The sequence below is a fragment of the Desmodus rotundus genome, chromosome 4 (genome assembly GCF_022682495.2).
Source record: "Desmodus rotundus isolate HL8 chromosome 4, HLdesRot8A.1, whole genome shotgun sequence".
Taxonomy (NCBI): Eukaryota; Metazoa; Chordata; class Mammalia; order Chiroptera; family Phyllostomidae; genus Desmodus; species Desmodus rotundus.
The window spans coordinates 155,833,110-155,971,906 of NC_071390.1; the positions used below are offsets into that span (position 1 = coordinate 155,833,110).

At 37.5% G+C, this 138,797-nt stretch overlaps 2 protein-coding genes across 2 annotated transcripts; both read right to left on the minus strand.

Annotated features, from left to right (window-relative positions):
• Nucleotides 1-13,089: 13,089 nt before the first annotated feature.
• SLC30A9 (solute carrier family 30 member 9) lies at nucleotides 13,090-83,702 on the minus strand. Its single transcript, XM_053923433.2, has 18 exons — nucleotides 83,448-83,702; nucleotides 73,596-73,763; nucleotides 62,695-62,757; nucleotides 60,275-60,374; nucleotides 57,800-57,892; nucleotides 57,336-57,418; nucleotides 53,549-53,607; nucleotides 52,704-52,771; nucleotides 50,197-50,299; nucleotides 44,879-44,934; nucleotides 41,961-42,096; nucleotides 35,561-35,600; nucleotides 34,705-34,776; nucleotides 33,959-34,066; nucleotides 30,990-31,155; nucleotides 27,557-27,686; nucleotides 25,438-25,551; nucleotides 13,090-21,476 (listed from the first exon to the last, which is right to left on the minus strand). Exons 1-18 carry the CDS (start codon nucleotides 83,557-83,559, stop codon nucleotides 21,432-21,434), a joined length of 1,716 nt encoding a protein of 571 aa, XP_053779408.1. The 5' UTR covers nucleotides 83,560-83,702; the 3' UTR covers nucleotides 13,090-21,431.
• An 11,408-nt stretch (nucleotides 83,703-95,110) lies between these two features.
• On the minus strand, nucleotides 95,111-115,442 carry TMEM33 (transmembrane protein 33). Its single transcript, XM_024573727.3, has 8 exons — nucleotides 115,298-115,442; nucleotides 115,073-115,144; nucleotides 111,351-111,445; nucleotides 110,698-110,885; nucleotides 109,611-109,678; nucleotides 108,324-108,457; nucleotides 104,393-104,476; nucleotides 95,111-100,550 (listed from the first exon to the last, which is right to left on the minus strand). Exons 2-8 carry the CDS (start codon nucleotides 115,115-115,117, stop codon nucleotides 100,421-100,423), a joined length of 744 nt encoding a protein of 247 aa, XP_024429495.1. The 5' UTR covers nucleotides 115,118-115,144; nucleotides 115,298-115,442; the 3' UTR covers nucleotides 95,111-100,420.
• Nucleotides 115,443-138,797: the final 23,355 nt, after the last annotated feature.

The following is a 138,797-nucleotide window of genomic DNA, read 5'->3' on the forward strand; positions in this document are numbered from 1 at the left end:
CAGTGAGCTGAGTGCAGGAGCGAAGTAGCTATGGCTAAGGTGGCGTGATTGTGGCTTCTCACTTTTCCTTGATGTATAATACACACTTCTGACCTACAACCCCTATAGCACAGCATCAAAGTAGCATTTCACAGATCAGACTGAGAACTGAAACGAAACACGTTTCATTTTAGGGAAAACAAAGACGTTTTATTTTTGCACTAGAAGATGCAGTGTTTTAACAGGGTTTTGAACGAAAGAGCAAGCAGGAATTTAGTCCAAATACTCTGGGTTCAAATTGAGATCTCATATTTTATTCTAAAACAGTAAAAGGATTAAGTGACTTGGGTTTTTTAATGTTTTGCAGCAGGACAGACACTCAAGGTAAAGCTACAGTCCAGAATGTATGAGGGCCCCAGCCAGTGTGGCTCACTTGGTTGGAGTATCATCCCATAAACCCAAAGGTCGCTGGTTCGATTCCTGGCCAGGGCATGTGCCTAGGCTTAGTTCCCCAATCAGGGCACATGTGAGAGGCAACTGATGTTTCCCTCCCTTTCCCTCTAAAGTCAATAAAAGTCCTCAAGTGAGGGTTTTAAAAAGTATTAGAAACAAGCTCTGCAAGGTTGCAGGATACAAGAGCAATATACAAAAATCAATTGTATTTCTGTGCATGAGCAAATCTGAAAACAAAGTTAAGAAAACAATTTCATTTTCAGTGACATCAGAAAGAAATACTTAGGAGTAAGTATTTCACAGTATTCAAGTCTGGCACTTGGACGCTGTGGAAACGATAACACGTCATTAGAAGAAATTGTACAATATGAAAAATAATGGCAAGACATCCCATGGTAATGGAGTGGAAGAATTAATACTGTTAGGATGGTGATACTCCCCAAATTGATCGACAGGTGTGTTGCCGTTCCTATGCAGATCTCAGCGGGCTTCTCTATAGAAATTGGCAGGCTGATCCTAAAATTCACATGAAAATGCAAGGGACCCAGATGGCCAACAAAAATCAATCCTTACATTTGCAGTCAATGGGTTTTTAACAAGGGTGCCCAGACAAACTCAATGGGGAAAGAAGAGTCTTTTTTAACAAACGGTGTTGGGACAACAGGATAGCCACATCCAAAAGAATGGACTTGGTCCCCTACCTCATACCATGCACAAAAAAACTCAGATTAATAGACCTAAGCGGAAGAGCTAGAAGAATAAAACTCCTAGTAAAAAAAAGAAAAGACTACATCTTCATAATCTTGGATTAGGCAATGGTTTATCCAATACGATGCTCAGAAGCACAGGTGACAAAGCAACAGGGAAGTTAGACTTCATCTAAATGGGAAACTTTCGTGCTTCAAAGAACACCACAAAAATATAACCCACAGGATGAGAGAGAGTGTAAGTTGTGTATCTGATAAAGAGACTTGAAGCCAGCATATAGAGATCTTTCACAACTTGCCAATTAAAAGTGGGCAAGTAATCTGAATATACATTTTTCATGGAAGATGATACAAATGGCCAATGAGCACATGAAAAGATGCTCAACATCATTAGTCACTAGGGGGATGCAAATGAAACTACAGTGAAATGCCACTTCACCCAGATGGCTGAAATGAAAAAGACACGACAGCAAATGCTGACTCCAACGTGGAGAGATTGAAATTCATACATCGCTGGTGGGAACGTAAACTAGTACAGTCACTTTGAAGAAGTGTGGCAGTTCCTTAAAATAAGAAATACAGTGTTACCACATGACCCAGTAATTCCACTCATAAGTACAGAACCAAGAGAACTGAAAACGTCTACACGAAAGCGTACACAAGGGTGGCCCTGGCTGGCTTGCTCCATTGGTTAAAGAGTTGTCCTCAACCTGTCAAGGTTAGGGTTCCATCCCCCATCCGGGCACTACAAGAATCAACCAATGAATGCATAAAAAAGTGGAAAAACAAACCTCTCCCTCTCCTCTCTCTCAAAATCAATTTTTTGAAGTGTCCATTAGTTAGTGAATGGATAAGCAAAGTGTATATCCACACAATAACACTTCATCCAGGTATAAAAAGGGTTGAAATCCTGATACATAGTACATGGACGAACCTTGAAAACATCACGCTAACTGAAAGTAATACAGAAAAGGCCACCACATATTTCATGGTCCCATTTATATAAAGTATCCAGAACAGTCAAAAATCGGCCAGTTTTAGAGAATGCTGCTCAGTACACAGTTTACATAATTAAGGAACCAAATGTATTATGATGTAATCCCTTTACAGTTGGTTTCCCATTTCTGCAATATGTTTACTGAGAACCTGATATGCCTGGCACTGTATCAGGCACCATGTCCCAAGAACAGAAATAGTATAGCCAATAGCTTGGTACCTAAAAATAACAAAGACCTATTATAAATTCTAAGAAAATCCCAGCTTCCACTGAGCAACTTGTTACCCCAAATAAAGTTGTGAAATTCAAAAAGCCGTATCAGGCATAAAACGAGGGAAGGTAAGTACCACTGAGTCTGTCTCTGTCACACCAAGGCACTTCAACTTGACCATCTCAGCCAACGCACATGCCAGTGCAGGGAACACATTATTCACGCATGATTTGGTGTGCTCACAAATCCTGGCTCAATCTTTTTTCCCCCTTTTCCCGTTCTCCCCTCCACTTGGCGGAGGCTCAGACCTCACACAGAGTGTCAGTGATACCCAGCTGGTGCTTCAGCCATTCTGTCAGGAGCACAGCGCATACACGGATGTGGGCCGGGTGGACTGAAACTACCACCGGCGGGGTGCTGCCAGCCTGAAGGGGTGAGGTGAGTGACTGGTTGGTGGCACTGCAATTAGAGAGGAAACGTGGGCTCTGTGTGAAGGCAACAGACTGTGCGGAGCCTGCAGGGGGGGAGCCAGGGGCATCAACACCCTGACCCAGCCCCCCTCCTCCCTGCTCTCCTCTGATGCCCCACTCTAGCCGAGAGCCACCCGAAACCAGAGGGCAGGGGAACCCACTGATGTCCGTACAGGTCAGCCCCCTAGGACATGAGCACGGTGCAGAAGGGGTAAAGGGAAGATGTTAGACATAATTGGTAATATAGATGTGTCAGGTAATTCAGAGGTCCCTCTGGCTCCACCTCATCGAAATCTAGAGAGTTGACTTTATATAAATGACTTCTTAATTCTTAATAATTTGAATAGCTAGTACATTAAGTCTGTAGATAAGTGCTTTATTATCATTATTGCATAGAATCTTACTATGTAAACTGTAATATTATCCCCACTCTGAAGGTGAGTAAACTGATGCTTAGAGGCATGTTCCCAAAGTCACAGAGCTGGTGGTGGTGCAGCCAAGATGTTAATCCGGGTGGGCCAACTCCAGGTGAGAAGCCCATGTCTGAACTCTCCAGTAAAGCTGATTTTCTAAGGTAGTATCTCTAAAACTTTCAAGACTGAGAAAAAGTTGCAACAATGAGGCTGATGAAACAGTAACTACTGCCCTGGCTGGTGTGGCTCAGTGGATTGAGTGCCATCCTGTGAACCAAAGGGTCACCAGTTTGATTCCCAGTCAGGGCACACGCCTGGGTTGCAGGCCAGTCCCCAGTGGAGGGTGCATGGGGGATGCGTGAGAAGCAACCACACATTAATGTTTCTCCCCTTCTTTCTCCTTCCCTTCCCCTCTTTCTAAAAATAAATAAAATAATAACTACCTACTAAGACTATCCACCTTAAACTGATTCATCTCGAGTTGATTGCCACTCATTCTGGAAAAATTTCCTAGATGAACCCTGGCGCAACCCCGGGTCCCCAGTGGGTCTTGGCTCTATGATCTTGGCTCTATGAGTCTGACTCCGTCCCAACACAGAGACACACAGACTCCAACTCCAGGCTTCTGCCAACACTGATTTGAAGGAAGAAGCATGCCTGCTTCTGAATGAATGAATGAATAATATAGTGGGCCCAGGCCAGCTGGTTAGACCATCATCCTGATATACCAAGTTTGCAGGGTCGATCCTCAGGGCACATACAAGAAGCAACCAATGAATGCATAAATAAGTGGAACAACAAATTTCTCTCACTCTCTCTCAAATATCAATAAATTTTTTAAGTTAAAAATAATAAAGTGGGATAAAATAGAATACCTTGTTCATTGTATTTATCAATTGTCAAATTTTAATACATTTGGTTCAATTATTTTTTTAAAGATTTTTTTTTTATTTTTAGAGAGAGGGAAGGGAGAGAGAGGGGCAGAGAAACATCGATTGCATGCCCCAACTGGGGACCAGACACACAACCCAGGCATGTGTCCCAACAGGGAATCGAAATGGCAACCTTTCACTTTGCTAAAATACATCCAACCAAATGAGCCACTCCGGCCGGGGCTCAACCATGGTTTTGAAATACAGGTTTAAGATAAGCATTTATTCTCATTTCATAAAAGTGTTAGGGGCCTGATTAATCCTGGTTGTTTTTTACCATCTTTACTATTAAATATCAAAACTCATCAAACCACAAGAATGTTTAAGAATACTGCTAATGAAAATTAAATACAACAGTAGGCTGCAGAGTGGAATAGAAGCACAATGTGTAACTGTACATAAAGACACTGTTTAAACCTAGGGTCTATTTTCCAGCAGTGAGTAAGACTTAAAGCGATGCCTCCTCTCTCCGCAGATTCTGGGAAGAAACTCAAGCCCCGTCTCAATGGGAGGAAGAGGGTGTGAGAGAGTCTTCTGGTCTCTCTCTTATCTTGTGCCAATTACGATTTTTTTCTCCTTCCTGGCAACACAGAGTATTTTCAATTCAATTGAAAACACGTAATAATCGCGTTTGATTGTGGCTTGTGTTGTGTTTTCTACTAACACTTTGTGCTAAATAATTACCCTTTAAGTTTCTGATGTATTTTTGGATAGATTGTGTTTTTCTGTTACTACCAAAGAACGACAAAGCCAAAACTAGGCATGTAATATGTAAAATATATGATAGCTTTAAAATTGGTAAAGATTGAAGAATTCTGTCACACTTTAAGGGTACTTAATAGGAAAAATTTCACGTATCTACAGAGAACTATAAACATTTCTCTCTTTTTTAAAAAGATTTTATTTATTTGTTTTTAGAGAGAGGGGAAGGGAGAGAGAAAGAGAGGGAAAGAAACATCAATGTGTGGTTGCCTCTCACATGCCCCCTACTGTGGGGACCTGGCCCACAACCCAGGCGTGTGGCCTGACTGGGAATCGAACCAGCGACCCTGTACTTTACAGGCTGGCACTCAATCCACTGAACCACACCAGCCAGGGCTATAAACATTTCTTTAATGAAGTATGTAATCCTGGTGAGAAGTATAAAGGAAGCTGTTCCTTTGAAGTGTCATTAATAATTGAGAAGTTATGTATAGAAAGAATTTACAAATCTTCTAATTTAGCAGGCACTTATGGAAAAGTAAGGCCCAGAACATTCTAGTAACTTGCTCAACTTTACACCATGAGGTTTTTACAACCACTTGTCCAAATTTGTTATAGTTGCCTCCCATTTTTCCTTGGTTGCCAGGAAACTCAATGTTAAGTTCTATCTCAACTGATGCTTCTATCAACCATCATTTTCTGTTCTTGTCCTTGCATTTATCTTGGAAAGTTTCTTGTAACAGTGCTTTATTATTGTAAGCTGTCTATTTCTACCTGGACTAGGTGACGTGTATTAGAATGCTTCCTGGAACATAAATGGTGTTCAAAAGCTAACCTGAGAATGAAGTCGTCTCCTCCACCCCTCTCTGCCACCTGCAGCCCCCACCTTCCCTACACCAATAAAAACATTTCAAGCTATTTGTTCCAACTTACGCATCTGGAGTCTGTCTTCTCAACCATGCTGTGGCTTTCCCTCCAGGGTTCCGTCCCTTCTTTGTCTACAATGAGGATAAAAATCTGATGGGTAAGGAAAAGTGAGGCTCTTGCCCAGAGGCAAGTACGTGAGATGACAGGGCCCCTGATCCCTCCCTCTCTGGGGTCCCAGGTGGGAGCCGTTGGGCCGAGCAAGTCTGAACATGTATCTGTTGTGTGACTGAGTTTGAAGGGGATGTAATTTGAGAGAAGTAATTATGGTTTTACGTTACAGAGGTCTCAGGGTAACTTGTTACTGCAGCATAACTTAGTCTACATTGGTCATTCACTACAAGAGTGAGTCTAACTCTTTTGGGTCAAGACCACTCTGAGAATCTTATAAAAACTAGGGACTTTCTAGATGAACATGCACTCAGGATTTCCCAGGAAATTCCAAGGGCCTCTTGAATTTCAGGGTAAAACTCACCCATGGTCCCATATTAAGAACTCCTGATCTAGAAACTTATTCTATGCTCTGAATCAGTTTTTCCCTGGTGATTTATTTTATACTTTGTTCCTTCTTATAGCATTGTTGGCTACAAAGAAAGGCTTTGCAATAAAATACACTGCTCTAAAATGTTAAAATGAATTGCTTACTTTATTAATCTAGAAAGAGGGTATCAGAAAGACAAACGGATGAGCCTGTTCTGAAAATGAAAATTCCACTATTAAAAAGGCACTGTGCTACAATCATTATTGAAAGGAAGCAGCTTTGCTACCCAAAGTACCCTAAACATTAATGCATATACTTCTCAAAATTAGGCCATGCCTTAATCTGGTGGATCCTTTAATATTAAAAACTTTATGATGTACTAAAATAATATTTATAAGGAAACATATATAAGGATAATTATTCCATGCTAGAACAATCCTCCCCACTTTGTTAGCCCTACAAGCCCCCCCACTGATTTTGCAGGCAGGCACGCCCTGCAGACTCAGCACCCACATTGTTCCCTGCTTGTTCCTGCTCTCCCTTCCCTCCCCTTTGCTCTCATTAGAAAAGCACATGGAATTGTCTGAGTGCCTTTATTCTGCACAATGATATCTGTTCCGTGAGCAGATGTTTCAATGGCCCAGGTACTTAAGTGCCTTGCCATGAAAATACTTGGGGAGAACGCTGAAAATCTGGCCACTTAAATTTTACCTAGCACAGACCAGGCCCGTTGTACGGAGCGCCAAAATATTTTTAACATGTTAGTGCACTGTGCTCATGTAGGCGTGCATAAAAGCTGATTGACACAGCAAAACCTTAAAGGCTTGACAAGGTTTGTGGGAAAGAACGTAGGTTGTCCCCGTTGGGGTTGGCGAGACAAAGCCTTAGGGCAGTGCCTCTGGTGCTCGCACCGTCTCCCACTCTCTGTGAGGAAGAGGGAAGCCTGGTGGGAAAACACTCCAGAAATATTTGGGTAGCTTCACGGTAATTTGAAAAGTGAGAATTTATTTTAGTTATACAGGCATGCAGATATTTAAATATTGATCACATGCACAACTAATGAAGACACAGGTTTAGTTCTTCAAATTATTCCCCACATACAAGTAGCCAGAATGTGTGCACACACGACTGCAGTACTCTGGTAGTAAGTGACGTGCCCAGCAACGAGTGGGGGCCCCAGCCCGTCATACTGGGTGTGTCACGTTGGGCCAGTTATTTAAAGCTTTCTGAGTCTCAGCACCGTCGGCGTACGGGGCATGCGCGTTTTAGAGGTTGCTCTGACTTACCGTATGACGCCCTGTGACACCTCCCAGTCTGCCTGGAGAGGACGTCAGGCCGCTTCACGCCTAGACTGAGAATCCCACCAGCCACCTCTGCCTCTCCCTTCCTATCCTTTGTGCTCTTGCTATCATGTATTTTAATTCTACATTTTATGGGTTTTTAATTCAATTCCATGTTGGTCAAAGAACATATTTGGTATGATTTAAATCTTTTCAACTCTAATGGCCCATGTTTTATGGCCAACCATATGGCCTTTATTGGTAAATATTCTGAGTGCCCTTCAGAAGAATGTGCCTTTCTGTTTGGGGGTGGAGGGTGCTGTGCTGTCTGTGCAAATAGGTTGATATGTTGTTCACATCTTCTACATTCTTGCTAACTTTTCAGCCGGCGTCTATTGACTATCGTTACATAGATTTATCTATTTCTCCTTCCAGTTCTGTCAGTTTTTGCTTCATGTATTCTGAAGCTCTGTTTTTAGATACACAAGTACTTAGTATTGTTTTCACCTCTTAAAGAATTAGCTCCTTTATCATTAAGCAATAGCCTTCTTTACCCCTGGTAGTACTTTGTATTCTAAAATTTACTTTGATATAACATACTGATTCCAGGTTTCCTTTGAGTCGGTATGTGTAGCTCACTCCACCCTGTTACGCTTGATCCCTGTGAATCCTGGTGCTCACAGTGGATTTCTTACAGGCGTCCTGTAGTTGGTTCTTGCTTTTTTGTCTGTTATGACAATCTCTGCCATTTAATTGCAGTGTTTAGACCATTTTACACTTACTTTGATTAATATAGTTTATTTTAAACCTACAATATTGCTATGGGTTCTCTAGTCCCATCTCTTACTTCCTTTTTACTCTTTTTTGGCCCTGTTTGGGTTTTATATTTTTATGATTCCATTTTATGTCCTTTGTAGGCTTATTAGTTGTAGTAGTTCTTTTTTTCTTTCTTTCTTTTTTCTTGTGGTTGCTTTATGGCTCTCTAATTCATCACAATCTGCCTTCAAGTACTACCATACCCCTGCAGATACAAGAACCTCGTAACAGTTCACTGTATCTTGTTTGCTGGTATTTGGACTATTGTAGTCCCACATTTCAGTTCTACATTTAATATATACCACATAATAGTGTATTATTATTTGCTTTAAACAACCATCCATTAATATTAAAAACAAGAACACATTTTTATATGTAATCACTTACCTCAGCACTTTCCCTTCTTGTGTAGGCCCCAATTTCCACCCGGTTTCATTTCCCGCCTGCCTGAAGGACTGGCTTTGACACCTCCCTCCGTAGTAGCCTCCTGATGACTAATTCTTCCAGTTCAAAATGTCTGAAAAATTCTTTATTTCACCTTCATTTTAGTAAGGTATTTTCACTGAGCATAAAATTCTAGGTTGAGCATTTTTCTCCTTTAGCACATTAAAAATGCCAGTCCACTTTCTTCTGGCTCAGTTTCTGATATTAAGTTTCCCGTATTTTTTATCTATGTATCTCTGTAACTTATGTATTCTCTTTTTTTTCCCCCCTCTGGCTGTTTCAAGATTCTTTATCACTACTTTTTTTTTCAGATTTGACTGCGATATGCCTTTGTGTGGTGTTCCTTATATTTATTCTGCTTGGGGTTTGTTGAAATTCTTGGATCTGTGGGTTTTTCATTCATATTTAGAAAAATTTCCAGTCCTTTCTTCAAATATATTTTCTATCCTCACTTCTTTTTTTTTTTAAGTTTTTATCTTTAGAGAGAGGGGAAGAAGAAAGAGAGGGAGAGAAGATCAGTTGGTTGCCTCCTGTACATGCCCTGACTGGGGATCTAACCCGCAACCCAGGCATGTGCCCTGACCAGGAATCGAACCAGTGACCTTTCACTTTGCTGGTGGATGCCAAACCAACTGAGCCACACTGGTCTGGGCTCTGTTCTCACTTCTTCCTCTTCCCCACTGGCACTCCAATTATGTGTTTTGGGAAAGAGAATAGTGACTCCTTGAAGATCTCGACATCCTAGCCCCAGGAATCTACAAATATGGTAGGCTACATGGCAAAGGGGACCTTAAAACAGGGAGGTTCTCCTGGATTATCTGGGTGGGCCAGTGTAATCACAAGGGGACTTACCAGTGAAAGAGAAAGTCAGAGCGATGCAGTGGGAGGACCTGACTCCCTGTGCTGGCTTTGCAGGTGGGTGGGGGTGGCCACAAGCCAAGAAGGCAGGTGCCCTCCGGAAGCTGGAGGAGGATCCTTCCCTAGAGCCTCAGGAAGGAAACACACCCCTGACACAACTGTGTCACAACTTACAATCTTCAAAACTGTAAGGTAATACATTTGTGTTGTTTTGAGCCATAAATTTGTGGTAATTTGTTATCGCAGCCACAGCAAGCAAACACGTTAGGTTGCCTGATGTCGTCTTACAGGTCACATGGGCTCTCTCTGTTTCCATCTGCGCTTCAAATTCACTAATCTCATCTTTTTCAGTGCCTAATCTGTCACTCCCATCTAATGCATTTTTCTTTTCAAATATGGTATTACGTATTCCTCAAAGTTCCATTTGTTAAATATATATGTAAATACATATAACTCATATATATTCTCTCACATCTGTCCTCAAAGTTGCTAAGAGAAAATAGATCTTAAAACTTTGTATCACAAGAAAAAAAACATGTAACCGTGTATGGTGACAGATGTTAACTAGACTTACTGTGGTGATCATTTTGCAATATATGTAAATATTGACTCATCAAGCTGTACACTTGAAACTATTATAATGTTATGTCCATTATACCTCAACAAAATAAGTAAATAACTTGTAAGAAAATGAAATCGCTTTAACCTGAAAACACAGCCAAGCTTTGAGGGGCAGTTCTTTGCAACAAGGAGGCCCGTCTTCAGGACCCAGCCAGGCCCTGGGCCTCAGAGAAACGAAGGAGGCTAAGCAGCCCCAGGAGGAACCTCGCAGGGCTGGGCGGAAAAGAAGTCCCACGGATCGGATGAGGTGGGAACAGCTGTGACATGTATCTCTTTCCTTTTGGAGGTCCAAACTTTTTCACATTTAGAATAAACTGAGAAATTCTGTATCAAATATACACTGCCCATAAAATTTTAAATTGCTTCGATCTGAGTTTAACAGCCACCTCTCCTTCCATCTCTTACTAAATCATCTTAAGGCTACATCTGGAATTCAGTAAGAAAAATTACAATAAAAATGGGTTTTAGAGTTTTCTCAGATTTATTTAATATTTCTACTGAGAATGGATAAATCACAATTCAGACGCCAGGAAGAAACAATACCTTGGAGCTACACTTATGAGGAAACAAGTTAAATATACCACAAGAGACACTATATATTCCATTTCAAAATAGGCATGAGACTCGGATCCATTATGATTCTCCAGATCCAGCAGAAATGTAGCAAAATGGAATTCCCTCAATATTGAAGGCTACGGACAATCTGTATGAAGGTTCAGGGGAGGTGTTCTCAGGAATGCAAATGCACGCTGAAATCCCTGTTAGAGTAAGATTGGTTAGCTGATTAGACATGGGCACCAACTGAAAATCAATAGCCATATTGTTACACTCACTGTCCCTCTTGCCTAGTACACTCTCCGCCCCACCTCTCTCTGTGCCTGGCCTCAAAGGGCACTTCCGGGAGGAGGCTTTCCCACCCACGCTGCCTAGGTAGTTATGTGGTAATAAGGGTCTAGTGACGCAGGGCACTCAAAAAAAATATTTGTTGAGTGAATGTAATAATTAAAGTCTCAGTGTTTAAAATTTCTTTTCCAGTCTTCTCTGACAAACATACTGTTTTTCCAATGACCCACAGGGAGATCTGAGAGTATTGCAGATTGAATAAACAGAGTCGGGCATACCACCGCCATGGTGAGGTCCAACAGTGCATGGCCCTGTTACTAGGGGTGGGAATTCCTATAGGAGACTTTTGAAGTCTGATGATGATAACCCAAGTTGAAAAATTTAATTTTAATTCAAGGATTTTTTACACCTTAGTTTCATGACACTAATGTTTTCAATGATCTCAAGATGAAAAAAATTGTTCCTTTTTCATTACCTTATTACAAAAAGACAAGCTCATTGTAGGAAATATGTAAATAACAACAGAGAAAAGAAAAATTACCCATTTTTGAATACAGTTAATATTTAGTGTATTTCCTCTCAGTCCTTTTTCTACGTGCACAAAATTGGAATTATCCTGAGTACAGTCATGCCTCCTGTTCTTATTCTTCCCCAAAGAGTCTTAAGCATTTTCTAAAATTAACAAAACTAATGGTTGCTTATAAAAATGTGGAATACATAACAAAAACTAAACAGCATCTCCCACCCCAAACCCAAACCTAGCAGTAACAACTTGAAGCGCTAGGTGTGTGTTCTTACTTACTTTCTATTACAAGCATTTTGCCCTATTATTAAATACTCTGCACAAACTGCTTCCCAGACTGCATTATATTCTACCTTGTCAGCATGCCATATTTAACCATTTTCCTAAGTTTTTTCATCCTGAAGGAACTGTATTTCCTTATATTGTATTCCTAGAAGTGGAATGACTAAGTCCAAAGGTAGGAATACCTCTTGATACCTACGACAAAAGCACCCACCACAAAGGTGGCACATTAGCGTGCCTACTTCACAAACTTGCTCTAAGTCTTTCTGATCTCTATACCCCTAGAGACCAGCACCGTGCATGCCACATCCCCTTATTATCTTATTCAACAGATAATCACTGCATGCCCATGTGTCAGATGCCATTCCAGTGGCTGGAGATCCAGCTCTAGTGGCTGTCCCACTCTCAGAGGCAGAGGATAAACGAGAGTGAAATTACACTATGCCAGGTAACAAATGCAATGGTCGAAAACAAAGCATGGAAAATTAGGGAGAGGTGGGAGAAACGGGGAGGGTGTGCCATTTCACAAGGGGTGGTGAGGAAAGGCCTCACTGATAAGGTGGCACTCGAGCAGACACTTGAAGCAGCACGCTGTGCAGGTATGTGGGGGGATGAGTATTTCAGGCAGCATAAAGGCCCTGATTTGAGCACATGCTTAGGGCGTATGAAAAGCCGAAAGTCCAGTCTGGCTGGAACAGTGAGGGAGAGAATAGTAGAAAACAGGGTCGGAGAGCTAGTAGGGAAACTAGGGAGGACCTGTAAGCCTTGTCAGGACTTAGTTATTCTGTGGGAGATGAAAGCCATAGGAGGAGGGCTCTGAGAAGAGAAATGTCATAATCTGACATATTTTCAAAACATGACAAGCTGCTGTGTTGAAATGGAACGTGTGGGCTGGGATTACGAAGGAAACCAGTTAGGAGGCTCTTTTGAAAATTCAAGCGAGATATGATAATGGCCGACATTAAGATAATAGTTGAGAGGATGATAAATGGATTCTAAATATCTATCGGTGGATCTTGGTCAGGGGTTGAGTGTCCACTGTATAAAAAATGCAAGAGTTAGGCATGAATACAAGGTTTTGGGAAACTGAAATGATGAAAATACCATTTGCTGAGAAGGAAAAAACTGCAACAGACTTTTTGAAAGTGAAGAAATTGGAGGTTTTGCTTTTGGATGTGCTGAGTTTGAGGTATTAGTGATCTACCAAATTGCAGGGGGCTTACAGGACATTGGTTGTGGAGTGGTTGCCTTTCTGGTCTGAGTCTTTCATTCAAGAATCTGGGTTGAAAAGCAGCCCCTACCTGGACCATACCATTCTCATGGAAGGGGGAAGACAGCTATGGCGGAATGGTGCAATAGCTCTTAAAAATATGTGCTCGGACAAGGCGTGTGGCACTTATGCTCATGTTGTATCGGCCAAAGCCTGTTGCATGACCAAGCCTAATGTCAATGGGAAGTACTGCAAATCATATAGCAATGGGATGAGCATTCAACAGGGATGTGCAATATTCTTACCCAAGGGCAGTGAATAATTGGGAACCACCATGTAATCTACCACATTAGCCACTGGAGATGTCAAGTAGGCACCTGGATTTCAGTCTAGGGTTCAAGGCTCAGGTTTAAATAATGGCTTTTTAAGTTATGGGACTGAACTGGTTGGTGAATGAGTGTAGACCAAGGAGAAACTAGCCTGGCACCCTCCGATGCTTGCAGGTAAGAGAACTGAGGAGGAACTCATGAAAGATACTGGGAAAAAGTCACCAGAGAGGTAGGTGGAGAACTCAGGAGTTCTGGAAGCTGAAGAATTCAGTGTCAAATGAGGCAAACAGGTCAAGTCAGAAGAGAACGGAAGATTGACCACTGTATTTAGTAAGGAGGTCAAGGACAAGGGTGAGTGGACAGGGACTGACAAAAGCTTGACTGGAGTGGGCTTCTGAGAAAAATGGAAGGAGAGCTGCAAGGACAGACAACTCTGAGTTTTGCTGTAGAGGGGAACAGAAATGGGAAAGTAGTTGAAGAGTTTTTTTGTTTTTAGGGGGTTTTGTGTGTATGGATGCTTTAGCCTATTTTTCTAAGATGGGAGAAGTAACAGCATATTTATAAAAATCCAGGAATTTTGTGAAGACCTTACACATTCAAACTTAGTTAGGAAGCTCAAGCAGGAAAAACAAACACAAATTTGTTATGGGCATTACTCAGAATACCTCCCATTAAGTGAATTTGTATTAGGATCCTAACATCTTCTATACTTGAAATGGCCTGGCCATCACCAGACCATAATTACCAGCTGCTTTCTCTGATCCAGGCAGGCCTCAGTGATCCTAAGGAAGCTAGAGGTCACAGCCAGGAGTAATTTCCTCTGTTTTGGTTAAGAGAGGATTATCTGGATGAGATATATACCCTTGACCAACAGGAGTGATTCAGTTTATCTGGGTGACAGTGCTACATTATCCTGCTTCTTCTTGAAGGGTCCCACTGACATCTAGCACTACACACACACACACACACACACACACACACACACACGCATGTGTATATAATAGTCTGTCCAGAAAAAGTCCAGCCATTGTTAATGAGAAGAGTTTGCATGACTCGATGTAACCTGGCAGCCAAGCAGAGTAGACTGGAATGCGCATGTGTGAACAATGATGACTTCACTGTACTGGTCAGTGGGGGTTGTTGATGCTGAGTGAGCATGTGTACTGTGTAGCCATCACATTCAAAATGACTGAGTGAGTAGAGCCACGAATCCGCATCCAATTTTGCATTAAGCTTGAGCATCCCTCTGTAGAAACTCTTCAGAAGGCTTTCAGGGATGATGCAATGACTGCAGCATAAATAAAAGTGTGGCACCAATGCTTCAAAGATGGTTGAGAATCTGTTGAAAGTGATCCACGTTCTGGAAGGCCTGCAACATGCAGAACACCTCAGAATGTTGAATGTGCATGGGTTGCAATCAACGAAGATCGGTGACTGACAGTGCAAGACTATGAGCAGAAGCTGATCTGGGGATTTCAAAACTACTGTACCTGAGATTTTGATGCAGGATCTCGGCATGAAGCATGTTATGGCAAAATCATTTGTGGCTTCTGCTCCCAGAGAAGAAGGCACATCGTGCTGCAGTTGCTAATGACTTCATTCAAACTGCTACCTATGAACCAGATTTCCTCAAGAAGGTCATAACCAGAGCTGAGTCTACAGCTATGATCCAGAAACGAAGGCCTAGTCGTCCCAACGGAAGTTGCCTAGTTCTGCATGCCCAAAGGTGTGGCTAAGTCCCAGCAAGATCAAGACCATGTTAAGTGTTTTTTGATTGGGAAGGTGTAGTCCATCACGAGTATGCCCCTTCAGAACAAACAATTAATAAGGAGTACTACCTCGATGTTCCTCAACAGTTGAGAGATGTAATACGATAAACAGCCGCAGCTATGGGCAACTGGAGATTGGCAGCTTCATCAGGACAATGCACCCGCTCATGCATCACGTCTTGTACAGAGATTTTTGGCAAAACATCAAATCAGGCAGGTGACTCGGCCTCCCTACAGCCCAGATTTGGCACCCTGCGACTTCTGGCTTTTCCCAAAACTAAAATCACCCTTGAAAGAGAAGAGATTTTAAACCACTGATGAGATTCAGGAAAATATGATGGGGTTGGAATTGCAGCTAATGGTGATTCCAACAAAGGATTTTCCAGTGTTTTGAACGGAAGAAGAAATGTTGGGTGAACTGTGTGAGGTCCCAAGGTGCCTACTTTGAAGGAGACTGAGGCATCATTGTTTTATGTACAATGTTTCTTGTATCTTCTTCAATAAATGTCTCTTTTTCACACTACATGGCTGGATACTTTCTGGACAATGGTATATAGTAAGTGCTCAATAAATGTTGACATGGGCTATATATCCATACAGTAAGTATCACAAGGGAATTAAACCAATCCAAGTAATTCCTCAGAAATTCCAATACTACGAATCACTCAACCCCTTAAAATGCTTCTAACCTCACCCTGATCTGCCAGTTCCAGGAGCAAGCTAGTCAATCTCCTTTAAACAGGATTTAACAACAGAGATAATAGCATTCACGTTACAAAGGATTTTTAAAAGTTGTGATTTCCTTGAGTGCTTTTAAAAATACCTATTTAAAAATATTTAATTTACACAACTTCCAGGAACCCATTTCTTACATAAAATGTGGTAAACCTGTGACTCCTCCCTTTCTCAGCATTTGGGCCCACCAGTCCTCAAAGTTTCATCACCATTACATGACGTGGTGTCATACACCATGTAAATTAACATTAACCTTCATAATTATATAATTAACCTGGGTAAGAATTTCTGATAGCTCAAAAACACATTTTAGGGTTGACTTGTTACTTAACATTCAGAACATTGATTGTGCACTTGAGTGAGAGTTGAAGTTCATTTTTCTTTTAAATCCTCACCTGAGGATATGTGCATTGATTTGAGAGAAAGATTGATCAGCTGCCTTGCACACATGCCCCCACCAGGGATGGAACCTGCAACCTTTTGACCCAGGATGAAACGCTAACCAACTAAGCCACACAGCCAGGCAAGTTCAAACTATTTTGAAGATGAAGAATTTACTTGTTCTAAGTAACCCTAGTTGGTAGCTTGAAGTTTTGGCTCAAGAGCTAATTATGTATCCACACATCTCTAAGTACTAAGCTAGAATTTCTTAACCCTTGACTCCAACAGCAAAAACTAGGCACTATTTTATTGTACAATAAAGGTGCTCTCAAATACTAAAGAGATTACGTTACTTTATTCTACCATCTTAGTGCTGTCCAAAAGAACTTTCTGTGATATCGGAATGTTCCATCTGCATTGTCCAACAGGGTAGCTACTAGCCAGCAACATGTAGCTATTAAGCACATGAAAATGTGGCTAAAGCAACTGGGGAACTGAATTTTTTAATGGTCTTTAATTAATTTAAATGTAAATTTGTAAATTGCCCCACTGTCCTATCCTCTTAATATAAAAATTTTCAGTGGACATAAAACTCTGAAAATTGGCTGTGCACTTTTCAAATTGTAAGAAGATCCATTCATGTCTATGTATTTTATCATCTAGTAGAACAGAGGAAATATATATTGTAAACTTACCTGTATGTGTACATGTGTTTGTGTGCACATATACATCAAATATAAGAATATACCACAAGCTTGTAACATTAGTTGCCTCTGGGAAAAATAAATGGGTACCCAGGGATCAAATACAATTTTAAAATATTTTTTGAAATTTTGATTAATGCTAATTTCCACACCTTGTCCTATATTTCTTTCCTATATGGTTCAAGTCAATGACTGATAGTTGAACTAAATATTATCTTCTGGATATGTCTACAAGGTGGGCTGTAAGTAATGCTTGAAAATAAATCTCCAAAGTAAAACAATTCCTTGCCTTCCATAAACGCCAACGTCCCACTCCAATCCCGTCCTGACATCCCCATCTCAAGCAGTCCAACAGTCCAAGTTAGAACCGGCTGGTTGTTCTGATGACTGAAAATTAATTCATTTGCTTACTTTATAACAAAATGAATATTCTGTTTCCACTTCTATATAGTGTTACTTCATTTGGGCTCTTCTGCTCAGTAGAGTGACTTGTAGAACTAGACTGATTTCAAATCCTGACTCAGCTTCTTAACAGCTGAGTATCCTCAGACAGGCTGGGTACCTAGTGTATCTCCGTTTCCTCATCTGCAAAACTGTGAATAATAACCCATATTTCACTGGCTCATATAAAGAAAGATTAAGTAGGTTTATATATGTAAAATGGTACCTGGTACAACTAGCTCAAGTTATCCTGTTGATAGCTATTATAATGTAAACAGGTATGCTTTTACTTTAAAATCTGTTTTTAAACCTCTACGAGCCCTTAAAGACACAATTCTATATTCTGCTGTTTATCAAAATGTAATAGCATCTACCACTAAAGGATATATATACCTTTTAGATTTGTGCTGTGGCAAAATCACATGACATCCCAACAGCATATTAATAATAGTTCTCTTTATACTGAAAACTGATTATAACGTGACTGAGTTGTTGTATATTGGTTTTGTAAAACCAGAAACTTACAAACTAACAAGCATACTCAATGAGTAATAAATTATGTTCAAAAACATTGGCATGATTTTTAAGGTAAAATATATCAATTAGAGTTTAGTTCTTAACACATGAAGTAAAGAAGGATTTATGTTAAAAAAAAAAAAACATTTACTTATCAGGGGGAAAAAATCCCAAACTAAAAATGAACTGCTCTTATTTACATAAGACATTTATTAATGAAAAAAGCATCCAGAGGGATCAGGACCATCTTAATCTGCCAGTGAAATTGGGCAACTGAAATACAATGCAACAGAAGCAAAAATTTTCTTTTTCCATAAAACCAAGTCTAGGAATGCTAGCAAACTTAAATGCAAATACAAAGGCTGCCAGACCAATTTTCTATATAAATACCTTCCAAAGTTCCATTTTAGAGACAGGAACAAGGGATTTAGGAAAGACAATCTTTGAATCAACATTTTACCTTCAATTCTTTGCTTCACTGACTTCTGACAGTTTGGCAAATTGGGGGTCATCACATTTTCTAAAAATGCCAAAGCTTGACAAATACAATTTGAGATAGTATAAATTCCAAATGCCTGTGCAATTTTCTGTAGTTCCTAGCATTCTACCTCAAAAAGTTACCAGATTTAAGACTTAAGCGATTTCCTTTAGATGCTACAATTTTAGCAAAAAGCATTATCTAAATTATAGGATAATTAAGGTTGCACTAAAATAATATACCCCAAATTCAAGTCTTATGCCATTTTGTTATTCTGGGTTATTTGGTGTGTGTGGGGGGGATGATATATGAAGACATTAACCTTTGGGGGGAAAACGGAGAGATTTCCAATCTGATCCTAGTTCAGTTTCCTTTATATGTTCAGGGATCCTCCTCTTTGGAAGTGGATACTGTTGGCCACCAACACGGTCCACTTAAACGTAGGTCTCCCTCACTCACCCTCCCTCCCTCTGCCATGGTCCAAGCAATGCGCCACCTTGCCCTAGTGTGGGACCTGATTAGAGATCCAGTCTCAGCCAAAGCTGAACACAAGTGTACTCTATCCCTGGAAAGTCCCGATTTCAGCTCAGTACAAAAAGGAGTCATGGGCCCTTGATGGCCCTCTTCTCTGCCCAACATTATTTTTGCAAGTATTCTACTACAGAAGCAACTTTCCTTGAAAATACTGAGACTTACATGTTTAAATATTCAAATGATATGGATCCAGACAAGACTTAAAGAACTACTAATTTGAAAAAAACAAGATATTATCTTATTTTTAAAGAGAGAAGTCCAAATTCCTTGGTTTTCAAATTCAAATTTGGCTAGTTTAAAAGGGAAAACATCCAGAGATGTCAAACACTTCCTGATTTCATAAAAAATATTCAAATTGCTTGATATGCTGTACTTTTTCATATCAAATTTTGCTTAAACACACTGTAAAAAATCAGTGCAAAATAGCACTGAGAATAAGACAGAAACATAAGCCTTCAATTATTATTGAAGAATAGGTATGACCTCAATCAAATCAGATTAGAAAACTCAGAAATATCAGGAATTGGCTTCCTTTAGAGATTCCTAAAAAATCTACCATTTGGAATAACTTCTGCACATCAACTTTAGATTTTTTCAAATGAGTTAAATTATTCTTGTCTAGCAATGTGAAAATTTTCAGAGTAATTTTACCAGGAGGGGATTGGATATAATTTGGTACCTTCCCAGCAGCATGGAATAACAAATGGCAGGTGGGAAAGGGGAGGGGAGCAAGAACTCGAAGTGTAGAGGGAGGAATTACGATGTGTAAAAAACAGTTTCAGAAAAAAGTAGGAGTGAAGAATTTGAAACCATAACAGAGAACCCAATTGTGTATGTATATGTACACATACAAAATAATTTTGTATCTAAAAAAATAAAACTGGAATGTTATTTCACTTAAAATGTACAGCATGCAAAATGCTCCATAATGGTAAAAAAAAAAAAAAAAAAAGTACCACAATGTAAATTTTCACAATTTTTCAGTAAATGACATTTCTGGATCAAAAATTTTAAAATTGTTTCCAGTATTACAATTGCTGTAATTCATAAGCTGTACTCTAAGTGAGCTTCAGAAACTGACCTCATACAGGTAGTCAGGTCCTTATGCCAAGCACTCCCTCATCCAGCAAAGAGATCCCTCAGCCACCACTCTTGCAGGGACGGTGCTCGATGCTACCTGAACAATTTAAAGTGCATATGAGCTGTTTTGATGAATGGAGACAGAACTCTAGTTTTGCACTAAATTTTCAATTTCTGAATTTTGTTTTTCTCACCTTGATACTTATGATCATTAGAAAGCTGCTTACATAATACTATAGCCCTATATTATCCTAGATGTCCATTTGTAACTGCAAAAAAACTCATGTTACAGACACACTACTAATTGTGATATTATACAAAATCATGGCCACAAGTTTCTGTATAAGAGATTTAATCTTTCTCTTAAAGCAAGAAGTATCCCACAGTTCAGATTTACATAAGTAGTGCCTCTTTTTAAATAAATTAAAAATAAATGCTGTCCTGTCTATAAAATTATAAATATTTCTAGTCCATTTTACAGAATGTCAAAATATTTGTAAACGCATTATGTCCTAGTAAATACATATGATGGCACTGAAGCCAGTTAAAAAAACAAAACAAAAAACCAGTCATTACACTGGCGCATAGGGAACCCAGGGTTCTTTTATACCTTTTACCATTAGAAAAACTAAACCAAATAAGAAAAAAAAGCAAATGAAAGATAAGAAAATTTACAAAATGGCAACTACGATGACCTTAAAGAGTGTATTGAAAGGCCTTCCTTCAATTCAGTAACTAAGCCAATTCTGGAATGAACTTTTATGGATAACCAGGTTAGGAGACTGTTCCTCTTAGTGCTCAGGGCACAATTACAAGATAATGTAGGAATAATTTCCACATTCTATGAAGACAGACAGACTGAAACGGAGTGACTATTAAAAACCAAAAACCAAGATTTAGCCAGCATGTTCAAGATTGGCAGGTTTTGATGGAGTGAAATCTTCCATGGAAATAAAATTAAAAAACCAAAATCCTACGGATGCTGCTTATTTTTACCAATGTGAAGAAAGGAAGCATGATTGCAAGGTACAGTACACTCTGATGGGCCAAAATGAGAAACCATCATCGATTCAACGAAAACGTTTCCCTACTAAACCATAAAAACATGATTTCCAAACTGATTCAGTGTGTGATGTGTCTCTCAGAAGAAGCAGTTTTAGTTCTGTGAATTGTTGAATTGCCCTTTACATAAACTATGTCCTTCATCTTAAAAAAAAAAAAAACAGCTTCTGAATGGCGCTAACTCCTTCAGTGTGGGAGAGAAGGCTCAACAAACTCGTTTCCAAGGCGTGTTCTGAAGTGATTCATTCCATCAAATCTATAATATCTCCAAATCAACATGTCGAACTTCAGGATTTCGTTTCTGGAAGGAAAAATCACCACATTATTTGGAGCAAAACGGAATCTTTTGTTTTGTTTTTTTATTATTATTGCTTTTGATCACTAAAGCAGTTGAAAACATTTGGTCAAACTATTTCACTGTACTGTAATAGCACGAGAAATTATGTACATAAAGAAAAAAAATATAATCAACAGATGAATAAATCAAATATACTATAAATGATACAGTAAGTATCACCAACCTGGGTTTCTCCATATGTTCATTAATACAGTAATGGATTAAGAATCTATTATGTGCCAAGCATTGCAAAGCACTGAAAATATACTCCTTTGTGGTGAAAAGAAAATCACTGCAACAATAACCAAAAAAATACATTGATATTCATCTATTTTCATAACAATCCATATAGTCTTGGGCCAGGCATTTGCCAGAAAGTGGGGCTGTGATTATTAAGTAAAGACTCTGTTCCCGACCCTGAGGAGCTCGGTTTAGCCAGGGAGACAAATGTAGCAATAACCATATATATGAGCTTAAGCACTATAGTTAGTAACAGTAACTGTTAACATTTAATGAGAACTTACTCTTGTGTCAATTATTGTGCTAGGGGCCTCATATGCACGTACTTTAAAATCTTTCATAGTAACCCAATTATTTCCATTTTCCATATGGGAAAACTTAAGTTTGAAGAAATATTCTAACTGGTCCAAAGTCACACAGCTAGTAAGTGATGAAACCAGGGTAGATTCCAGGCCTGATTCCAGATCTCAAGCTCCTATTACAATATACTGAATCACAACTCTAAGAACGAAAGTGTGAGACCTATTAACTTATGCTCATGAGTGCCAGAAAGATTTCACTGAGGATATACTAAGTGAGGTTTGAACGCGGTATTTTTCCAGAATGATGATGAAGAGGGTCTAGAATCAGGGGCATCCAATCTTTTGGCATCTCTGGGCCACAATGGAAAAAGAGTTGTCTTAGGCCGCACATTAAATACATTGTGACATGTATCACAAAAAAACCTCATAATGTTTTAAGTAAACGTATGATTTTGTGGTGGGCCACATCATAGCCATGTGGCCCACGGGCCACAGGTTGGACACCCTTGGTAGATGGAAGAAACAGCATGAGCAAAGTCGGAGAACCTGGGAAGGCAGGCATAAGCCAGGCTGTGAAAAATCTTAAATGCTAGCTTAGGAACATCAATTCGGTAACAACAAAAATATCTTTATTATATGCTTACCTGTGCCAGGCACTTAGTATGTAACAATTAACAGGAAACAAATAGTACTTGTCTTTGATGAACTTACGTCTAGTGAGGAAATACAGGGTAAGCAAGTGGGCAACCGCAACAGTCTGCGGCTACGGAGCAAAGTACAGGCTTTGGCTTTCTCCCCATGGGTACACAAAGGAAGGACACCTAACTCAATTTTGTGAGAATTAGAAGTGCAATAAAGTGTAATATGATATTGTGAGAACGGAGGCAGAAGGGAGTATATAAACTAACTAAATCTACATCTGTCAAAGACAAAATAACGTGTAACCCTGCGGAGGTCGCGGTCAAAAGAATTACAGCACAGGGCACGTCCTTCCGGGTGATACATTCGTTACTAGCGTTTGCCGAAATGCAAAAAAAAATTCTAAAAACACTGCAAACTTGCATTTATTATATTGATATAAGAAAATACATGATTTTATTTTCAGTTACAATCTAGAAATTATTAAACAAAGAAATACAAGAACAAAGAATAAAAATGTTTCTTTTCAAATAATAGAAACATGGATATTGCTAAAAATACAACCAAAAAATGCCTTTAATATTAATTCATCAGAATTTTTAATAGTTGGCTTTGAAAAACGTTTGTAACAGTCATTGCAAACAATATTGCTATTGTATAAAAAAATAAAATGAGCCTGTTACTTCAAAGAAAACCACCAGAAGTATTTGTTGCTAATGATAAAATGCAAGCTTTCAAATCAAAATCAGAATGTTGGAAAACCCATATCCACTGTAGGCCTGACAGCTTCTGCTTTAAAATTTAACATTTGAAAGGTGTGCATAGATTCAGTCAACCAATTCTTTTCCAAATGACCAATTTATAATACTACAGAGTCATGCATGGGTAAAATATCCATTCAGAGACAAAGATAGGCCAACAGATTTTAGTATAAGTATATGGTAAAGAATCATACCCAAAGACAGGTCTGGCCTTTGCCCTTGGCTACTGGGAGGTGATCTCTAAGCCCTTGGAATGTCCTGCCTGAAAATTATGTCCTTGTTTACTTCGGCCACAGAGTACCTGTTCTACCTCCAGAAGGAGCTGAAGATGTTAAAGGTCAGCTGCTTAGGCAGTCAACTATGAAGCCCAGTAAAATCTCTTGACACCAAAGCTTAGTTGAGCTTTCCTGATGGCAATATTCCCTGCAGACTGTCAAACACTGTTGCCAGGAAAGAAATTCTGTCCATGGCTCTATGGAGAGAGAGCAACTGGAGCTCCATGCCAGAACTCGGACCTATGTACCTCTTCCCTTGGCTAATTTCAATCTCTATCCTTTCACCGTAATAAGCCGTAACTGAGCTTAATAGCATTTAGTGAGTTCTGAAATTACTAGGGAATCATCTAACCTGAGAGTGCTCTTAGGAACCCCTCGAACTCTGCAGCTGTGTTAGAAACAAGGGTGGTCCTGTGGACTGTGCCCCCTAACTTCACAAACATATAAAAAGTTCACTGATACCATTTCAGATTCTACACTGCCACTAAGCTTTGGTCATATCAAAAGAGAATATCACAATAACCTGAAAAGGCAGGCGTTAAGAATACTTATAAAGGCCCCTTTCTGCATATTCAACCAAAACAATATACAGCAACAGACGGAATACAGAATAAGATATTGGAATCTAGCTGTCTTACATTTTTGCCAAATATAAAACAATACCATTGTTCTCACTATTTTTTTCATTTTGGAAGGATTTCTTTTGTTAAAATGTTTATATTAACATGTAATAGATTTATTATGTTTTTAAATATTTTTTACTTTTCAGTTTTAATTTATGATTTGATAAATAACTATACATCAAATAAAAGCTCTTTGGGTCCTCAGTAATTTTTAAGAATCTAAAGGGTCCTAACACCAAAATATTTGAGAACTGCTTATGTACAAACTTCAAAAGTAATGCCTGACATACCTTGTGAACTGTAACATTAACATTAACAAAATCATCTTATTTGAAGTACTTCTAATAACCCGATCAGTTGTCTAGATTCTAAAAGAGTAAGCAGCAATAAAAACGTTTCACCCTCAATTTTTGTTTTTGTTTTTCTTCAGTTTTTTAAAGAATGAAAGAACAGTCAACATCAACTGAAGAGAATGCATTGCCTTCAACAAGCTATATATATGTTAAAGGTCATTTACAAGGGTTATTCACTGCAAACAAACAGAACTCCAATGTCAATAAATGATCATTTGAGAGCACTGAGCGTTTTTTAAAAACAGTCTTATCAAGTAATATTTCAGTAATATTAAAGTAACCAATAGGTTGTAATGATCTCCAACTGAACAAAAACAAACAGAAAATATAAAACATCACACTAAAAAGCAGGATGTATGTGTACATTTAGTCACGTGCTACTTTTTTCCTAACTTTTCAAGAGTATAAAATTTCCCTTTTACCTCTCTCTAGAAACTATCTAATTCTTATTTAAAAACAAACAAAAACGTTTGACTATTTTAGATACGAAGCAAGCTGTACAGAATAGTGATTAGAAGGACAGACGCTGGAACTGAGCTACACAGGTTCAAATCCCAAGCCCCCTACTTTCTTGAATAAATTATCTAACTTCTCTAACCCACCATTTTCTCACCCAGAGCAACCAACACATCATGGGTTACAGAGAGAATATACAAGTGATGCAATTAGCATAGGGTCTAACAGAGTAAGTGCTCAAAAAATAGCTATTATATCATAATGAATATATCTTACCTTTAGTTCTTTCTCAAGTCTGTCTACTTCAGCTCCTAAAGTATCAATAATGTTTTCTCCATGTTTAAGCATAAAGGTCTCTAGCTCTTCAGGAGTTTTCACTTCTTGAATTTCCTATAAAGAAAATGACAGTAGGAAAATAAAATAAAAATTATTTTTAAATCACAGTAGTACATTGATGATTTCCTTTAAAAATTATAACACCATTAAGTTTAATGACAAATAAAATACTTTCAAGCCATAGGTAATAAACCACCTGCTTCTGAAAAATTTAAATTCAAGAACAAAATTGAGTAAAATGCTACATTAAGGTAGCATTAGAAGTTAGTGGTAAAAGAATAAACTATTCAACAAATAGTGCCAGGGCAATTATTTTTCTATAAGGAAATAATATTAAACCCCTACCTCAGCTCATTAAACAAAACAAACAATTCTAAGTGGATTAATAATCTAAGGGTAAAAAACACACCATAAAACTTAAAAAAATATATGTTTGTGATAACGAGATAAAGAAGGATTAATGAGGCAAGATTATAAAACATAGAAAAAGAACACAAATTTCACATTAAAATTTAAAACCACATTAAATCTTCTGTACAACAAAGTAAAACGGTAAATTACAAAATAGGAAATGACATTTGCATATACACAACTGAGGAAGGATTAGTATCATCAAGCATGTTAAATATAAAATGTTTACAAATATGTCACATAATAGAAATGAACTAAACAAAGAAACAAGTAGAGGAAATCCCAATGGTCAATGAATTTCAATGTTTATTAACCTCACTACTACCAGGGAAATATAAATTTAAAACAGGATAACATTTCACACCTATCATGACAAACACTTCAAAACTCTGTCAATATAATCTAATAAGAATGTGAAGCAATAGAATTTGATACACTAAAAGTAGGAATTAACTGGACCCACTTTGGAGAAAAATTTTCCAGTATCTAGGGAAGTTGAAGATATGTTCACCCAAAGGCCCACCTATTTTAAATCCAGCTATACCTCCCCCTAAAGAAATCCGTGCATGTGTGAGCAAGGAAACGTATATGGAAATGCCACTGTGGTACTGTTTCTAATAGGTTAACGTCGGAAACAATGTAAACATCCACTAACTAGAAACTGGATAAACTGCAGATATTCATAAGATAAAATATTATATAGCAATTAAAATAAACTAACTAAAGGTCTATATATTAACATGGAAGAATCTCAGAAACATGCCATTAAGGAAATTGTAGAGGCAACTATATTGTATGATACCATTCATATCATTTTTAAACATCCAAAATGTTATTATATATTATGGTAAGAAAAATACATTGAGAAGTATAAAAACCTAAAAAGAAATGGTAAATAATAAATTCAGGTTAATTGTTAGTTCTAGGGATGAAGGAGGGAGGATGGGACCTACAAGGAGAAAACAAGGACTTCAGCTGTTTTTGCAACGATTTCTTTCTTTCTTTCTTTCTTTCTTTTTTTAAGATCTTAGGCAATGGGGGAGGGAGGGGGGTACAGCTGGGGTGGGGTGGAGGGATGGGGAGAAAAGGCACACAACTGTAATTGAATAACAATACAAAATTAAAATTAAAAAAAAAAAGATCTTAAGCAAATACAGTATGGTAAAATGTTAAGATTTGACAAAGGCAAGTGGCAACCTCTGCACTGTTCATTATATTATCCTCTGTGAATTCTCTTTTAAACTCTTCTTAATCCAAAAAGCACGGATTCTGGAGGCACAGAGATCTAAATTCATTTGTGACTCCATATTATGGCTCTGCAATTTTAGGCAAGTTCCTTAATCTCTGTCTCTACTCACCTACATATAAACATGAAAATATCATTTCTTTAGCTCACAGGGTTGTTGAAGGTAAATCAGATAACATATATAAAACGCCTGGCAAGCGCTTTAATAATAAGTTTGCACTTCTATCTCCTCCAACCCACTCGACAGTGAATAAAAGGGTCTCTGTCAAATCTTGAAACCGTAAGAAGTTGAAAGTTGAAGTGATTTTATAAGCTATAAAAGACAAGTTTTATTTTATTTACCTAAAAAGTAATTTTTCTAACCATTGGCTTTATAAGGACACAATAAATAAATAAACTTACCTGTAGCATCTGGTCAAAATCTTGTTTTTCCAAATATGATCTTGTAACAACTCGTCCATCAAAATCTACTTCTGCTTTAAATCTTACTTTACCTAGTCCCAAATCTGTGGCTTTGACATCATGAATTGCCCTGCAATCAATAACAATGGTTATAAATTTTTATGCATACACATATACACACATACATTTTAATGGCACAAAGTCTAGAACTGTTTTTTCCATCAGTGATGAAAGTGTAGCTAGGATGACTTTCAGAGTGTTCATCATTAAGTGCTACCTACCATTTGCCAAATATCCATTTAGCTATTTTTATTTTTACATAATGCCAACTTAACACATATTGTCTTATGATATATGTGTACATATAAATTACAAAGTTGGTTTTAAAGATTTTTAAAGATCAACTCTAGTCCTTGCCCTTGTGGCTGAGTTGGTTGGAGCATCATCCCATTCACCAGGTTGGGGGTTCAATTCCTGGTCAGGGCACATACCTAGGTTGTGGGTTTGATCCCCAGCCAGGGCACATATGGGAAGCAGCCAATTGATGTTTCTCTCTCATATCAATGTTATTTTTCCCTCTCTAACATCAATAAACATTTAAAAAATAAACTCTAAATTACTTTTCTACAATCTGGTTATTTTACCTCATAATACTCCTTTTCCTTTTTTTAAATAGCTTATTTAAAAGTTTTCAAACAACTTTGTAAAGTACTCTATTAGAATAACTTAGTAATAACTACCTAATGGGATTGATGTGGGAAATAATGAGCCAACACATATATAAAATGCCTAATACGTTACCAATTACACGGTAACTGCCCTGACTGGTGTGGCTCAGTGGGCTAGCGTAGTCCCACAAACTGAAAGGTTGCAGGTTTGATTCCCAGTCAGGGCACATGCCTGGATTGCAGGCCAGGTCCCTGGTTTGGGGAATGCAAGAGGCAACCAATCAATGGTTCTCTCACACATGGATGTTTCTCTCCTTTCTCCCCTCCTCCCTCTCTAAAAATAAAACAAACAAACAAACAAAAACCATTGTTTTAAATCATGTCAATAACTGAGTAAGCCTAGTAGCAGGTCCCTCCCCAGAAGGTGTCTGTAGGCCTAGCTAACACCTTGATGGCATGCTGAGAAATCTTGAAGTAGAGGGCGCACGTAAGCCATGGCTGGGCTCCTGACCCCCAGAGACTGCAAGGTAATAAATGTTGTTTTAAGTCACTTTTGGGGTAATTCGTCACATAGCAAAGATAACGGATAAACTCTAGAAAACTGTATAAACTTTCTGGATTACTAACATTTATTTTTCCCAACAATTTAATTTACAGGTCTTAACTCTTACAGAAAAATTCCAATTTGCCAGAGTCAACTTTTCCATTTATAGCTCTTTTTTTAGACTTTAATTATAAACAATATACACAAAATGATAAACATACATGTACCTACCAACACAGTACCAAAATACATGAAGCAAAAACTGAGACAAATAAAAGGAGAAACAGGCAATTCAACAATAATAGAGACTTCAAAAATCCTACTTTCAATAATGGATAAAACAATTAGGCAAGACTATCAATAGGAAAACAGAAGACTTAAACGCTATAAACCAACCAACCTAACAGACATCTATGTAACAACAGCAGAATATATATTCTTCTCAAGTGCAAAAGGAACATTATCCAAGATAGAGCATATGCTAGGGCATAAAACAAACCAGTACATTTTAAAGGACAGAAATAATACAGAGTATGTTCTCTGACAACAATGGAATGAAAAAATCAGTAACAAAAAAACATTTGGGAAACTCACAAAAACATGGAAATTAATACACTCCTAAAAAAAGAAATCAAAAGCGGATTAGAAAATTATTTGAAATGAATGAAAATGACACATATACCAAAATTTATAGGATGCAGCAAAAGTAGAGCTTAGAGGGAAATTTAAACTGTGAAAGCCTACATTAAGAAAGATATCAAATCAGAAACTTAACCTACCATCTTAAGACACTGCAAAAAGAGCAAACTAAACCTAAGAAGAAAAAATAAAATAATATAAATGACAAAGAAATTCATAAAATAGGGACCAGAAAAACAATGAAAAATGAATTCAACCAAAAAATGGTTCTCTGAAAACATCAACAAAATTCACAAACTCTCAGTTAGACCAACCAAGAATAACGAGAGGATTCAAATTACTAGAGTCAGAATTGAACGAAGAGATATTACTACCAGACCTAAAGAAGTAAAGAGAACTACAAATACTCTGTACTGTTGTATGCCAACCAATTAGATAACTTAGAAGTAATGGACAAATTCCTAGAGAGACACGAAGTACCAAACTGACTCCAGAAAAAAAAGACAACCTGAACAGATCTATAACAAGTAGAGAGAATTAGTAATGAAACACTAATCACACAGAAAAGCCCATGCCCAGACAGCATCACTGCTGAATTCTACCAAACATTAAAAGAAGAAATACTTCGATTTCTTTTCAAACTTTTCAAAAATATATGGAGCAGAGAACATTTCCCAACTTATTTTATAAGGTATTACTGTGATACCAAAATCAAAGATATCACAAGGAAAAGATATTAATGTGGATGATTTTACCTTAAATTATTAAACCTAATACTTATTTTAAGAATGCTTAACTTGTAATCTTGATTCAGCTAAGTAACTATTTTTCAAGATTAAACATATAGGGGCTTAATCACTTACTCATATGTTTTACTCATTCAGACATATAGACCTGAATGGGTAAACATTTTAATTAAACAGAAAAAATTTCTTATTTTAAAGTTTAAAATATACTCATATGTAGCTAGTTGAAAATTGGGATTTTAAACAATTGTTCCTTCCTCTTCACTCTGAAGCCACACTACTACTAAATTTCACTGAAAAATACTACTAGAACTCTGTATCTCTTCTGATTCTTTCCTAAGTCTTCAGTGCTGTATTCTTATGTAATTTAAAAGATTATAAGGAAAACTTTTAAAATAAGCTAAGACAATAATTTTATTTTCAAAGTGAATATAAATCAAATTTAATTTGCTAATCATTTCCCCATGAATAAAAATCTTAAATTTAATACATTCAAATTGTAACTGTAATACAAGGCAAATATAAATATGAAAGTTCCATCTAACTGGTTCCACATAAAGGAAGCAACTAGTTTGCAAACTTCTGCTCCCAATTTATCATCTCACTGTTCCTAAATTCTAAAATTAAAGATACACAAAATTGAAAAGAAAACTTAAGGAGTTTCCTAAATGCTTTCTTTCACTTGCTTTCTTGCAAGGTTGCAATTCTGAAAAGTGACAGATTAAAAGATTCTGAGGGCTAGGAATCCAAAACCTCTTCTGGATGTATTTATAAACCAGCATATCTATTTCTTAATGGTGTTGTAAACCCTAACAGCATCTCTGGAATAAGCTGACCTTACTGACGGGTCGTTCTCCAGGAGTTCAGTAAGCCGCTGTACTTGTTCTGGCTGGATGGATCGGCCTAACAGTGCTTCTGTGTTAGTGTAGATGAGGAATGCTGAGACCACACCTAATAAGGTGCCCACACCCAAAGAACCAAGGCTGTCATAGAGTGGATTGCCTGAATAAAGCACATAAGAAGTCAGTAAATTAACATTTTTTATTATTTCAATGAGCTTTAGTGAGCAAAGAACCAGAATCAGTAAAAATTCATTCTGATTCCTTAAATCACTTTCTCCTAATTGTTTTAATAAATACTACAAAATGGGAATGATACAACTTGCTTCATATTATATAGGACTATTGGGGCGTTTAACTATTTAAGATCTATTCTTGCATCTGGTCATTCATTATGTGGGTGAGGGTTCAGGGCATTTTCAGATCAAAGAATTCATGGACATATTAGTAAGATAATAAAGAGCCCATTTGTGTTAGTGATATCAGTAATACTTTTCCTACCCTCAGTTGACATAATAATTGAGATCAAAACCTGAAAGAAATAACCATTTTTGTGTCTTATTTTTATCAAGGTTCTATGAGAGAATTAATTAAGCCATACAAAAAATTATATGGGTCACTCCTTTTTTTTCCAACCAAGGGTGGAAATATGAGGGCAGACCCCCAAAACACGTGTATTTATTTATAAAAAGTTGTGTATTTATTCTTACATGTTTAAACTCCAGTCACCTTCTAAGTACTCTCCATTTGCTGCAAACATCTATTGAGACATTTTTTCCACTGCTCAACAACAGTTTTTGAACTCCTCGATTTTGATGCCTTTTACTGCTTCTGACGTTTTTTGTTTCACCTCTTGCACTTCAGCAAATACTTTCCCTCTGAGGACTTTTTTCATCCAGGGAAACAAAAAAAAAGTTGCCTGGGGCGAGATTGGGTGAATAGGGAGGGTGGGAAACAAGGGTCACACAGTTTTTGGTCATAAGGTGTGGGCAGGCGGACTTGTAAATCACCCATCATGAAATGGGCAAACCTCTGAAAGTCTTCAACAAAAATTCATGGAAGCCGAACACAGCCTTTTAAAAAAACGCCAGCTGGTACACTTGATACAAAACATTTGATACGGAGGGTTTCTAGAACACTCACCTAGCGGGGGAAGCCTGTACTACAAGAGGCCTACCCTCTAGAGGATCATTCTCGGGGTTTTTTTGTGCTCCCCTCATAGCTAATACTGTTCTAGATACAGACAAGAAAGTTCTCGTGTTGCATGTTATGGGTACTTTAGAGCAGTGGCTCTCAAAGTGTGGTCCCTTGACCAGCAGCATCACCATCACTTGAGAACTTAGTCAAAATGCAAATTCCAGGCCTCACCCCAGGTCTTCCGAATCAAAAACTCTGGAGGTGGGGTTTAGGATTCTGTGTTCCCAACCTTCAGGTGACTCTGATTCTAAAACTCTTCAATTGTGAGGGCTTAATTCTCTCCCAGAACCAATGAAAAGAGCTTGTTTACTATCTATAAATGTGTAGCTTAATATTTATAAAACTGAAATCAATAAATATTACATTTTAAATTGTTATAAACTTTATACACAAGGATTTTATAATGTGAAATTTAAGTGTCTTTTGATAAAACATTTTACTAAAAAATAACTTCAATTTACATACTAGTTTTACTAACATTTAGTCAAAAATATAACACTCTAAAGTAAACTGACTTATCTGTACTAAAGTCTTCAAAGTGATCCATTTATAAGTAAAGTATAATCCACTAGGAGGCCTATAATTGGACTTAAAATCAAATATATTGCTCGTTAGAAATCTAAAGCTAATTATTTTTATTTAAAAAATGTTTGTATAAATAATCCTACAGAAATCAATGGAAGGTATTTTATTTATTTCTTGGCGTGTTATTTAACTTAAATGAATTAATTTAACTAAATAAGATTTAATTCATGTGAAATATTCTTTAAACAAAAATGTTATAACTTTGATTTGACTAGTTAACATTATTGTATAAAAGAAAATACCTTATTAAAAGTTGACTTATTCATCAATCACACTTTTCTTAAGCCTAAAATTTTGCTAAGTAATAATTTATGTCCAAAAAAAGTCTAAAATGACAAAGTCAGCCAGAAAAACAATCCAAACTTTTAGAAATATCCTGGATCGCAGTGAACATCAAAGAATGGTGGTTTAGTCCTAAATGTATATTCAAAATAAGAAAACCCTATTCATAGTTCAGAGTATTTTAAGGAACGCTGTGGACCTTTGAGAGCTCATCACCTCAAATTATTTGAAATATGCAAGAACAAGTGGGTAAGAATGGGAGAAGTTGCATTCCAAGAGAATTCCAACCTGAGACATTTGAGTCTTTGCATACTAAGTGGTTCTCTTTTAGAAAATAAAAATAAAATGATTCTTCTGTCTTCTGATTCATCTCTATGGTACTGGCCTTTAAAACATTAGCTACCAAAATGAGGATGGAACCAACCTGAGAATCAAGGAAACAGGAAATTTCGCAGTAGCACTTATTATTGGTACTAACAGTGGAAAAGACAAATTAACAAGAGCCACAATATATATTTATTTAGAGTTTAGGGTTTATTGAATTGCTTCCTTGTATTTATCTTAATAAACCTGTGAGGTCACTAGGACAAATACCAATACTTCTAGAGGAAAAGAATAATTGCATAATTTATTAAGTCACATTTTAGAAAGGTCTATAGCATTACAGAAATGCTCTATTAAAAGTTTTCTTTACTTCTTAGAGAAATTCCTAACTCCAAAAAATTTCACATTTTTACTAAACAAATGTTTTATACAAAGAAGTTATTAGGTTAGCTTAGTATGAAATTAGCATCTAACAACAAGTGGATTAAAGTTATTCAATGATATAAAGAAAATGTCCACATATTAGAGAATTCTGTAAGCAGTACAAAGAAATCACTGGTAATGTAAGAAATAGTTACCTGTTACAGAAGTAAGGCCCATACAAGTGGCTGCTATTATCACTCCCAAGACTGCTGCGGTATCCTCCAATAATATAACGTTTGTACTAGGATCACGACTTTGCATTACTTAATCATTGATGGAGAGACAAGAAAGAAACGTTCTTAAATCTTGATACTCTCAGGTAACATTTAGTAAGTATCCATTTAAAATGAGCATATAGGCCCTGGCTGGTGTGGCTCAATGAATTGAGTGCTGGCCTGTGAACCAAAGGGTCCCAGTGCATTTACCAGTCAGGGCACATGCCTCGGTTGTGGGCCAGATCCCCAGTAGGGGGCATGAGAGAGGCAGCCACACATTGATGTTTTTCTCTCTTTCTCCCTCCCTTCCCCTCTGTCTAAAAATAAATAAATAAAATCGTTTAAAAAATTAAATTAACACATAAATTAAGATAAAAAATACACGAGATTCCTGATTTTAAGAACGCTGCTCAACACAAAAATAATTTCTTGGTTTACATTTTCAAATTGCTTTCTCAAGTTATATAAACATACACAGAAATACTGTAGTTTACTTAAGTTAAATCCAAACATAAAGTATTCACATTCAAATTACTTTACATTTCTTATTTTAAAACATAGGCCACACATGGGAAAGACATTGAGATATATTTTGTACATATCTTTAAAGAATAAAGCAACAGTACTAGGCAATTTTAAGCAAATAAAAGAGGTGAAATAATACACCTGGTTTCTAAAGCACATACCATACTGGTAAAATGACATTCCTTTTGCCCGAGCACTCCTACGAAGTTCATTCACAGCAACAAGAAGTGTTGCTAAAAGAAAAGCATTCGTATCAGCAAGGAAGAAACTTCATGCCTCTGAACTTTAAAGATGGCATCTCAAAAGATAAATACATAAGCACAACACTTTAATGCCAGGGTTGAATATAAGGAAAAGTTCTGCATCAACTAGTCAAGACTCCAATTAATCATCACAATATAATGAATCCTGTATTTCTAAACCACAATAATTTAGAAATCATTGCCACAACAGCAGCCTTAATTTATCGGACAGGTACTATTTGGCAGGGACCATACTGATCACAGTCACTTCTGATCCTCCCAGCCTTTTTGAGGCAGGTGGCATTATCACCATTTTATAAACTGTCAAAGATTAGGGAAACGCTGTGCACGGAAAGTGACAATGTTTCAGAGTAAACATACTGTGAGTAAAGCAGCGAACTAGGCAGTTTCATACGTGACAGTGGCACGGCTCCGTCATGACACTGATGTAGTTGAAGCTCTCAGAAACTCTGAAATACTTGTGTTGCAAAAAAGACAACCTTTTCCGAGTAACATACTATAGCTAACTGTTTAGAATTCAGTATGTAGTTATATTTTTATACTCCATGTCAAATGTTCTAAGCTTTATGATACTCAAGAAAAAAATAGCTTTTCCCTTGCCCTCATCCGTTATAGAATCGGCCTCAGTACATCTAACAAGGAATTTGCTCCCTGAGAGCAGACAAAGCTTAGAGTCCTATTCCACATTTTTTTAATGAGCTGCTGGATATATATCACTAAATTAAGAATAAACAGTGATTACAACAGTACGTACCTCCTTCAGACACCAATGATCCTGCTAAAATACAATAAGCCTAGAAAATAAGTATTAAAATAAAGCATAAATTAATATTTCTCTAAAAATCACAATTCTTCATGCATAAAGTTTATAATGTTTCAAACAGAAACATGAATTTGAATCTAAGCCAGATAAGGATCTTGCTGTGAAACACTTCAAATGAGGAAAGTGAGCCCGATGGTACCTTCATATGGGGAAACAGCTAAAAGCTTAAAAATCTGATGGTCATCTCATTGTTTAAAACTTAGAAGAGTAATATATATATATATATATATATACACACATATATATATGTGTATATATATATATATTATATATATACAGGGGTTGGCAAAAGTAGGTTTACAGTTTTGAGTACACAAAACAATTTATTCTTATATTACTTATTATTTTCTATATAAACAAATATGAACATACTTTGTCCATCCTGTATAAAATACAGAAACAGGTTACAAAGTACCCCGCGTTCCAAAATGAGGCACTATACCATTATATTACAGAATGTTACACCATGACCTAAGCTAAGTTCATGATTTAAGAAATGAAAGCTTTTATTAGTATAAAAAATTTTCAAGTTCAAAATTAACACAAATACTTGAAATGTGGGGTTGTGAATACCGGATGTAGTAAAATCTACTCCCATAGTCAAGTAACTTCTGAATCTGTCTGGATATCCAGTACAAAAAGAATCCTTTCTGAATCCTGACTCAAAAAGATAACTATAAAGAGTAATCAATATTTTTTTGGTAACACTACCTTCCTTGTAGTCCCAGGACACTCTTGAATTAAATAAAGATATCAAGAGTACCTTTAATCCAAGGTTTATAGAAAGAGTTAACCTAGCAACACAAAACTTTTAAAGATTTTAAATGAAACTGAAACCAATCATCATGAGTTGAATTTTTAACATTACCTTTTTGGACCCTTAACCTTCCCTAAAATAGAGGTTTGAACATTTTGAACTCTGTCCAAAACTCTGCTCAAATTCTGTTAAGGAAACAGATCTCCGAAGGCTGTGTGACTGGCGCAAGTGCACCAATGACACCGCAGTAAGAACCGGAATACGGGCTTTCCAGCTCCTACTCCAGGTTCTTTCCACTCAAACAGGCTGCCACTCTGGTAACTAACTTCCTAGTAATTCTTTTTAATCCTTCTATCTTCTTCCAGAAAGGACTTAAGACATGCTCACCACCCAATAAAAGGAGAGAGCATATATCCACCAAGATTCCAGGATAATACCTAATAAATATAAATTAGTCTATGGTGCGCTAAATCTACTATTTATTAATGAAGAGTCGTAGTCTGATGGAACTCCATTTAGTTGCTAAAAGATAGAAAAGCTTCTAGAAGTTTTAAAACTTAAACACAATTGAAAATTTAATCAATCAGTCCCTTACTCCAGAGTCAACTTCTTTGCCTCTATAAAGTAATATTGTACAAATTAGACGAACACTCAGATAATGAGATATCTATAATGTGGCCAAACCTTTGCAGGATAGAGGAAACACCCTTCTTCACTGTAACTATATGAAATGTATTATGGTAAGAAACTAGTCAATAAAAACTGCAGAAGAAGCCTGGTTTAATAGGCTTGTTATTATGTAGGTGTACAGGTGTAACAAGATGTTAAAAGGAGATTCACTCCAGTTGAGAACACAGCAGGTTCTGAGTACCCCACATAACCAAAAACAGGTGCTATACCATCTATTCAGGCCTTGCACAGAAGGTGACCCAAGCCTGGTTTTACAACTCCTAGCTCCATGCATACCCTCTAGCCCACATAAGCTGAACTGAGGTTAAGGAGGCTGTTGGGAAGCTCCCTACCTGGTTTCAGAAGCTATAACCCCCATGGCTGAGGCTGAGTAAAAAGACCTTGGGACCATAACCCTTGGGAGACAAAGCTTATCTTCCTGGCAGGGGCCCTGCCTCTGCCCCTTTCACTTCACCCTGCTTGGCCCCGGGCAGATGACTGGTTAGCTAATGATAGGTAAGATTCCTCAAGGGAGGGACGACCTAAGACAGGAACAATAGCAAAGGGGCCCTCAGGGAAGGACTTGGGGGACTATTAAAAGGGGGTGATTGACCCTCACCCCTTGGCTTTGACATAGCCTGAGTCCTCATTCTGTCTGTAAGAAGTCTCTTGGCTGCCTTACTTCCCCCACCTGACTTAAGCCTGAAACAATGCCAGAGGTGGGTGTGGCCCTCTACTGGAAAGGGTGGGTTTCCAGGGCAATCAGGCCTAGGAAAGAATGCACGGAATCCTGTGAAACCTGCTTTGCTAAGAACACCCTCAATTTAAATGATAAGGGTCCAAGCATAAAATGAGTTTGTTTCCCAAAGTTTCATGGCACTTTAGCTATCTGACCCTGACTCAGAATAAGCCCTCAGAGTTCTTAGAATGTTATCGATTCCTTGATCATTACTGCCTGACAATGTTTGAGCTTTACATATACGCCCTGTGTATTCCTATGCAAACTAAACCCAATAAAAGCCCATTGAGGAACAGCCTCAAGGCCCTGCTCCTTTGAGAGATCAGCCACCTCTCCTCTGCAAGCACTTTATGTCTTGGTAGACTTATTTTCATCTGTGGTGGATGGCAGGGGAGGGGGGGAGGGACGCAGGGCACTCTGTGGGCGGAGCCCCCCCAGAGGAGGCCAAAGTGAAGATTGCTTTGGAGAAAACTGTTGAGCTATTGAGATTGCTAAGAAAGATGGATGTGTGCCCCTGGAGGTTAGAGATCACAGTGAACTGTGTCTATGGCACACCTGAAAAATAAATTTACAAGCAAGTTTACTAACTGATATTGGCTGTATCAACAGAGTAAATGTCTGGGTTTGGGGCAAAAGCTGCACTCTCAACAAAGAATGTGTTAAGGTATGTGTTTTAACACAGAGGATCAGACATGGAATTGAGTGGAGGTCTTGAGACCAACTGTGCAAAAGCTTCTTGCCAAATGCAAAGCAATCTCAGCAGAAATAGTCTGGAAACACACCCTGAGACACAGAAACCCAGAAGGTGTGCTACGTGACCAACCTGTGCTTGTCAAAGGAGCTACAGTATAGTCAGAGTGGCCAAGGAGCGCAATCTCCATGAAGTGCCCATGACAGGGGGGGGAAACAAACAAAACCCAACAGCTTTAAATCTCTACAAAGGCCAGAGGAAACCAATGCAAAAGGACACTCATGCCACTAAAGTAGTAATTTCTCATCTCCTGTCTCTACTTCCAATGGTGCCCTGGGTCGTACATAAGGTGACTATACTCCTGTCCTCCCACCCCTCCAGTGTAGGCTTCTTATCAGAACGAGGGAAATGAGAAGCTTTAACTTTGTACACAATTCTAACATATGACTATTACACAGGACTGGATATTTTAATTACTGATAGGAGATTATTCTTGGGAAAAAGAGTGAACAGAAATCTTCTTGTTCTTCCACAGAAACTAAAAGTATTAATGGAACTGCTCAATATTTTAACCAAGGAAGAGTGCTTAATAATTGTAGCTACAGAGATGTTCATGTCTGACATCACTGAATCGCATGAATTTAGAAATCATGTCCATTCATGTTTTAAAAAACATTAACTACAGATATATAACCCTATATAACACAGTCAAAAAGTTGTATGTGAGTCCCACTCTTTAACACCAATATGACAAAAGCATTCTACTATAACCATGACTACATAACACTTCAAAACTGAGCAGGAAGAATTTATGGTGAAGATGGAGGCACAGGTAAACATGCTTTACCTCCTTGCCCAACCACAAAAAGAATTACAACTTAACCTCAAAACAAATAACACCCAGAACCGTCAAAAACCATCCAGAAAATCGAGCTATATGGAAGTCTGACAACCAAGAATTTAAAGAAGCCACATTTATCCAGACAGGTGCCTTTTCTACAATAGGCCACACTACTAAGACGGAGTCAAAGTGGCTATACTTAATACACAGAAACAAACACAGGGAGACTGCCAAACTGAGAGGAAAAAGAAATATGGCCCAAGTAAAAGAAAAGAACAAAACTCCAGGAAAAGAACTAAATGAAATGGAGATAACCAACCTATCAGATGCAGAGTTCAAAACACTAGCAATCAGGATGCTCAAAGAGCTCACCGAGTATGGCAACAACATAAAAAAAGATCCAGGAGAAATGAAGGTTACACTAAGTGCAATAAAGAAAAATCTTTAGGGAACCAACAGTGATGGGGAAGAAGCCTGGATTCAAATTAACAATTTGGAACAAAAGGAGAAAATAAGCACTTAACCAGAAGAACAAGAAGAAAAAAGAATTTAAAAAATAAATTAAAAAAATAAAAACCAGGATAGTATAAGGAATCCCTGGGACCAACACCCAATTCATCCCTATGATCTCTATGTGTGAAGAAAAGGAGGAAGAGCAAGAAATTGAAAACTTATTTGAAAACATAATGAAAGAAAACTTCACTAATTTGACAAAAAAAATAGACATACCAGTCCAGGAAGCACAGAGTCCCAAACAAGTTGGACCCAAAGAGGACCACACCAAGACACATCATAATTAAAATGCCAAAAGTTAAAGATAAAGAGAGAATCTTAAAAGTAGCAAGAGGAAAGCAGCGAGTTACCTACAAAGGAGTTCCCATAAGACTGTCAGCTGATTTCTCAAAAGAAACTTTGCAAGAAGTATTCCAAGTGATGAAAAGCAAGGACCTACAACCTAAATTACTCTATCCAGCAAAGCTCTCATTTAGAATGGAAGGGCAGATAAAGTGCTTCCCAGAGAAGGTAAAACTAAAGGAGTTCATCATCACCAAGCCATTATTATATGAAATGTTAAAGGGAACTATTTAAGAAAAATTAGATCGAAACTATGAACAGTCGAATGGCAACAAATTCACAACTATCAACAACTGAATCTAAAAAAACAAACTAAGCAAACAAGCAGATCAGGAACAGAATCACAGATATGGAGATCATATGGAGGGCTATCAGCTAGGAGGGGAAAGGGGAAAATGGGGGAAAAGATGCAGGGATTAAGAAGTATGAATTGAAAATTTCAGATATTCCATGCAGCAATATTTTCACCAATATGTCCCCTAGAGCAAGGGACATAAAGGAATGAATAAACAAATGGGATCTCATCAAAATAAAAACCTTCTGCATGGCTAAAGAAAACAGCATTAAAATGAAAATAGAACCAACCGTATGGGAAAACATATTTGCCAATGATACCTCAGAGAAGGGTTTGGTCTCCAAATATATAGAGAACTCACATGACTTCTCCAGGAAGACAAACAATCCAATTAAAAAATGGGCAAAGGACCTGAACAAACAAATCTCCTATGAGTACATACAAAGGGCCCAGAGACATATGAAAAGATGCTCAGCATCACTAGCCATCAGAAAGATGCAAATTAAAACCACAATGAGAAACCACTTTACACCAGTCAGAATGGCCATCATAAACAAATCAACACACAACAAGTGCTGGCAAGGCTGTGGAGAAAAGGGAACCCTAGTGCACTGTCGGTGGGATTGCAGACTGGTACAACTACTATGGAAAACAGTATGGAATTTCCTCAGAAAACTAAAAATGGAACTACCCTTTGACCCAGCAATTCCGCTGCTGGGATTATACCCTAAGAACCCTGAAACACCAATCCAAAAGAACCTATGCACCCCAATGTTCATAGCAGCACAATTTACAATAGCCAAGTACTGGAAGCAACCTAAGTGTCCATCAGTAAATGAGTGGGTCAAAACACTATAGTACATTTACATGATGGAATACTACACAGCAGAAAGAAAGAAGGAGCTCCTACACTTTGCAACAACATGGATGGATCTGGAGAGCATTATGCTAAGTGAAATAAACCAGGTGGTTAAAGACAAATACCATATGATCTCACCTGTAAGTGGAACCTAATCAACAAAACAAGCAAGCAAAATATAACCAGAGACAGTGAAATTAAGAACAAACTGACAGTAACCAGAGGGGAGGTGGGCAGGGATAATTGGGAAAAGGATTTCAGGAACATGTATAAAGGACACATGGACAAAGCCAAAGTGGGGTAGGATCAAGGGTAGAGAGTGGGGATGGCTAGGGTTGGGGGGACTGATGGCGGGCAAATGGAGACAATTGTACTTGCATAATAAAAAAATTTAAAGAGAAGTATAAATTGGTAGGTACAAAACAGACGGGGGGTTGTTAAGAATAGTATAGGAAATAGAGAAGCCAAAGAATATGCACTACTCATGGACATGAACTAAGGGGAGGGACTGCTGGAGGGAATGGGGGTACCTGGTGGAGGGGGACAAAAGTAGAAAAACTGAGACAACTGTAATAGCATAATCAGCAAAATACATTTTTTAAAAAACTGAGCAGTGGGAGATTACCCAGAGAAGGGATTCCATTGGTTGAGGATTAAGTAATCCCATAATTCCATGGTACCAAGATAATCCTGCACCCATCATGAAAATACCAACGCCACTAATAAGTGAGGCAATATAGCGCATGTTTGAAAATCCATACCTGGAAAATAAAAATGATAATATAGTTTGTAAGAAATACAAATGGTTTCCTTTCAAAATATATATTTACTAGGTCAATGAAAAAGAAAACAAAAACTTCTTACAGTATTAAGATGTTATAGTTTTATATTTAAGTATATTTATATTTAAGTGCCAAACACAATCTAATCAGAGAATCATCATATAGAGTGGAAAAACCTGCATGATCTTTGAAAACATATAAATCTAGTGAATATGACTTAATACAGATATTTGCTAATCCTTTACCAGTTAGTCTATTTTGATTTAGTAGAACAACTTCACTTTTACATACTACAAATGCTAGTAAAATTAATCTTAAAAAAAAATGCATTTAGATATTTAATGAAGAGAATAATATTTAAATTTCCTTGTAATGCAATTTTTAATTGAGTTATTGTGATGATTTACACTACTTATAATTTGATGCTGGATACGTGTTGCTGGTTATATATAACAGTTTAGCACACAGCAACTGACTACTATTATTAGGACTAAGAGCTTCAGTTTCCTGGGTGTTTTTATGAGAATTTTTAAATCTCAATTATTTTTCAAGTATCTATGTTCTTTATGTGCATTCTTTTGTATTTCTGTACGTATCAATTAAATACTGAGCATTAAGTTCAAAAATAGGACATACTATAAAAGGAAAAGAATCATTCATAGATAAAAATACTTCCTAGGAAATTTATTCGCAAACCCAAACTCTATGGCACCCTTCTGGCAGATGAAAATTTAAACAAAAATTCTTTTTTTTTTTTAACAAAAATTCTTATTAAAAACAGATTGTTTAAATTCTTTTTGTAAATATGTAATTCTGACATAGGGAATTCTTAGTTTATAGATGTGACAGTGTTTTACAAGCTTGCTTTAGAAAAACTTACTTTCTTCTAAAAGTTTTCCCCACCAAAGTAATGTAATATAGGAGATGGGAGATATATATATGCATATACAAGGTCTGTCTGGATAAAGTCCAGTCATTGTTAATATAACCAGAATGGTTTGTGCAACATTGATGTAACCTGGCAGCCAAGGAGAGTGGACAGGAATGTGCGTGTGGGAACAATGACAACTTCACTGTACTAGTAATGAGGTGGTAGACGCCCTTGAGTTAGCACGTGTACTGTGTGGCCGTCACGTTCAAAATGACTGAGCGAGTAGGGCAACAAATCTGCATCAAATTTTGAGTTAAGCTTAAATAGTCCTCCACGGAAACTATTCGGATGATTCAGAAGGCTGCAGCTATGAGCAAATGGTGATTGGCAGCTCCATCATGACAATACACCTGCTCATGCATAATGCCTCATGCAGTTTTCTGGTAAAACATCAAATCACCCACGTGACTCAGCCCCTCTACAGCCAAGATTTGGCACCCTGCGACTTCAGGCTTTTCCCAAAACTCAAATCACCTTTAAAAGGGAAGAGATTTCAGACTGTTGGTGAGATTCAGGAAAATATGGCACGGCAGCTGATAGTGACTGAGTACCTACTTTGAAGAGGACTGAAGCATCACTGTCCTATGTACAGTGTCCCTTATATCTTGTATCTTCTCTAATAAATGCCTCTATTTTTCATATTACATGGCTGGATACTTTCTGGACAGCCCTCATATGTTTATACACACACACACACATATGTGTATGTGTATATATATGTATGTGTGTTAAAGTAAATGAAGATATAAATTAAACAGCATAACTTTCATTACGTATTTTCAGTAAATTTGTAGGTTCTTAGTGAAATTTTTAACTCAGTAGATCTTCACTGTCCAAAATAAATCACTAGCCACCTAAGGCTATTAAAATGGAAATTAATTAAAATTCAGTAAAATTTTAAATGTTCTTCGACTGCACTAGCCATATTTCAAGTGCTTGACAGCCACATGTACCTAGTGACTATTATATTAAACATACTTTTGTAAAAAATTCTACAGGGCAGCACTAAAGTTATTGAAAATACCTTGAGAAGAAATCTTTACAACCTAAAATTTTAAATTTTTACCCTGTTTTTAAAATTTTGGTGTATAATTTTCACCAGAGGAAATATAATATTTAAAAATGTTATTATTTATAAGAAAACAGCAGTGTCTTGTTTTCAAGTAAAGAAAGGTATTTATTATAAAGCACAGAGGCAGATTCCTTTACAAAAATAAAAGTACACTTTTTACTTAAGGTTGATCAAATTCTACTACTGAAGTGAGGGTTTAAAAATGATTTATACAGAATTCAAAAGTTTAGCTGGTTATGTTAGAAGCAACAACAACAAAAAAATCTCTATCAAATAACTGGTAGGATTCAAAATAATACATTCTAAGAAGCATACTCATTTTATAAATAAATAATTTGAAATATTAACAGAATGCTATTTCCAAATCACAGCAGGAGGCTTAAAATAGATTAAGTATGGATTTACTAGAAGTTAACGCTAAGATTTTAGATTGAGTGGCCTATTAATCTAAATATGAAATACATGTTTCCCTTGACCAAATAAAAAAGATAAAAATATGTGCTTTGTTTTTAATTATCAAATATGAAAAGAACAAGATCTAAGCCATGTTTCAAAGCATACAAATAATTTAAATTCCTTTTCAAATTATATCTTGTTTACTTAGAGCAGTGAGTCCTGCATTTTAGATGCTTTAGTAGAAGAAATAACCAAATCTTTAACACAAACTGCAGGTAAACAGCAGGTTTCTAAAATTCAGTTGCTTTTATTTTAATGACTTGCTACCGAAACAAACAAAAAGATAAAGGCAATTTGCTTACGGGTGAGTAGGATCTGGTGTTTGAACAGACTTACTGATGCCCAATGCTAGTAAACCCTACAAAGAAAGAAAAAGGTAAATAATCATTAGCAAGATGGGGAGTGTAATGTGGCAAAGCCAATCTGGAGGATGCAATCTGTAAGTAACAAAGAAACACTATATATACCATGTCCAACAGCCCATTAATTCTGGTTTCTAATACTTAATGCTCCCCCTTCTGTGATCATCCTTCCCCAAACTACCACGCAACTGCTTCAATGCTGTTTCGGAACACTTTTCTAGTTGTCTTGTGTGTATGACCTGCTTACAGAACACAGAGCAAGGACTGTGTCTTCTTTTAAACACTCAATACATGTCCAACTCAAGTGGGCAATAAATTCATATAAATGAATATTTAATACTTTACTTAACTCTATTGCTATTCAATGTTACAAAAATTAATTTGTTTTTCTAGTTACAAAATTAGCACATGCTCATTGTAAAGAAATTCAAACAGTAGAGAGGGAACCATTTAAGAGTTTGAAGTATGTTTCAGGCTGCCTTTATGTACAACTGTATATAATTTTTAATGTTGTTTTGCATATAAAGACAATACCAGATTTCAGAGAGAGGTGTATGCATTGTTTAAAAATATGATCACAATCTGTATAATGTCTTTTTTCACTTTATTTTATGGACAATTTCCAATGTACAAATGGATGTCTAAAACAAAACAAAACAAAAGCCAATAGAACATTTTAATAAACCCAATTTATCCATCACTCAGCTTTGACAATTACAAACACATGACCGTATCTGTTTTATCTACTCAGTACCTACTTCCCTATGAATACTCTGAAGTAATTCCGAGCATCACACCATTTAATTTTTAAATAGCTTGGATGAATGCCTAAAAAAACCTAAGTCTTTTAGAAAATATAGTCACAAGACCATTATCATACTTTTAAAACTCAATGCTAAGTCCTCAATATTAACAAAAATCTACATATTATAGTAATCACATTTTCACCTATGAAAATTTTAAATTGAGCTAAAATTCACATACAGTGAAATGTACAAATCCTGAATATACAGCTGAGTTTGAAAAATCCACACACCTGAAACATATATTCCTATAAAGACACAGAACCTTCTCATCACCTCGAAAATGTTCTTTTGTGCCTCTTCAGCAAGTTCTCCCCATACCAGATAGAACCGTTTTCTGAGTTTTTTAACCAAAGATTAAGAAGTTCTACTTAGAACTTCATGTAAGTAGAATCACGCAGTAAGGACTGTACTGTTTGCCTTCTTTTATTCAGCATATTGTTGGAGATTCATACACGCTTCTTACTGGCTATTTCATTTTTTATTGCTACATAATCACTGCTTGAGTATGCTGTACAACAATTTGTTTCTCTCTTCCACTTTGATGGACATTTGGGTTAATTTAGATTTTTGTCCATTATAAGTAAAGGTGCTATAAACATTCCTATACAAGTCTTTGTAGACATTCATTCCCATTTTTCTTGGGAAAATATTCAAAAGTGGAATTGCTGAATTATACAAAAGGCTTATATTTACAGGAAACTGCCAAATGTTTCCAAGATTGGTTTTAACATTTATCTGAGAAGGTCTGGCTGCTCCACCTCTCCGCCAACATTTGGTTATCAGGGGGTTTAAATCCAGCCACTATACTAGACGTACAGAGATGTCTTCTTGGGGTTTTAATATACATTTCCTTGTGACTACTGGTGGTAAGCACTTTTTCTTGTGTCCACTGGTCCCCATTAATGTATCTTTATTGGTAAAGTACCTGTTCAAACACAGAGCCTCTTAAAGAAATTGAGTTGTCTTTTTAATACCGAGTTCTTTGCAGTTCTTTATTTATCCTGGATACCAAAGATCCTTTGTCAGATTACTACATGCTTTGTAAGTATTTCCTCCCAATCTATGGTTTGCCTATTTATTTTCTTCAGAATGTCTTTTAATAAGTAAACGTTTTCAATTTATATTGTTCCATTTGTAATATTTTTTCATTTATGGTTTGGTTTCTGTCTCCTGCTTTAGAAATCTCTGTTTACCCAAAGATCTGGGAGACACTCTCCTAGGTTTTCTTTCGAACCCTTATAGTTTTTGCTGTTGTGTTTGAGCCTATGACCTACCTCGAATTTGTATATGGTCTGAGGAGGGGGGTCAAGATACTTTTAATTTTTTCCATAAAGCTATCTAACTTTTTCAGCACCATTTGTTGAAGAGAGCTTCCTTTCTTCATTGAATTGCTTTGATGCCTTTGTCAAAAATCAGCTGACCGTGTAACTGTGGTTCTGTTGCTGGATCCTCTAGTCAGTCACACTGGCCTACAAATCCTTGGGCCAGTATCTTCTGTCTTAATCACTGTAGTTTTGTAGTAAGTTTGAAGTTCTCCAAATTTCTTTTGTTTTCAAGACTGCTTTGAATATTCTGAGTTCTTTGCATTTCCATATAAATTTAAGAATGTATTCAGTTTCTCAATTTCTATCACAAAAAGTCTGCTAGGATAATTGGAGTTGTATTAAATCTATAGGTCAATTTAGGGGGAGCTCTGTCATATTAACATCGTGTCATCCAACTCATGAACATGGTACATGTCTCCACTTCTTTAGGTCTTCTTTAGTTTCTCCCAGACACATTTTAAGTTTTCAGTACAAAAGTCTTACACATCTTTCATTAAATTTACTCCTAAGCATTAATATTACTTAATGTTAGAGTAAATAGAATGTATTTAAATTTTCATTCTCCATTTGTTTGCTGATAGTAGAAATGCAAGTAATTTTTGCATATCAGCCTCCTATACCTATTGATTTTGAATGTTAAACTAATCTTATATTCCTAGAATACTCATTTTATTATATTGTTATCATTTTTATATATTGCTAGATTCAATTTGATTATATTTTAAGGATTTTCGCATCTATTTCCTTGAGGGATACTGGTATTTTTCTTTCTTGTAATGTCTTTGTAAGGTTTTGGTATCAAGGTTATGCCTGCCTTATCAGAGGAGCTGAAAAGTATTTCCTTCTTCTCTATATTTGAAAGTCTGTACTACTGGTATGATTCCTTGCTTAAATGTTTGATAGTTATTTTCTTGATACTGTCTCACAGGTCACTGAGGCTCCTTTCATTTTTTTCCGTCTTTTTTCCTTAGTATGACTGTTATCTACTGCTATATATTTAAGGGCATGCTCATTTTTTCCACAGTATCTAGTCTGCTGTTAACTCTATATAGTGAATTTTTCAAATCAGATGTATTTTCAGCTCTAAAATCTCCATTTAGTGCTTTTTTTTATATCTTCCATTTCTCTTGTCAATGTATTCATGTTTTCCTTTCTTCCTCTTTTTAAAAAAGATTTTATTTATTTATTTTTAGAGAGAGGAGAAGGGAGGTAGAAAGAGAGGGAGAAAAACATCAATGTGTGGTTGCCTCTCACGTGTCCCCAACTGGGGACCTGGCCCACAACCCAGGCATGTGCCTGGGAATTGAACCAGCAACCCTTTGGTTTGCAGACCCCCGCTTAATCCACTGAGCTACACCAGCCAGGGCCATGTTCTCCTTTCAATACATCCTTCAATACATCTCCTTTTAACATCCTTGGCTACTAATTCTACCATATGTCGATTAAGTCTGTTTCTATTGACTGATTTTTCCCCTGGTTATAAATCAAATTCTCTGTTTCTTGGTTAATTATTACACTGTGAATGTTATACCGAGTGTACGCACTTTGTTGTCTTCCTTCTAGAGTGTGGGGCTCTGTTCTGGCAGGTAATTTAAGCTACGGCTTGATCCTTTAGAGCTGTTATCCTCTGTGGAACTCTGCCTTGTAATTTCTAACCTCCTCACACTCTAAATTCTTTCTGCCTTCTCAACTTAATGAGACTTGTATCTCCCACTTTGCTCCACTATTCCACATGTCTCCTAGCAAAAAGCTAGAGATCATACCATTCAACTCATTTGTTTCTCTTCTCTTAGGGATTATGGTGTTGTTTTGCTATTGTCCAAAGTTTGAAAACATTGTTTCATATAGTTTATCTAGTTTTTTAGTTGTTTACATCAAAATACTAAATTCAGTCCCCATTAATCCAGGCTAGAAACAGAAGTTCTTTACATAATGCTTTACAAATTTGATTTTTTTTTTACTCAAATTATCATGTTATCATTTCAGGTCAGTACATAGCTTCTAACTATAAATTCTTTGAAACCCCTGAATAGTACTTTAGAGTATGGACACTAAAAACTATCTTCAATATTTTAATAATAACTAAGAATGAAATTAATAATCTGGACGTATCTCTTTATCCATGTGTCCAAATATTTTTGCATTTCAATTTTCTTAAGTTCAAATAACCTTTCAACAAAATAGATATAGTGTGTTATGTCTCTCTCCCCAACCCCTCTCCCCTCCCTCCACTCCACAACCGACTGGGAAAATATATTCATAGTAGTTATTGAGTATTTACTGTGCAAAAATTTAATTCAAAGAAGAGATTTGTTAGTACGAACAGCAAGTGTTTGACTTCTTTCCTTACTTTTACAAACCATTTGAGAGTCAGTTAGGTGAGTTCTTAATTTAACTTGTATCTGGGATTGCTCTCCCTACTCCTTATAACTTTATTATTACCTATGTCTTCAATATTCTTACTGAACCTGTCTGTTGTCTTTTATTGCAAGTTCTCCCAAATTCATATCTACATTAACAGCAGTGTAAATAAATAAATACTGAGAAGGCATTCTATTAATACACTACATTCTTTAAAAATGTGAAATAACACAAGCAGAAATTTTTATCGTGTTTTTTAAACAGGCTTAGGTTTGTAGTATTTAAAATTTGAATCAAAGAAGGTGTTTTAATTTTATAAAAATCTTTCTTCATTTGCAAATTCAGTAAAGGAATTCAAAGTATTAGTCTAATGCGAAGTTTTAATTCACCAACCACATGAGACTAATTTATATCATTATTCAAAAAACTGAAATTCACTGGCACTTACAGTCATAAGAACTCGTATTTCGAGATCAAATTCCACCTAATGTAAGAATTTCCTCTATAAAAACTTCTGCCCAAACACTTAGTGACTGATAATCTTGTACTTCATATTCTACTGTTGGAAGTTTTTAAAGCCTAACATCCTGCTTTAAAATACCATGATCATATTTCTATGAACGTCATCATTCAAAAGCCAAAGAATTTTCTTTTTCTTCCACATGCCAACTATAGGAATTATTCGGTTTTTAAACAGGCTAACTTTTAGACTGAAGCAGTAAAAGATTACTTTAAAATTAATAAGAAAAAAGCTTTTACCCCTCACCTGATTACATGTATCAGATAAAGAATGTATAGCTTCAGAGAACATACTTGCTGAACCCGTATAAATCCACGCAAGAAATTTAAAGAAGCAATTTAATCCATTGCTAAGAGAGAAAGAGAAAACAATTTACAATTGGTTTAGACAAAAATTTTCACCAAAAGCTTATTTAATTGACCATATATACCTCTATACTGGATTGTGTTTAAGGTAAATTAAAAAGAATCTACAGCCTTCAAGAACTTATCTTTTAGGTAGTGAGAGTACGAATTTGAAAATTACAGAGTATGGTATCATTAAATATTCAAATGAAGAGGTAAGGTGTGTAAGCAAATTAAGTGCATTTTGAGAATTGATGAGAAAAGATGATGTTCTACATTTGAATAAAATAAAATTAGAAAGAAAATTATGTGTCTTAGGTAGGTAAAAGAAGATGTGAACTCAATATGGTCCAGTAGACCAGTGTCAAAGGCAAAAAACGTTGGTAACAGGCTGTTAAATAGGTGAAAACAAATCTAGACCAAGCAGTCTTTGGGTCATACTAGACCACAGATGCTAAAATAAAATATGATTAGCTCAGAGCCAGCCAGCTGCTCAGATTCCAACAGTAATGACTAGCATAATTATCTGAGGCGCTATACTGTTTACCATGATTTATTATAACTCTATCATACAAATATTAATATCCTCATTTTATAAATGAGGAAAATGTACATCCCCTTCCTCCACTTTAAACAATGTCCTGAAAGAATCATATCTGCCCCTGCTTCTCAGTTTTCCTCACTGTGTACAGTCTGCAGTGCACTAAATAATGGCTTCTGTCTCCAATACCACCAACTACTTCTTGCTATAAAGTTCCTGGAAACATTTTAGTATTTTTCTTAATCTCACAGAAGCATTTGCCACTATTTTTTTTTTTTAAGATTTTATCTATTTTTTAGAGAGAGGGGAAGGGTGGGAGAAAGAAAGGAAGAGAACCATCAATGCGCAGTTGCCTCTCATGCACCCCCTACTGAGGACCTGGACCACAACCCAGGCATGTGCCCTGACTAGGAATCGAACCAGCAACCCTTTGGTTCGCAGCCCACGCTCAGTCCATTGAGCCACACCAGCCAGGGCTGCCACTATTTTTCTTAAATCACTGTCTTCCTTAGCTTCCAAGAAGCTCCTGGTTTTCTTCCTATCTTGCTCCTTATTCTTCCTCAGCTGGCTCTTTTTCTTCTACTCATTTCTTAAAAGTTAGCCCTCATCATGGATATTTCCTGAGAGTTTTTCTTCCTCACACTGTACACATTCTCCTGTGGCTTTAATGATCATCTATACACTAATAACTCTCAACTCTAAATCTCTAATCCAAATCACCTTCCTGATCATTATATATTAACAATAATTATGAAGTACATATTATGTACCAGTTACTATGCTGCACAGTTAAGGTATATTACATACATTCTCTGATGAAGAAAACTTTAATTGCTAACCCCATTTTACTGACAAAACTAATCCTGTGGACCAACCCCACTTGGGTGTCCTATAAAAACTTAAACTCAAACTGACTTCCACATTTCCTTTGCTTCCACCCTGACCCCCCTTCTCTCTGTGATGGTGCAGTATCTATCTAATTGTCCAGAAATGTAGGCAACATCCTTTTCCATCCGTCCTAAATGCTTTCTGAACCTCACCAGGTCTCTCTATCCCCACTACCACCCCCTTAGTTTAGTGCGTCACCATCTCTTATCTGTATCACTAGTAACCACTTCTAGTTTAGTGCCCCTCCAATTCTTGAACATAACGTGGTATTTCCTGACCCTACCACAATTCCTGACACATGTAATATATATATTTTCAAAATAAAACAAACTAATGAACTATGGAATTAATGCTTTTCAACATTTTTATACAGATTACTCAACAAAATGGACAAAAGATAAAACAATAGGAATCAAGAAGACAGAGGACAAAAGATGGCAAAAATATCAACTATGTTTTACATCAAATGGGAGAAAAATAAGAGTGCAGACACTCTTCAGTAGCTATAAACCAGGTTGATTGAATTACTCTAAAATAACCTGGGCTATCTCAACTTTTTAAAAAAGACTTGTATCAACTTCAATAAAAATAAGGAAGAATTCTCGGATGGCAACTGTTCTTAGATCTTACTTAACCACATCAAAAATACACACAGCACAACGTGAGGTGGTGAACACACAATACAATATACAGATGATCTATTATAGAATTGTGCACCTGAAACCTATATAATTTTATTAACTAATGTCGCCTCAATAAATTCAATAAAAGAGAAAAAATATATACACAGCACAAACATGGGTATCTAGGTGGACTCTTCCCCTATCAATTTACTGACAAGAACAAAGACATCCAAATTCCTCCTAAAATAATATAAACCTCTAACTCTGTTAGGTGCCAGCTAATAAATTTATACATTCAAGAATATATACATAAAATAATATATTTCTGGTTTAAATGGCTTATTTTTCAGCACTTACATGCAAATGGCAACCATCACCACTTTTCCTGGACCCTTAAGAAAAACTGATGACAATCTGGAACGTGGCTATAAAAGAAAAACAATTTAAAAATCTCTAAAATTTCTAGTTTATAAGTGACTCTGACACACCAGAAAATATCTCTATCAATACCTATAAACAACTAGGTTTACTTATTTAATTCTGTTTCTCCAGGATTTCCTCTATAAAAAGTGGGAAGATAGAAATTCAAAGTACATCAGGGTCCTTTTCTAAAACCTTAATTGTTTATTGTTTCCTTGGAAGTGAATTACTTCCTACTTTCAGAAAGGATTTGAGTTGGTTATATAAAAATTAAGAATGAAGTCATACAAGTGTATTGAATAAAAACTGACTCTAAATTTTTTCCATTTCTTAAACATTTTAACTTTTAAACAGTGGAATAGCCAATGCTTGCTGCTCTAATTTAACTTCTGACTACTGAATGAAAACTAAAGACCTCAAATGATAATGTGTTTAATTCCAACAGACTAAAACAAAAGGAAATAAAGTAAGTAGAGAAACATATTCAGGGAAAATATTTTTGAGTTAAATTTTCTTTTGCTGCTCCGTGGTCAGATGCTTTCTGTGTTTTTTCTCCTGTTCTTTCCTTTCCCTGGAACGATACCATCTTCCACTGCAATCTATCCCAGCGTTACTCATCCTTTTCCATGTCTGGCCACGTGTCACCTTTGTATATAAAGCCTTCCTTGGTCCCCCACTGAGGATAAATACTCCCTCTGCTACACATTTATGTTGCACAATGGACTGACACTAGAATTTCACTGTGTGACACATGCATAACATTATCAGAAAGATATCCTTACCTTGGTATTTCCCAGGAAGTCTCTATATTCTTTTAATATTTTTTGGTTTCTAAATAGCCCTATAAGACAAGAATTACAAAACATAATTAGCTCATACATATTCTTATCAATCATATTTTAGATTAACACAATTATTCTTAAGAACTGTATTTAGAATAACACAATTATTATTTCAGACTATGTTACATGTGCTTCATTTGCTACCAGCAAAAATTATCAGAAATCTGAATGTACGCTGGTGGGATTGTAAAATGGTGTGAATGCAATGGAAAGCAATATAGAGACTCCTCAAAAAAGTAAAAACAACCATAAAAATCTAGCAATCCTACTGTGGATACATATTAAAAAAATAATAATTAAAGCAAGGTCTCAAAGAGGTATTTCCTTACCTATGTTCCTAGCAACACTATTCACAATAGCCAGAAAGTAAAAAGCAAACAAAATGTCCACGGATGAATGAACAAACAAAATGTGGTATATACAGACAATGCAATATTACTCAGACTTAAAAAGGAAGTCCCTTCACATGGATGAACCTTAAGGACATCATGCTATGTGAAATAACTCAGTCAAAAATACAAATGTTGTGTGCTTCCATTTATATGAGGCATCTACAGTAGTCAAATTCATAGAAACAGTAGAATCATGGCTATCAGGGGCTAGGGGTAGAGGAAAAGGGGAGTTCTTGTTTAAAAGTACAGTTGGTTTCATAAGATAAAAAATTTCTGGGAAAAAACTTTGTGGAGGTCTGTTTTATAACAATGTGAATACACTTAACACTTCTGAGCTGTTCTGAGCCTCTGGGACATCTCCAAATGCACCAACTTCTGAATCATAGGGGTGCCAGAAAGAGAAGAGGAAGAGCAAGAAATTGAAAACTTATTTGAAAAAAATAATGAAAGAAAACTCCCCTATTTGGTGAAGGAAATAGACATACAAGTCCAGAAAGCACAGAGAGTCCCAAACAAGTTGGACCCAAAGAGGACCACACCAAGACACATCATAATTAAAATGCCAAAAGTTAAAGATAAAGAGAGAATCTTAAAAGCAGCAAGAGAAAAGCAGCGAGTTACCCAAAACAGAGTTCCCATAAGACTGTTAGCCGATTTCTCAAAAGAACTTTGCAAGCCAAGAAGCAACTGGCAAGAAGTATTCCAAGGGATGAAAAGCAAGGACCTACAACCTAAATTACTCTATCTAGCAAAGCTATCATTTAGAATGGAAGGGCAGATAAAGTGCTTCCCAGAGAAGGTAAAACTAAAGGAGTTCATCATCACCAAGCCATTATTATATGAAATGTTAAAGAAAACTATGTAAGAAAAATTAGATCGAAACTATGAACATTCAAATGGCAACAAATTCACAACTATCAACAGCTGAATCTAAAAAAACAACGGAAAAAAACAGCTAAAAAAAAACCTAAGCAAACAAGCAGATCAGGAACAGAATCACAGATATGGAGATCATCTGGAGGGTTATCAGCTGGGAGGGGGGAAGGGGAGAATGAGGGAAAAGATATAGGGAATAAGAAGCTTAAATGGTAGGTACAAAGCAGATGAGGGTGTTAAGAACAATATAGGAATTGAAGTAGCCAAAGAACTTATATGCACAACCCACGGACATGAACTAGAGGAGGTACAGGCTAGAGGGAATGGCGATACCAGGCAGAAGGAGCAAACAGGGAAAAATTGGGACAACTGTAATAGCATAATCCATAAAATATGTTTTTTAAAAATTGTTAAAATGATAAAATTTTATGATACATTTTTTTTACCAGAATAAATGGAAATCTGGATTTGCAATCACATAAAGGTAGTTTGATAAGATTCTCATCTCAAAATTACTTAAAATTAATGAGTTATTTAAGCTTGATATAAGAAACAATTCTTCATTTTTGACTCAAAGTTTAAAATTACTGGGCAAAATTATTTTCCTATTACCATGTTTTCTCAAATTTAGACTTTAAATATTTCCTTTAATGTATATAGACAAAGCTATTCATAGTATCATTATTTTAATAGCAAAAGACCAGAAACAACTTATAGGAGAACGATTAAATAAAATATGGTATAGCCCCAAAATGGAGTATTACTAAAAGGAACAGAGAAAAAGTCTCTATTGCTACAGAGTGCTCCCTAGGACATACTCTCAAATTAAAAAAAAAACATATCAAGGACAGAAAGTGTGTTTAGTATGTTTTATTTATGAAAGGGGGGTGGTATGCTATTTTATTATACCTTGTATGCAATGTATGTATGTATGTATGTATGTTTGCTATTCTATATATTTTTTTAATGGAAAGAGTAACCCCCAAACTAACTCTTTAAGTGGTTACATATGCTAGACAAAGGAAACTTGGTGGAGGGGACAGGGATGGAAATTAAATTTCTCTGGAGTACTTTGTCTTGTAAAATGTGACTTTGGAATCATGTGTTTTATGTCTATCAATATTTAATGATTTATTTACACAGAGAGAAATTTCAACAGTTATATCTAGGAAGAAAAATGAAACAATATTAAAGGAAACAAAAAGAGACTTTTTACTTTGTATTTTTGTACTCCTTTGTAAAATCACAAGTATGTGTTACTTTTGTCATTAATACATACATATTTAAATCAAAAAATTATCTGAAACCTATTTCATATATCTTTTAATTAATTAATCTTTATAGAGAGGGGAAGAAAGGGAGGGGGAAACATCGATGTGAGAGATAAATATTGTTCAATTGCCTCTCGTACACACCCCAACCGAGGACCAAATCAGCAACCCAGGCACATACCCCGCAGAGGGAATTGAACTGGCAACCTTTCACTTCAAGGGATGCAGCCCAACCAACTAAGTTATACTGGTAAGGGCCATATTTCATATTATATTAATCCTAATTCTATAAAGGTGGCTCTGTCACTTCAACACTGAGTTGTTAAATTCCCTGAAAAATCTTATGTGCATCTAAATCTCAAGCACCAAGCAGTTTCTAGTTCATAGATGTTTGATAAATATCTGAATTAGTTAATTAAAGTAGAAATGTGGTAGCTGAATTAAGACTTTTCCATAAAAAAGCAGTATCCTATCATTTTTTGAATAAGTAAAATCTTCAAATCAGACCATCATTTTATTTTTATTTTTTAAAAGATTTTATTTATTCATTTTTAGAGAGAGGGGAAAGGAGGGAGAAAGAGAGGAAGAGAAACATCGACATGTGGTTGCCTCTTCCATGCTTCCTACTGGGGACTGGCCTGCAACCCAGGCATGTGCCCTGACTGGGAATCAAACTGGTGACCCTTTGGTTCGCAGGCCCGTACTCAATCCATTGAGCCACACCAGCCAAGGCCAGGCCATTGTTTTAATATTCATGTCTTATGGAAACCACAGACTAACTTCACTTCCTCTCATCATCTCTAAAAAGCAAGAGAGGATAAAACAAACAAATAAATATTGTTTTTATAAAGTACTTGTATCCCAAAATGGATACTGCTATACGCTACAACCAAAAGAGCCAAAGGTGTGCAACCACCAAGGAGTGCATAATTACAGGCATTATTCTCACCTGTGAGTTACAGGCACACCTCGTTTTATTGAGCTTTGCTTTACTGTGCTTCACAAATGTGTATTTTTAGAAGTTGAAGGCAACCCTCCCTCCCCGCCCCCAGCAAAAAGATTATGGTTCGCTTTGTTGTGAACCATAATCACAAAGTGATACTATGGTGGTCTGGAACTGACCCCATAGTATCTCCAAAGTATGCCTGTACTTTCCAATTAACTTAGCTTTAAACTGAATATACTTACTTTCTCTGTATTCTATTTCTGCTTCTTTACGGAGTTTTTTCTCTCTGGCAAGAGCTTCACGGCTTCCCCAAACTTCCAAAGATCTGTTTATGGATACGTGACCCACAACAACGAACAATTTTAATGACTTTACCATATTTAAATCTAGATAAGGCATGTAACTATTATAGAATCTTACAACAAAGCATAAGATCCTTCAGAAAAACTTTCCTAAACTATGAAAACTTAAAACTTTTCTAAACTAAATTTAAACAAACTAGTAAATTCAACAGCAAAGTTTCTTATAAATTAGGACATTTTTAGTTAAGTAGTATATATTAGTGACTCCCAGATAAATTTGCCAATATGAAAATATCCTACTTCAAAAAAAATGTCATTTAAAAAACTCTGGGTCTGTCTAAACTGCGTTTTTATTGATCTGAAATTGAGTCTGTATTTTTATTCTAAAGGAAATGTGTCCTTACTTTGCCTCCACATCGGATCTCAAGTATACAGTAAAGGACTCAGTATCTTCATGGGGACTTCGTCGTCTGATTTTTCGAAGTTGCTCCAGATCACTGAAGAAAGAAACATGTTGAATTTATTCAGTGTTCATATAGCTTATGTACTTAAAGGATTATTATGAACAGAGAAAAGCTACTATACTGATCCTCATCTTAAAAGATCATGAATCTGTATAGCATTGAAAGATCAGTTTATAAAGATTGCATTTTGTACACAAAAACTGGTCTAGAGACAGTGAAAAAAATTATTCTTGATGTTCAATACAGATACATACATAATATGTAGAGATTAGGTTCCTTCCTAAGTGCTTACATTTCTCCTGCTGTGGACAAACCACCGCAATGTCTGATATGCTATATTTTTAAAAATGTGAACACTAGTATAAAACATGGATTAGAGTATCATCCCTCTACTTGAGAATTTAAATTAAAAATTTACAGCCCTGTTTGTTTATAGCCAGGTTAAGTGTTAATATCGTTCAAAGTTACAAAGATAATATTTCAATTCCATGCTATTTAATCATTTTTCCCTTCTCTTAAATTTGGAAAAGTTTATATATTCATCAAGTCACAACTAAACAGTAATTCTATATTTGATTGTTGGTGTTCCTAAGAAAATCTTGTAATGGCAATGAAAAGACCTGTAAGTTAAAATGTGGTAACTATGGAATATTATTAAGTTCTAAATTAAAACTGGAGTTTAAAAAAACATGTAAGTAAAACAGTTTGGATCAGCTAGCTATTAAAAGGATTATTCTAGTTTCCTCTCTGTCACTGATTCACTAAATGAGCTGAATCATCACTAACATCTTTATTATTTTTCCGGCCTATTATGTGGAGACAGCAACACCTAACCTACTTAATTCACAATTTTTTGGTGAGAACTAAATGAAATACTCCATGTGAAATAGAATATAGTTTCACATCAATGTTATAATTGATTATTGTTTTACTAGTTATGTAAGTTATAAAACTGATTGTAGGATTCCTTATTTCTTGATAATATACCATAGAGAATGACCATCAGGGAGAGGGAAAAATAGGGTAGATCATGTCTGATATCTCTAAAAGACCAAAAAATCTTCCACATAAATATGGCTTTTCTAGGTAAACACATTAAAAAAGGGAAAATTTTAAAATATATGACAAATATCTCAATAAATCTCTGATTACAAGAAAATTCGTAACAAAAAGATACAAGAGGTAAAAATAATTTACAAGGGGGGACCCAAAAAAACCCCAGAATTCATTTATAAAAAATTGTGTATTTATTCTATGTCTAAACTTCTATCACCTTTAAAGTACTCATTAAAGTACTCTCCATTTGATATAATACACCTATTGAGACTTTTCCACTGCTCAAAGCAGTTTCTGAACTCCTTAACTTTGATGCCTTTAGTGCTTCAGCCATTTTTTGTTTCACCTCTTCCACATCAGCTAAAGATTTCCCTTTGAGGACTTTTTTCCATCCGGGTGAGTCTGGGTGAATAGGTAGGGTGGGCCATGGGGACAGGGGTGGGATCGTGCTGTGTGTTCGGTCAAAAACTGCTGAACACTCAGTGTGTGGTGTGGGCAGATGCGCTTGGAAGTAACCCATTGTGAATGGGCAAACCATTGAAAGAGTCTTAAAAAAAAATTCACTGAAGCTGAACGCTGCCTCTCACAATGCCAGATGGTACACTGATTCAGATGGGTTCCTAGAACACTCACCTAGTGGAGGTAGCCTGTACTATAAGGGGCCCACCCTCCATAAGACAATTCTGGGGGTTTTTTGGGTCCCTTCCCTCATATACTCAACAGAAACCACACACAGAATATAAATATAAATGTACTAATTAAGAACCACTCAATTCTGCTAGCCAAGAAAAACAAAACTTTAAAAAGTCAAGCATAAAAATATGCAAATAACCTTGTTATTGATAATTCTGACACAAGTGAACATAAAAATAAAACCCTTAAGATCTTGTGTGACACGCAGGGTTTGAAAACTTGCCTTTCCGAATTTAAGAAGCCCAGAAAGACAGCAATTGCTCATGCTGGAGCAGAATTCAATCTAGTAAGCAAATAATTTTAACATTTTTTAAAATAAATAAAAATATTTAATTTAGGAAGAAGCCATGGGGAAGTTTCCACATGCATGGTAACAGGTAACACATTCTAAGAAATAAATGGTTATTTAAGATTAGAGATCAAACTACCACTTTTTAATGCCCTGACCACTATGGCTCAGGAGGCTGGGTGGCGTCCCACACACAAAGCAAGGGGTCACTGATTCGACTCCCAGTCAGGGAACATGCCTGGTTGTGTGTTTAGTCCCTGGTTAGGGGGCGTGAGAGAGGCAACCAACTGATGTTTCTCTCTCACATAGATATTTCTCTGCCTCTCTTTCTTTCCCTCTGCCTAAAAAATAAAATCTTTAAAAAAAAATAACTATACCTGGCTTTAAGGCAGAACTCATTTATTGCTCTGACTCCGGTGATGAAATTATTCTGAGTGTACTTTGGTCCATACTCCCTCTTCTTAAGGACTGCTTTGACTAAAACCAAAAAATACAGGAAAACAAAAAACATGCACAACAAAAGTCATATTTAAAGACAAATACATGCTTAGGCTTCACTAACGAATTCCATAAAATATCCATCTATTTCCTGCTGCACGAAATGGCATCAGAAAAAACAGTTCTCCAAGTGCAGAACAGAATGGAATTACATGTGTAGCCATTAAGCTTTTATCTCCACAGTTCATCTGTAACTGATGCCAAAACGCCAACCCTCTGTCCAAAGGACACCTAGCACAGGCAACACTGGTCAGTTTAAAACAAACTATTTAGGATCGAAGTGAAAGTGAATTTCAGTTTCAGTTAAAAATTACAGGCTTGTTCAGTGTTTTTGGTAAAAGACAAAGGATTTACATGATCTGAAGAGAAACCAGAGTATTGAGTCATTGTTTTTAAAACTGGAGTAAAAATAACATTTTACTGTAGAAAAAAAGTAGAAAAAAATGTAATCAAGGAGTACTGCATGAAGTTAAGAATAAGTGCTTTTTTGTGAAAGCCTTTGTTTCAGTTACATATAATAATCTACATATAAACTAACTTATTAAACAGTATTTCTTAAGTAGGTTGCAAACAAAAAAGTTTGAAAGCCACTGGACTGCATCACATAATGCAAAAAGCTGAAGTAAACAAAAGGAACATTTTTATCAGCTAAAAATTATAGTAAGTTTATTACAGAGTACAGGTAAAATACTACCTTCTATTAAATTATTTACCTATTATCAAGTATCAAACTGTTCAGAAAAAAGACAGAGACATCAATAATAAAATGCCAATTTGGCATCATTGTAATCTGTGAATTAAAAATTACATTCAATATTGGTCTATGTTTATAAATCATAAAGTGAGAATTTTGGTCATATGATATAAATAACAAGCAGATAACTGAAGAGCAAGAGCAAAATAACAGTATATACTCATTTCTGTTACAAAGTGACACCTAGTCACTTCACATTCTATTCTCATATCTATTAATTCATAAATTTTCTGTTTCACTTTCAAGTTCAAAGAGCAACTTAAGACTCAAATTATCTATAATTGCAGTAGGTAAAAAGACTCTTAACACACGAACTTTTAAAATCAAATGCACAAATAATACTTAAGAAGAACAATCCAAAAATCAAGTTCGATATAAAAATCAAAACCTTATTTGAGCCCTGGCTGGGTCAGTTGGCTGGAGCATCTTTTTGTACACCAAAAAGGTTGCGAGTTCAATTCCCAATCAGGGTACAAATCTAGGTTGCAGGTTCCATCACCAGTTGGGGTGCATATGCCAATGGGTGTTTCTCTCTGTCTCCCTCTCCTTTCCTCTCTAAAAATCAATGAAAACATACCCTCAGGGGTGAGGATTTAAAAAAAAAATACCCTTATTTGAAAAAAACAATATATAAAAAAGTTCAGATTTCTTTTTACATGAGTTCAAATCTCTGAACTGCCTACTTCAAAATCCAGATTAGCTCCTCTGGAGTAGATAAGGAAATTGCATCTCTCTTTTAAAAGATTAGGGTGGTTTTTTTTTTTTTAATTACTTTTTAAAAATTTCTTCAAAGTAGCTAGAAATCCCTGTTGGCCTGTGTCTGACCCAGATTACTAATAATAATGTCTGCTATCACATTAATTATTAATTGTGACATCACCAGGTACCATCTTCAAAATTACCCTACAAAAGAAGTTCCACTTTTAGCACCATATTATCGAGAAGAAAACTATGGCTCAGAGAAGTCAAGTGCACTGCCCAACGCCATACAGTTGGTACATGCGGGGGCCACAGATGAAGTCCAGTTTTGCCTGACCCCAAAGCCACAGTGCTCCAATCACATAGTTACTGCTTCCGTGAAACACGCTACTTTGGATTGGGGCCACAGCTCAGTGGGAGCCATAGCTCGTTATAAAGAACAGAGCTGCAAATTCCTTACACACAATTACTCCTACAAAAGAAAGTCAGACAGACAAGGATGTCCAAACTCTATCTGGATTTGAAAAAGTTGTAGCTGAAAAGTATAGACCTCTGGTTCTTTAATCATATTACTTTTGTAAAATGATAAAGTAATTAATGGTTTTTCTTTGCCATTACTCCGTTCCTTGGGCTTTTTAGAAAAAAAAACAATTACCACAAAATTTGTGACCAGAATGCATAGTTAACTTCAGAAGAAAATCGGCTTATAAATAGGAGAATAAATCCTTGTGGTCAATAACCCTAATCCTCATAGTAATATACCTATAAAAAGCACTATATAAACTAATTTTATATATTTAATTTTAAAACACCATTATAAAAAAAAACAGAATAAAATATATTTACCTCTTACTTGGAGAGGTTCTTGTTTAATCAGTGGAGCTTTGAGTTCTGCACCTATATTTTCTGCTGTAAAGTTTATTAAAAAATTTACATTAATCAATGGCTTTCATACAAACCTATAAACTTAATTATTAACTAACAATCTGGCAATGTGTAAAAAAGGTAATATATCATAGACAAGTTGGATTTATCCTAGGAATGTTAAAAGCAGTTAAACCTTAGAAAAGCTACTGATTCCCATCATTAACAGATTAAAGGAGAAAAACTATAGAAGTGTTTCAGGAGCTAAAGAAAAAGCATTTAATAAAATTCAACCCCCATGCAAATTTCAAACCCTTTCAGAAAATAAGGACAGAAAGGAATTTCTTTTTAGTTTCTACAAAACTAAACATTGTATTCAATGGTGAAACTTTAGATCCTTCTTTTAAAATAAGGCCCAAAACAAGGACAGACACACCGTTGATTCCTCTACTTAAAACTGTTCTAGATATGCTATTCAGTGAAGAATAACCATTAAGAGTTACTGAAACTACAGTATAGCTCCCCCACAGTAAGTAAAAGGAAGTTGAAATCTACATTAAAATTGGAAGTAGAAATTGGTTGTTTCCATCAACAACCAATTCAGGTAGATAATGACTTTAAAGTCACAACGTTTACAGGCCTAACAGACAACAATATTGCCTATTTTTGGATAGAGTCAGATTGCTTAGTAAGATAAAAACAATACATGGAAAAATGAACAAATTCTGCTAAGTTAAAATTAAGAACATCTGTTGTTCATCAAAAGATCCCTTTAAAAAAAAGGAAAAAAAGAAAAGCTTCAAACTGGGAGAATATATCTCCAACAACTAGAATCAACTAAGGATAAGCATCAAGAATATTTAAGAATTCCTTCAGATAAAAGACAAACAACCCACTAGAAAAAAAGGGCTGAGGACAAGCACTTGCATAGAAAAGGAAATACAAATAGCCAGTAAACATATGAACAGATGATTGCCTTATTATTAACAGAATCCAAATGAAACCACAAGATACCATTTTACAATCTTCAGGTAAGGAAATGAAAAAGTATGACAATACACTCATACACTGCTGATGGAAACATGAACAGCCACATGGTTAAAAAAAAAAAACCTTGGTAAACAAGTTGGCATTATCTAACATAGTTGAACACAAGAATAATTTATGACCTAGAAATTCTACTTCTAGGTTAGTATATTGGGTTGGCCAAAAAGTTCATTTGGTTTTTTCCATTTAGAAGCCTCTAGTAGTGCTTAGTTGTCTTTAACTTCATTCAAAACAATTTTGTTAGAGTGTATTGTGACAGCTGTCATATCAGCATGCATTTTAAAAAAACATCAAAACCGGTGAATTTTTGTGTAGCCATTTTAATATTGAAGATGGAAGAAAATACGCAACATTTTCAGCATATTATGCTTTATTATTTCAATAAAGGTAAAAATGCAACTGAAACGCAGAAAATGATTTGTGCAGTGTATGGAGACGGTGCTGTGACTGATCGAACATGTCAAAAGTGGTTTGCAAAGTTTCGTGCTGAAGATTTCTCACGGGACGATTGGGTGCACCAGTTGAGGTTGACAGCAATCGAGGCATTAACTGAGAACACTGAACATTATACCACACAGGAGACAGCCAACATACTCAAAATATCCAAATCAACAGTTATTGGTGAAAATGAAAAACGAGTCTTCTATTTTATGGAAAAAACCAGACTGACTTTTTGGCCAACCCAATACTTAGCTTACAGAAACCTGCCTGAGGGCACAAGAAAAGAGGTATATGAATATGCAGAGCAGCATTATGTTGTGTTGTTTTAAACTGTAAACAAGCTGAATGCCCATAAGCAAGATAATAAACTAACCATGTTCTATTTATATAACACTTCACACAGCAGTGAATAATAATAAACATAATGACTCTCTCTCTTTAAGCCCTTACTTACTGTGTGCCAAGCACTAGGCTAAGTCCTTTCCATGTACCAATTCATTTAATTCACACAGCCCTAAAATATACATGCTATAATTATCTCCATGAAAATTAATGAATTAGACACATATACTATTAGGAAAAACCTTAGCAACAAAACTTCATGAAAAACGTAAATCGCAAAAAAATACATACTATAAGCTATTACAATAAAAGTATAAACAAAAGCTAAATTAACAATTAGGGATATATATACAAATAACTAAATCTATTTCTTTTTTCTTTTTTTAAATCAAGAGACAAACACAAAATTCAGGATAATCAGACTGCATACATAGGGTGAGGGAGGATGTTATTAAGAATGTAAGGTTTTGAAGAAACCCAAAACGTTAATTCAAAGACCACGAGCACCTCTCTGTTCACTGCAGCGTTATTTACAATCACCAAGGTATGGAAGCAGCCCAAGTGCCCAACAGTAGATGAGTGAATGAAACAACTATGGGACAGGTACACAATGGAACACTACTTGGCCATAAAAAAGAAAGTTTTACTCTTTGCAACGGCATGGATAGACCTGGAGAACATTGTGCTGAGAGAACTGAAAGAAAGAAAAGTTCTTAGGTTGGGTGGTAAATGCCCACGTGTCGATTTTACTATGTTTTCTAACTTATGCAAATACTACATATATTCTAAGTATCGACTATTTTATAATAAAAATCTCAGCTTTAAAACATTTCCTTTATATTTCTATCCTCATTCAATAACAAAATAGTATTTGAGTTTATTAATTACAGCTAACATTTACTAAGCATTTGTCACATGCCACATACCATACTATGTGTTTCGTGTGCATTTAATCCTTACAAAACGGCTGAGGTAAGTATTATTATCTTCACCTTACGGTTGAAGAAACTGAGGCACAGAGAAGTTTTATAACTTCCCCCAAAGTCGCAGAACTGCTATTTTAAACACGGAGTTACTGAAGAATTGAAACTCAAGTCATTTTGATTAGTCTATGTCTAAACCACTTTTGTTTACTGCCTTGATGTTTAAAATAATATTGAGTTTATGAGTAGATGCTTGTGTAATTTCCATGGGGGCAAAGGTTAGAAGTGAATACCAGACTAGCAAAATGGAGATCCCTCGAAATCTTTTCGTAACAGCAGTTTCAGAAGGAAGAGTGAGGATGGAGGCAACAGGCTGAAGTGAAAATGTGAGATGAGGAAGTAAAAGCAGTATTTGCACTCTCTGCAGGAGCTGGCATGAAGAATGGAATGGAGGAAAGATTTATAGTAATTTAGATAGAGATGGAAATGATGAAGTGAAGGGAGAAGTTGTTGGTGTAGGAGATTAAGAGAATGAAATCACAAGAGCAAAGTCCTTGAACAGATGAGATAAGATAGGAGAAGATCCAGAACACAAAGATCTCTGAAAATATGTAGAAACGGAAAAGAACTGTTTCCACCTTTTTAGAATAGGAATGTATTTAAACAATATGCAACACCGTGAAATCTGACTTACTCAGTGGTACATTTGGACTCTGCTATCTTACTCTCTTTTCAGTTTACCAGTCTTTATTCTTTGCTTTTATTTTTACTTTACCTTTCCTGCCACCTGCTAGATTGATCAAGTTTTCTACATCCTCCTCTCACCCCATCCCCTCTGCTGGTTTGGAATCTGCAATATTCTGTTTTTACTGTTTCAATGATTCCACTTAAAAATTTAACATGCATACCTCCCTCTAAAACTTTCTTAACCATCTGTAAAGTTATTCAGTATCTTTACATTCTTCTAGAACAGTAAGTAAATCTTTAACCTCTGAAAACTTCTACCTCACTACTCTTGACTAAACTTTAACATTAAATATAAAAAAGTTTATTGTTTTTATTATCAATAGTTAATTTTACCAATGCATTTTATCCATTTCTTGCTCTTCATTGTGTCTTATATCCCAACCCTTCTGTCCCTCTGGGTTTACTCTGCATTTTATATAAATATATACTTTGCCTTGGCCTTTGTGCCTCAGTTGGTTGGGCATCATCCTGCAAGGCGAAAAGGTCGCCAGTTCCATTGTTGGTCAGGGCACGTACCTGGGTTGCAGCCCTGGTCCCCAGCTGGGGCGTGTGCCAGAGGCAACTGATGGATGTTTCTCTATCACATCAATGTTTCTCTCCCTCTCTTTCTCCCTCCCTTCTCCTCTCTCTAAAAAATAAATGAACAAAATCTTTGGAAAAGAAAAGAAAAATATATACTTTAGATGACAGCTAGTTGGGAAGAGGTTAGGTAGTAGAGGGACTGAGCAAAAAGGAAAAAGGACTCATGGACACAGACATGTGGGGGGATTACTGGGGGAGGGTATAAGGGGACTAAAAGGTAATGTAAAAATATACAATAAAGATTAAATTTTAAAAAAATTGTTTTTAAAAAACACGTAGGTAGATTAGTAACCAATGACATTCTCTTTACCTATGTGAAAGTGCTTCTATTATGCCTTCACTCTAGAATGATGATTTAGACCAGTGTAAAATTCTAGGGTAACATTTACTTTTGCCTTTACTATTTCATGGACATTACTCCAAATCACTCCTCCCTTTGTTTGCTGCATATTGTTTCAGATGAAAAGTCCACTTCAAAAGGGCAACAACTGGATGGACGGTATTCTGACTTTTCTCCTTGGAAGCTTTTAAGTTGGGTTGTTTCTTGTTTTGGTGTTTAAATCTGTGGACCTCTTTGCACTTATACTGCTTAACACTCAAAGTATACTTTTCATCTGAAGATCCTTATTGTTCTCAAATTCTGAAAAATTCTCATCCATTATCTCTTTATTTACTTCTCTATCATTTCTCTATTCTCTCTCTCTCTGAAATGGCTATTAAATATGAGCTAGAGCTTCATGCCTCTTAAATGCTTTTCATTTTTTTTGAAAATCTTTTTGCTTTCCTTTTGCATTCAGGATGAATTCCAGTTTATGAATTCTCTACTTGATGACTATTAAATTTTTATTTTAGTGACTACATTTTCATTTCTAAGATTTCTAGTTGGTTCTTTTCCATTTTGTTCTAGTTTCATTTCTGCTTGCTTATGTTTCAAAAAATATGAGTACTTCATTTATTCTTTTGAGGAAATTTAACTCACTTTAAAGCAATTCAGGCTGTTATTTTAATATCGTCTGGAGTTAATTCATATTTGATGGTTGATTTTTTAAACTTTCTTATCATTAGACTTCTTCATGTATTTTTTATTCTTATTTTTTACTGAGGTATAATTGACATATAACTGTAAATTTAAGGAGCATAATGTATTGACTCAATACATTTATATATTGCAATATGATCCTTCCTATATTTTTTAGTTTTGGAATTTGCAATGTCATTTTGAGTAGGCTATATCCTTTCACTCTCCTCCTCATGCTCCAGTGCTCAGAACACAATCTGATTCTTCTATCCAGAACCAGATCTCAGGCTGGCAGTCTGAGATTCCTATCCCTCAATCCAGTCTCTAAGCCAGCAAAGGCAGGTTTCAGTTCCAATTTGTCCTCAGTACTCCCCACCCTAGAGCCTCTCTCCTGCAAGACACAGCCTCAGGTAACAAATGGAAGATGCTATTTTAAGCCTCCTATAGGGGATAGGTGCTTAAGGTCACACAGTGAGTCTGACTCCAGTACCTGGCCGAAGGTAGCACTTGCAAATCTATTACTCTAAATAAGCCAAACTCCTGGCTGACAGCGTCTACTTACTGATCCAGAGTCAGGCCCTTTTTGTTCCACTTCTTGGACATAGCAAGTTTCTGAGTCCCGCTATTTCTTCAATTTTCTCTTTTTATATTTTACCTATCACTCCAATGAGTGAGAACTGAAACAGGTACCTTGAAGCATCTATTCATCACAATGGCACCTTGCTTAGATTTTCCGATTTACCTTCTTTCAAGGCTTTTATGGCTAAATTAAATGTCAATAGACTAGGCACTAACAAAGGCAAAAGTCCCTTTGAAATAAAAGCAAAAAATCTTTTATGTAACTTTTAGTGTATTTCTGCATTATTTTTCAGTGAAAGCCACTGAGTAAATGACTTAACATGGTATATTATGTTTTGATAAATAAAACATATACAGAAAATCCCAAAAGGCTCTTTTTAACTATTCACAAAATCCTAAGTAGGTTATAATGGCATATTGACAAAGACAGGCTTAAAAGCACTTACCTATTTAAATTACCATAGCTTGTAACATTTGGCATTTAACAGTTAAATGATTATTACAATTTTATTACTGTCTACCAACACAGCAAGCAAATTCTAAAGCATCTTTATAGAAGCTATAGCAATTTCTTAAAATTTTGCTCTGATGAGTAGAGAGTATGGTACAGAAAAGTGAAAGGAAGGGTGGGAGAATAGTAAGCTTCCAACCCTCACCTAGTGTCTACTGAAATCTACTGTCAAACATTTCAGACAACCCTCCTTCCCACAAGGATCAAAGTCATTCAACCAAACACAGAAAATGAGCTGCTCTAAGACCGACGTCTCTGGATAGTCTTCTCACTACAAACTGTCTAGGTGTTAGTAATCATATAGTGTTAAGAATCACAAGTAAGAAAGGTTAGCAAATGGCTCAAACATATGGATGAATACCTATTTTGCCATCTTAGTAAGCTTAGGTGTATCACTGGAGTAGAATTTTTATGGTCTCAGTAAGTAAACAGTGAGTTTATCCACGAATATCTCTAGACATTTTAAGTTCAAGTCCTGGCTGTTTGCCACACATCTGCTGTCATTAGCAAAATTAAAACTAATTTTACTAAAATTTTAAACATCTGAATGCTCCTTAAAAACTTAAGGACTCCTTAGCAAATCTCTGCCTCTTAATGAGCTGTTCCTGACTTTATCATGAGATTTGAATTATTCAAAAGTCAAACTCAAACCCTTAAATGTATCAATTATTGTTCAATCAAGCAATTACTTGTTATCTATCTGATGGCTAACAAGCCCTAATCTGGCCTAAACTAATTCTGAAAAACTGAGCCCAAAAGAAAACTTTCTATATAAATAATGTGTTTCTTTTTCTTTTATTAGGATTGTTTATTTTTTTATTGCTGTCCAAGTACAGTTATCTCCATTTTCACCCCACCACACACCCCTGCCCCACCCATCCCCACCTCCCACCCTTAAACCTACCCCCCTTTGGCTTTGTCCATGGGTCCTTTATACATGTTCCTTGATGGCCCCAATGTATTTCTAATATAAGAAAATTAACATTTTTATTCCAGTCAGCATAGAAAAAAGAAACCTAGTCATGGATTTCAACTTCAAGCATTTTGTATAGCAGAACCAACATTAAGTACTTTTTGCCGGAGTCTATATTCAACTCAGAAGAGCATTATAATGTATTCTGCCCTTAATTATATTTTTTCATCACTTGTTTCTCCTCCCACTTTGATGATTTAACAAATATGCTTATTACTAGAGCTTAGGGACTCACTATACTCTCAATTCTTTCATCCATTAATATCAAAACTCTCGATTAATACCCCAGCAGTTCTCCATCACCAAAAGACAAAGGAAAGAAATTGGCTAAAATTGCAGGGTAAGCCCAAAGGGAAGATGAGACTTAGGGGAAAGGAAGAAAAACAGGCATCACAAACATGAATATAGGTTTCTCAATGAATCTGTAAAACCTTACCCTGTGAAAGATACCCAACTAAAGAAAAGAGAGCTTTGAAATGTTTATTATTCTCCAAACACTCTCTCCTCCTGACACTGTATTCTCCTTGGATTCTCTCCTACCTCTTTAGACTGCTCCTCCTAAAGTATTCTTTGCAGGCTCCTCTTCTTCCATCTGTCCTTACCCATTGGGGGTTTTGTACTGGAAGATTTGATCTATTTCCAAACTCTAAACACTCCCTGCACTGTCTCAAACATACCCATGCCTTCAGTTACCACCTGGGTATAGCTAACATCTCCTAAACCTATACCTCCAGGTTAGAATTCTACACATTCATTCATTTACAAATATTTATTAAACTGCTATGTGCAAACCACCGCTGCACTCACTGAGGTTCCTGCTGTCATTGGACTTTCAAATAAGTAGAAGATAAAGTAAATAAATATTGAAAACACCAGTCAATAATAAGTACAACCTACATAGAGAATTAAAATTAGGATAATATCTATGACTGACTGGGTGACTATGTTCAATTGAGTGATTGTAAGAATGACTGTGCAGACCTGACATTTCAACTTAACGTAATGACCAGCAGGGGTCATAGGTGCAGAAGTACCCTTGGAAAGAGAAAGCAGCTAGGTAGAGCAAAGGCCTTATAAATGAGAACAAACCTGGTAGTTTCTAAGAACCAAAAGCAGATTGGTTTGGTTGAAACATAATGAGCAAGTAAGAGAGTGAAAGCAGGGAGCTCAGAGAGAAGGTTATTGCAGTGACCCAGCCAAGAGATGCCGATGCCCACAGTGGGGCAGCACAGGCTCTGTTTGTGTGGCTGTGCCTTGCTCTACTGCACTTCACAGACAATGTCCTCACCAACACCAAGGCAAGACCCTCCATTAACCAAAAGTTCAGAACTTGCTGAAGGATCAGATAATGCTTAATGTTTTTAGTAATAAAGTATTTTTAAATTAAGGTATGTACATTTCTTTTAGACATAATACCACTGCACACTAAATAGACTACGTATAGTATACCCATATCTTTTATATGCTCTGGGAAACCAAAAAATTTGTGAGACTCACTTTATTGCAACATTTGCTTTATTGTGGTGGCCCAGATTGAACCCACAATATTCCTGAGGTTTACCTAAAGTACATCCAACTGCCTACTAGTCATCTGCTAAGATGTCCCAGAGGCACCTACAATTTAGATATCCGAACCTGAATCATCTTCTTAAAGTACTCTGCCTGGCTTTGGTATTCCTAATTTTAGAAACAAATGAAAGCACTACACATTTGCACGATCCAGTAAGCAGGCACTAACCTTTGCTTGACCAGCTCCTTCATTCTCCCAAATTCAATCACCAAGTCCTAACTATTCAGCTCCTAAATCTCTTGAGTTCTTCTATTCCTTTAAAAAAGTCATTGCCATTAGCCTGGTCTGGCCCTCATTTGTATTACCACTTCCTTTGCAATCTGTCCCCCAGTCTGGAACTATAGTTCTCTCTCTAAAATCTTAAATCTGATCAAGTATTTCCTCAACTTAAAATACTCCAATAGATTTTCATCACCTACAAAGTACAAACTCCTGAACAAAACCCTCATCTAATTACTGTGGACCTCTTGAGTTTCATCCGTTGGACTTTTGAATTCAAAACTACCAATCCCACCACCAGGTCCTCCACTCAGTAGTTCAATCACACTACATTACTTGCAATTTTGACTTCTTTCTCCACCATTCATCCCTCCAATACCTACTATTCTTTCAGGTCCCTATTTAAATATTTCTTTATGGAAACCTTTCCTAACCTCTCAAGAGTCAAGAGGCCCTTCCAAATGCTCCTGCAGCACACAGCATTTCCCCTCATCACAGCACTTAACTCTACAGTATTATACCTGTTTGCTTAACTTTCTGTTTTAGCAATAGAGAGACTATAAACTCAGAGTCATTCTCTTGCTGCCATATAAATATTACCCAATAAATATTTCTTGAATAAAATAACAAATAAGTAAATAAAGGACTCATTTTTAATGCTGTAGAGCAAACTAGACCCCCTGAACAAAACTTTTTCAAATGCACTGCTGAACTAGCAAAAAATGTTCTGAAGAGAGCAAAATGAAGGAGAAGCTGGACCTCTGCAGAGTAAGTGAGCACACCAAAGCCAGCTTTTTGGGGGTGAGAAGGGGGTGATTTCTGTTGAAGCTTATACTCTGAGCTTCTACAGAACTGCAAGGCTGCAAGGGGTATGTATGGGAGACCAGAGAATAAGACTAGTTCTGCTTGAGATGGAGACACTAAAAAAAAAAGTGTCTGCTAACAGAAGACACTCAGGAGAAAAGCGATGCACGTGGTGTGACTGTGATTAGAAACAGGACAGACAGAGGCAAGCAGCCGGGAAGCACGCCTCCTTTCCTCTCCTGTTGTGGAGTGCGGGAAAACTCCCCTGAGAGTCCTAAGAACAAATCAGCCCCCAGACCAGTCTGCAGTCTGAGTTCATGCTGCCAATGTGATCTAAAAAATGTAAAGCACAGAATTTAATGGGGTCCCAAGCTGCATTTCCAGCAGCTAAAAGGCAGAAACAAACTCTCTATGCAGGACCACATCTTCAATCCAGAGAGACATAAGAGTGTTCCAAGATATAAAACTACATTGAAAATGAGCAAATCTTGGTTAAAAAAACACAAATAAGGCATCATGAATGACAGCAAGAAACAGAGAAAAAGAGAGAATATGGTGCAAACCAAAAGATTTCAGACAGCATAATTTTCAGTCAGTATATAAAATGGCTAAGTACTACAAGAGATGTTTGAAAATACAAGCAAGGAACATGAGACCAACGAAGCAAGGTGAAAAACAAACACTTTCTAGAAAAGAAAAATATAATCATTGACATTAAAAGCCCAACAAACATATCAATCATCAGATTAGAGGTAACTGAAGAGTTAATTAGTGAACCAGGCAGAACTAAAGAAATAATCCAGAATTTAGGCCAGAATAGAAATATAAAAATGACAGAAATAAAAATATACAATTCAGTAATAGAAAATAGAACAGGTTCACACACATGGAAAATAAAGCAAGATGTAACATATTTATAATTAGAGTTCCAAAACTAGACAATAGAAAAATAGAAAGAGATTACATTTGAAAGGATGGTGGCATAGAATTATAAAATTCCAAAACTAAAGAAAAATAGCAATAAAGTAGTTTTACAGGTAAGTTCTATCAAATATTCAAGGAACAGATATCCTTACACAAACTACTCCAGTACACAGAGAAATTGATGTAAAAAGATTTATACATACCTGCTTCATCCAATGAGGGCACTTTTTCCACTCTGAGCCTTTCTGATCCCTGCCCTTCTTTCTGAACATTTGTAGAGTACAGCTTTACTTGACTCGGTGTACAAAAGTATGAGTGACCACAGGGAACCATGTTTGAGAAGCTTCCAAATGTCACTAGACTGTGCCATTCTAAAAGAAAAAAAATTATTTTAATGACAAAGTCACCAGGATTTTGATACCCAATAAAATATGCCTATTACAATTAGGAGAATGTTTTACAGAACAACAGTAAAACAAACTTTCATGGTACAAGACACCCAAGCATACAATGCTGATCCACCCTCTCTGCGGAGGTGCCTCACTGAGCCCTAGGAGTACAGGGATTACATTGTGTACAGAAAAAATAAAGGATAATATTCCAATTTTCTCTCACTTGTAAACTTACCCACATGGCATCTTTTAAAATATATTTTAAAATTTCATATTATTCAGCTGTTCCAAAAGGTGTCTGGCATATAACAGTTACTCTCTATTTTGTATGCTGGTTACATGCCAAAAAAATATTGGCATAATGTACTTCTCTTGAGGTGGAACGAGGTCAGGAGGGCTTCCTACTCAAAATTATGCTGTGTCCTCTTTCTGCTGGCTGGATATTTATTCCTTTCATTTCACGATCAGTAAGTGGACTATGTTAATCAGTCATTCATACTGTCACTTATTTTTAAAAATCAGATAAATAGATCAACATTTGGTGAAATGTTGGTAAAATTCTCAATATATAGGAATTTTAATTGAGGGAAGAATAGGATATTAATTATGAACCACTGTGGGGAACCGTTCCAAGCGTGGGAAATGTGGCTCAGCCCCCACTCGGAAAAGCCAGTGGGGAGCGAGGTTGGCGGGCAGGACCCACGTCCATGGATAAGTTCTCCAGTGGGAAATCAGGCCTGCATTGTACCCACACTGCTATGAGACTTGCTCTTGCTGAAACTCCCTCACCCTGAATTAAGGAAGCAAATGTTACTGGGTATTTTTATCTTCCCAGAATCTGGGCTAGACTCTCCAAGTATGGGACATATCTGTTTGGACCATTTCTCCTTTTACATTGCAAATGTCCTCCTTTGATGTATTCAGTGACATCCTCTCTGTTGTCAGCAAAAGATAACCACCCAAGACAAACCTCTGTACAGTAAAAGAGGACCTTCTTTGATGTTAAGGGCCTGAAAAACCTATAAAGGCTGTTCAAGGCAAGGCTCTGGGCGCTCCCCCCTTGAGGGAGTGGCCGAGGTGATCAGAGGCACTCTCCTCTTGAGAGAGTGGTCAGGGTCCCCTTTCCCATACACACGGACTACAGGACCTCTGTAGTCCGTGTGTATGTGTATTGGAATACTGAAACCTCAACAGCAGATCTTGCGGGCCGAGATCTACGTCAAACTACTTCAGCTGCTACATCTGGGTTGGCTGTGGACTTTACAGGGCTGACATACAGAAAACAAACAAACACACACATATTCCATACTTGCCACAAAGTGGTAGAAAAGCAAATCAGTCTGTCTCTACTTTCATGTGACCCCTCCTTCTTTTATTTTTATATGAGTACTTAGAATTCTTTTTTTAAAGATTTTATTTAATTATTTTTAGAGAGAGGGGAAGTAAAGGAGAAAGAGAGGGAAACATCAATGTGTGGTTGCCTCTCGTGGGCCCCCTACTGGGGACCCAGCCAGCAACCAGGCATGTGCCCTGACTGCGAATCAAACTGGCAACCCTTTGGTTCACAGGTCCATGCTCAATCCACTGAGCTACAACAGGGGGCTAGAATTCTTTACCAACAAACTCAAACATACCTGACTAGATATAATTTATGTATTTTCTAAAGTTGTAGGTATATTAATGAAATGGTATCATTAGGTAGTTATTTTTCCAAAAGTGGTGGGTTAAGCATTCAAGAGTTAAAACTTTTCTGCCCTGACTGGTGTAGCTCAGTGGATTAAGCAGGATTAACCCAGGCCTGCAAACCAAAGGGTTGCTGGTTCAATTCCCAGTCAGAGCACATACCTGGGTTGCTGGCTAGGTCCCCAGTAGGGGGCCCGCGAGAGGCAACCACACATTGATGTTTCTCTCCCTCTCTTTCTCTTTCCCTTCCCCTCTCTCTGAAAATAAGTAAATAAAATCTTTTTTAAAAAAAGTTAAAACTTTTCTAAATGCTTAATAATGTTCTTACAAAAACGTTACTTCATGTATGTGCATGTGCAGATATATACCTTCTGAAATGAGAAAGTAAATTTTTTCTTAATGGCGCAGTGAATTCATCACAAACATAAGTTACTGTAAATGTTGAAGATAATTTTAAAAGCATGAGGGGCACAGGCAGCAAAACTATTCACTCAAGTTTCAGGCTTGGAACTTATTTGCTTTAAAAACTTCCTGATACCAACTTACTCTTTCATTTATTAAAATATGTAGGCTACTAGCAAAATTAATTTGTGGAGCAAAGGCTAAAGCAAGTTCTGCCAAGAAACCACACTCCAGGAAAGCATCTTCACAGCAGGCCACTCGTTTGTCAGCCCTACTCAAAATACCTTTTGTGATTATTACAGAACAAAGACAATCTGCCACATCTTTTTTTGCCCATTGATGAAGTGCTTTCATAGAGATTGCACTAAAGATATTTAAAGAGGGATTACTCCATTCTAAAAAAATCCTTCCTCAAGAGATGACTTGAGGAGGTTTTTTCTCCTTACATTTTAAAACATTACAGAAAATTTCAAACATATGCAAAGTAGAAAAAACAGTACAATAAACATCCACAAACCTATTGCCTACCTTCAACAAGTATCAACTCGTACTCAACCTTGTCTCATCTCTATGTACAGCACTATCTCCTCACCTCCATATTAATTTGATGCAAACCTCAGACATAAAATAATTTCATTCATAAAGATTTCAGTATGTATTCTAGAAACGATGGCTTTTTAAACATAGGCGCACCGATATTACAAGTAAAAAATAATAATAATTCTTTATCAATTTCCAGTTGTTATAAGTATTATAATTTGTGTGTGTGTGAACAGATCCTAGAAAGGTCCACATACTGTGATTGCCTGAGATGTCTTTGCAGTCTTTTAAGCTACAGCATGTCTTTTTTTAAGAGTAAGTTTTTATATATTGAAGAGACCAAGTCGTTTGTCCTAAATTTTTGTCCTGGTAGTTTTCTAGTCTAAATTTTGCTGATTTAATTACCTGATGTCATTTATCCTGTTTTTCTAAATGTTCTAGAAATCGATAGGCTTAAAGGCTTTATCCAAATTCTGGTTCTTTTTATTAAGACAACACTATTTGTTAGGAGGTGATGAGTTCTTGCATCAGGAGCCACGTAATATTAGTGATAGTGTATGCTGTTGTTCAATGCCTAGAACCATTATTCATTAGGCGGTTATAAAACGGTGATATTTTATCACTCCTTCATTATTAGCCAGAATGCTTCTACAAATGAAGAAAGCATTCCCTTCATTTATTTGGTTATCCAGCAGTACAGTTCATATAGGAAAGTCAGGATAAATGCTTAATTGCTTCCTTTTATTTCCTAATTCTAAAAACAATGAGTTTATCCCCTACCACCCTGCAGTAGTGACACATTAATTTGTGTGTGTGCGTGGGATGCTACGATTTCATAGATTTAAGCATTATTTTATATATTTCAATCCATTTTAGTCATTATCCTGATTAATGCTCAAATGATCCCATTTTTGGCTAGTATTCTCTTCAAATTGACTCCTGCTTTCATTTGCCACTATCTTAGTATCTTTGATAGCTTCCTTGCTGTTTTGAAAAGTCCTTAATTTTTAACTTCAGGAGAATTTCAGGTGTCAGCAACTTTAAAGTACATATTTGGCATTAAAACAAAATCGAAAACTGCACAGAACTTAACACTTTATATTCTAAAAAATACACAGGACCACAACTGAGTCAATAAAGCAAATACAATACCAAGCACAAAGCAGTAGAAGCATAAACATGTGTTTACGTAGTAAAAATAACTGAAAATGAACAGGACCAGAGTCAAATGTGTCCCCTAAGTCTTCCAGAGGTCAATCTCATTACTTACAATAGTTTTTTTCCCAAAATTTCTAAAGCACTGACATATTAAAAGCTAAATCATTATTACTAAATCACTTATTTTTAAAGAGGTTAGTAATTGTGACTTTAAAATACATGATAAGCAGAGTAGCTCAGGAGAAGCTTGCTAGGCCCCTAAAATATACCATATAGTACAGAATGCGTAAACTGTTCTTCATGGCATTATTCATCGCAGCAAAAACTGGAGACAACTTCAATGTTCCCCAATACAATGATTAAGTTATATATAACTTAGGGTACACATTTGACTCTGGTCCTGTTTGTTTTTAGTTATTGTGACTACCTAAGCAACATACACAGTAGAGAGAACTGTCAGTTTACATGGAAGAAAAAGTGTTTATATTACTTGTTGTTACGGTCTGAAAAAGGCCAAATTTCCTCTAAAAGCCAGGGCAAACGGTAAATGACAAACCAGATTGAGGATCTGTTTTGTGGTGATCAGTAGCAGTGATCTATAGAACCTATTATACTAGGTTCTATATATATAGTATTTTTATTGTATATTCATTAAAAACTATTAATAACATGTAAAACACTCATGTTATAATGACTTCACAAGAGACAAAATAATACATATGAATTTACCTATTACAAATGTGACTGGTAAAATACCTGGATTCTACATAACTTTTTCTCTAGACCTTATACTTTTGTATATTTTCAAAATAAAAGCCTAAATGTTAAAAGCAAAAAGTATTTACATTGCTAAGTTACTTTAATATTATTACTGCTAATATTAACACACTAGCCCTGGCTGGTGTAACTCAGTGGATTGAGCATGGGCCTGCCAAAGGGCTGCCAGTTCGATTCCCAGTCAGGGCACATGCCTGGGTTGTGGGCCAGGTCCCCAGTTGGGGACACGTGAGGGGCAACCACACATTGATGTCTCTTTCCCTCTATTTCTCCTTCCCTTCCTCTCTCTCTAAATAAATAAATAAAATCTTTAAAAAGTTATTAACACACTATTTCTAGTTTAGTTTCATGCTTTCAGCTAGGCAAAAAATGCAGGAAATTCCTTTTACGCATAATCATCTAGCAAGCAAGTGTGACCTAGACAGGGTAGCTCAACCTAAAAGACTTGCTGATGTGATTTTCCTCCAGAACAGAGTAAGAGAATCCTTTTTTTTTTTCAGGTAAAGAATATGAGATGCTGGCAACTTCCTGCACTGCCTCTTGGCATACATCTCCACAGCCTTGCTTATTCTTGTTAATATTTGCTTTAAAAAAGGAAAAACAGCAACAACAGAAGAGGTGAGGTCCCAGGCCAGCATTTCTAATGAAAGAGCCCTTGCTGGCCACTTTCTAGCCCAGTACCTGGCATATTTCTGTACGGTACTTGTGTTGGCTCATCCCTAGTGTCCGCCCAGTAACGGTGGGCATGGTGTCTGTCTGGTTCAGCACTAACCACCAGCACCAGCGCGTCTTTACTGAATGATCCTCGCTCACAAAAACCCGAGGCATACACTAAGCCTACCCTTATTCCACAGTCACAAATTCTATCATTAACTTCAACTACACAGAATCACGGTGTCAGTCTGCCAAAATGATCTTTTGTAATTGTCAATGTTCCCATCAGTTATTTAAGGGAGGGGGTGCTGGAGACAAAAGTTAAGTTGTTAAAATTCCCACTCTACTTTTCTTATGGTAATAAACATGAGCACATTAGAGACAGATATAAAATACAAAGGTTTAATTTCTATCTTTTTATTTAAAAACTACACTTTCATGAATCTCACATTTAAGCAAAAGCATGTAACTGTTAATTTAATATGCAGTACTTAAAGGAGCATTCTCTGACCTCAAATTTGTGTCAAGTGAGGCAAGGCATAAATACATGAAAAAAATAAGTTAAGTACTCTATGCAAAGTCAAAAAAACTTAAAAAGGATATACAAGGGGGGACCAAAAAAATGAAATTTATTCATATAAAATTGTGTATTTATTCTAATATGTTTAAACTTCAGTCACCTTCAAAGTACTCTCCATTTGACACAATATTACTATAGAGACTTTTTTCCACTGCTCAAAACAGCATTTGAACTCATCCACTTTGATGCCTTTTAGTGAGTGCCTCTGCTGCTTTTGTTTCACCTCTGCCACATCACCAAAACTTTTCCCTTTCAGGGCTTTTTCATCCTGGGGGGGAAAAAAAAGTTGCTAATAGGGAGGGTGTGGCACCAGGACAGGGGGAGAGGTCATGCCTTTTTTGGTCAAAAACTGCTAAGAATGCAGCCTCTCACAACAACGCCAGCTGGTAAGCTGATACATGAATTCCTTGAACACTAACCTAGTGGGGGAAGGCTGTACTACAAGGGGCCACCCTCCATAAGATAATTCTGGTTTTGAGGGGTCTCCCCTCTATTTACTATAGAAACTAGGTAATTTTTATTACTTAAAACAGCAGCCTCTACCTCTTTGGCACCAGCGACCCATTTCAAGGAAGACAACTTTTCCACAGACAAGAAGGGAGGACAGGAGGCAGAGCTCAGGTGGTATGCAAGCTCAGCTTCACTCACTGACCTGCCACTCACATCCTGCTGTGCAGCCCAGTTCCTAACAGGCCACAGACCAGTACTGGTCCGCAGCCCAGGGACTGGGGACCCCTGATTTAAAAATATATGTTTAGTCATCCCTATATGCCAAGGTTGTAGGTTCGATCCCCAGTCAGGGCACATAAAAGAATAAACTAATGAGTGCATTAATAAGTGGAACAACAAACAGGTGTTTCTCTCTCTTCCTCTCTCTAAAAATCAATTAAAATTAAAAAAATAAAGGTATATGTTTATTGTAGATCATCTAAAAAACACATAAAGTTAAAAAAAATTTAACAGCTCTGGCCCAGTAGCTCAGTTGGTTAGAACATGGTCCTGATACACCAAGCTTGTGGGTTGGATCTCTGATCAAGGGATATACAAGAATCAACCAATGAATGCGTAAGTAAGTGCAAGAGGCAACTGATGTTTCTCTCTAAAATCCATAAAAATTTTTAAAATTTTTTCTAAAGAAATTCACTGTTAATATCACAGTATATATTCTTACTAAATTTTTTCTAGTTTTACCTAATACAGTACATCAAGAGCAGCTTCCCATTGTCACTAAATATTCTAAATTATTATTTTTAAAGAGTTGCATGTATCATGAACCCATATTAAATGTACCATAAGGGATGGATCCCTTTAAGTAGGATCTCTGAGTCAGAAGGTGTTAACCTTTAAAGTTCTTTATATACAAAGAATAACTGACCTCTAAAACACTGTGCAACTCTATGCCCCAATCAGTAGTAAGAGAGTGCCTGCTTTCGTGCAACATCAATGTGAGGTACCACTATGAAAAACTTAGCCAATGTAGGCAGGCAATGAATAGTAAATTCTTAAACTTACATTTCTGTGTTTATTAGTGAATATAAAACAATTTTGCATTTTTATCGGCCACTTGAACTTTACAGACTTCTTATTCATTTCGTTTGCCCACTTTTCTACTGGCATGTACATGGGTCTGTAAAAACGATTTATAAATTAGGGATACTAACTCTGTAACTGCACTGTCCAATACAGCAGTCACTGTTATTTGAGCACTTGAAATGTGGCTACTCTGAACTAAGATGTGCTTTAAGTGTAAAATATAGAATGGACTTCAAAAATTTAGTAGAAAAAACAATACAAAACATCTCAATAATTTTAATATTATGTGTTGAAATACTTTAACTATACTGGATAAACTACATAATTTTAAGTTTCATATTATAATTTATTATTTTCATCTATTTTTTAAAATATGGCTATCGAGATAACTGAAAATTACATACATCGCTCACATATTTCTTTGGACAATGCTGCTCTAGAATACTGTTTTCCTTTTCATCTTTAAATATTTTCAGTGTTAGTTTGAGAAACAGGCACTTCTCACTGTATGCAAAAGAAGCAGTAGCTTCCCTCAGTTTCCTCCTCTTCTCATTCTTCCTAAGATTTTCCCAGCCCCATATTCTCTCACATAGGAATTTTAGAAGTATAAATGAAACTGTATTTCTTGATAAAGAAAAATGTTTTTAGAAATTTTTCCCTAAAGTTCTTCAAATATTCTTTACTTCTTACATGCATCCAACTTCAACAGTACTCGTTTTCCAAATGATTTATAAATTTTACCATTATGATAGCCCTTTAAAAAAGTTTTAGTATTATTGAAACTCAATTTTCACAAAGAAGGCTATTTTTAAAACCTAGTAGGTGTTTTTTTTAGTGTGAAAACATATTTTAATTTTTTGGTAATAAACATTCCAAAGAACTCTGCGAAGTCGTTCTGATGAGATAGGTAGTAATTACCTATGGTTCACAGATGGATGAGACAAAGAGCATGTAATTTTCAACATGAAAGCTACAGAAAATAGGGATTACAAATAACACTCTTTCAACACCTTTTAACCAACACTTAAAGGGCACTTTAGCTTAAACTCAACAGCCACTGCACCTAATTAAGTGTAATATGCAGAAATTGCTTGGTCAATGGAAGCCTTTACCTGGGTATTTTGGAGTGAGTATAACCAAATGATTCACTTTGTTCATAAGAGAACCAGGTACATTGCCAATATGAAAAACTCAACGATTATACTTTTCCATCACCACCAAAAAGCCCCAAGAACATTTCTAAAATTTTAAGAGCCAGTTCTTACATTTATTGCAAATAAAAAATAGAAATATATTCTTATTTGCACAGCATAAACATTACCATAGCTTTTATCATAAACTTGAATGACTTGTCTACAGCCTCCAACTTCTACTGCGAGGTCACAAAAATGCTCCAAGGTTTTCAAACATGAATTTTTGAGGAATGTCTCTGTAAATACTCTTTGCATCCCCACGAACCCGAGGGATTAGATTAGGGGTGGGTTTGTTTCAAACTTCTCCCTCATTGTTCCGAAGTGTCAAGCTCCGGCGTGTGGCAGAACGGAAGCCTGATTAAAACTTCGAAGTTCAATGCTATTTTGGAAACTATGGGATAATTTGAGTCAGAAAAAGAAAAAACTCTTAAGTAGAAGGATAAAAATTCTCATCAATCACCTTTTTCTGGGTTACAGCTCCGGTAGACACTTTTGCACCAAAGACTACTCAACGAGACTGAAGAGTTTTGTTTTTAAGCCCCAAGGTGGGCTCGTTCAATGACTGTGGGATGGTCAAACCCTCATACTTAAGAATGAGTCATACATGTTGAATAGCAACCCCCCGCGCGTTCCTCCTTTCAGAAAATTTAAGCAAGTTGGGACTCCGAGAAAGGGGCAGGGCAAGAAAATCTACTGGGCTACAAGACCTCAATGAAGGTGAGTCGGTGAGCTCCAAAGACCCCGGAACTTCGTGGAGCCAGTTATTTCCCACTGCCTAGGGTGTGTGTGGCGGGGGGTGGGGGGGTGGGGGGGGTGGGGGGGTGGGGGGGGGTCACCGTCGGACACCGCCGTGCATAGGCAGAAAGGGGTCGGCTTCAAGGCTGTAACCCGGCCTCGGGCTGCCCGAAAGTTTCTGCGGAACCTGTGCTAGTGTCTTAGGTGAGACCAGAGTCAGGAAGGCCTGTCATGAGCCCCCCAGGCTGGGCGGGCCACAGTGCAAAGGCGGAGACCTGAAAGGAGTAGGGGCTGGAATTGGGGAAGGGCTAGCGGGCGTACTGCCCCAGGCGAGGCGCAGAGCCAACGGCTCGGTCCGGTCCTCCAGTCCGGCTTCCGCGGAGGCAGCAGCCGGGGCCGGACACTCACCCTGGCGCTCGCTGGAGCCGCGGGCCGCCACCCTGCAGCGCAGACGGAGCCGGCACACGGAGGACCAGCTACATCTGTGGGCCGCTGCGGCGGCGGCCAAGCCCGGTAGCATCCTGGCGGGGCGAAGGCCCCGACTCGTTCACTGCCTCCCGCCTCCGCGTCGCCGCCAGCACCAACTGACTCCATAGACCGGGGACCGGGGAGCAGAGACGCCTGGGCCGCCGCGGGCGGCCTCAGTAACCCGGAAATGAGTAAAACGTTATTTACCGGCGCCCGCCGCGGAGGCGGCGGAAGTGACGTGAGCGAATCGCCAGGCTCTGCGTTCGTGGGACAGCGGGGAGCGGCGTGGGTAAGGCGTGGCTGTAATTGAATATTGGCGTGTGTTTTTTGTCTTCCTGTGCATCTGCTCTTTTTTGTCTTCCTTTGAAATCACCGTGTAAATTGTTTTCAACTTAACAGCCAAGAAAGCCTTGAGAGAATTGACAGCCTTTGGGACTTTTGCGTGCTGTTTTTCTGGGCTTGAAACCTGGGTCAGGTGGTTGGAAGTAGGAGGAAAGTTGGGAAGGAAATGATGGGGCACTCAAGAGTTGGGAAATTTTAGTATAAGGTAAAAAGTTATAAGCCTAGTAAGTAGTGTATATGTTAAAGCTTTTGTTTCAAGAAACTACAGATAAGGCCTGTTCTGGCTCCTGGGAAAACAGCGGATCTCCTGGGGCACTGCTAAAGTTTATCGCCTGGGGACAACTGGAGGCATCCTGGCCTTTGCGTTCCAGGGAGAAACACACGACCACCCCACCCTGGGAACAACTAACTGCCCAGGACAGGAATGTTACAGTTTCTCTCACCTCATCCTCTCAACTTCAAAACCCCTCACCGCACCTTGTTTATTCCCTGCTATAAAAACCTTGGCCTGGAAAGAAAAGACAAGATGGTCTGTTAAGGTATAAACTCTCATCTTCTCAGATTGCGGGCCACCTGAATAAAGCGCCCGTAAAGAATCAATTGCTGTCATTGCTTATTGGGTTTGGTAGTGACAAGCAGCCCAAAGGCCACTGTCTTTCCCAGTTTCAGAAGAACGCTGGTCTTCTGATTCTGTCCACAGAGCCTTCCCTTGTAAGCCCAAACGGAGGCCAGCCTGTCTTCCGTACTTTTCCAACCTTTACCAGAGTATATTGTTCTTCGCATCTTATGTATCATTCTGTGTCAAGTACCATGAAGACAGGTACCCACTGTGGAATCAGCTACTTGCCCTACTGAACCTCTGATTTTCGTAAACACAACAGAATAAGGCTTTTATGAATTCAAGATTTGTCTGCATAATCAGAGATGTGCAGTCATCTAAACAACTCAGTTTGGTCCTAGGGATAAAGAGACCAGAACAATATTAGCCTCAGCTTTATCTCTGACATGCTCATTCAGGTCTTAGCTCAAACTCAAGAGAGGCCTTTCTTGACCAGCCTTTGCTGAAGTAGGCTGGTTATATTCTTCCTTGTTGCTCCATATACCTTTCTTCAAGATGCTTATGAAATTATTTTATTTTCTGTCTCAGAAAATAAAACATCACGATCCTGGCATCTTTTGTACATTGCTATTTCCCAGGGGACGAAACAATGTCTGGTGCAAATAAATCAATTGGGGTTGCAGGGTAGTTTGTTTTAATCTGAGTCACCTGACTATATTACCACGTAATAACTATTGCAAGGGGAAATAAATTAGCATGTTCTTAATTTGAAGAGATCAACAGTCTTTTATGCTAACTATAACAGATTAATGAAGTCATGGTGATTAAATTATCGCAAAATTGGTAAGCAGATTGAACTTCCTAAGACAAACAATTTAAACATTAAGTGGTTAAATATTTAAAAATGCTGTTCCACCGCCATCTGCTCTTCCCCTTCAGTATCTCCCATACTCACTTCCTCACTCTCCTGGTGGAGCTGATCTCACCCACACCTGCCAGGCTGGGGTCAGGCAAACCCAGCCATAGACTATAAAACTAAATGCACTGTACTTGGCACCATGTCCAGGTCCAATTGCATGGACTGCCTGGGCAGCCACAGTGTGGCCCACTGCTCCTCCAGGTGTGCCTGGGTCCCACTCTTGCTTCTGGAGAGGGCCTTTTCTGTCTGACACTCCAGGGACCAAACCTGCAACCCAAGCATGTACCCTGACCAGGAATTGAACCTGCTGGTCAGAGCCAAAATATCATTTGTTTCATTAATAGTTAATAGCTTTTGTGTTTTGTTCAGGAAATTTGTGCCTAATCCATGGTACTTGTGAAGTTTTGGGGTGTCTTCAAGAAGAGGAGACTGGTATCTCCACCCCAATCTGGATGTTTGCTTAGCCACCAAGCTTGCCAAGCTGTCTCAATGCTATGAATTTGGAGGAAATTTTGAGCATTCTGCGACAGTTGGTACAGGGACTAGAATTCCTGTGCATCACAGACTGTGGATCCTGTCTGGTCCTACAGATCTCAGAGCTGGAATCACAGAATAAATGAGACTGAGGGCTGTAGACTTCTCATGCAACACCACCACATGCAGCAAGAGGTATGTATGTATCAAATAAATGTAGTTCACCATTGCCAAATGGGAGTCAGCGGACAGACGCAGCAAGTCTTGCAAGGAGCTACATAAAGGACATTGAGTTTCTCAGTGGGGCCTGTTGAGATCCCCATATATATATCCTCGCTGACAATGAGCTAGATAGAGCAGTGACCTACAGAAAAGGGAAACTTACCACACTCAGGCACTTAAAGTATTGCCTGTTTTCTTTCCTTGAATTTTGACCCACCCATCAGAAGAACAAGTATGCTTTCCTCTTAAATGTTAAATGACTTTTGACGTACATTCCTAAAAGGCTATTTCAGCCCTTTGGATCCTTTCCCTCTTCCAGAAATCTGCATGCTGTGTTCTCAGCATTGCACTCAGTTTCCTCATCCCCTTCTCCTCCCCTTTTCTACAGGTACCCTCACAGTTCTGCCCCCCTAGCCCTCCACCTACCCACCCAGCTGCAGGTCCCACTCTCCCCAGCCTAAGCACATCATGCTGCCTTTGCAGCAGTGGTTCTCAACCAGTGGCAACTCTTGGCAGTGTCCGGAGACATTTTGATTCTCACAACTGGATACTACTGCGTCTAGTGGGAAGAGGCCAAAGGTGCTGCCAAATATCCTCCCAACACATAGGGTAGCCTGTTATAACAAAGAATTATACCCTCAAAATGTCAGAAAGAAACCCTGCTTCTGTTAGTCACAATTCAGAACTACCTATTAGGCAATGTCCACCAGTTTCTATCAAATATATGTGGATGTGTACGTTACATATTTTTTAAAATCCTTACACATGGCATGTTGATACTGACAGTTTTTCCCACTCACCAGCTCTGTCCTTGTCTTCCCCACTTCAGCATCACTGCTGGGTATCAGGGAGAGAGGAATAGAGAGTAATATTCTTCTTGCCTCAAATATCTATACAAGTGGGATGGGGAGGTAAAAAGATAAACAGGCCTAGATTCTTGCTTTATTTTATATTCAGCCTTTTGCAAACCTGTCTTCCAAATATTTCAACAGCATGGACATCTTCATTAGCACTTCACTGTTCCCACCAGTTTTACTGCACCTCCTCCTGACACCTCCAACACTCCTTTTCTTGTTGTTGGGTAGCACGGTGGAAGTATTTATGAGATTTCTGTAGAACTTCACACCAATGATTTGCTCTTTAAAATATTCAGGCCTTTTTAGCCTGCTTTGTAAAAATATAGGTTGAATTGAGTCGATTCTGGTATTAATTTTGGCTGTGCTATATTCATTTCTGGATACAAGCAGCTACAGAGAAATTGAAATAGGAAGAAGAGAATTCCGTCCCTGCCCTGTTTCATAGCTAAGGAGCCAAGCTTGGAGAAGGGAAGCCAAAGCATGGTTTGTAACAGGCCGAAAAAATGCCCCTGAATGCTGAGGCCTGAGGAGTGCCCATGAAATAGTTAACTAGCTTGACTGGGCTTTAGCTTATTTATAATAACGAGTAAATCAATTGAAGAATTTCACATTTCTCTTTGTATTTAAACAGAAGTAGACCATTAAGAGCCATGAGACTTTCCAAGGATTGAGGTAATTACTAAACCCACATGGCTATAACAAATGAATTGCAAGCAAAGGCCAGAGTACAAAAAAATAATTATTCATTAACTTGCACTGTAGCATCTGCTACGTGTTATTTCAGCAACTGAATTATGCAACAATGACAGTGAATTCTACACTTAAATATCTAATAATTTAGCAGTCATTCCCATTCCATATTTGCAAAAAAAAGAAAAAAGAAAAGTTATTGAAAAAGTGGTTGAATGGTGTCAAGACTAGTTATGGAATCTAATACACCATTTGAGCTGGGCAGCACATTTGCTGACCTAGCTGTTGAATACAGTGGTTTTTATGGTACCAGGTGAGAAGCTCTGAGACAGCCCAATATTTTACAACCTTGCTGTTTTTTTCTGATAACGGGCTAATACTCTTATTCCTTTTACATAAGTAAAGAAAGCATCAAATTGTTTAGTCACTCCACACCCCAGCCAAGAAGTACAAGTCCATGATGGAAACCATACTCCAGGCAATGAGTTTTGGCTATTTACAAGGATGTCAAAAGAGAAAATAGCAACTGATAAAGCTTAGAACCAAGTTCAGGAATGAAGACATAAATTTGAGAGCAGACATTGTTTAACAGTTGCTATTGAAAACAAATTCTGGATTAAACATCAGGTTTTTAACTAAATCAGGTCTCCAGATCTGGAAATTTTTTTTTAATGATAAAATTCATTTCCAATAAAGGACATTTATATTTTGCGGCTGCTCAGCACACTTCAAACGTACTTCAAATATCTGGGGAATTTCCAGTCTTGTGGGTTTACCTCCCCAAGGTAGATGTTTGGAATTTGCTTTCCCAGGCTCCTTTGCAGCTAGGGCCCAAAGGTGTGATAAGAGGCTCTAAGCAACCATCGGAAAGGCTTCAGATTGAAAGAAAAAAATGGGAAGAGCAAGGCATCTCATGGAATACATTTTGGCGAGGGAGGAGATGTAAGGCAAAGATACATCCAGTTTTCAGAGGTAACAGGGGCAGACATCCAGGAGTGTGTCCCAATAATAGTGATGACTATCTCCAAGGGAAACTGCAGTTAAGACGCTGCATCCTTCCACACCCGATCCTCCCCTCCTTCGGGATTGTTAGCTACCCAATATCTGTTTTTAAAAAATCCTTTTCTGTTTGACTGACTAGAATGGATTTCGTTCAAGTAATGTGTGTGCATACATTAAGTACCTACTATGTTCTAGGAACTGGCTTTTAGCAATGAAAAAACAGAAAGTGATTCTTGTCCTAATGAAGCTTGTACTCCCATGGGGGAGACAGACGATAAAAGAAATAAATATATGGTAGTGCTAGTGTTATATGATAAGCACTAACAGAGAATGATAAGTACTGTTGACAAAAATAAAGCAGGGAAGAGAGAAGAAATGCTCCAACTGGTTCTGCTCTTGAGAGTGGGCAGATTGCAGAACTGGAGTGTCCACGAGGTTGCGGGGGCAGTCCTCATGGGGACCAGACCCCCAGATGAAATATTCTATGCAGTTGGATCTTTCCTCATTACGCTGATACTTTTTCTTCTTCTCTGACTTAGGTAATATCATTTTAAAAACACACTTCTATTAAAAAACTACCCTTCTATTAATGCAGCGTCTAGAATTCAGCATTCTAGAAAATGGAAGGGAATGGCAGGGAAGAAAATCCCATCCCATCATACATTAATGATTCTGATCCTGTATTACTCTGTTTTTCAAAAAAGGGAAGAGACATGAAGAGTGATTAAACGCATTGTTACCCACCATCACAGGTCTGTACAGAGTAGTTACTACTGAAACCTGGGTTCTGACCCTTACTCTATGCTCTTACCATTGTATCACAGTATGCTGTAATCTCCGAAATTTAAACTGACAAGTTAGCGATGGCCGGGTAGCTCAGTTGATTAGAACTCGTCCCGATACACCACAATTGTGGATTCCATCCCTGGTGAGGGCACATGTAAGAATCAACCAGTGAATGCATAAAGGAGTGGAACAACAAATCAATGTTTCGCTTTCTAAAATCTATTTTTAAAAATTAAAAAAAAATTATAAAAATAAAGTTACAGTACCTGGGTTGGGGAGAAAATGGGATGTGGTCATCATTATAAACATCCATTATTACTAAACAGTACCTGGAAAATGATTAGTTATTTTCTGACTCTTTGGGATGTAAGTGGGAAATTATGATAACTATGCAATTTATTCAGTAAAGCACTCCACGGAATTGTTCTGAATTATAGATGACAGCCAGAATGTTTTGAGACCTTTTATGTGAAGCACTATGTTAAAACTCTCAGGGCTTGGCTCATTTTATTTTGTAACGTATGGGGTATTAGCCCCATCTTACTGGAGAAACAGGTCACATAGCTAAGAAGTGACTGAAACCAGGTCTGTCAATCTTCAGGACCCTAGGGCTTGGCCAAGGTTCACTGCCTCCCTGGTCTTACTTCCTCTACTTCTAAGGCGTCTCACTTAGGATAAGAATCAAGTCATTCCCAATTTTTAGCAGATTCCCTAAAGAAGACAGAATTGTAATTCTGGGCCTCATTCTCTGCACATTATAGATAAATTTAGTTTTGAGCATTTTATAGGATATTTTTGCATCCTTTTTATGCATTCATTTGGAAAAGTTTACAAAGAGCATGTGCTAGAGGGGACTTTTAATCAGTTACTGATTTTGAAGATGTACTTCTGGAAAGAGCTCTTACAGTTACAGAAGCTGATCTGAGTTTACTAAGTAACAGCACTTTTGCTTTCTGTTTCTGGAATTTACTTGAAAGTAAAAAAATTAAATCTGTCAACACAAGGTTGTGTACTTTACTGAGGAGAAAAAGAAAAATAAATTATTTTAACAGATCCAAAGTTTCTTTTTTGCCCAGAAAGGTGTTGACGTAAAACATAGCAACTTAAGTTTTAACTAACACTGATTCATCAAGTAGGATCTTGAGGGAAGTTCTTTAAATTTCAAGAATCTCAGAATCTCCTAAGGTAAAATGAGAAGGATAATATAAAATGTAGCTATTTGTTTATACACACCTTTATAGTGTACAAATAAGTTCACCTTCAAAAATCTTCAACACAATTCTCTGCTGGCCACATTCTACAAATGAAGAAATTGAGGCTCAGTGAAACAGAGAGAATGTCTGCAGGCTGGAAGGACCATTTGTGGACTTCCTGACATTATCCTGATGTTCTATGTATTTGTAACTCCTTGATTATGTTTTGACATTTGAGCTGGTATATGAAGTTGAATATATTACCAGAAAGGAACCTGGAGACAGCCTGAATTAAAAAAAAAAAAAAAAAAAAAAACACAGAGAATGTGGTGAAACATTTATTTACTTTTCCCATGAAGTCTCAACAGATCACAGAGTCCAGCTCAGATAGACATTGGTCCCCTTTTCCTCTCGGCTCCTGTTCTCTCTACCACCTACCCACCCTCTATCCTTTCTCCCAAATCTTTTCCTGTCCTCTGTTTCCCATTAGGTCCCATCTCTACCTTGATGGGCAATAAAGGATTGATTATTCAGGTCCCATCTATCTTTGGAGAAAACTTGGGGTCATTTTGAGTCTTCAGAATAAAACTCTACTAAATAAACCTTTCTCAGAATGCTGACTGGTTCTCAAATGTCAAAGCCTAACTTTGAACAGATTGTTTCTGTTGGTATGGCCAACTAGACACACCCCCAAATAATCTTTCAGCTAAAATCAACCTAAAAATATGTTATATAGTAAACATACATGCACACACTTTAAAAGCAACTCCAAGAAGGCAAAATGTAAAAATTTGCAGGATGAATGTAGACATACAGGTAATCCATTCTAGCAACTAGCAAACTTGGGGTAGGAGGAGGGACACCGAGTGCAAGAGAGAAAGAAGGCCCACCCAAGGAGGGGAAGTTGCATAACTACTGCATTTGAAGTCTAATGAGACAGCTAGGAAGGTGGCCTGTCTACCTTGGTGCCAGGTAAAGAGAAGAAAAATCTCCCCTAAGAAGTCATAACCACAAGTCAGTATTCTTAATGCTGTGCCCCAAATTTATACTTCTTATGAAGAAAAAACATCAAGCTAAAAATTTAAAGTGGTCCCAGATTGGTAGTGCCCCATGGCACCTGGCAGAAGTAAATGTAAATTCTTTTAACCTCACTCTTCAGCATGAGTCTTGAAATTTCTAAAGTTTAATGAAAAAATATATAGTAGCAAATGTGTATAAATCCCAAAATGGTGGAGGGACAGAAATGAGATGGGAAAATTCCAATCAAAACAAAACCCAAGCAAAGATTACACAGAAATGACACAGATGTCTGTGAGTGATAATGTATTAATGCAAGGAAAGAATTTGAATATTTGGTATAAATGGTTATGCAATACTGTTTTTTTCTTGGCATGGTACTTAGATCCATTTATAAGAGAACCATTATTGATGACCAAAAAATGTTCACTTATAGGAGAAGAGTATCTTCTCTCATCCTTGCTCAAAACTTTGAAGACAAGTAAATTTCTAGGATGACCTTCTAAGGTTGGGCAAACGGCAAACAATATAGAGGCATCTCCTAGGTATTGAATCATTTATTCTATACATTTTAAAAAAGAACGAGCTAACTGTCTGAATACCCATTATGCGGGCACTCCCCAAACACCCATGGCTGCCGTTTCCTAAGACTGCCACTTAGATATAAAATGATCCTCCCTGAGCACAGTTTGAGTGAGGGTTGTACTCTAACGATTTCCTCCATAAACCATCAGTCAGGAATTCCCACTGACTCCTCGTGGAATTGCGGTTTCCCAGTCTTTCAAAGTAGACAGAAGTCTGGCTACTTGTCTCATAAATACAATGCAGAAAATTATCAGCTTAGGCATCTTGAAAACGAATAGTAGTGATAATGGTCTAAAAACTTTTATAACATTAAAAGGTTGGTATCATAATAAGCCCTATATAACCTTGATTAGGAGTTTGATGTAAAAACCAACTAGAAAAAAAATCAAGAGCCAAGCAATGTTTCTTTCCTCCCCCACCCCTATGGTTTCTTATTACATGCATAATGAGAGCCACTAGAATTATTTTTTGGAAAACTTGCCACCAGGGGGCAGTTTGCTTATAATTAAAAAGATTACAGTATCTTAAAATTTGAAAATCTGCTAACAGTATATAGAAAATAGATGAAGACTTTATAAACCTGCTTCAAGGTTATTTGTACATTTTAATGCCAAAGCATTAAAAGATACTGATGTTATATTTAAAGCATATTAGTACTATGTAAATATGTATATAGTTTCCACCTCCACAACCCTTTTTAGAGCAAATACAATGAACATAAAAACCAGAGTTGTAATAAGCCTTACATATCCACTGACTTTACCACAATATTAAAAGGCAAAGAAAAAATATCCTCTGGTAGGTTTTAACTGTTTGGGTAAATGTTGAATTACTACTCCACTTTGAAAAATATTTTCTTCCCAGAAATATATCCATAACTAAAAATATAAAAGGCCCCAAATAATTTTTCTGAAAGTTGTTCCAATGTTTTTGTAAGAAGTGTTCTGCTTTTATTTTGAAATTGAGGATTGTCCTCAGAAAAGGGGAATACAAAGTTCATATAAAAAACACATTAAAAATAAGTCCAATAGTACAGTAAGTCCAAAAAGGAAGTTTAACCTTTTAGAAAAGGGGGCAAAGTGTAATTTCTGAGCATTTCAAAAGATGAACTATATGCTTTGGATATTATTAAATTGAACTACAAAACATGAACCTGATAATTCAGTGTCAAGGACCATTACTCCAGATTAGAGAAACCTGTTTATACAACTGTATCTTTTGTGAATTCAAAAAAAGAGACATATCCACATTATTCTGGATCACTGCCAAGTTTCACCTCTTTGTCTTCAGGGCTTTTGGTTTGTTACTTAAATGAAATGGCCTATTACTCTTGGAACTCTAGGTAATAATGGTTGTGGAGTTCCAAATTTTAAGAATTTAATTTAAAAAAATACTACAAACTACTGGGTATTTTTTAACAAATACACATTTAAAAATAAAATTGGGACTACATTGACCTAAATCTCACAATTTAATTATTTGGAAATATTTACAAAGCGATTTAGTGAAAACAATGGTTCTAATATCAAATCTCTTTCTTAATTTAGTGTCAGCCCCAAATTACTTACCCCCTTCTTTGGCTAACAGCACCCCCGTCCTTTGAACTAACCTGCCCCACCATCTGGTAAGACCACCTAATTCCCACACTTCCATGGTTTCAAGAAAACTCATTAGATACACTTTTCCCTTGTGTAGGGAAGAGTATAGTGTGGGAAGGCAAAATCTCCCTTTCTACCATTTTGCCAAGAGGATGGTGGTCTCCGACTTCCTCTAAGAGCAGAAGTAGGAGAAAAGTCTTCCTTCCACTGAAATATACTAGAATTTCCTTTCATTTTATGCTTGTTATAAAATTGTGCACCCCTTTTTCAATTTTTAATTTCTAGTCATCTAGCCTAAAACTTTTTTAAATATTAATCTCAAAGAAGATTCGTATCTGAGACACACAATGAAAATTTTACAGAGTGATGCAAAATAATGCAAAATTACTTAACACAGAAGGGGAAAGTGAACACAGCTGAGGATAAGGCAGGGTTGGAGGACTGGTAAGGCTGGGTGATAGATAACAGGAAGTTTTCATTATACCATTCTATTTTTATGTATGTTCAAAACTCACCATGATAAATTGTAAAAGGCACTTTGTTGACAAATCACCTGCTTAGGCTGACAACTCTCAAGGATCTCAGCTGACCACTTCTTTGAGGACTCTCTCCATTCAGGCAACCGTGAGGAATGAGATGACCCTTCCCTTCTCAAAGTATAGAATTTTTATAAAACAGCTCCATGTATTCCCAATACGCTAAAGGAAAGAGCACATGAATCAACAATGTATTAAGTCCCTAAGACTCTACACTGTCAGATCTTTGGGAAATCCATTTTCTTATACTCTTTTCCCCTTATGTGGACAACTCATTTACTAATTCAATGTTTACTCAACTGTCAGAATTGTCTTTATACAACTGATTTTCCATAATGCCTCTTAGATTATAACCTCTAAAGAAACAGGAATTTGTTGAACTTGCTCATGCTATGTTTTGCTTAGCACAAATTGTTAAAAATTGCCACAGAAAATAAATATCTGCCAACTCTACACACCTGGAAGGAAAATATATTCCTCTGTGTTGTCCTGTGTTGACTGACTTCTTTGGATATATGTTGTGAATCATTTGTGGGTTATAAGTAACTCATACACCAGAGGATGTGAATTTCATTTAGCGAAAAAGGACACCAGGAAGCAGGCAAGCAGCTGAGAGATCCACTGTAACTTTTTTTCAGTCTCACACCATTATTTTTTTTCTCGTTTCATATTAGATCACTAAATTATACCATTTCTATTACTTGTGATGAACTGAGGACAGGGGAAGTGTTCGAGTTCCCCTTATTCTAACAATAAGGCAATGAAGCACAATGGAAAGCTGAATTCTAACTGTAAATGTTTTCTGCAACACAACATTTTCAAATCTGCTTAAATCCAGAGAGGTTTTTATTACACAATTTGATTTTTACATCAATAAAATCTTAGCTATAACAATACAGATGAAGGAACAACAATTTAATTTGTACTGAAATAAATATTAGATATACAAGCACATACAGTGAAAAAGGGGCACAATAAATTACAAGTGGAGACATTATTTTGGTCAATTACCAAAGAAAGCCCTTGACACGTCTAATTTCACACCATCAAATTTATCATTCTTGCTGATTTAAGCAGAACACAAAACAAATATGGATCCCAGGGCTTACTTTCACAGGTACCAGCATAGATAATTTACTACAGTGATCCAATTTGGAAATCAGTAGGGACCAGTAAATCGCTGCATAAAAGAAAGAGCAAATGAGGTCCTTTTTCCTTAGTGTCAGCAGGCTATGATTATTATGTTTATTAGATTTTCTTGAAAGGACTTCACATTTTCTCAAATACTGAGGAGAAATATATTTCCCCTCTGAGCCTTACATTAGCATTTATGTGCTTTGGTCTTGAATACAGGGGAACGATGAATTTTTCAATTTATTTTATAAATTTATACAGTCTGGATGGTATTGGCCTGAAGAGTGTAACTTCCCAACCTGTACAATATTAGATATTAAAAATGGATTCAAGAGAAGTTACTAAGAAATGCTGACATACTGCATATACAAATTTTTTAGTTCAATATATCCCATTATATAGAGCACCAGAATAATGCATTTATAAATCAAGCAGTTTTTTTATGACTCTAATCCTTGCGACCCTTGTACACTTGTTCCACTGTAACACATCACAAATGTCACCTGCCCAAGACTGCCCATTTGGTCTCAACTTGTGTAAGCAAAAATTTATGTCAAAAGAAATTTTTTATTTTAAAGTAAAAAAAAAAAAAGTCAAAGTTTGGAATTAAACTGTCATGAACCAAGAGGAAAAAAAAGGTTTAAAAATACTGAGCACAGCAAAAAAGTAGCTTCAGAAGGCTATGAAGGAAAAAGTGAAATGATTTTGGGGCCTTTTTCTCCTGGAATATGGCCTAAATTTTAGAGTCCAGTAAAGATATCCATCAATAATTTTTTACTATCACTTTCTAAGAAAAAGAACCTGCATTCGATTTTTTAAAATACTGTACTGTACTCTCCTCTCACATCAACTGAAAGTCAAGGCAGGTCAGTTCTATTTGCTCTGTACAAAAAGGAGAAAGGCTATCCTAGAGTTGGTCTCTCACACAGGAACGTGTTCCTTCTAAGAACCCACTTGAATGTCACCTTAGAAGATAAACATGTCCTAGAATAACTACTACTACAAGGAAGCCTCCCCCAATTTTTTATTGAATTTATTGGGGTGACACTGGTTAATGAAATTTTGTAAGTTTCAGGTGTAGAATTCTATAATATATCCATCTGTATACTTTGTGCTCACAACTCCAAGTCAAGTCACCTCACCAAATTTTAGTTACTCCTTTCTTAATTCCAGATCCCCTAACAACTTTCCACTGAGAATATTATAAGAGGACTGCTCATTAAAACAATCCCTGGAAATAACTCCCGGATATAAAAACATACGCTTTTGGTATATACTCTCTGTTGAGCTACACTATCATAAAGCCTCTGCAGAATTCTAATCCTACAGAAATTCCAATAAGGTGTTAAGAGAAACTAGGTGTTTCTGCAACTCAAACTGAATTTACAAATCTAGGTACCATTCTCAATATGCAAAAATTTCAATATGCATTTTTATTTCTATAAAATTTTAAGAGGTCAAACTACTTATATACTCTAGGATCTACAAAATGACCATGAAAAAAATTTTAAGTATAGTTTTTCTACTTACCTGAAAAGAGAACAATTTTATAATTGATTTGTTTGGGTGATGTAGAAACTTACAATAAAAAGAAGAAAAAGAGACAATGATCTTAATAATGCCTCTCAAAATTGTGGCCCACTTTACTGTTTACCTAGAAAGCTGATATTAACAGGATACATTTTCCAGCTTTTGAGCATTTCAATATTTTAAATATGTACTCAGAATAAATGCTTGCCAAATACTTGCTGAATATTGAGTAATTACATATTTTAAAAGGTCATGGAATTAAGATCTTTAGTTTTATGGCTGACTCAGCTCTTTTAGTGGCTTTTAACCTTCCCACTTGGCAGGTGAAACTGGGGGGCCACTTGAGGAAAGAGTGCCACCTACTGATCACAAACTTACCTACCTGTCTGTGGTTACTTTCTCCCCTGAGGTTTTTGTGACAGAATAGGTAGCAAAATTAGTGGAGATCTGGATAACAGCTTTGAGGCTAGCAGATCCTAAGGGGGTTTGGGCAGGGAAGAAGCTTTAGAATAATTATAGTCATCAAATTAAATTCCTTAGCATTAGATTAAGTATCTTTACCACAATCCCTCAAAAATAATTTCATTCACTCTGATCTCAAACTTTCAAAAAACTACATTAGTTCTACTTGTCTTATTACATATATAATCATTTTCTTTCCCAGGATGAATAATACTTATGTCCTAAGCCTACAAACGTAATCTGAATGTGTGATCCTGACCTTTAGGAAGAAAGGAAGTATTCTGATATTGTTATAATTTAGTTCTACAACAGACCTCAAAAATCTTTTGTAACTTCTGGTTTAATATTAACATGCCTTGATTTTCCCTGTAAGGGAGATACCTAAATATCTAAAAAGAAAAAAAAAAAATTTAAAGGCAAGCTTTCATTCTTAATTATTTCCAGGACCATCTATCTACCCTGGCAAATTTTATCCCAAGTAAATTTACTAGTAAGTACAAATTGTTATTTAAGAAATTTCTCTTTGGAATGATGTTAAAGTTTAAATTCATGAGGAATCAAGTATAGAAATGGAATATACACTCACTACTAGATAAAGGAAGTTTTGTATGAGGCTTCCCACCTGTCCAAGAAAGTGTAGTATCTAAAAATGGTAGAACAGCAGCATTTGCTAACGTATTAGATATTCTGGATGTTAAATAATTTTTTAAATCTGTAAGTAAAAACAAGTCCAGCTATGCTGCTAATTTTTTCCTACTACATTCATTCTATATACTGTTATTGTATTTCCTTAATTTTAATTGATAGGTATACATGTCACACTATAATTTGGGATGCCATTATCAGCTGGTTGTACATATTCGTATCGCAGTCTGTGACTACAAGTTCATGCAAACTACACATCTAGTAATGTTCAATTGTAAAATGTACTTTTTCATGAGTGTAGGAATATTTCACTTATAAATCAAGCCTTCTGTTAAAGAACAGCCAAACATGAGCATGTCAGAAATACAATCCTGTTTTTGATAGAAAGCCTCGACTTTTAAAACGCAGTGTTTTAAATTGTGAATGTCTAAATGTTAAAGCTCTTTTTTTGTTAAAGCCAACATGAATTCTTTTCCTTAGGAAATTTTTTTGACTAACAGTAATTTTCAAAGTAAAAAAGAAAAACTCAAAATGCAAGCACATTTTTATAGGTCATTAAAAGTAAATAATAAATAATCACGGTAAAACAAAGCGCACACAAAAAATATAACAAGTATAAAAAACTGGTGAAATTTGAACCGGTCTGTACTTTAGTTAACAATATTGTTCCAGGATTAATTTCTTAGTTACCTCTATAAATCTAAAATTATCTCAAGATTTAAAAATTTGTAAAAACAAAAACAAAAAAAACTAGCAACTTAAAAATGTGCCTTCACTGCCAAAATTTCAATATAATTCAAGACATAAATTTAAAAAATATCTTTAGATATCAATAGTATACTATTTACTTAACATTACAGTCACTTTATTGCTCTAGAAAATTTAGTTCTTAAAATCATCAGATTACATATATAGTGATAATAAGGCTAGCCACACACATACACACACACACATAATCAACTATATTATGAGGCTGCTTCTCTAAATTAGTAGAAAAATGCTACAAAAAGAGCTGCTTATGGTTAAGCTATCAAGTAGATATCACATTTCTACAGATTGAAAGTTGAACAAAAACAAAACTGATCTTACTAATAAGTTACCAATGAATGTATTTGAGAAATCCAAATTACATGCAGAAAGAAGAGAATTGGTTACAAAATCCATTACATTACTCTGTACTAGAATTTTTGCAACGTTTTAAACATTTCTAATCATGCAATAATAAAGATCAAAATAAATTTTTTAGAGTTGATAGAAGCTCGATAAACAGGATTTAACATTATTATACAACTCAAATCACAGCTGCATGATACATCCAATTCCCCCGAATTTATCCATTATGAAATATATATACTATTTCCCCAAAACTCCTCTTCAGGCACCACTCCCAATCAGTTACCTTACCTATAAACCTTCCCATTTAACCTTTAAATCAGATTTGATGGGTGAAGAATCTATAGGATAATCTTCATTATTATTTCAGAAGAGATACTAAGTATAGTCATATAATCAATCTTCAGTTACATCCTTTCAATGGTCCCTGAACTGCTACAACTGTCTCATGAAAATTCAAGCCTAAGAAACCGAGAAAAACGGTAGTCAAGAATTTGATCTAGGTAATTCTATGAACTATAGTAACACTAATAACCTGTGTCCACGCTGAAAAAGAAGGATTTCCTAAAGCTGTATGACTACTGCTTTTTGATATAAAATTACTAGGGGACCCCAAATATTTACCTAATTGGCTAATAAGCTTACAGTTGAGCCTTTGAAAGAAAAATTCAAATCTACAGAAGTATTAATGGAAATAAAATTCTGAACTCCTCTTATAACAGCACATCCAAAATTAATCTGTCCTAACAAAGCAGCACAAAATCAATTTAATAACAATTTGAAATCAAATACACTGAGAAATGTGGCTTAAATCATCAACCAAAATTCACAAATGGCAAAATACTGTCTCAAAATATACTGAATTCACATATGTAAATGTTACCATAATGAACTAATGCCAGATATAAATAAATTCAGGTTAACCAATTAGGTTGAAACAAATTTTAGAGCTATTGTTACAAGAGAAATAAACGTACATGATAAAGGCACAGCAGCATCTAAAAAAATTTGATACATTTATTACAAAATACAAATTTCCTTAACCATTAACAACACAACACGGTAGAATTTTCTTAGAAACTTTTTTATAAAGGCTTGATTTAACATGCCAGGAAAATGTTATTTTTCCACTAAGATGAATTTACGTAAATTGGACTGAGGTCAGTTTCACACCTGGAATTAACAATCCCTAGCAGAAGTATCAGGGGCTACTAATGCTTATTTGTATTTAACTTAGCTGGACATTAAGCTATGCAACTGTTGGTGCCAATCTGCTTATAAAGGCGATGCTCTGGAGACAAAGTCTTCTCACAAACAGTGGGCAAGCAGGTTTCATTATTATATGTTCAACAATAATCCTCAGTTCATTAAACAAGGTCCTGCAAGATAAAATAGTTTTCTTTCACAAACACAAGAAAAAAAAGCAACATAATACAAAGCAAATGCTGATGAAGAAATTTCCCACGGCCATTAAAGAATTTGAAGAAAAAAATAACTAGAATGAACTGCCAACAGTTTTCCCCGGAAAACACAAAATAAATTTCTTACATCAACACCTGTCTTTTCGGAGAGAAAAGTTCATTTAACAAAAGCATTCAATAAATGGCTACCTCTGAGGGCTGAGGTTAGGGATGATTTACAGCTTTACAGTAGAACCATGTCATTTTCCCATTTAACTTAGGCAAATTCAACTAGTTCTAAAAAAGAGGGCAAGACAGTGAAAGTTACATAACGGGTAATCCCACGTACTATTTCCTTAAATGAACATTCTGCCTCTTACAGCTTTCATTTGTAAAACAGAATACCTACCTCACAGAGTCATAGCGACGTTTCAGGAGAAAACACAGAAGATGCTCAGTGGATGTTACTGCCACCTGGATCATCCTACTGATCCAAAGGATACTTGTTTGCCTTCAGACTAAAGGCCCCCAGAACCTGGTTTCCATCACATTTCTGCTTCTCCTCCTGTCACTCTCTGCCATATTTCAGTTATGTTACATGTTTGTGCCCAAAGAGACTACAGACTTGGACTCTGCCTTAACTGTGCTTGTTGCCTACAAAGTACCCTTTATTACATACTGTAAACATTACATATAAATTATATAAGCTAGTAGACACAATAGCATGTATACTGTAATTTATAAGTGATTTTGAAGGATCAACAAAGGTAATTTTTGACTATTCACAACTGCTCTATCTTCCTATACCCTCTGTGTTATTTTGAAGGTTAGGAAAAAGTAATAATCTACTGTTTCAAAAAAAAGTAGGAATGTAATATGCTCTCACACAAAGACAGAAGAAAATTTGGAAATTACTCATCTTTATCCCAAAGCCTGCCCTTCTTGTACCTCCTGTCTTTGTGACAGCCCTACTACTTACAACTCTCAGGTTCCCAGGCTTGAGACCTGGAGGTCGTCTTTGTCTCATTCTCCTTCCCCAGACACAAAGTTCCTACCCTCCCAAATATCTCTCACATTTATCTCCTTCTCCTTTACCAGTGAGTTCGTTTTCAGGCTCTGGACTACTCTTAACAGTCTCCATTGGTCTACCTTTTTCTCTTCTTGGTGAGCCTGTAATCCATCATCTGGAATGATATTTCTAAATCAGAATTTATCACATTCTTAACCCCTCCACATTTGAAACTTCAAGTGTTCTTCCTCCTTTGAAATAAAATCGAAACTTTCACGATCTACTCCATCTACCTTTCTTGGCACAGATCTTTATTATTTTCCTATATACTTCTCCTTGGGCTCAAGCAACATGCACTAATGCTATGCCAAGCACAGTCAGGCACCCCTCTGCCAGAACTCAGACTTCAAAGGCTTGGCTTATGTTACCACCTCCTCAGTGTATTTTCATCCATCTCCCTCTGTTCTCTGTACTTTCACAGCAGCACCTTCATCATCATATTGCCTTATATAGCTGTCTAATTCACTTAGCTTTAAATTACTAGAAAGCAGATAGATATTTCAATAGTACAAAAACATGTTATCACCAACACACAATCATGTCTTCTGAATAAATAAATCTAATGAATGAAGCTAGAAGGCACATGAAAAAAACTCTAGTCAAATCCCCTCATATTACAGAAATGGCTGAAAGAGGCTGGCCCAAAGTCACATGGCTAGTTCCTTTATTCTTGGCTCTATCCCTGACATAATCTAGACGAAGTCGCAGAGTTACTTTGGAGAGGCACTGACAACAGAACTTTCAGCAATGACCAAAATGCCATCAGCCACACATGGCATCTGAGCACTTGAAATGTGGTTAGTAGAATTCAAAAACTAAGTTTTAAATTTCATGAATTTTAATTTAAATGGTCAAATGTGGCCAGTAGCTACCATATTAGACAGCACAGCTCTGGACAATCTACACAAGACATCTGTAAGTACTGATACCACTAACTTGAGAATAAATATCATGATAGGTAAAAATGATACAAACTGGCCATACAGACTGTCTCAAAACCCTTAACAAAGTGTAGTATAGAAATTGTGGCTTTACAGCCCGTATACCAATACCTATAGACTCAAATATTTTCCATTACCTTTCCACAGTTTTGGTTAAAATGTGCACTTATGTGAGAACTTTGAGGATGTCTATTAGTACATACTTGTATTATCTTGATCCACTGCTATCCTTTCCTTTTTATTTCCCTGGACACTTCTCAATTTTTGTTTGTCCTGATCTTATTTAAGGATATGTGGGAAAATGTGAGTGGAGAAGAGGGCATAAAGAAGCAGATAAAAACAAATCTGCTGATGAAAAATGGATGGCAGGGAACCAGAAAATGTCTGAAATGAATACATGGACCAAAAAGAAAAAAGGCAAAAACTCATGGAATCAAGTAAAATGGAAGGTTTATTTGCAACTAGGGACTACTTAATAACCTATGATTAATGTGAGTAAACTCTATCTTAGGAAATATTGTAAAACATTGTCTAAGAAAGTATAAAAACTCTCAAAGAAGAATCAGTATCACAGAAAAAGGAAAATAAACTATTAAGAACCTAACAGAATTTAAACACTTTTTAAACCATTACTTCGTTTCTCCCCAATTTTCTCCTCTACCAATGAAGAAATTAAAATGTAAGTAACTTGTCTAAAATCACATACCTGGCAAATAATAGGCCAGCGTTCAAATTTAGTTCTTTTTACTTTGTATGTAAAAATATAACAGAGATCATGCTAATGTACCCATTGGATTTCTGGCTGAATTCTGCTACATGCTCAATTTATTTTAAACTTGAAAACAAAAACTACATTAACAATGCTATCTGAATAACATGTTTAAGAGGCTATTAAAAACAGCTACTCATTTTAGCTTTACTCTAACTTTTGAGATAAGCATGTGTAACAATTTAAGCCTCCATTCCTGAACATTATAGTAAGTCACTGAAATGATTTTCTTCTTTAGTTTTTCCACTCCAAATATTCTGCACAAGGCCATCTGAAGATGATTATGATCACATCAAAACCATCATTCCCATATTCTAAAAGATAAATTCCATACTTCCTACTGTGAAACTTAGGACATTTTATGATATGGCTCCAAGATACCATTTCAATCGTTGCTCCACCCACCCACCATTCAAAATCTTCACTGGTAGCCTAACAGGTCCACTCAATGCCCCTTAAACACAGCTTGTGCCCCTCACCCCCGAACCTGGACTCCCACTGTCATCACACTTAAAACGCTCTCACCCGTTCTCACCGCCTACTCAGTGACTCTACTCCTTCCAGAACAAATCAAAATCTCTACTTTGTGCAACTCCCCCAGGCTCTTCTCTATTCTGGCTCAACGATTTCTCCCTCTTGTGGACTACAGTACTGATATGATAAGTAAATATACGACAATAATCATAAATTGACTTGTGAGTACTGTATCCTGAACCACTGTTTCCCTCTTTTATTATTTGACATGTGTTTTGTTTCTTCAACTAGGAAAATTCCTTAAGACTTGTGGGACTTGTCTTACCCATCTTTAAATTCCTCAAGCTTTAGCTTTTCGAGGTGGTCAAGATAACTCCAGTCTCAGTTTTTGAAAGAAATACAACCACCTTTTCATGCACCCTAGATAGCTCTAAGGCCTAGAACTTAAATGTACAAAAACATTGCTTGCTTCTAAATTCTAACATAAAAGCTAAACCATGTAAAAGTTACAAGTACTGCACTTTACAACACCCTTAATAAAACAAATTTGAACTAACCACCAGCTTACCGACAATACGGATTTCTTCGAGAGGAGTATCGGAGAGTAAGAAATCTATAGTATATAAAAGGCTGGAGCAAACTTCCTTGACCACTAAAATAAACAAATACAAAAGTAATAAATATACATTATCAATTCATACACATACTCTCAAAACTTAAAGGCAATTTAACTGGAGAATATGTCTTTATTCATCAAATGGTCACAGTAATACCTATCATATCTAAATCCAACTTATTATCAAAAAGGAAATAGAAAAATGTATATATGATCAGTAAAGAGTAAAATGTTAGTGTTTAAATTTGCATAAACATGTATTCAAGTATATATTACTTTTTAAATTTTTAAGCTACTAAATAAGTCAGATATACATATAAATGTTATATATGCTTCCATAGTTACTAACAATTGATAGTCAAGTTTTAAAACTTTGTCACATATTAAAATAAAAAACAATTGATTTTATATATAACAAAAAAAACTAATAAAATCACAAAGGCTCACTTATAAATTTTCATACCTTATTCTAATTATTTTTGTTAGTTAAAAAGCACAATTACAATACCCACAGTCATATGTTTATGAAATTTTAAGTTTAGAATTCTTTCCTAGGAAAAACTACCTGGATTAAGAAATTTGCTGAAATAACTACAAATAAAATGCAGCAACAACGCAGATAGTTAGGTAGCAGGGGTAAATAAATTATATTATGTTTAGTTGATGATATTAAATCTTGAATATGAAAACTACACAACAACTTTGAAGAAAGCAGAAAACTATACATACTACTATTTTTTGTGTGAGGAAGTACATTAAGATGTGAAATGTTTGTTTCTTAGCCTCCTCTTCTAAATTGTAATATTATCCTTCATAATAAAAGTAATTTACACAATTACAAATTTATCACTAATTTTTCCCAATAAATCCTGTAATGAATCTTTACTTTTTGTTTGAATCTTTAACTTTTTAAATTGAAAAAGTAATATACATACTATAGAAAATATAGGTAGGAAAGAACATTCAATGAAAAACAAATTTCCCATCATCCAAGCCTGCACCTCAGAGTTATAGCACCATCTCCATCCCTCCAGAAATTTATACACAACACGCATATCTAATAACTAACACTGATTACAGCACTCACTTTACAATTCACTGAATCCACTTAACTTTAGGAAGGAAGTAGTTATTATCATTCCCATTTTATTTTTTTTTAAGATTTTATTTATTTTTAGCCCTGGCTGGTGTGGCTCAGTGGATTGAACACTGGCCTGTGAACCAAAGGGTCGCCAGTTCCATTCCCAGTCAAGGAACGTGCCTGGGTTGTGGTCCCGGGCTGCGGGCATGTAGAGGCAACAGGTCAAAATACCTCTCACACATCAGTGCTTCTCTCCCTCTCTTTCTCCTTCCCTTCCCATCTCTCTAAAAATAAATAAATAAAATCTTTAAAAATACATTTTTAAATGGTTTGTATTATATTCAAGTGACATACAGCATTAATAGCTTTTCCTATTAGGGATTAAATAAAACTTTATCACCTTACTTTTATTTTTTAGAATAACAAAGTGCTTTCTCTATTTTCATATTTCTGATAAATTCTCACCATCTTTATAGTAATCTTGAAGGATTAAAATCACTTTGTACATAAGCAGTATTTAAATAAAAGATCAAGTAGCACAACTGATTTAATGTACCAGTGCAGTCAAAACTTGGCGCTCCAAAAAAAATTCACTGCAGTTCCCAAAATGAGGTTTTTGTTTAAGTGTGCAGGACATCTCAGCATTTCAGTATAATTATCTTAAGCTGATTTAAGAGAATAAATTATTTCGCTTGTTAAACAGAACTAGCAGGTGTAGATATTAATTATCTTCCTACAAAGGACTAGTTTTAGAATCTACATTTTAACTGTCATCCAATTACATGAAGCAAGTCACAGAACCTGGTGTGACCCAAGACCAGGATTAAGTGACCCAAGAAACAGAAAAATAAGAAACTAAGGGGCGGACGGGCAGGAACCTTTACTCAAAGAGTTAAGTGTCTGATCAGAAATCACAAGAGAGAAAGATGAACTAACTTTTAGGGCAAGTTTTAGAGCAGAATAATAGACAAACACAGCTGCATCAAATCTTACATTCAACATTCACAGAATGTAAGAGCCAGAAGGATTTTAGGCAATTATTTCTACTACTTTTTTCAAATGTGGAAAATCAAGGCTCGAAGGTTAAGTTAACGGTCAAATCAACTAGAATCCAGGTCCCTAACACCCAATGAGAAGTCTTCCCATTTTATCATTCCAGAACTTTATTAAGTTATATAATCTACTTGGGACCCCACAACTCAAGCAATAGGTGGTGATCCTGGATTTTTCAGAGGAAAACATTACTTAAAAGAATAGAACAGATGCCTTTATGAGGAAATCTATAAAATTCTTTATTAGTTTGAAAAGAGACTATTAAAGAAAGCAGTGACTGTCAGGTACATAAAAACCTCAGGCAATGAACATTAAAATATTTCATAAACAAAAATAAGTTTTATTAGTAAGACTATGAAAACTAGTAAGATTACAAAAAATAGGGTAGTATAGACATTTTAGAGGAAAACCTGTCATGGTCAATTAAATATAAAATGCACCTAGCTTAGACTGAACAAAATCAATTCAGGTATCTGTGTTAGAGATGATACTGACAGAAAAGTAAGCATTTGGGAATAAGTGTCCTTCCAAACAAGGGAATGTATACTGAAATGCAGCATACCAACATGACGGAACCCGACACAATCACGAACTTAAACAAGAAAGAACTCTCTATGTCAACATACATGAGTCACAAAAACAAACATACTATGGGAGTAGAAAAAGCAAGATGCAGACAATTGATGCATTATAACTTTTGATATAAAAACTAAACAAAACCCCACAACCATAATATAATAATATATATTTTCTACCTATTTGCATAAGCATTTTTAAGATTTTATTTATTTATTTTTAGAGAAAGAGGAAGGAAGGGAAAGAGAGAGAAACATCAATGTGAGAGAGAAACATTGCGGTTGCTTCTTGTATGTGTCCTGACCGGGGACTGCGCCTGCAACCCAGGCTTTGGGCCTTGACTAGGGATCAAACTAGTGACCTTTCGTTTTGCAGGATGACACCCAACCAACTGAGCCAGGGATGCATAAGCATTTTTAAAGGACAACATTCACACACACGTTATCAAACTCCTTACCTCTGGAAGGAGACAGAAATACTACTACGATTCACAGTCAAATGGTATTGTAGCTTTTATTTGTAGTGTCCTAATACTTGTGAAACTAAAAATTAAAAAAGCAATAATCCGGGCAGAAAGGTAGTTTGAAAACTTAAATGCAAGAATACTGATAAAATGGTCAATACTCTACTTTTCTAACATCCTAATTTTTAAAAGGATGGCTTTCCATATTCATGCATTACTTCTTTCTTGCATTACTTCTATAATTAAGATACAAACAAAATATGGAGGTGGTAGTAGGCAACAATTAATACCAGACTATGATTTTTTTAGATTTTTGTCTGGTATAAGAAAAATCATCTTAGTAATAGAAGAATGGACTAACCTAGACTTCCCAAGATTCTTTCAAAGGTAGTTATTCTGAAATTAAATTTCTGAACATTAAATGATAAATCACAAAGACTGATAAATAATACCTGTTCCTAGGTTTACTGTCTCGGGTTCTCCACTATGAAGTGAAAAGGTAACGGCTAAGATCCATCTAGCTCTACGTACCAGTACCTACTTCAACAGATTCAAGCAAGATACAATTTGAGTTAATATATTTATTTATATATTTACTGCATCAATAAATATACTTATTTTGTATTTGCTATATATTTATTACATTCACTGGAGTTAATGTATTTATAATATTCATCAGCCTCCCAAAACAAATGTATTTTTATTCTTACCTAAAAAGCATAAAAACTGTAGCAGGCATCAAGAGTATTTCATTACAAGCAATGAATTTCAGAATATTCTGTTGATTAGCGCTTAATTTATCCAACATAGATCTCAGCAGAGGTAAACTATTTGAACCTTTTGCCTAAAACATCAGAAAACAAACGTTAGAATGAATAAAGCATTTCTGATCACTCAATTATTTTCTTTCTTTAGAACAGCATATTCAACAGGCCATACAACCGAAAGACAATTATTTGGAAATGATGATATAAAGTATAGAAACTATTTAATGACATAAGTTAGTGTTCTCCTACTTGATCATATTTTTTGTATTTGAAGATTTAAAAAGAAAAATAAGTTTAATACAAGTCCTTTTCATTCTTAGAGGCTTCATTTTTCTTAAGATTAGATTATTTCATATAAATGGTGGTTATTTCTCTCCAACCATGATGAAATCTGACTACCTAGTAATATAGTTAAAATATCTGTGACTCCTTCGCTAACTAGATAGAAATTCACAAGTCTAATTAATTACTCCTGTAAATAAAGAACCAGAGATTAAAAAAGAAGGCCAACACAAGGCAAATTTGGATTTTTTTTTTAAGATTAATTTATTTTTAGAAACGGGAAGGGAGAGACAGAGGAGTGAAACATCAATGTATGGTTGCCTCTAGTACACTCCATACTGGGGACAGGGCCTGCAACCCGGGCATGTGCCGTGACTAGGAATTGAATTGGCAATGCTTTGGTTCACAGGCCCGCACTCAATACACTGAGCTACACCAGCCAGGCCAAATTTGGATATTTTAATTCAAATTTCAGTGAATATGCAGGCAAGCTAACTGGCACACTTAAGTTAGGCTTAATAAGAAACCCAGGAATAAGAAATTTTAGGAAAGCAGCAGTTCTGAACAGTAGAGTAGAAAAACTCAGGATACTCTACTTATCTTATATATTAGAATTAAATATTGACTGCACATGAGATCTCTGCCAACTTGTCAAACCTAAAAGATGTGATTCCTTTAAATGATACAGAGGTCTATTTCAAACTTCACAAATTCCTGGAGCAACTGGGGGTTAATTTTAAATACAACTTTTTATCAATGAAATATACTATTTTGTGAAAGTAAATAAAATATTCCAAACTTCAAAGTTTCAAATCACTAAATAACTTAGGGAAGTTTGTAAGGATTAGAGGAACCTTTTGTGACAAAAGCCAAAATGTCTTAGAGCTCAGATTCATGTCAACTAGTTGTAATCCGGGAGTTAAAAAAACAAACCATAGTTTTACTTACATCAAGGACCTTTTTTGTGTATGTAGCGGCATGAAGCAAAGAGAATAACAAGACTGGGAAAATACTCACTGAAAAAAACAATTAAGGAAAATATTCAAAATTCATCAACTACTTTGCAAACAGGCTATGTGTTATGTCCATATATACATCTGAAATGGAGTTCAGTCACGATTTTTTTTCAGTGTTGCAATGATTAAAAGTCAAATTCATATATAATGGCAAAACAGGGGCTCAAAAAATTTGTTTCCTTCTATTCTAAGAATTATCTAAAAAGGTATCTAGTCTCAAAGATATATTTTATTGTGCTTCCATTATGTATAGTTGTATAATATTCAAGAACTCTTAAGAACCGCACTTCTCAAAGAACAAAACACTTTCTTTCCTGAGGGATGTTGCAAAGGAAAACAATGAAGACAATAAAGTTTAGGAAACACTAGAAGTTTTTTAGTCTCAGGATGTACATCAGCATATCAAAGGTCCTACAGTAAACTAAGCAAATAACTAGAACAGTAACAGAACCAGAGAAATGGAGATCAGAAGGAGGGTTATCAGTGGGGAAGGGGAGGGAAGGCTGGGGGGGTGGGAATACAGGGAATAAGAAGCATAATTTGTTGGTACAAAATAGACAGGGAAGTTAAGAATAGTATATGAAATGGAGATGCCAAAGAACTTATACATACGACCTAAGGACGTGAACTAGGAGGGGTAGATTGTTGGAGGGAACTGCAGTACCAGGTGTAGGGAGGCCAAGGGTCAAAAATGGGACAACTGTAAATGCATAATCAATAAATTATACTTAATAAAAAAGGAAATTAAAAAAAAAAAAAGAAACCTATTTACCGGTTCACTTATATGCTTCCCTAAGGTACTAAACAGCCACCCCCTTCCTCCATCCCTCCCTTTCTTTTTTCTTTTTCTTTTTAGAATACCTATTATCACCCCACAACACTTTTGAAATATGTAAACATATGAATTCCAAATGGGTAATTTCATTCTCATTAGCTGCAGAGACCATCCATGTGTCCCTATTTTCTATTCCATCCATAACAACAGGCAATTTCATTGTCAACAATGTACAAAAGGATACTTGTAACAGGGTAGGAATTGACAAAGATGAGTGAATACAGAAGGTAGTGGCAGCTGTCCTCCAACAAAGCTTGGGCCAGGAACGCTCTGCTTAACTGGAAGTGCGGTAATCTTTGATGCAGCCTCAGAGCACTGGTGAGAGCATTTGCCAGCAAAGCGCGTTGGTAAAAGCTTGCCGCTTCATGCAACCTGCGAATTACCAGAGGAGAGGTTATCACGAAACATAAACAACTACCATGCCTCTTCCTCCTTTGTGAATTGCATCATAATTGCACAACACCTAAATTGATTACTTAATTATAAACAGAAAAAAAATTACTATAATCTATTCTACACTCTTATAAGCATCACTTCATATATATATATACCTAACTGAATTTTATAAAAGTCATTCTTTCTATTACGTTCAAAAGTCCAAAATGCAAAAAATATGAACTCATTTCCACATATCCATTTTCTCTCAGATTTTCAATGTGATGTTAGTTTCCACAAAGCACATAACACAATATATCCCTCCAGTTAGTGACATTAGGTTATTAGTGCCTTAAAGACTTGTGTTCAAACCCTTCAGTTTAGTAAGTCTTGAACCTAAAAGATACTGCATAAAACCTGACTGAACTGAGTATCAAAAGCAGAAAAAGACATAATACATACCCAAGAAGAGGCAGAACAAACAAAGCAGAGCAGTAAACTGTGAACAAGCGAGAAAGCCACATTGCTGTGTCCAGTTTATTGGTCATCAGGAATTGCTGAATTTAAAAAGAAAAATACTGTAGTAAACTAAGGCTGCAAATTATGTTTATAAGGATGAAGATTATGCAGTTTTATTCCTATTCAAAATGTTTTAATGATTCTGTAATAATACCATTGTTTTTTTAAGATCATTAAATGAAAACTCTTAGAGCAACTGTTTTACCTGACAAGTCCAAATGCCTTAGAGCCTTACAGCTTTGATGTGGAAAGCACTAGAAGTACTTAAATAGAAAAATACCAAGAAGACTAATTAGGAAAAAAATTTTAAACAGAAATTTAACTACAGCTGTCTGTATTCCTCCTGCACTTGTAATACTGACTTCATCTATTTTAAAAGAACATTATAAGAACTGCTCTCAAGAGAACTATATAATGCCTATTCTTAGAAAAATCTCAAATTCAAATAGGTATGTCTCAGATCTGAATAAAAAGGTATCATACAAAGCCACTTTGGATTAAATAAACTGTACAAAGGAGAAATGTAAAACTTTACAAAGGAAAATGCTAACAGCCACTAACTAGCCTACGGATGATTTGCCTGTGTACACAGAAGGGCCTGACAGGTGCTGAAAACAGGGCTGGCAGGAGTTAAACGGCACCGCCTCTGATTTCCTGACTTCCTCCTCCCCTGGAAGCACCCCCACAAGTCTTACCCTGGCCTCAGTGGCCCTATATTGAACTTCCATACCACTTTCTTCTCCAGTTTTTCTCTTTCTCTGTACCTTTATTTCTTTTTGCCAATAGATGTGTCCATCACCACTAATGCAGTAACTTAAAATCTGTTCCACATTCAAAATCACCTTTTATCCAAATTCTAAAGTGGCTTTCATATTTTTTGATCGGATCTACATAGATAATTTTTACATCAAGGTCTAACACTAACAGCCCCGGCTGGCATGGCTCAGTGAATTGAGCACTGGCCTGCAAACAGAAAGGATGCCAGTTCAATTCCCAGTCAGGGCACATGCCTGGATTGAGGGCCAGGTCCCCATTTGGGGGAGGCATCTGGTTAATGTTTCTCTCAAACATCACTGTTTCTCTCTCTCTGTTTCCCCCTCCCTTCCCCTCTAAAAATAAATTTTAAAAATATATTTTAAAAAAAGATCTAACACAAATGTGTGTAGATATATAAACTAAAGTTTCACAAAATAATAATACTTATTCATACTACATGTGATGGATTTTGGCATTCTGTATTCTAGTTAGTTTTTTCTTAAAGATTTTATTTATTTATTTTTAGGTAGACAGGGAGGGGAGGGACAAAGAGAAACATCAATGTGTGAAAGAGACATCAATCCGCTGCCTCTAGCACCTGCCCCCTACCGGGGACCAAACCTGCAACCCAGGCAACCCAAGAATCGAACAGGCGACCGTTGGCTTTGTGGAACAACACCCAATCAACTGAGCCACGCTAGTCAAGAGTTTACTTAATGTTTTAAAAATACTTATGTGGTTCCACTGAATTGATTTCAAAACTCATTAGTGGGTCTTAACCTAGAGTCTAAAACACTAGTCTAAGCAAACTAATATAATTATTTTTTGAAGGAAGATGTACAGGGTGGAGCAAAAGGAGGTTTACAGTTGTGAGTATGCAAAAGAGTTTATTCTCGTATTACTATTTATTAATTATTGTATAATTTTCCATACAAACTGTATACCTATTTTTGACCCACCCTATAAACAGATTTTGTAAAAAAAATGCAAGTAAATTTTAAAACTCAAAGATGTTTTATTGCGGGTCTTTCTAACAGCAGGCAGGTTACTTCAGAAACATGTCTCTAGTCCACCCTATCCAACTATATTGTTTACTCCTCTAAATGATCACCAACAGTCAAGTGGAAGGATGAGTCTAGCTCACTATGCTCAGTTTCTCTACAGATACTCAGATTCTACACCACAGTTAGAAATTTAGTTTAGAAACATTTTATTATTTAAAATTTTTTTTTCTTTTGACTCCAAAGAGAGGGGGAGGAAGGGAAAATGAGGGAGAGAAACACTGACGTGAGAAAGAAACATGGATTGGTTGCTTCCTGCATGCACCCTGCCTGGGGACAGAACCCACACTCCAGGCATGTGCCCTGACCGGTAATTGAACCCAAGACCTTTCAGTCTGCAGCACAAAGCCCAACAAACCGAGCCACACCAGTCAGGGCTAAAACATTTTCTTTAAAACATTTGTTTAGGGTGTTCACTTTGTGATAACTCATTGAGCTATGCATTCCATTTTGTACAGTTTTATGTATGTATACTTTATTACACAACCAAAAAGATTTTAAAAGACGTACTGGTTTAAATTTTAAAAGTGAACTACCCAATCATGTTATAAACAGTTCAAGCAAAAAATAGCAATGCATCTTTGCATGAAAAACTATTCATGCAGTCTCAAAGTACCATGTCATGGATTACTTTTCAATAACAAAAGCAAAAAAGGTATCTTTACAATGGACAATCTGGTGGATTCCACCTTAACCAGATAATCAAATTTAGTATCTCCGAAGGTGAGATAAATCAACATAAAATGCTTCCTAATATATATAATACACTGAGAAGGACAGAATATCACTTATATAATATTCCTGCAAAAATGTTTAACCTGAATCCAGTCATCAGGGAGGAAAAATAAAATCAGACAACTCCAATTTGAGAAGTATTCTGCAAAACAACAGGTCTGGGCTCTGCAAAGACAAAAATGGGAGGAGGAGGGCAAGGGACCTGTTCTAGGCTAAAATAAAGGCTGAAGGCCAGTAAAGGCAATGCATGCTTTTTGACTGAATCCTGGATGAGGAGAAAGCAGCTTTACAGGACAATTGAGGAAATCTGAATATGGACTGAATATTAGGTTTTAACATGTATCAACATTAAATCTCCCAAAATTAACTGCAAAAACTTCAGTGATGACTGCATTGTAGTCATGCCGAATACTTAAGTACTTAAGGATTAACTATCACGATGTATGCAATTAACTCTCAAAAGGTTCTGCAAAATAAAGAAAATAGAAAGTGTACATATAGAGATGTCGCAAAATGTCTGAAAAGAAAAAGTGACGCTCAGTTCACATACTCATAGTGTTTAAAATTAGAGGGCAATAATGCTTTGGGTACAAGTAACTAGTAAGCAGTAAATGTACATCTTAGGGATAAGAAATTCACAAAAGCATAATATTTTTCTTGGTAAAAAATGACGAAAAGAAGGTTACAAAAGACCGCTCTCCTCCTCTGCGTAGTTTCCATATAATGGCATAAAATGGGCAGAAGCATTCTCTAGCCTGCAGGCGTGTGCGGAATGAGGAGTGTCATGGCACAATCTCGTGGCAACTTTAACCTTGGGACCGAAGGGTGGAAGAGGCAAGAAGGCCCGATTTCCACAGCACACAGGTGTGGGACACCTGCTCCTGGCCGGCCCGCCCATGGGCCTGACTTGGCTTCCGAAAAAGAAAAGTTGTAGCTGACTCTACTTCTCCGATCACGATCTCCCCTCTCCCCCCACGCCCAGCTCCATCCCACTCACTACCTCCAGTCCTGAGAGCAATGGGCTTCTGGAGCGCCTCTGACCCGACTTGCAACACTTCCTGCTCCTTCCCACCTCTTGTAAATCAAGCCAGACCACCCTGCCCTCTCACTTACCACTGCGCCCGCCCCTTGGGGGCCGTTCGAGGCCGTATCCGCCATGGGGGACACACACACGCGTCCGGGACGCTGCAATTGGGAAAAGAAATAAGAAATGTCAGCCCAGCGGCCACGGCTCCGGTAACCGGCTTCCCTGCCCGGTGCCACACGGTCAGGAGCGCCCTGCGAAAACTCCAACCCTCCAGAGGAAAGTTCTCCCCAGCACCAAGGCAGCGGACTCACCCGCAGACAACTGCAGTGGCTGGACACTACCGGTCCGGCACCGCCAAGCACAAAGCTGGGTTTCTAGAAAGACCGGAGCGAAGGCGGAGCTTCCAAACAAGGACCAACAGGGCCGCTCTAAAGCCGGCCCAGGTTATTGCCGGAACAGGAAGTGCTCCTTTCACTTCCGTGGGAAAGGGGCTGTGATGAAGAGGGGAAACCTGGAGCGGTGCCCCGGGGCACCACGGGAAATGTAGTTCTTCTCGTGTCAGGTTCAAGCTAAACCGCGAAGCCGGTGAAGCCACTTTATTCTCACCTCCAGCTTATAGATGGTCCCTCCTGCTATGTCCGAACCACAAACTCTATTTGCTCCTTAACATAGAAGGCTCAGCAACGTCTTCTTTGCTGTGTTCTTCCAGGGGCTCATTAAGCCCTATGGTTCTACTTCTAAAATTAATTCTTCCGTAAGGGCGTAAGGAGGCCCGCTATGTGACAGAAGCCAGGCTTGGCACGGAGGATAAAAAGATGAATGTGACACAGACTGCAGGAGGGACAGACAAGTAAACCGAAATCATAGCACAGTGTTTATATAATAACAGCAGAGGCCGAGTTAATTACAGGGAGCTCATAATAGGGGAACTAAATCAGACGGGGTCTGGGAAGTTTACCTGAAAAAGGTAATTCTGGCCCTAAGTTTTGAAGGGCAGGGAGAAGTTGGCCCAGTGGAGGAGGAGATTCCAGATAGCAACAGAAAGTGCATGAAACAGCAGGACAGAATCGGGTAATTAGTTCGGTATGGGCAGAATGGAGATGCCAGAAAGGGAGGCCGAAAAATGTGGGCTAGAGAATCAGGCAGGTGTGCCAAATGGATGATCTGAACTTAACCTGACAATCCAGGTAACCAGGGTGCAATTTTAAATGGAAGTGTGACATTGTGAGATTTAGATCATTCTGGTAACTGGATAGGAGATGATTAAAAGGGCAAACTAAAAACCAAAGAGACTAACGGGAGGCCATCGCATATGTATAGAAGTGACGAAATTCTAAACAGAGGCAATGTTCTGGGGGAAGAGAAGAGGAACGCTGACTTGAGGCCATCCAAAACTTGGTGACTGACTAGGTATGGGTGTGCCAGAGAGGGAAGGTTATGGTCTGAGACATAGAGAAGAGCTATGGGGAGGGGTTAGAACAGGATTGAGAAAAAAATCTGAAGGGGTAGGGGAGAGAAAAGTGACTAGAGATACGCAGGAAAGCTGGTAACCCACTTGAAAAACACGGACCTGTGTGATAATCTGATTCTCCCAGATGTGTAGTTTTCTGCCAATATCCATGAGTGCCCCAGATGCCAGTCAGCTGTAGCTGACCGGTCATATGGTGCCCTCTTGCAGCCATGTAAACTTCTGTGTTTGTTAGACCACTGCCCAGTCTCTATCCTGGAGTACCTATCCGCCTAGCTAAGGTAAAATGCTACCTCCTCTGCACTTCTCACTATTATTATTCCATATTTTTATAGCTCTCGTCACACTCTGACATTTCTTGTCATTATTTGTATACTTACCAGGAGTGTGTGTGTGTGTCTATGGTTGGGTGGCCATAAGACAATACCAGAGGCCAGGTGACTTAAACATCAAAGATTTCTCACAGTTTTGAAGCCTGGGAAGTCCAAGCCCAAAGTACAAGCAAGTCAGTCTCATTTTGAAGCCTCCTTTCTTGACCCAGGTGAGTACCTTTTGACTGTGTATACATGGCCTTTCCCAGGTGGGTGCATGTGTGAGGAAAGGGGTAAGGGTCGGGGGGAAGAGAGAGGTCTTTCTTCCTTTTTTAATAAGGCCACTCAGTCTTATCAGACTAGGGCCCCGATGACCTCACAGACCCTTAATTACCACTGAAAGACACTATCTTCAAACGTAGTCACATTAGAGGTTAGGGCTTCAACGCATCAGTTTCGGAGGGACACAATTCAATCCATAGTGAGATATATATATTACTGATTTAAGGAATGTTCTTTTTTTTCTTTTAGATTTGATTTATTTACTTTTAGACAGAGGGGAAGGGAGGGAGAAAGAGAGGGAGAAAACATCAATGTGTGGTTGCCTCTCACGAACCCCCTCCTGGAGATCTGGGAAACACAGGCATGTGCCCCTACTGAGAATCAAACCTGTGAGCCTTTGGTTCACAGGCCAGCACTCAATCCACTGAGTCACACCAGCCAGGGCAGGAATAATCTTATTATAAAAATATTACAATATAAAATGTCCTTTACTGTAAATTACACACAGCCAATTGATTCTCACACAATACTTTTGATTTTCGCTGAACTATTGTTATCTTGTAGCAATGTGTGGTTGCCATTGAGGAATCAGTGTAATTTCATGAATATTGCTTGCTATTTTTATTAAGGAATAAAATGAAAGTGAAACACTTAAGACGTATATTGGAAGTTTAGCCCTGACCAGTGTGGCTCAGTTGGCTGGGCATTGTCCTACAAAGCAGAAGTTCACCAGTTCGATTCCAGGTTAGGGCCTGGGTTGCAGGACTGTTCCCAGTCAGGGCGCATATGAGAGGCAACCGACTGATGTTTCTCTTTCACATCGATGTTTCTCTCCCTTTCTTTCTCCCTCCTTCCCCCTCTCTCTAAAAATAAATAAAGAAAAGAAAAGAAAGAAAGTTCAGTCTTCCAACATTATGTGATCAACTTCTTTGTTGGACTGAATACTCATTTTTGAATACTAGATGAATATTTACTCAATTTTAAAATGCTATTCACAATATAACAGCTACAGATATAATGCACTTTTAAGTTGAATCTGTACTATTAATATTGTCTCTATCACTTTTAAGTCTAAACAATCAGCAAAACAATAAATCAAGCCCCTGGTTTGTTGTGTTTGCTAATATTTCCATGGTGTAAATGCTCTTACCATAACTTATTTCAATTTCTGGCACAATGTCACTAAACGTGGCGTTGGAAAGAGATACGCATTGCATATCATTATATATTTCCATTGTGCAGATACAATAGATATAAATAACATCAAGACATAAATAATGGTAAGATATAGTAAAAAATAATTAGGAAGTAATGAGTTTTTAATATAACATTGTAAATTTATACAAATTTTAATAACAGCTGCACATAACTAGCTCACAAAATTCTTGTTTTTAAAAAAATGTTTATTGATTTTAAAGAGAGAGAGCGCAAGCGAGAGAGAAACATTGATGTGTTGCCTCTCATACATGCCCCAACTGGGGATGGAACCTACAACCCAGGTATGTGCCGTGCCTGGGAATTGAACTCCCAGCCTTTTTGTGTACAGGACCATGATCCAACTAAATGAGCCACATTGGCCAGGGCCTCACAAAATTCTGAAAAACTTAAGAATCAAACCAATAGGCCTGACTCCAGCATTTCACTATATGCCTTTGTGATATTCTCCAGCCCTTCTTTCCCCTCCTCTAGGTACTGGAATTGTTCTTCAGCTTAAATGCTCTCAATCCTACTGTCCAGTGACACTATTGCCGGTCTCTTCTTTTCTCACCAAAAAAATTCCTTATTATAAAACCCTTGAATGTATTGCTATTCTAGGAGGGCACTTATTTAATCCTCGTATTATAATTTGTTTTATATTCTTATCAAACATCTTCAGTTTCAGGGAGGAAACATGAGAAACTGTTTACAATAGGGAGTAGGAGAGGGTGAAGGACTTTCGGCTGATTTATAGTTAAATTTTTAAACTACTCAATTAAAAAAATGAATTTATTAAAAATGGTCAGAAAATAATACGAACAATAGACTTTTCAGTGGATGCTAAAACCATTGGTTGAAATATTGATGGGGTACAATATTGACACAGTTGCAAGGTATTACTCTAAAGAGTTTTTTTTAACTAATTACACAGGAAAATGAATCTTTTACAGGAGTGACATGGAAGTTAAAACCTTAACCAAGAGATCAAATTTAGCATCACAACACATAGTGGATTATCCTGACACTGTCTCCTGAAGTGACGCAAGACAATATCCACAACACCCCCTATAAAAATTCTTGGCAGAATATTTATTCCAAATCTAATCAAGCTATTTCAGACCTAACTTCCAGCTTACAGAAAATGTGAAGAGACAGAGTAACAAGTAAAACAATACCATGAAATAAAAATAAAAACGTAGGATCTTCCACAAAATAATTGGCCTGTAATCTTAAACTGTATCTTTATAAAAGGTGGGAGAGCCATTTCAAAGTAAAAGAATGTACGAAGTCATAAAACCAAACGCATGATTTGATTGTGTAGATTCTAGATTGGGAGTCAGCTATTAAATGAAATCTGGGGGACAATTATACATATTTGATTATAGTATCACTTCATATTCTCTCACACTTTTAATAGATGGCACCATGCTTCAGGGATCCTCTTGCAACCCACTTTCTCCAATCAACATTGTTGAGATGTATCCACATTAGTACACCTAGGTTTAGTTCATTTGTTTTAGCTCTCCTATGGTATTCTATTAATGAATTACCAAAATCAGTGTCCTGCTAATGACATTGAGTTTCTCACCTTTAAAATCAATTCTGCAATGAACAGTTTTGCATGAGAGCTCATCTAGAGTAAATATTTAGAAGTGAAATGGTACATAGAGTATCTTCAACTTTGCATAGTAAGACAATTGTAAATCTTCTCCCCTAAGTGTTTCTTCTTAGTGTATGAGAATATCCCTAATGCCTGCCAGCATGTATTTTCCTTAGTTCTCACCAATCTTACGTGTATGAAATGGTATATCATTAGTCTCTTAACTTGCATTTCCCTGAGTTGCAGTGAAGTCGAGCATCTTTTCAGAATTTTATTGGCCATTCAGCTTTTTTCTTCTGTAGCCTTTTTTTCTGTTGTGTTCTGTGCCTTTTGTTATTCTCCATTATCATTGGCTTGTTGGAGTTTTAAAAAAAAATTGTGCTTAAATGTTAGAATTATGTTTTGATGCTAGACTTTTGCCATGAGTTGAAAATTTTCCTTTCCCTGTTGAAGTGGAAAAAAAAATACTAAGTGAATACATGAGGGAAAGATGGAGGAATAATCTGTTCCTCAACCTTAGACCCCACACTGAACTAGAAACTGCCAGGCCATGGCTCTGTGGAGCTGCTAAACGAAGATAAATGAAAAGGGCACACAAACCAGCTTGCTTTCCAAATGGTCCATGGTTTGCTTTCCTGATTTATGAAAGATGATACTCCCCATTAAAACTCTGTTTAATAGTTTGACTTCATTTTGCTGACTGAATCACCCTAATCATATTATTCTAATAATTGAGTTATTTTGATTTCATTCTCTTTGCTTTTTCTGCATTCTCAGATGTGCTGAATATAGACCAAAAAGGACCGCAGATATAGGCCTACAGTGAAGGTTGTAGAAAGGGTTCAAATAAAAAAACCCATTTGTTTTCAATGGATAAAAATAAGAACGAACAAATGATCAGATGATGCTATAGTTTTTCTTACAAACTGGGGTAATTTTTTGTAACAGCTAGATTTTCTTCTTCTGCAGTCTCTCCCTGGAGTTTGAGTATCTCAAAGGCAGACTGTCTTTTCTCCATTTCTGTATCATTCCCCCAGGCTTTAGATGCTGTTAGATTCCGAGACAGTGTTTCAGGCAATTTAAGGACAGTACAAAATCTACTGTGATCATAACAGAAGAAGTTGAAGCCACTTTGCCAAGATATTTATTTCTGTAAGAGCTTTTAGTGGTTAGTGTTAAATACAGCGATTATCAAGAAACATTGCAAATAGTTTTTGTTTTGTGTTTGTTTAATATATAGATGATATTTAATCCCCCTTTCTTTTCTAATCTCTGTTTAGCAATTGGAATTCATCTTTTTCCCCCAGGTGTATTTCTTTGCTCTCTTCCTTGATCAGTCTGTTTGGTAGTGTTAAATTAATTATACACAGAAGCCATTAGACTGAGGTGGTTCTAGTACCTTAGCCTATGTGAGCCATCCGAAACCTAATTCCGTACATGCCTCAAGGTTAAGAAGGCAAAAACCTAAGGAAAATCAGTCACAAACGGACCAGGCTTTTCCAACTAAGGCAAATGTTTAAGGTATAGCTTACCAAATAATTTTGTTGCTGTGCTTCTGCCTTTTCTCTCTTAAAGTCTTTCCTCCAGCTCCTGACATTGGAGCGCATCTAACCACTTCTCACATGGTACTACCTGATTTGAATTGATTTTTGCTCAAATAAACTTAAAATATTTGACATGCCCTAAGTTATCTTTTAACAGCAGTGAGGTAACTTATAAAATATATGTAGTTATCTCAATCAGGACTTTCCTGATGGCACATAACAGAAACGAAGGCCAAATAGACTGATGAGGGAACGGGGGCAAAATTATTGACTACTTTGAAGAGACCAGAGGGAGATGATCTTGCAATAGACATGTCTAGACTTAAGAGTACAAATGACATCAAAGGAATCTGTGTTCTCAGTTCTGCTTGCCTGAGTTGACTTCATTGTCAGGCTCATTCCTTCTCAGTTCCAGTCCATATTCTACCGTGTTAGCAAGACTAGCCCATAGAAGGTGCCTCTTGACTGATACTTTCAAATAATGATCTGAGCTTGATTCTTAGTGGGTGATTTGGTCCCATAAATTCTTAAACCTGTCATTGAGACTGATGGGCCAGGCTTGGGTCACTCACCCACTCTTGGAGTGGTGAGAGAGATGTGTGAGATCAGCTATGAAAAGAATGAGGTGTAGATGCCAGGAAAGCAAACAACAATCCAATTCCACTTTAATCTTCATATTTTATCTGATGCTTTTTATATTTTTCCCCGGTGTCTGTCAATCAATTTCTACTTGATAAGAGTTTCCATAGGGTGAGAGTCAAATTCTAAGTGTTTCCCAGCTTATTTTAAGTGAAGAAAAGAAAATTCTGTTTTAACAGAAACCCTGAAGCTGAAGCAGTTGGATATCAAGCAGCTGTTACTCCTTTTGGCTAGAAATTGGCTGATGGAGCAAGAATTGATTCCATAGTTATTGATGATTTGGCTCTGCCTAGTTTTCAAGGGAGATTCTACTGAAACATCAAGTCATCAATTTGCTCATTTCTGCTTCCATCAGTGATTAATGATCCTGTGGTTGGATAGGGCATCTTTGTTATTGCTAAGTGCTGAGTCATTCATCTCATTAGGAGTACATTCCAACTTTTATTTGCTGCCTGAAAAGTAAGCTCCATAAGCTCTGCTGATATAGCATGAATATGAGGTCTTAATTATGTGTGAGTGTGTGTGTGTGCGTTTATGTACCCTTGTCTTTAACTAGGCTCTTTTGAAATTCTGTAAATTGTAGATAACTGATAGCAATGAAACTAATTTTGTCTATTAGGTTATTCTACTACCGCTTTAAAAAATTACTGCAAATTTGGTGCCTTAAAACAACACAAATTTAGTACCTTATAGGTCTGGAGGCCAGAAGTCCCACACGGGTCTCACTGGACCACGACCAAGGTATTGGCAAAGCTTCCCTTTTCTGTGGAGGGTGTAGGGGAAAATTCATTTTCTTGCCTTTTTCAGCTGTCAGAAGCCCCATTCCTGGGTTCTTGGACCCCTTTTTCCAACTTCGAAGCCAGCAATCTTGCATCTTTGTGCCTTTCTCCGGTGGCCACAGCTCTCTTTGACTCTCCTCTGCTTGCACTCCTCCACTGTCAAGTCCCCTGTGGTTGCACAGGGCCCTCGTGGACCATCCAGGGTAATCTCTCTGTAATAGAGTCAGATGATGAGCAGTCTCAATCCCATCTGCAACCTCAGTTCCCCTTCACCTTGTAACCTAACATAGTTTCGGTTTCTGAGGTTTAAGATGCGGACCTCTTGGAGGCCCAGGGAGGGGGGCACTATTCTGCCTTCCATATCTGTAGCCACACAAGTAAACTCTACCTGGTGGGGGTCAAATTGACTTCTCTAGCAACCCATTCACTCCTGTAGAAAAATCCAGTTTTGCTTTTATTTCTAAAATTATTTCAACATTCTTTTACTTCATATGAATTTGTAGTTCTTCGATTTCTCCCTTGAATTGATTTTAACAAATTTTCTGGTTGTCTCATTATTTAATGAGTTGCATAAAGTCTTTGACATGTTTTTATTTTATATATACTAGAAAATAATGTTATTTTATAAATATGTAATATTTGTAATACATGTCATAATTTTACCTTGTTTTGAAAATTTATCAGAGACTTAGCTCTTCAAGACAGCAAGATACACAGATACACTAGAAATATGTTTTAGGGCTTCAGAAAATGAGCATATTTTGAAATGCCTTTATGTATTCTTATACTTCATACAAGAAAGAAACTTGGTTGAGGCTTTCTCAAATTTGCCAATAATTCTAAAAGTTTAATTACCAACAATGTTGTGTGAAGCTGAAAGGAAATGTTCTAAATTACCGGTAATAATTTTTTCAGTCAATCACACTAAAGGAAAGACTGAATGATCCTTCTGATCTTTCTGTAGAAAATAAGTTTTCAAAATGGTCCTGTTCTGAAGGGGAGGAGATCAAAGAGTTTGAAGCCAAAACATGTACAGAAAAATGTATTATACAGGTGAGCCAAGAAATTAATTAATACACACACCATGTTATTTTCCTAGACTTTTATAATATTTGTAGTATTTTAGTCCTAAGATCTTTTAATATTTTGATTTTTTTTCTTAGTCTAAATAAATTTTCATTTGTGAGATTTTATTTATTTATTTTGAGAGAGATGGGAAGGGAGGGAGGGAGGGAGAAAGACATTGATTGGTTGCCTCTCACCCAAGCCCCTTCTGGGGACTGGACCCACAACCCAGGTTATGTGGCCTGATGGGGAACCACACTGCTGATCTTTTGCTTTGCAGGACAACACACAATCAACTGAGCCATGCTGGTCAGGGCTAAATTTTCACTTCTGGAACATAACTTTGTATTCGTAATGTCGGAGTTTTTTTTCTTAAAGAGTGTTTTCCCCTAAATATGTATGAGCTTCAAACCCCTTTAAACCTAGTCTTCATTCATTTATTTAATAAATATTTGTGGACCACCTACTTTGTGTCAGCCATCAATTTCTGGCCCCCACCAGTTTGGCCCTCACCTGCCAAACTGGAAAAGCTTAAACTTGATTCTGGTGCTGAAGAAATAATAGATGATTCTGGCCATCTTCTGGGAGAAATTTTTCTTCTCACTCAAGTCACATATTCCTCAAGGGTCAGCTGGGGCTCTGCTCTGTTATCTTCCTTCAGGTCGCAGGAGCTGTCCCTTGTGGCCCAGGAAAAAGAGAGTTGGCACATCATGTGATGGCTCTTAAAGCATCTGCTCAGGGTGGGATATGTCATTGCCACTCACATGTCATTGGCCAAGGGAAGTCACATGACCAAGCCTGAAGCCAGAATGGTAGTTCTATAGGAAGGACTCCAGATATGGCTGTACAATAATACAGTCTACCTCATAAGCCCTGTGGAGTGATTAGAGGTAAAGATTAGAGATAAAGATATTTGAAATGTTTCTAAGATACATTCCAATATCCATTTGTAGGGTGTAATTAAAACTTACATATTATATACATACGTGATAACACTGTGCTTACTGAAGTGCTTTAAAGTAGGTTATAGATCAGAGCTGTCAACAGAAAAATAATGTGAGCCATGTATGTAATTTAAACTATTCTGTTAAAATTAAAAGTAACACATGAAATTAATTTCAATATACTCATTTAACCAATATATCCCAAACATTATGATTTTATGATGTAACCTATGTAACAAAAATTAATCAAATTTTTTAAATTCTTTTTTTTCCACATAAGTTTTCAAAATCCAATGGGTGTCAGAGCACACTTAGAGTAACCCCAAGTTTGGACAACTCACATGGTAAGTGCTCACTAACCACACGTAACGTGTGAGACGCATGTCTGGGCAATCCAACCTCTGAGCATTCTCACAGAAACAGACTGTCTGGCTGCTAGACAGACCCTTAAAGCTAGAGGCCAACAGTCTTCTTTGTAAAATGCAGGTTCAATACTTTTCAGGAGAACCAAGAAGATTTTGAGGGTTTTTTTTTTACTATTGAGTACTTAGCTATATCCTCTTTCACCTCGTAAAGAAATACATCAAAGCAAATTAAAACTCTTTTCCAACTTTTATTCACCTTTCATCAGCCTTTGATTTGGGGAGCTGGAGCCAGCTGGACCAAGAGTGTACATACTTTACTTGGATTTCTGCCAAATCTATCTTCTAATACCATCTACTAGGTATTACCAGAACTAGGGTGGGCAGGAATGGCCTCTTGACAGACCACATTATATTTTAAGTGTGATTATAAACAGTGTGTCTTGAGTACTACTTCCTTCTAATGTATATTAATGGTTTAGTGTCACTTTTGGATGAAAGGATAGAAACACTTACCTTCTCGCCTGAAATAATAAATAGGAGTGTCCTTGTAGACCTGGTGAAGTTCATCTACTGTCATGAATCAGCCATAGCACCGCGAGGCAGAGTGTCCAGTTTCAGTGAGATGGCAGGATCATCATTAACTGGGAAAACAAGAATAATAATAATATAAATTTTAAAAATCTAAGCGAATGGTTCTTGAATTTTTATGTGTTCAATGTTAAATGAAGCTACACAGCAGGCCAATTTGTTCACTTAGCCCAGTGGAGTGCTCTGTGGTTAGTTCATGTTAGTAGGTCCCTGTTTTAGATACGCTTATACCCCTAACACCTACCTCAGCGCTGGGTACACAGTGTGCAGTCCCTAAACACCTGCCGCATTGCGCTAACGTTGGGCCTCCGGAAGCCTGTGGTGTGTGTGTCGGGGGGAGAGTATACAGTGGGGAAGGCAGGGGAGTTGAGATTGGGCAGAGAACTCTTAACAGAATGGCAAGAATCCTGGAAACATTCACACCAAATGCTGAGATGAGTTTAAAACCTGTCAGAAATCCTAAACTTCCAAATAAATAACCAACATTAATAACATACCTATATCCAGTACTATATGATAATACAAAAACCATTCATAGCCAATACAGTGAGTTTAAACATCTTAAATATGAAAACACTGTGTGTTTTGTTTTGCAGATTCTTAACCCAGCAGTGATGTTAGATCTATCCCTTCAAGGGGCCTAATGTCTTCAGAAGCAGCCCAACAATGTGAAATAGTTTATGTAAGTCCCCAAAGGGGACACAAATTACTCCACCAGCTGCATTCCCACATGTCAGGAAAAAGAGTCCAATATATTTCTTGTCTAATACAAAATCTCAGAAGGTTGAAACACACTAGCACAGAAAAGAAAATGCAATTAGGATTCAGTGACTTGCTGTCATGAAAAGTATCAATAGTTAATAATGTTGAAAATTCATGGCGTGTTAGAGACAAAAGAGTCCTCACATATGGCCAGGCACAATCCCTCCCCTTTTACAAACGGGGCAGCAGCAGCCAAGGGAAGTAAGGAGAGTGGAGACTCCAGGCCCACGATGTGACCTGACAGCCACCTCATAGCCTGCTGTTGGGTAAGTGCTTCCCACCAGCAGAGCTCCCTGACTCTGTGAGGAAGATGCATTTTTTTCTAAACTTCCAATTGATGTATTCTTTTTTTTTTTTTTTAACTACCAATTTGTACTTCTCGATCCCTTCCCCTTTTCTACCCAGTTCCCCAAACCTCCTCCAGTCTGGCAGCCATCGGCCTGTTCTGTCTATGAGTCTGTGTCTGTTTTGTTTGTTCGTTCATGCTGCTCTGCAGACTCCACATGCAGGTAAGATCACGTGGTGTGTGTCTTCCTCTGACTGGCTTATTTCACTCAGCATAATGTCCTCTAGGTCCACCCATGCTCTTGACGGGGACACATTCCTAAAACTGAACGGGGAACCAAGATATTACCAAATGTTCTTTTTCCACTTGCATTCTTCACTCACCAGTTATTTAGCACTCTATAAATTTTATCATAGTCCAGAGAGTTCAGACACTTGTGTGCACAACTCAAGCTCTTCCAAGAGGTACACACATGGTGATAAACATGTGTGTTCACAAATCTGTGCATACACCACATACATATGTGTATACATATGTGTATGTGGTTATATACATTACACATATATATATTAATATATTGGCTAATACATAAAGAAACACCATCAGTCATTAACCAGCATTAATAACATACCTATCTATGTACAATAATATAACCACTGTTAAATGTATTGGAAAAGAAAGAAGGGCACATTTGCTACTTACCAGTATTTCGAGGTGTTTGTAAAAAATGCAGCACTCTGTGCTTCTGTTCCGGTCAGCTGTCGGTCCTTAGACTTTATACCACCTAGTACTAAGCTTTACAGCAGTTATACTAATGAAAAGTGACCCAGGCCGAGGTGTGTGTTTAATATGAATAATCCAAGACTGTCTGTGAAGGAACAGGAACCTCTGCAGCAGTCATCTTTGGTCAAGTGTTGGTGACATAACTCTAACTTAATTATTCTTCTAACCCTAACCCCCCACCTTTTTTTTAAGGAAGTCAGTGTATTCATTACCCTCTGCAATATATCAAATCCAGACAATAATGTAAGGAAATTAATTCAAATTGAATTGGATCTGCTTCAAAGTATTCATTTGAATTATGATGATTTTGGGTGATATGTGTGTGGGCTTTTTGAGGTGTTATTTTTGTCTTTTGGAGGCAATAATGCATTTTTTCAGTAATACAGTTCTTTTGGATAACAATACAAATATTATGGTATATATTAGCTAAAAGATCATGTGTATTTGCATTATCACCCAAAAGAAACATGTTACAGAGGAAGTGCTCTTCTCATTGCTTAGCGATTGGTGGTTTGATTCTCAAGTGTGGAACTTCCCCACGCAGCAGCACAGTGGAGTGGCTAAGAGGCCCCAGGACCTCACCAGTACCCAATCCCCTCCAAAAGGCCCCACCCCCCAATACTGTCGCATGGGCGGTTACTACTCCAACATGAATTTCGGGGGGACAAAATTCAGTCTACAGCAACCAAGAAACCCACGTGTACCAGATTTCACTTTCTTCCGAATGTTTGTCCATGATGATGTAATCATGACCAGGGAGGAGAGACATCTGCTCACGGCTCCCTAAACCTCAGCTCTCTCTGACGTGCCTGGACTAATTTGATACCGCCTCTTCTCAGGGCTTTGCTGAGCTACATTCAAGCTGTCCTCTCAAATTGCCAAACCAAAATTTTCTTCTGACTCAGAAGTACTTTTAACAATATAATTGGTGTTAACAGAACTATACACATCATTGCTAATTTATAATAACAAAATAGTTGTCATTACAGGTTGAATTATGTCCTTCCCTACCCACCCCCCAAGAAGGTATGTTGATTTCCTAACCCCAGTATTTCCGAATGTGACCTTATTTGGAAGTAGGGTTGGTGCAGATGTACTTAGTTAAGTAAGGTCAACCTGTGTGGGAGGACTAATCTGAGATGGCCAGTGTCCTTCTAAGAAGATGACGGCGTGAAGACAGAAACCCAGGGGGAACGCCAAGAAGAGAATGCAAACACAGAAGTGGGAGTGATGCGTCTCCAAGACAAGGAATGCCAAAGATTCTGACAAACCACCAAAAGCTAGGCGGAAGCAGAGAAGGATTGTACTACAGGTTTCCGAGGGAGAGTGGCCCTCTGAACCAGCCTCCAGACTACTGGTGTCGGGAACCAGGAGACAACAAATTTCTATTGTTTTCAGCGCCTCCTTTGGAGTGACAGAAGCCCTGCAAAACGGGCGCAGCTGTCCGCCTCTGGGAACTGGGCTGTAACAGAATATAGTCAGAGGCATCTTATATTCTTATTTTGAATTTGTCCGTATTTTTTTTCTTTTCCAAATATGGTGAAAAAACAAAAGGTGATCAGAATTTACTTTTTATTTTTAATGTTCAGAGCTGGCAAAATGAGTCACAGCAAGTAAAATCCAAATGAAGATAAAGGTAACTGTGTGTGTGATTGAATCCGAGAGAACAAGAGCGCTTGCTGCATAGGTGGCTTCTTGCCAGAGCAGTGGTTGGGAAAACAGTTGTAAGTACATTAAAAATGACATTTACAGAATCAACTATCAAATTATTTGTGGAATCCATTTAAAATGAAATTTTCATTCCCAACTCCAATATCAAAGAACATTCTTAATATTATTTACAATGTTTATTATGCAAAGTAGATGGAGGATATGAGATTTACAAATAAATTGCCAGTTTAGATAGGAACTGCTCCACTCACTCTGAGGAGGCTAAGAGGTGTCTTTGAAGTGCGTGCTCCTTCAAGTACAGGGAGGGTCCTGGAGAGTCCTAGGGGTCTGGAAAGCCTTACAGTTGACCAGAATCATTTTTGAAGTTAAACCAATTCTTTACATCTTGTCACATCATACAAGAGAACATATTGACGTATATGGAAAAATCCAAGAATGCCCAAGTCAAGTTCCTTTGTGTATACATATCCTCTGGGCTGAAGAGCGAAAGCAGAAAACCTAAAGGGGGAGGTGATGTGCAGAATAAGCAAGACTTAATTGAAGCGTGACCTGCTGGTTAGCACTCTTTTACCTGGAAATGGAGGGGAATGGAGACTACACGGTCACATGTGTTACCCCCTAAAAATACTCATGGATAAGGGTTTGCTGCAAAGGTGTGGTCAGGATAGTAAGGGATGTATGATACACACATACATTCTCTTCGTCACAAATTCTAAGGGGTTACGTATGACGTCCTCTTGCTAAACAAATTTGATTTAGCACCTACTATGTGCTGGAGATACATGTGCATTGAAACAAACAACCAAAGGCCCTATTTTCATGGAGCTTGCTAAAAAAGAGTGATAAAAAATGTATATTGTTCTATTATATGTTCAATTAAGTTGCCTAAGGACTTAACCTTTGCAACAAAAATTATGAATTGCATTGTATCAGAAAGTGAATTTGATGATTTCATCAAATGTGTAAATTGAAAGCCACATTTAAAAGTCTTATCTTCTGAGACGATTATGGCAGCAATGGGTGGCCTTTATTGCTAGTGCAGCTCAGTTGGCAGCGTCACTTGAAAGGACCCACCATGGATATTCTGGAGAGTTCTTCTTGTCACCCTGAAACTCTTACCTCCTTCAGCAAACGTCAACACCTGCGTTTTGTTTGGGGCCTCTCTTGTTTTCACCACTCCATACCCTTCTGCTGGTGTACAGCAGATACATTTTTGAGTCGAGAAAAGTACTAAATGAATACAAGTTGAACAATCCATTTTCCCGTAACAAACAGAGGAGTCTGAGCCGTCAGTCTACCTTTTACAGTTCTGCGAAAGGCCCAGAGGAGAAAGCACCTTGGATTTGAGTCATTTCACACAAGGACCTCCTCCTTTTCTTTACATCTCTCCCGACAGCTGTCTCACAGGCTCCCAAGCTTCAGGCCCAGCTCTCCACAAACATTGTCACCCAGTGATTTGGAAAATCAAGACAATGACTGCATTTGCAATGATCTGTGCCAGACCACTTGGTCTTCCTATAAAGAAAAGGGCTCGATTCTGAAAGTCTAGCAGGCATGCCCTCCATTCTCCAAGATCCTAAAAATGTCGGGATTATTCATTGCAATCAAGAGAAATCAGACCTGGCTGTTTGGAGGAGAAAATACACGCATCAGAGGATATTGACCTGCTCCCCTGAAGAGCACAGCTAGAGCAAGGCCCAGATCATGCTCTGGAATTGGGTCCATGAAGCCACCACTGCTGCCGTCCTGGGCTCCAGTACCACCCCTTGAACCACCTCCACCACCCACCCAGAGCAGGACACACTTGTGCTGAAAGCACAGACGCTGACAGCTCCGCACGTCGTGTGCTCCACACGTCATGTGTTTCTGCCCATGTCTTGGCTGCAGCCCTCTGCAGCATGTTCTCCTCAGATCCTACTTCTTTCAGCATTTTCTGCTGACAGTGACATCATCCCATGGCTGTGAGGGAGGCTGGGAACCTGAGTAAGTGACATCTTCAGATTCCAAGGTGAACTTCCCCCCAAAAGGCAGAACATGCTTCCGACCGAGGAAGGGGGTTCGCATGCAATGGCAAATATCCCCCTTGCTAGCTAATCTGAAAACTGAGTCACCAGGCTTAGATGAACCAGCACATGGACTTGAGACTTTTGCTCTTTATTAGGTAACATGACAAAACGAGCTGGCTCTTTGGAGAGGGCAACTGCACTTCCTGCTGCTCCCCTCACTCGCCCCTCTAAACACAACTCCGTATGTCAGACGGAACTGAGAGATGTCCAGTCCCATGCCAGACTCACGCTGTGCCCACTGCCTAGAAGGCCTCCTGCCCTTAGCCACCTGCATGACCCACATGGTCTGACTCTAATGCCGCTTCCTCCAGGAAGCCTGGAAATTAATTTGCAAAGGAGATTCCTTACAGCCTCACGGGAATCGCTACTCTCTTGGCTCTCAGGTCTTGCACAGTGCTCTGCTCTTACCTTCCAGGGTACTTACCCACCGTGCAGGGTTGTGGTCTGCAAACTCATCCAATGTTCAGTGCAAATTCCAGGAACTTCTGCAGAGCACCTGGTGCAGGAGTCAGGGTGGCCGTGGGACCTTGGAGGCTGGAGCTGTGCATCTGCTTCACGCTTCACGTGAGACTAGACATAACGAATCTTATCACGAAGGAGGTTCTGTGGGTGTGCACTGCGGCCCCCTTCGCCCAGCCGTCACCTTCAGCTCTCCTGCATTCTCGTGTGGGCGCTGAGAGCCCGCGCTGTGCGACCAGCCCTCTGTCCCTGCCCGGTTGTGTGGCCTTCCTGGTTGTTGGGTGTTTGGACAGTGACTTCTCACATGCCCCACAGGTCATTGTGGAGACCAACCGTGTTAATACTTCCAAGGAGTCAACAACGGGTCCTGCCACCCCTGAGCCCCAAGTTAGTTAGTAGTATCAGTCTTCTAGGGGGCAAGACTTCTCGGTTCTCTTTGGCACTCACCTCTGCTCAGCCCCTCCCCTAGGGCCTTGCGTGTAGGAGAGGCTGGTCACACCTGCTGAGGTGAGACTTGCCCTCTGGAGGGATCTGGGCCGAGGCCGGGGCGGCAGGTCAGCACCCGGCGGAAGACCCTGCCACGGCAGTAAGAAACCTGAGGTCGTCTGTGTCGGGGCTTCCTCCGGCTTCAGGGGCAAAATAAACGGGGGAGGCTCAGCCTCACCATTCACAATATGTCAAATAGGTGATCTTGGAAGGAGAAAAAAGTGCCCACCTCAGTCCATAGAACTTACTGGGTCATTCTGATGAGCTATTACATGGGGCCTGCTTGCTTTCGCTGCCAAGAAACCCACTCTCACCCATTTATTCCTGCCTGAAAATGGCTGCTGCTGACCGGCTGCGGCTGTGGTGAGCACAGGGATCACCTGGGATCTCAGTCAAGTGCAGATTCTGGTTCCGTAGGTCTGGATGGGCACGAGATTCCGTGTTTCTAACAAACTTCCAGCTGCTGCTGGTGGCCCACAGACCACACTTTGAGGAGCAAGGATATACTCCATGGGGGGGGGGGCTGAAATGCATATCACTTTTTCTTAGATCATTGCAAAACAGCAGAGGTTCAGGCCCAGGACAGCCCACTCTCACCGAATTGTTTCAAGACAGGTGTGGCTGCAGTAGAATTTCTCCACAAAGTATCCCCTTAGCCTCCCCTTCCAGGCGACGGTGCAGTGGCCATTTATGGCTATATGAAACAGAGGAAATAAAAATTACTTCTCCAAACCGTGAGACAAATTAATCTCTACAAGGTGAGTAAAAGCACTTTGACAGGTGGGGATAAAATGAAGGCTCAGATTAGGTGAGTATGAAGAGCGGATAAAAGGGGGTAAGATAAATTCTCTTTCTCTAAGAGCCCACGGTTGGCCGCTGCACAGAATCGTCTGCTGTGTGCTCAGATACGGCTTCTGGGTTCTAACCCAGATGCAGGGAATCAGAGCCTTTGTCGGGTAACGGGTAGTGCTGAGAATCAGCATCTTGAATAAGGAAGCGTCTATCCAAGCAATCATTACATGCATTAACATTTGAGAGCCTTTGAGCTCTCTGACAAGACTTTTATCATTTGATGATCACAGTAAATTGAACTGATAACAGTGTGAGTGGTGGTAGCCCCAATCCTTATCTCACCCCCAAATATTCTGCGATTTAGATCTTGGTTTCTTCCCTAAACCTTGAAGGAATTTTTGGGTTCACATAAACATCCTTAGAGGCCACGGGGATCTGGTCCTAGCCTTGGTGCTTTTTGCTGGTACGTGGTACATAGGTGATGTAGCCCGGTCAATGTGATTTCACAACCCGTGCACGTAATGGAGTACTGAGCACCCTCGTCCTCTATACGGCAAGTGTAGTGTCCACTAGATGAAGTAAATTTCCACCAAACCCTGCAGGGATTCACTTGGGAATATTTCCTCCCCCAAATCCGTGGAAAAACAGTGCACCAAACAGAGAAAGGGAAGTTAAATTCAGGCTATCACTAGGATGAATACCATCCTTGACTAAGTGGCTGTTCCGGGAGAACAATAGCCGTGTGGGGGTCTTTTTCAGGCTGGATAGGTTGTAGTCCCTGCAGGACCTGTGCTACTGAGCGACAGTTGTATGTATAATTGTGTCATATCTTAAAGGCATTTTCTGTGTAGTTTAATAGAGAACAGCAGAAGTTTACCAGAACCAAAAGTACTTTTCTTCCCATTGTTGAGAGGACTTTCATGCTTTTCATCCATTCTTTCGAAAATGAAAAGCTAATGCCATGTAATCACAATTTCCTGGGATTCTGAAAAACCAGTAAAGAGGCACATTGATGCTCTCTGAATGGAAACACTGTAGCACGTTTGGGATTGGCTCTGTTGTGGGGGTTCTTGACACTCATATGCTCAAATCAGAGTTTTCAAAGGTTTCTTTTGTGTCCAAAACACCCAGACCATCTGATTTCAACCATGAATGTGCTTCTGGGTGAATGCAGATGGTAAGTATGTTTTTTTCTTGAAAGGGGAAAAATGGGACAGTTAAAGCCTATATTAATTATATCAATACTTCAGGCTTGAAAAGTATCAGAATTTCATTTTTGTATCTGTGAAAATGCAATGTTTTAAAGTTGCATTGTCAACTGAAGTGTTTTTCTAGATTTACTGAAGACCAACAAAACACCATAAAAAAATAAGCTCTCATAGAAGCAGGGATAAATAGGAGGATTTCTGGGTCCCTTAGTATGTAATTTAAAGACAAGGTGACATGTCCATGTTACTAGAACTGTTAGAGTGTATTCTGAACCATGTTCTTCTTGTTAGGCCACCAAGAGATCATCCTCTGCTTAGTGTCTTCAGAAATATCTTTGAAGTATATGATTGTCTACATCCTGAAACAGTTTCCAAGAGCCTCATTGATTCCTAGGGAAATGGTTGTATCAAAACAAAATTGGTTTGTGGAGTACTCCCAGGTATGCGTGACAGCCAACATCATTTATGAATGCCGATTGCACACTGAGGGGGCGCGGCAATGCTCACCCAGCGTTAGACACAGAGTGATTAAACAGCGTGGCTTGGGAAACGCCAAGAGTCCATATTTCTGTGTAATGAGAGATGTCTTTGGTTTTCTGAATAGGATGTGGCTCTTGCTACCAAAAGGGAGGTCAAACCCCTTTGAAGATCAAGGCCACAAAGCAGTCAGGAGGGAAAGACAGCTGCAGCCCTGGCCTGCCATGCTCTGGTTGGGTAAGCAAGTCCACAAAAGCCTGAATCCAAAAGCAAATATTCCAACAAAAATTACATGGAACACTCAGAAAAGTGCATCCAGAATAGCATCCGGGACTGGGCACGTTCCCAGCCACACCTGGGAGAGTGAACCATGGGACGAGAGTTGGTTGTATATGTTTCATCCTGGAGGGCAGTGATTTTCACTACATCCCTGGTGTCAGAGGGCCCCTCTGAGGGGTCTGTGTAGAAATGCGGACCTGGATTATCTGACTTGAACAAGAAAAGTTGCTTTGGAAGGATGAAGCCTCCCTTACCAAATTGTGTAAGGCCTGTTTTGGTCCGGATGTGCTACACGGGATTCCAGCATGCGTGAAGAACCCAATCTGTTATCTTGACTTAAACGGTCCAACTACCAGATTTGGGTTCTATAGGACCCACCATGGTTTTGTGAAATAGAAATGAATGACACATGGAGAGCTGAGAGTTTTGGAAAAAGAGTTTGAATAATCCAAGCTCCTTAATAAGAGATATTAAGAGATATGGGCCACCATATCTTAATAAGAGATATGGGCCACCCTCCGGTAGTTGGCCCAGTGGTGACGGTGGTGGAAGGCACAGGAAGGGAAAGGGGACGCGTCTGCCGTGGGTTCATGCTAACCTCCCACAATGTCTACACGGAGAGCACAGCGTGATGGGTAGTGACGCTCAGAACAGAGGCCTGCCGTGTCCGGCGGTGCGCTGCGTGGCTGCGAGGGTTAAGACGGTGCTCTCTGGAGCCCGGTTCCCAGGGTTTTCAATTCCAGCGCTGTTGATTCCTCGCCATGTGGCAGGTGTCAGTGTCCTCCCCTGCATAAGGACAGCAGCCACATCTATCTCATGGGAAAGGGGAAATTAAAGGAATCAAAATACCTCAACCAGGGTGAGTTATGTAAGTACTAGCTATTATCAAGTACTGCAGAAATTGACATTTAGCAGCCCATGTATTCCATTACACACTCTGTGCGCATTTTTTTTTGCAAATGATTATTTTATGGTATCAGTGACTGTGAGATAACCTACCGACTGCAACTCATAACCCACTAACCACTCCAGAAAACCGGAAAGTTACTTACAAGATTAAAAGAGACCCTGTCCTTGTGCTTGAGGATGTTACAAGACTATTTGAAGGGACTTTAGAGTTCTGTATTTTGTTCAAGTTGAAGTATCTGGATTCAATTCTTATTGTTCAGGTGAATTTAATCCACATTAACTGAAGGAAAATAATCCAGACTATTACCTGAAGCAGCAAAAGCACTAGTTTTCATGTGAGCTGACAGTTCTTGTCCACCAGGGGGCAGTCCACTCACTAAAACCAAGGACATAAATGACAATAAATAAAATTTATATCTTTTTTAAAAAATCACATTTCAAATTAGTCTATATTTCTTTTTTGTTTATTGATTTTAGAGAGAGAGCGAGCAATGGATATAGAGAAAGAGAGAGTGAAACATCCTTTTGTTTTTGCACCTAGTGGGATGATGCTGTACCCAACTGAGCTACCAGGCCACCAGGGCCAATTTCTATTTCCATAAACCTTTCACTAGAGCTACAACACATAGACGGCCTGGGCTCCCCTGTTAGACAAAAGATCAAGAGTCAGGGAAAGCAAGAGATGGTGGTGATCTACCACCCGGTCTCAAGCCAGGGAGGTAAGTGAGGGGCCACGGTGTACTCTAGGAAGTAAAGTAGACCAAGGCTAAGTTCACTGTATGGAACAGAATTTAAATGTGAGAGAACCAGTGACAATTGGTGGGATAATTGATGGTTCCAGTACACAGTGCTTACCTGTTCACCAAGGGGTGTTGCGTGTCTCCTGCCTCCTCCGAAGCAGAGTCTGTAAGAGCAGGACAACGATGGATGTCCCAGCTGAGAAACCCATCCCTAAGTTCAGGATGACTGGTACGCATTTTGGCAAATCTGAAGGACTTCACATCCAAAGAAATGACCAGAATTGAGATTTAGGCCTAGAGTAGATGTGCCCCAGTGCCAGATTATGGAAGCCATACTTAAAGCCATTTTAAAGTCTGAAGTTTCTCTGGATTTTGATGAAGCTAATGCTACAACTCCAAGGGTCACACTTTGCATAGCAAGGAACTAAGGGACAGTGGGACCAAAGATGCTACCATTTGCAATTACCCAGGAACCAGTCAAGTATAGTAAATTATCAATTATCTCACTGTTAAAAGAGCCCAACGTAAACCCTAGTGTCTTCATTTCTCAGCTATGTAGACTTGAGCAGAGCAATGTAAGAGAATTTGGAAAACTATGAAGGACTAAGAATTGAAGGCATAAAAAAGAAATAAAGTCAAGTCAGATCCGTCTGTTTTTCCACCATATAGGGCAGGGTTACCTATGTCGTACGCTCATAAAGCCTTCCCAGTTACAAAGCACTTTTCAATGCACTGTCTCCCCAAAAGGCTTTTCTCAGATGGGATTTTGCAAGAGTGAAATGAGATAATTCACAGAAGGCCCTTGGAGGGTGCCTGAGCGTCAGAGCAAGCACGCAGTGAGCAGCAGCTGCTATCATCGGAGCCTCTAACAATCCTGTGCATGAGAGATCGCCATCTCCACGGTGCCAGATTTTGAAAAACTGGGTTCCAAGAGAAGTGAGGGACTTGTCCAAGGTCGCAGAGCCTGAACTTGAGCTCATGTATGTTTTCTCCTTTCAAGGCACCTTCCCAGACACAATTCACAATAAACACAAAGAGTATTGTAAAGAAAAGGTTTTTTTTTTCCCCCTTGCATTATGTAACAAAGTGAGATTCCGAGTCAGATGCCCCACTGTGGGCTTTCGCACCCTTCTGGCCTTGTAGGTCATGGACCCCAAGTGCTATGTCAGTGCATTCGAGCTTAGGGGATATCCATGAACTTAACTAATAAAATGTTTTGGTTAATGGATTCTACTACATATTCTAATTTAGCTTTATTCTCTGTTCCATATTACACTCTTATTAAGCACAAAAAAATTTACCAAACGATTTTCAGCCTAGAGGCTCCCATCTCCAACTGTATAGAGGATCTTTTTTTTTTTTAATTCTGCTTTTTTGAGATATCATTAGCATATAATGTTCTGTAGTTTTAGGTGTGAGCAGAGGTTCTGAACCTTCACTTTACATAAGAATGCCCTGGTGTGTTGTAAAAGATACTGAGGCTCAGATTCTAAATGAGTCTAAGTAAATCAGAATGTTGTGTAAGCGATTTATTCCTTTTCCATTCACACAGTGAGAATGTGTGAAGCTGGAACTCAAAGCCAGTCCCTCCAGCTCCTAATGCGGTGCTCTTTCTGCTGCCACGGGTAAACCCTAGCAGTCTACAGAAGTGGGCCACAGTGACAGCTGGGCACCAATTACAAAAAAAAAAAAAAGATAAAAGGTGGAAGATGGCCAAAGAATTGGATTGATGGGAAAATGTAAAGTTTAGGAGGTCCCTTTTCATTATCTTCCAGGGACAACTCACCAAGCCCTCTCCTTCTCGCTCCTGCCCAAATACCACAGGCCCTGTGGCTCAGGGGTGGTGGGATCCGAACCACGGCCCAGAAGTTACTTACCCCTGGAGCCCAGGTCAGCTGCCAAGGCAACTGTGGGTATTTAGAGGCAAATCTTCCAGCTATCCTGGCCACCAATATTGGCACAATTATTGCCTCCTCTCAGGGTAGACTCTCCCTCCCCAATGTAATTCCTCCAGATTTGGTAGCAAGTTCTCAGAATTTGTCTCAAGTGGGTAAAGTAAAAGTTCCATTCCTGTTTAAATACATTTCTTTCTTCTCTTTGCAAAACCCCCA

Coding starts and splice junctions, on each gene's coding strand:
- SLC30A9 (XM_053923433.2), bottom strand. CDS start 83,559: ATGCTACCGGGCTTGGCCGCCGCCGCAGCGGCCCACAGATGTAGCTGG. Junction 34,777..35,560: donor ATCATTGGTGTCTGAAGGAG/GTACGTACTGTT, acceptor CTTTTCTTTTAG/CAACACTTCTTGTTGCTGTG. Junction 25,552..27,556: donor ATTTTGACCAGATGCTACAG/GTAAGTTTATTT, acceptor TTTTCTTTATAG/GAAATTCAAGAAGTGAAAAC.
- TMEM33 (XM_024573727.3), bottom strand. CDS start 115,117: ATGGCGGATACGGCCTCGAACGGCCCCCAAGGGGCGGGCGCAGTG. Junction 110,886..111,350: donor TTTGTTCTGCCTCTTCTTGG/GTATGTATTATG, acceptor GGTAATTCGCAG/GTTGCATGAAGCGGCAAGCT. Junction 104,477..108,323: donor ACAGTTTTTATGCTTTTTAG/GTAAGAATAAAA, acceptor TGTTTATTTTAG/TGGTCAAGGAAGTTTGCTCC.